The following is a 144,179-nucleotide window of genomic DNA, read 5'->3' on the forward strand; positions in this document are numbered from 1 at the left end:
AAGGTCCAGGCTAAAGGGAGAATGGGCCACAGTCGTTCAGCCCAGAGAAATTCGCTTAACCATTGCCATTGCCTCCAGAAATTTTTGCAATTTTTTCACCATTGTCATGCGAGTTCCTGCGTTCTTATGTAGTGGCGCGACTTCAAAGGGTTCTGGGCATTTTTCGTGCACTGCTTCGGCCAACTTCTGGAGTTGCTTCACGCGGAGATTGGTGCTGATTGTCTGATTACCGTTCAGCTGCTTCCAGAACATTTTCTGGATCGCAGAATGGGAAAAATCAAAAATGGGAAAAAAGCTCTGCAAATGCCGTTGATACAGTATGACTCTCGCGGTGTTTTTTTTCAACCTTCAAAAGTGCAAAATCCTGTAAAATTGCATCCAATAAAACCATATCCGGAATAACTGTCGTACTTTGGATGTCTAGTTGTTGCAGTTGACAGTAAATATTATAATAGCGATGTGAGAATCGTTCGTAACAAGAGTGCATAGGATGTTTGAATAGAAAAACTTGGCAACATTATTCCGTCAAACTGGCAGTCATTCATCCATTGTGTGCCTAATGTGAATCGTTCTCCATTTACGGGGGGATTCGACGACGACGACGAGCGAGGGGATGACGGACGGCGACGGACGGTTGCGGATAATTCCCGTTGCTGTGCGCGCAGCGTTAACGTTAGTGTAACGACGGACGAGTTCACTAGCAACACGGTTTTCGAGCAGAGAGGAGGCGGCGCTAAAAACTCACGGATTGTGACGAAACGAATTTATTACGATGAATATAAATTTTCCGAGAGAATACGGACGACGTGACGTGACGTGGCTGACGATTACGGTCGTCGGTACGGTTTTTGTTAGGATAGTAATAATTTTAGGCGGATTTATGTTCGTCGGCGTTTCTGTGGACAATTAAACGAACATAAAATACTTATATGCGGTGTTCTTGTTCAGTCACACAATAATAATAAACAAATAAAAAAGAATTATAATATATACAAATATAAATTATAAAAAATAGTTAATAATAAAGAAAATAAAAATTTCACAATAATAAAAAATAAAATAAAAATAAATAATAATAAAATAAAATAAATGAAATAAAAAATAAAGCGAACTATTTTGAAAAAAAGTCGCTCAAAAGGAAATTATAAGCGATAATTACGCGTTAAGTACAAAAATAGTGCGATTGTCCGTGACTTCGTCTTTCTAGTCTGGATTTATCCATCTTGACCTCTTTTTTCTTATTGTAAAAAAAATACTCGTTAGGACATCTCGAAGTATTTTAATTAGTTTTTACTTAGATACAATTACGATACTATTCGTGAACGCTATTCAATTTAGAACGCAGAGTTGCGTTGTTTTGAGGTTACGACGACGGAAGAAATTCTGTGAAAATATGAGGGAAATAGAAGATGTGGTGGAAAAAGCATGTGAAGATATGATTTTTAATTTGATTACTTATATGTAACCACTATAAAGTACAACTTTTATTATTTTCTTTTATTATTCATTATATTTATTAATAATATCGATTTATTCTTTTGTTATCTATTTTATAATTTTCTTCTAATTTCGTTCTAATGAACAACGAGAGAAATCGCGATTGATTCGGACTTTCTCGTAGTTCTCGCATTCGTGACGCCCCGTAGAGTCACAAGGAACTACAGTTAACTGAAAGGATAAGGAGTTCATCAATCCAACTGGGACCCGCTGTTCATTTCAATTTCAGAATCGTTTGTGGTTTGTGACTTGCGGGGCTAGTCGATTTATCAAGTCGGTGTTTTTATCCTCCCGGACAAGCCTGGTACCAATTTATCCTACTCGGCTAAATGAAAGGGCTTGGTTGACACTAGAACGATTTCGAACCAACGACCGTGCACTTACAGCGGAACCTCTTACCAACTGCGCCACACTGACCAGAGCTAATGTACTGTCATCCTTTAAAGTGGACTCATAAGTAGGTCTGTACTAGCCTGAAGGAAAGCAGAAAATGAACGTAACCCCATGGAAACACGGGGTGCTTAACCAATGCATCAGCTATTCAATGTTCTTGCGCTCTGAGCCTACCGTGGCGCTTGTGAGCCGAGAAGTTCGTTTATTTACTCGACTTTAAGATAAGATTTCTTCGGTTTAAATGTTTCGAAATCATTCATTCATTCATTCATTCATTCATTCATTCATCCATTCATTCATTCATTCATTCATGGATTGGGTAAAAAAATAAACCATGAGGTAGTTGACGTTAATACTAATGATCCAACACGTTCTGACTTCAAGTCAGAATCGTTTGAGTTTTACGAACGCTTATGTGAGATATAGATGACAAACTTGGTTGGCCTAGGAAGGTTTCGAACCTTCGACTATAAACACCTAGTGAAGGCCTCTTACCACTTCATCTACCTGCCACTGTTAAGAAAGTCCTCTAACGATAAACCATCTGATTAAAAATCAATAATAGTTTTAATCTATTTGCTACATCAATCCATGGAATTATCCGAAACGAGTTTGTTGTTGTGCTCTTTTGTTTGTCTATTCTTCACTTACTTTTCCGAATGCTACTTTTTCGAAATCGAAAGTTTTCACTGGAATTTTCTGGGGTGTTCTATAATTATTGGCGTTGTGCCAGTTCCAGATATCCCCTCCCGTAGTGGATCCAACTCTTACGGAACACTGATCGCGCGTGAATTTTGTTTACGATGATGTTGATAAGATGATAGCGCGCGATCCAAGGACATTCGTGTTCGCTCATCAGGATATCGGCAATATTCCAATGAATCTTTCTAAAATATTAAGCGAAAACACGTTCCTTAAAATAATGCATGAAAAAGTGCTGCAAAAAATACCAAATAAAAACTATGTTTCAGGAAATCTATATTCTTTATAATAAAAATTATAATTAAAATCAATCACAATTGCTATTTTCTTGATAACTATCTTCCTGATAGTCGGTTTTTATAGTTTTTTCTCACTCTTAGTTTCTTCGTTAGTTATCTCTTCAGCTTTTTCAAGGTAACTAATCTTGAGGGTTGTGGATTTGTTAATGAAATTTCTTTGGCGAAATTCCTTAATGGGCTTAGCCTGTAAAAACCCACTACTGTAGCAAAAAATAGAAGATAGTATCAAACTTGGAATAAATGGATTGAATTGTTGTTTTCGAAACAGTAGTCTATCAGCGAATTCGATGCGATCGCAATATTTTGCGAATGTCTTAAATAAGATTTACATACGAAGAACCTTATTCCGGACGATTTATATCGTCTTAGAAAATATTTCCCGTTAGTTAGTGCTTATTTTCTCGGTGATTCCCTATAAAGCAAATAAATAAATACATAATATCAATAATACTTATATCCTCTCTTCTTGAAATCTCACCATTGTAAAGTAGATTTATGTTTTCTTGTTGATTGATTTATGTTTTTGGCACAGCAAGAAAATACAAATAATAATAAATATAAATTAAATAATAATAATAATAGAAAAATGGTTGTAAAGTGCATTTTTCTAGTTTCGAAAGTTTAGTTCGGCTTGAAATCCTCGCTCCATTGGCGCCGATCTTCTTTTGGGCTCGTACGCTTGTCCACATAAAGTGGTATAACGATGTGGTCAGCGAAGTTGGTGCATTCGATTCAGGATCTCCGCTTGTTTCGTGGATTCTATTATTTTTATTTCTTCTTCACACAAGGTTCCCCTAACTCTTATAGAAAGGAATTTAAAAATACATAAACACTATAAAAGGCACAAAATTAAAATTTAAAAAAAGCTGAAGAGAAAGGGGATGAAAAGAAAGGAAAACTCGCAAAATTCTGCAGTTGTGATGTATAAAGTACAAAGATCAAAAGAATCAAATCAGCGCCAACAATGATTCGAACTAGGGGAAATACTTTTTAAATAAATAAATAAACAAACAAATAGGGATCGTTGAAGTTTGAGTTAGTAGACGAGAAAATTCAGAGATGAAAAAGTTTTGCCAGTCAAGAATCCGGACCGAGACTGAATTAGAGACGGGAAATTTTTTGAAAGGGAAGAAAAATACGGGATTCCGGAAATTTTGAATAGTCCGGTCACGGTAGAAAATGTGTACTTCTAAATCTAATAATCTGATAAATTATTTTATGTTATAACGCTTTGTAGTTTAAACCGTTCTGGTTCAAACGATATATTCCGACTGGAATCAAATAAATAATAATAATTAAGGGAAACGTCTAACTAAAAACTTCCTCCCTTTAATTTAGGATTTCCCTTAATTATTGGTATCAGAGAAGGTCCGCAACATTCTTTCCGACTGCCTATAAGTTCACCATCTCCGCTTTTGAATCATTTTAGTGTAAGGACAACGAAAAAGTGAAACTGGCACCTTGCAGGCGCGGCTGACGGACGACGACCCCTGCTGTGGTGGCGAGGACAACGTTGGGGACACTACAGTTCTCCGGTGTCCTCACCACAATACCACATATCCACTTCTATAATTCGCCTCTCATTCTTAGCAGGTTCTAAGTCGTGTACACAACGAAAAAAATTCAATATTTGAACGATCAAATGATCAATCGTTACGATTTTCTTCGATCCACCATATCCCCCATTACATAATCGTAATCGTAAAACGGTAGTGCATGATCGCGGCGCCATCGCCGAAGTCTGCGGTAGGAGATGGCGGCAGCGGCGGCGGCGGCGATGGTGGCGGTGGCGATCTGGTTTTCTCTTCTTCTTAAGGCGACGGTTTGATGCTCGAACACGAAACCGGCGTGGCCAAGTGTTATCGTTCATTTATGATGGCTTACTGCATCATATCTATGTCGGATATGGTGATTATATTTATGGATTCGTGTTCCTTCCTCCGTTTCTTTGCCTTTCTCGTTCTATTGGCTTTGCACTGAACCCTATTCGGGGTTCGTTCGTCAAATTTTTGTAATTTTTTTCTCTTGCTCAAAACAGCTCTGATTCTCGCTCATGTAATTGTGTTAATGGGGTCTACACTACGGTTAATGTATTGTGGGTCACCGTTAAACGTCCACCCCGTTCCCCCTTTATTGGTGAATGAGTCCTTGTATTTACTTTTCTTCTGTTCCGGGAAATAATTCCATGACAAGGAAATCCCTTCCTTTTGTGGATATAATCCTATTTCTTCTGTGTTCTCCGTGAACTGTTTCGGAATCCAACAATCTCCCATTCTGTTCCTATTTATCGGTATTTATTTATCTTCCAGCGGTCGTATGGGGGTTCCAGGATTAAGCCAAAAAAACACCACAAGAACAGCAATTGATCCATTCACTTAAGCTAAAATTGGAGAATAACTTATAAATTAAGAATTAATAAGTATATCTTGATAAAATATATCATAATATGTCACTTTGATATTGTTATTTGCTCTTTTAATATTCGTATTAATCACACAACCACAAATTTTCTACAAATTTTAAGAGATCCATCTCATTGTTTTGGAATCCGGCTTTTTCCCCCATAAAGATTTTCCACTCCCTACCATAGCGTTTGTTTTAACATTTACTTCCGTTTTCCACGTAGTCTACGTGTTTCTGCCCTTAAAATCCATATTTTCGTATAATTAGTTAATTTTTTGCAAGTTCAAGCGCCAGCACAGATAAATGAAACAAATTTCTTCAGCAATTTCATCACAATCATCTTGTGTTCTTCCAGTTATTATTTCATTTCATTATTTCATTATTTTTTTGTTTTATTATTTTATTTCTTAGCAAGGTTTTAACGCTTAAATCCGACTGTGTCTTTAACTGTGAATTCAGCCAATTTAGCTGAAACGACGAAATCCCTGATAGAACTCCTTAAATTTAAGTAATATGGTAATACTGATTTTTAAAAGACATTTACTTTAAAAAAAAAGAATCAGTGAATTTTATATTTATAGTACTTACTAATTAAGAATTATAATTATACGAATATTTACAAGGATGTGTTTGTTGTTGTTGTTGTTTGTGTTTTTGTTTTGTGTTTTGCCAAAGTTTGATTATTTATTGATAATTAGAGCGTAAAAGTGTGTATTAGGTATGAGTAGAGGAGTTTCTGTGTTTGATTAGTTATTTAAGCGCAATTTTTTCTAAAACATTCAAGCAGATTTTTAGTTATCTCTTACTGATCGAAAAGTGATAATATTCTTATAAAATAATTAGTAGAGATTTCAAATTGTACGACTTGTTGGCCAAATCGTTACCACATTATTTTCTCAAGCTCCTACTCCCTCTTTACTTTCGTTTCTTTCGACATTTCTAGCTTTTTGTGCAGTGCTTTACCACACTTCATTTCAATAAAGTAATAGGGTAATACTGATTTTTAGAAGACATTTACTTTAAAAAAAAGAAAGATTTCAATAAAAGGAGGAGTGGACGAGTTGTCTAAACCTGAAACCAGTCTTCTTGCAGAAAGTCCGAGTTTACAGACGGATTTCCGGTTCTGGATGATCACTAAGATATTAAAAAACCTACTTTTCATCTGTATGAGGACCTACAGATTAAAGCTGAGCACTTTTTGTTATGATTTACAATATATTACTGTTTCTCCAAGACCAATATTTTATTTATTAAATGAAAAATTAATGAGATTTCATTTTCAGTTTGGTTTTTAAAGATAGTGAAAAGATGGCGAGTTAGGATTAGCAGGGAGTGACACATCGTAGCAAATACGGAAGACGACTCGTGACTGAATGTGGTTTATTTATTTATTTATTTCTTTATTACGCTCAATGATGAGCAAAAAGGATGTGGCAGGGAAGAGTACAACCAAGTACAGAAAAAGGCGGATGTGGCGCAGTCGGTTAAAGATCAGCTGTTGCCAGACCGTCGATGGTTCGAAACCGCCCCAGTGCCAACCAAACGCTTCATCCCTCACTGGTCGATAATTTGGCGCCGGTGACTTTATCTCGTCATCCTTTTTAATACAGAAAATACAAAGTGAAAAAGCAGCAAAAGAATGGAATGAGCAAGGATTAGTCCCGTGTACGATTCCGGTAGAAGGATGATTTTGTGATCAAACGGATCCAAAACTCTGGAGGTCAAGCTGTAAATCAACAGATTTTTCACTGTAGTATCGAGTTTGCGAAACGTTAGCCAATAAATTTATTTAACAACCTCGTGTACAGCTTATCAAACTCGATACTACATTCAACTATGCCGAGGTTCATTGAAAGTCGAACTTTTCAACAGATTTTTCACTGTTTTATTTTTTTTATCACTACAAAGTCATTCCTAAGAATCCCTCGAGAAATTCCGGACAACAAGGATAAAGACGATGTTCGATGTTTATCGGCCCCTCCCCCATGAATGGCAAAGGCATGCGGTGATAGTGGTCGTAGTGGTGGGGTTTATCACTTCTCGTCGTATCTGTTAATCGAATGACAGATCGTTAACGACTTCTCTTCGCCTCATAAGTATGTATAATCACCTTTTATCCACAATCCATTCTGGGACACATCGTTGGCGGCATCCTACTATCAGCAATCAGTTGAGTTTGGGCAGTTGAACCCACTGAATCCTAACAATCATACAACTAATAGGAAAAAATTCTCGTGAAAATTAGGTCATTTACTAGTATCTGCTAGAAAATCTCTCTTGCATCTGCTGAACATGTCAACTTTTTTTTCCTAATTGAAAAATCCAACAACACATGTGTTGACACGAGTCCATCGTCGTTTTTCGAGGATCATGAAAGATTCCGAGATTACATTCCATTCAAGGTTATCTATTGATCGCCGCTATTATTATTAATAATATTATTATTTTATTACTATTATTGTTTTATTATTATTTTATTATTACTATTATTTTATTTTTATTATTACTATTATTACTATTATTACTATTATTACTATTATTATTATTATTATTATTATTTTTGCGGAACGAAGGATGGATATCAAAGAGCACGAAGAATAGGAAAAGGACTTTCTGCGTTAAATCCATAGTGTTATACCAGCATCCAAGCTATTTCGTACCCGTTTCTATCGGAATGGTCCCGGGAAGATAATATTTATTTAATCATTCATTTATTTATTATATTATTGTTATTATTATTATTCAAGCTGTAGATTTAATAGAGTGTAGTCGTGGTAGTGGAGGGCGATTTATGCTAAATTATACTTCTATGCGTATAGCGATACACTGGGATTTTTGCTTTGTTTTAAAAATTATTCTAAAAAAATAATAATTGATATGGCGACTTACATAACAATATGATAACAATTGATAATTTCAATAGCTACATGTTTTTCCACCTTGGAATACATTTTTCAAAAAAAAAAACAGTATTCAAAGTTGATTTCTTGTTCATTCAACATTATAGTCACTCTTTTTCCTACTTTTAAAAGAGATTAAAAGATCTTTTCTCTCATTGCACCAAATTCGGTAGCCTTATCCCATGTGATATGGAAAAAACTCGAACTTCCATGATTTTCTTGGACTTTTCGATTATTTTTGACGCTATATAACCTATTAATGTCATTTTTTTTTTCAAAGAAAAAATTCCTACTGGTCCTTTTTTCTTAAATACTTAAATAATCTAGTAATAAACTGCTATTAGTTTTTAAGGAGAATAAAGCTATCGAGTTGTTTATTACGGTTACCTATGCGTCTTCAAATATTTCATCTGAGAAGTATAAACTACATTTGACCATCAAATCAATCAAGCAAGTTTTCCAAAAAAAAAACCTAAACAGAAACGGAACCGAATAGTGATGTGATTTTTTTTGTAGCGTACATAGCTGCTGTAATTGCTATAGTGCTGCGGTAATTCCGTACCGATATGAAACTTGTGTGTAATAAATAGGGATGACTTGTTTGACTGCTTTCACCTCCGTTATCCGTACAGGTTTCTCGGGCAGCGCGATTCGAAATCCTAGACCTACTAGCATATTCCTCCTGTAACATTTCTTATGTCACTCTCAATCATCCAAACTACTCGTTTTCTTACGCTTCGGTGCAAGTTCTCGCTCGTCGCTAACCATTAATAAGCGATTTTATTCGCATTTAACCAGTGATTCATTGTATTTATGTTTTTTCTTCTTATAATCTCGGATCTATGGTTTTATTCTTGCGATATACGTACGTACGACCGTAATCTATCGGTCTCAGTCGCGTAATCATAGGCGGGAATTGTTTGGCGGTTGGCGCGAAATCCCATCATGTCGAACGACGAGTCGGTCGGTCTGTCGGTCCGTCGCTCGCTCGCTCAGCCCGTTGATCCGTCCGTCTTGATGTCTGTCTATCGGTGTATATGCGTATGTATGTATGTGTGTATATGTGTTGTACCTGATATGTCGGTCATTGCGGATGATTCCCCAAGCGGCAGCGAATGTTGATTGCACTGATAATCTGCGCGTTCTTGTTCTTCCTCTCCTTCTTCATACGTACGTACGTACGATTTATTCGCTGCGGACATATTGCGGTGACGGCGACCTTGTAGTCGCCGTCGACCACCACCACCACCATCACTGGAGCAAACCCCAGGCTCTCCTCCTGCTCTCCTCCCTTCTCCTTCATCCTGAACCCTCCTCCTCCCGCTGCTCCCCGCAACAATCGCTCATCAAAACTTCGACCGAGTTAGCAAAAGTTCATCTGTTGTCGCGCGGCCGGCGCAATACCCTCGCTCCGCTCCTCCTCCTCCTCCTCCCATCTGTCTTCTAGGTCTTCATCGTCATCGTCGAAACTGTAATTAGGTCATCATACACGTCCCATTTTCATTGTTTTCGTATTTTTCGTATTCGCCTTTACAGCTTTCCATTGTGAATTACAGCTCCTTATCTATACGTTAAGAGTTTCAAGTGTACTGTAATCTATTCTTTTTCGGAGAGCACCTGTTCTTCGGGAAGTTTCTTCCTTTCACAAGAACTCGTCCAGTCCTTAGCGGCAAGATTTTCCTCTAAGTAAATTAGTATTGTTATTTTGTTGTTGACTAATTGTCTAGCTGAGTCTTTTAGCCCGTAAACTTTGGTTTTACTCCATCAGCGAAAAAAAAAACTTCAATACCCTGCTTCTCGTAAGAAATTACCTTATTAGCCTAATTCTCGTTAGAAACTCAGTTAAATTGAGAAGTTACTGGAAAAAAGTTACTGTAAATATGGCTTTTCTGCTTGGATTTGAAAACCAGAGAAGTTGCTTGTTCGTTTCACTGCTTTTCAAATCGAAACAAAAACTATTTCCAGCAATTTCTCGAATTAACTTATTAATTTTAATTTCTTATGAGATTCAATAGGGTAATCGTTGATTATGGACTGCATGTTATAGATTTCATACTGGTATCAAAATAGGAGGTTCTGCTGATCTTCGAGCAAATTCTACTCTGTACTTATTGACAATACTGGATTTTTTCTAGAACACTCATTCGGGTTTCCCTTAAATGAGAGCTAATCAGATAAAATTCCCAAGTAAAAACGATATAGTTTCTTTAAAAATAGTGAGAAACTAATTCCAACCTCATTTTGCTGAAAAAAATTAATCTTCAGTTTATTTATGACAGTGCCCATATCTTAATTTAAAAATTAAAAAATTAAATCTTATTCAAATTGCTATAATAAAAACAATGACGTTTCTTCTTCTTCTGAAATTTCTTCTCTTCTAACTTGTTAAATTTTTATTTAATATCTATTTTTAAAAACGTAGAATGATCAATAGGATTTCCGCTAGCTGAGATTAACATATTTCAGACAATCCCCATTCCGCATTCTTGACCTCCTCATCCTTATATTTAAGGTGTTTAGAAACATCCCGCTAAGAATCGCAAAAGTTTCAGAACGAAAAAGCTTCAAGGTCAGCATCATCGGGACGAGTTTCAGTTGAGTGAATAGTTGTTTTTTTTTAATTTAGACCCATGATTTTATCCAACGCGCCTCTTCTCCTCATTCTGGACCTACTTTTTTATTTTAAATTTTAGAGACAACGCGGGTAAAGTAAAATCGTGGGTCTAAATCAAAAGCGATCATTCACTCCAACTGAAACTCGTCGTTGTGATGACCTTGAACTGTCAGTTGACTAACCTTTCCATGCTGAAACTTTTGGGATTCTTAGGAAAACGTCCCTAAACAGGTAAGATATAAATGTATCGGCGTTTCCTTATTGTCTGACACTCCATCAAAATGAAATAAAAAAATAAAATGAAGTAAAAATAGATAATAAATAAATAATAAATAGAATAATAATAAATAAAAATAGATAATAAATAGAAACAAATTTTGTTAACATAACAAAAAAAAACAAAATTTATTATAACAAAAAGTGTCAGTGTGATAACAAAAAAATTTTGCGCGGTAATTGTTCGAAGGGGCATTTCTCAAGCCAAGAACAAAGAAACTGCATTTTATCTGTATTTTCAATTTAGATAATTTAATTGAATTAATTTTTAACCATACTCTAACCCTAGCTACTAAAGAAGTGGCTTAAACATGAGATTCTTTCGAATGGACCGCAAAAAAAAGGGGTACTCGTTCAGGAATGATTTCAAACGAGAGAAATTTTTGAAGTTGTAAAGCACATGACTTACTTCGAGAAAAATTGAACTAATTTTTCCTTTGATTAAGTTCTAAAGCACTTAACTTACTTCATTCACTTTTACTTTAGAGTAGAAAACTTTGTTGTTATCAAAAAAAAAGAAATTCTTCGGCTTAACTGTGTTCTCAGTCCTGAGGAGTTCACTTCTCAGCTTTAGCACTCCTCTCCGCGTTAACTGTCCACAAAATCTAAGCTACGATCGTTCTTACTACGTTTTTAGCGCGCAAAATTTAGCATTCAAGGACATTTTCCTATCGGGACTAAGGAATCAGATGTGAAAGATGGGTGGGTACTCGAGTTGAACTCTCTGCTGAGCGACCTTGCTGGGGAGGATTTTCTAAGTGGGACCACATATTTCTACCTATATTTATATAAGTGCGCATCTTTTACTGGCCACTTTACGATACATTTTCGAGGAGAAAAAACGCTCATCTCGTTCCCTTCGCTTTATTTCGACGCTATTCATCCTTCGCCTAAATACGAAAGATCTTATCGTGACGAGACCCGTCCGTATGTGTGTGGTCTAACTATGCGGTCAGTCATTGCTTTCTTAGATTTTTTGTATCGATCAACTCCACAAACGACTGTATGTAGGATTTGAATGGATTTCATTCGTTCACTTCTTTTTTTTTCTTTTTTTTTTAGCTCCTCCACTTTTATTTTTAGCCCCATATAAGGAAAACAAAAGACTTGATAATTCTGGAAAACCACCCTACGATGATGTGAAAATATCAGGAACATGACAGAGAAAATTTTCAAATTCATTTTTGTCAGAATAAAATATCCTTTTGACAAAATTCAACAATCTTAAAACATTTTCTTGTACACAGCTGGGACGGCTAAAAATTTTCCAATAAAGGATCGTAATATATGTTTTGCCAGGATTTTCTCCAATAAACGTGTGCAGCGAGGAGTTTTTTTTCAGTAAAATTCTTATATACTTTAAAAATATCTATCCATACTATCTTATATACTTATACAAATGTACTTAATTCTGTTGTATTAAACAATTATTTTTTGTTGTTCATAATTCTTAAAAAAAAACAAGTAGTCGCTCTTTTCAAAAATCCTAAGATTCCTCAATTTTTACTCACAGATACATGATAATTTTCCCTCGAGTGGTCCTCAAACGATTATTTGTTGCTTTGGGCTTGGAGAAGACACAGAGAAATCTAAGAGAATTTGTATTTTTTGTTTTAATATTAAATATTTGAACAATTCAAATATTTTAAATAAATTGACTAATATTCATTCCTTGCCCCTTACTCTGGGCACGCCTTTGAGCGTAAAAAACAAATAAATAAATAATAATTAAACATCACAAATTCAACACACACACAGCGCTGAGGTTTCAAGAAGATAGGACCCAGTGATGTGAGGAAAATTTTCCAGCAGAATTCCAAGTTTTATTTTCCCGTCAGTCGGGATTTTTTTCACGTAAGAAATAGAACGAACTCCCGTAAATAGATCATTTCGTCGGGAACGGTAACTGCGTTGAACTGGTGAAACGCTATCAATCTCCGAGCCACTACGAAGGGAACAAATCAAAAGAACGAGCACTTCTTCTCACCATCGCTCGGCGCGTTACTGAGAAGTGTTAGTGTTGGAAAAACTTTTCAGAGGTGAGAACATAGTTCTGGGAAAAAAAATCTTTCAACAACAAAATTTGCAAACTACCGTCGTTTTGAAACAAAATGAAACTGGTTACGTGAACCAGTTTCATTTTGTTGCAAATGAAAAGGCATAGTTTTTTTTTGTTGTTGAAGAAAATTTTCTCCGAATTTTCCTTCGGAATTTTCTTCGCTACTCCTTAACACCCGAAAGACAATGAAATAATGACTTTGTGTCTGGATTCGACCTAATTACGCACATTCCCCTAATGGAATCGCTAAATACGCGAAGGTGATACGGTTTTCATTTGTGACACCTGACTGTCTTCTCCATCTTAAGGTGTTATTATTTTCATTCATTAATTTTTTCCCGGAATTTTTATAATTTGCTCTAATCTCCGTAAAATTAAATTAAATTCAGATAAAAAGTCACAGATTGATTGCTAGAAAACCTGAAAAATTCGAATTAACCGCGATACTGGGTGAAGTTTGGAGAAATTTTGCGAATTTTTGTCGCCGCCTTTTCCAAGATAATCTCAGTTCAAAAATCAGAGTTGAGCTGAAAGGTGTTAATCCCTAAACGTCAAGGACGTCTTTGTGCGAATTTTGCGGCTATGTGAATTCATGCGAAACGTACTCGTTTCGTGAAAAATACTGTACCCGTCGAAGACCTTCGCACAAGATTTCCTCTAATGCTATCGATTTCGCCGTCGAAAGTTCAAAAAGGGGTTTTTCGCGCTTACCTTTTTCTATTTTGTATGTGAACACTTTCAACACATCTTTTTCCTGTTTTCTTCGACAGCCTCTCGTGAAGTCTTGAGAATCATTCGAATTTGCTTCTCTCTCTGGATGAGGAGGGAGCTATTCTTCCTCATCGAGGGAGAGGAGATATTTTTTTTGGTTTTCTGCTAGTTAACAAAAAATTGCGCGGATTGTAGTGGTTACAACTACGCGGGAAAGTACGCGTTGACCTCACCGCGACGATAGGTTTCTAGGCGAGGACATTAGGTTGTTACGATTCTTGTAAAGCTGTAGGATTTTCACTATGTTTCAGATGAAGCGACTTGAACTAAGTTATGAATTTATTTATTCAAAAAGGGTATAAGATAAGCTTTCCAATAATTTATAACAATTCGTACAGAAGACTTACTTCATTGGTATAAAATAGTATCGAAGCTCATGGAAAAAAAACCAGCATTTTTTTTTTTGCATCAAGTTATTTTTGTCATGCACCTAAGTAAAAATCTAATCTTTTGATTAGTACTCACACTAAAGAGTTACGTTAATCGTAGAATTCAAAATTATCCTATTTTTTGTCCCATCGTTCTCTAACTTGTTGGTAAAATATTTACTTGTATGTGAGTGCCACTCGTTTTGGCAAATTCGTTTTTAATTCCATAAAACTGGGCAAATTTTTAGATTCTTCACTACTTTGAAAAAGATGTAGGAAAAAAGCACTGTTCTCCTTTGCCAATAGTAATTTTGGTATTTGAAAAAGAGGAAAGAGGAAAATCAGATCGAATAAGAGGCGTACATGGCGCGTCCATCTATGTAGGCATATACACATCTAGAGGTAACCTTAATGCAAAATTGCAAAATAATTTAATGTTGTTAATAAAAGAAAAAAAAACCGAATATTAAATGGTGACATTACGAGAGCAAGAAATTCTGGCAATATTCTGATTAGTGACAATAAATAAAACAAATAATAATAGCAAGTTGCAAAATAGACTAATGCAAAATTGCAAAATAATTTAATGTTATTAATAAAAGAAAAAAATACCGAATATTAAATGGTGACGTTACTAAGGAATAATGACATTTCTTTGAAGAAAATATTCAGAAAGTAAATATGATGATTTGAAAATTGAAATTAAATGCCATTCGAGCAGTATCCACAGTAATTCCTCTAATTATATAGCAGTGGAAAATTTCGGCATTGCTTGAATCATGGCATTGGGATTCTTTTTTGTTCGTTCCAGATGGAACGGAGATTGTTAAATTTATTTTGTTTTATTTATTCTTATTCTTTTTTATTTTCTTCGGATCTCCCTTTCCTTTCATATGCATTCCTGTTTCAAAAATCAAAAATGTTCCCTGGTTCAGTAAACTAAAAGTACCATGGATTATAGAGAAGAGTATCCAGTCCACCATATTTTTCCCCATCTCCAATGTGGGGAGTAGTTCTTTATACATAAACGGTTGGAGCAAAATGATCGTATGTTATGGATGAATAACTACAGACGACTAGTTCTGTCTGTAAATGCGGAAGATTTGTGCGATCCTATGAAAAGTTACTATATGGGACAATAGAAATATTCAGATGTTGAATTGAGTTGACTGCAAACTGGTAGATGATGTTGATATGAAGATTTATGTACATATGGTTACGGTATAACTCTTACTGTACTTTTGAATAGTAATAGAATCCGGCGGTTCTGGGGTGAAAAAAAACTACGAACACCATTTTTCTCCTTTAATCCCGCTTGGGACGTGGATCCAGCTCTGAAGTTCAACTTTGCACTGATTCTACCCGTCATCACGTAATAAAATACAATAAATATACAAATAGTAATAAATAATAATAAATATGCAATAAATAAAATACACTAAATAAATAATAAAAAAGTAATGTACGTAATAAAAATTTACCTCTTTATTTTAAAGTAGTCTATGATAAAGGTGGAGATTAGTTCGGTGATCAACATTTATTTATCTAGTATATTTATTTTTATATTTATTTATATATTAGTATGTTTCATTTTATATTTCATTTATATTTTATCTATATTTCATCATTTCATTTTATTAGTATATTATATTTTGGGGGGGGGGGGGTGGGGCCAAAGGGGGGAGGGTGGAACCCCCCCCCGGCCCCAAAAACCCTTTCCCCCCCCCGGGGCTAAAAAAATAAAAAAAAAGTTTGGGGGGAAAAAAAAAAAAAAAAATGGTTTTTTTGTTTTTTCCCCCAAAAAAAAAAAAAAAAAAAAAAACCCAAAAAACAAAAAAAAAAAAAATTCAAAAAAAAAGGCCCAAGTGGATTGATACGCCAGTGACTTTTACTTTACTTTATTTTAGTATGTTTATATTTATTTATGTATATATGTATTTATTTATTCAGTACATTTATACTTGGTGGGATAAATAGGATAAAAATACGGATAAACTATAAAGAATAAAATATTATATAAGAAATAAAATAAAACATAATATACCTAAAAACATAATATAAATGCAAATAATATGGAAAGAAAACCATCGTTACCTTCTTTTTCAAAAAGTTAAGGTCCCATAGAATTGATTTATTTATTGGCGCAAATTCATTGCAGCAGTAGATCAGTAGATGGTAGATGCGCACCTATCATATAAATTTTTTGGAATTTGTAAATTTATATATTACTTGTTAGAATATTTAGATGCATTTATAAATATTAATCAATTAACATTTAATTTGTCTGTTTTTATTTATATTTATTTGATATTATTTATATTTTTTAGCTTGATTTTTTGCAGCGGTAGATCATTATGCGCCTTTTTGATATATGTAGACATTTTTTAGGACGGAACAATTTTTTTTGAAACGGGTGGATATGTGAGTGCATTTCTGCGCACATTTATTCACAGAACATAAGTGAATGATATTGGATGCCGATTCAGTTGTAGAAGAATCATGGATTGTTGCGAATTATTTTATTTACGTTCTATCAGTACCTCTTTTTTGCAAACAATAACAATAAACATTCTTGGAATGGTTGTGAGTAGCAATACCAATACTCAGAAATGTTCTCATATGTCATTTCTTTAGTTCTTCCGAACTTTTTCGGGTTTTTTTCCTGGATAGGCTACTTGGGCAATATTTCTAACGCACTTAATGCTTAATCAGAATGCTCCTGATCCTTCGGCTCCTCTCATCTTTGTGAACGAGTGACATAACCTGATTTAGAGACTCAAAAAGAAAAAAATAAAGTTAGAATAAACTCTTAATGCATTTTTAACGCGCGCACACAGAACATCACTATCCTTCTGTACACATGGAAAAATCCAGGAAACTGTAGCGGTATCACTGAATCGTTCGAAACTCCTCGCAGACCGCATTAATCTTAGCGCTGCTGTTCCTCTCCGGAATGATCTTCGTCCTCATGCGATCATTGTCCGTGTTGTAATTATTCCCACCGCTTCGAGAGCTCTGGAGCCACCTATTACACCTATTATAATTGTTATGATTATTAATTTGATATTTTCTATGAATTAGTTACGAATAGACGGTTACTGTAGCTTTTTAATGTTTTCGAATTTCCGACTATTTGGTGTGGCGTATTTGCAAAAACATGTGCGTCAGCGAGACTTGAACCATATTCCTAATTCCTTGAAAATCAGGAAATCTCCACTGAACTATTCAAGAATCGCTTATGTGAAACGCTATAGCGTTTCTTTCAATTCAAAGGAATATTTAAAATTGGATTTTGGAGCCAAGTTACTAATTATTAAAATATAAAACAAAAATTAGTATGAATTGTGTTATAGCAAGAAACAATTCCTGAGTTTCAGAAGCTTTAAAAATTTCTCTCTCCTCCCAAAATGATTGCCCAAAAACCGTATCTTCCAGAAATCTCTGCAGTAACATCGGAAAAAAAACGATTTGGGACGGTTCTTCTGTCATCTCTTCGCATTTTTGACCGAAGAGAAGCGGAACGAATTTAAGTGTATCCACGAATTTATCGTTTCCCATTTAACTTGAGAATTTATCGTCTTCCTAAGTTGCGCAAAACTTAGGCCCACTTCGACAATAAAATCCTTGACCTATGTTATGTTTTGTTACATCTATCGTTCAGAGTTTTTCTCAATCCTCGTGTCAATCGGTGGTTACAGTAATAATTAGGGCACATTTTTCAGTTTTTTTCTAACTACTATGCCGCTTCCGCATAAAATGTTTAACTTCGTCCACTTAGCATCTACCATGTAGGATGTATTGATTTCTTCGACATTGTTGCACTCATACTCGCCAGGATCTTATCTGACTACAGATCTCACGCCTAAAAAAATTCTTGCTTTGTCGTACAAGACACCAAGCAGTATCAGACTCTTCAAGATCCACTTTATCCAAATGCATCAGTTTTGCTATACTTAAAATTGTTATACAAATGTCTACCTTTAAAAACAGTCAGCTGGTGGAGTTTGTTTATGTCTAGGGACCAGTTCTCGCTTCATTTTTTTCTTTAGAGAATTAAGAAAAATGGCTAGGTTGTACTTCAACTAATATTGATTTTGGAAAATATCAGAGAGTTCCACGTTACGTGCTACTGTAGCTACTCAGCACTCATTTTCTGCCGAGCAACCGCGACGCATCCGCCGTAATTTTTTCCTTGTGTCTTTCTATTTGTCTTAATGTCTGTCTTCTTACACAGTCATCACTGTAAACCTATTTCTACCCGTTCGTCTGTCTTTTTCTGTTCGTCTGTCCATCTGACACCTCCGCTATTTGGACATGAATAATGTCGTTGCTCGCGTCGCGGTCGTCCGGCGCAGCGCAGAGTGTCGACATGAGTAATGAAACATCAAAGTATAGAATTATAGTTAGTCCACTTATCGTAAATTTTTCTCCAATAACTACCTTTGACCAATAGGCCGATGTCTTCCTGATCCCCTGTAGCAAAAAAAAAAAACTAAATGAAAATTTGCGAACAGCTCGAAAGTTTTGATTTTTAGGCCTGCGGCTTTTCTCTCAAAAACTCACACACTGGTGCGCTCACCAATGCTTTAAATTAGTCATTTTCAAAAATTCGATAATTCGATAGAATTCGATGTCGGTCTAAACATTTACTCGCTCCATCGCTAACAAATAAATCTATTAATTCAGTAGTCAATTAAGTCGACCTGAATTCCGTCTCTAATGGAAACGTGGAAATTTTTCCTTAAAGACTGCATGGATGAAAATAGAAAAAGCTGATTCTCGTTTAGGAAATTTGAAACGAGAGCAACCTTAAGCAATCTTTGGAATCATTTCCACTTAGGAGATAAAAATGAGGTTTTATTCGCTAGTTACCAGTCCTTTTCCTCAATACGAAACTTACTGGAAGCAGAAAATTCGAGAAAAATATATAAGTTACGAAAAAATATTTTAAAAAAATACACGTGACTGTTTCCGTAAGAACCACGTTGTTCTTCATGGGCTTTTCATTCTCACTGAACGATTGAAAGTGATTGATTTCTCCTTATTTTCATCCCTAACCAACGTTTCGATCGTTGATGCTGTTTTTTTTTCTTCTGGATCACGCTGACCTCCGCATTGAACGTCGATCGCGAACGATGAGGCTTTTTGTTGTTCGTCTCTTTGGCCCGTTGCGCATGCGGAAAGCATCGTGGCGCGCAGAAAAACCGTCGCCGTCACGCGTCCCACGCGAATCAAAATACCAGCGATCGTTCAGGACGGTCGCCTTGTGTGCGGGATGCGGGAGACAACGACGACGATCCGAACAACCACAACATTCTGGCTTCTTGCCGTTCAACCCGCTATTATTATGGCTGACACTTGTTTAAGGTGAGTTCGTTTATTCTATTAATCTCTAAATATTTTTTAATAATTGCCCATTCTCGACTGTCTTTGAATCTCGGCATGTTGAATCGTAGTTTTAATTGATTTTAATTATTTTTTTAAAATAAAGTTTACGAAGTAGTAGTGCTAAGTCACACAGGAGTTTTTATCAATTGATCAACATCTGTACAAGGTGATCAAGGAAAATCCGGACGTTTTAAAAAAAAATTCTAATGATTTTTAAAAAGTAGAATGCAAAATCACAGAGGTTTTATCAGTTGATCAAAACCTGTACACGGTGATTAGAGAAAGCCTCGACGTTTTTTTTCGAAATAATTTTAATAAGTTCTAAAAATTAAAATCACAAAGAAATATAGTTGATCAAGACCTATATCATGTACATTTACGAAATCTGAACATTTTCCGCCGCACCTCTAGGAAAATCCATGTTTCCGATGCAGTACTCACACTGACAAGCCCTAATGACTTAATCTAATTAGCACGCGCATCGAATGACTGGCTTTGTACACCTGTTGTGGAAAATCTCCGGAAAATTCCATCACTATCTCACCTATTGATACAAGTTTTTGTATGGATTTAATCGGAAACGTCAAAGGAGATAACGAAAATTCAGAAAATGAAACGAATTAGAATTAGTGGCAAGGGTGAAAGTTGTGCAGCTAAGAAATGCCCACCTCTCTCCCCTAAGGCGTTAATCAATCCGCTTGGGACGCACCCCCACGTTCTTAAATTCAGAATCGTTTGAGGTTTACGAACGTGTAACTGACCTATAGAATGACCTGCGGGGGCTAGTCGACGTGTCAAGTCAGTGTTTTTATCCTCCCAGACAAGTCTGGTACCAATTTATCGACCCCGGGGGGATGAAAGGCTTGGTGAGCACTAGGGCGGGTTCGAACCACCGATCATGTAGGCAGCGGAGCCTCTAACCGACTGCGCTACACCAGGACCAATATGGGGTCAGCATAACTTAAACGGAGAATCTAGGGCAATTATTAAGCGGTTCGGCTACGACTATGCGGTCGACGGATCGAAACTGCACGAGAGCCAACTACTCTCATCCATCTGTGATCAAAAAATTGATCCCGAACTTGTCTGGAAGAATTAAAGCACAAACTCGACGCATCGATTCGCCTCTGTAAGGTATTGTAAGGCCGCACACGCGTTCATAGACCTCAAACGACTATGACTGAAGTCGTACGCGTAGGCGCGTCCCATAGGTATAAACATCTTCACCTCATACCTACTGTACTACGACTACTTACGTACGATTGCAGTCGGATATCCAAATTATGAGACTGTTAACCTATGTTCAGCCGAACAGTAGGAACGAGGAGAACACTCTCCTTAACTGTACGGTACTCCTATTTTCAAATCTACCCTTATATTTCTGATGCGGATTTTAAAATTCGTAAAAGGTCCTGAAGGCCGTGATTTTGATTTCATTCCTCAAAGACTTTGCTATATATAAATATATATGCTATATATAACTACATTTTTGTTTCAGACTCATATGAGCCAAATAAGGAGAGAGAAAAAGAGGGAAACTCGGTGAAATGTTTTGTTTTCGAATTTTTTGATCATAACAGGACAGTGACCTATAAAAAAGGCAAAAAGACCTGACTAAGACAGAGATTAAGAGGTGAGGGTTTATACTATAAGTAGATGACTCGATGAGTAGATCGTATTAGGATCCAATTGATGGCGATTGCATAGAAACCACAAATCGTTGTGTTTCAAATAGTGAGTGATATAACATAGTGACATCGATCGACATAGATTTATTTCATCGTTAAGATCAAATATTCCTGGTCTACCTTACCATTGTTTACTTATTTCGTAGTTTTAGTAGATCGTAGTTTCAGTTACAGCATGTATACTATACAATTTGAAGAACTTTTTGGAAAAATTACTTTTCGAGGAAAGTTTTCAAGGAAATTAGAACAAATTCAAAATGATTTACACGCATTTATTTCATGTCCTTGACAGCAATTGTTCAGACCTCCTTAGAGAGAATACACAGAAATTTGTTTGATATTTCAATGTGATGTCGTCGGGAACGGACCAGAGCATAGGAACTAACTATTTGAATTGTCTCCAATTTTTTTCTCGTTCTAAAACCTTCCAAATTTTCAAAATTATCTAAAAAAAAACGAGTGGAATCCTTGTGAGTTGTCCGTTGAGGATTCTAAACCGAGGCACCATCTTACATTGTAGTTTCGTGTTTATGGAACATGGGGGAAGATGCAGATCTGGCAGATTTTTCTTTTTTTTTTGCTCAATTTTTTCCTCACGAATAATTTTTCTATATTCAACACCACGTTACATATTCACGATCTTTTTTTTCAGTCAACCTCAACTAGTCGGCGTTGTATTCGGCTCTGTTGGTGCTACATTAGCCATATGTATAGGGATTGCAACCGTTTTCTGGATAGTTTTAAGGAGAAGCGGTAAGTTCACTTAAGAGGAGCACAGACGCAAAATTATTAACGAATTTTTTGCTTATTTTAAATTATTTTGCTTCGGTTAACGTGTCCGTATTGTCGATTCAGCTTTTTTTATATTTTCAATTTTTGTCTTTTTCTCCATTAAGGCTGAAAGAAGAGGAGAATAAAATCATTACTGTATTATTATTATAATTACTATTATTATTATTTTTATTTTTATTGTATTTTATAAGTATGTATGATCATTTGCAAATTTTGTTCTTCCCTTTATTAATACTGAAAGAAGAGAAAAGTAGTTATTAATGTATAATTATGTTATATAGTTATGTCAGGATTCAAGATCCAAAGCGAATTTTGCAATTTCTTAAGCGCTATGATCTGGAGAAGTGTCATTCCATTTAACTTCCCTTTAACTTACTGTAATGGTAAATTAAATGGAAAAAAGTCAGGAATGGTACTGTAAAATCCCTCAATCCCTTAAGTTCTACGACCATATGAGCTTTTTCTAAAGGTTTTTTTTTTAATTTTGAAAGTACAAAGCCTAGACGAGGTGCTTCAGGAATGCTTCAGGAATTTTTTCTTTAATTTTGAAAGTACAAAGCTTAGACGAGGTGCTTTTGTGCTTAAGGAGTTCAAGCACTCAGAAAGGAGCGCACTGTTGTTTTTTTCTGCGAAGCTCACTCTACCAAGAGATGCTTTAATAGAAACCCTGAATTACTTTTTCTCGTTTTTTCAGAATTCTTAAGGGAAAAATCCATGAATAGTAGTGGTTATTACACCATACATAAGATAGTTGAAAAAGGTCCAAATCTCAGTTTAAAAAAGTATTCTATCCAAATGTTTACCCATCAAAAATAGACAATTTGCGACAGAAAAAGCAATTTGTTATTTGTTTCTTCGAGGATTGACAAGTTGTGAAAGTGCGATCATATTATGTTATTTATCTCAGCAATTTTTCCAGAAAACTCTACAAAAACTGTCGAGACAGGTATGACAAATGGTTTGTGTGACATTGAAGGAAAAAATTGTGGAACTCAAGCGAAAGTTTCACAACGTGACCAGGTTTGTAATTCCTGGAACATTTTTTCCTTATTTTTCCTTTCTAGCATTTTCATGCTGTAACTACATCTTTTATTTAGGTGACAATGATCGATTCCTTTAAATTACCAAGGAAACTTCTCGACACCGGTACACAAAAATCATTTTCCGTTGAAAATGTGAACGAGGTGAGTTCTTGCGAAGCGTTTAGGACAGTTACTGTACAGGGTAACAAAACTGACTGTAGAGGATTTTATGTTGGTCTTTTTTTTGAAGAGGAGGATGCTGGTCGAAGAAAAGGGTGGCCCTAAAGCGTGTAAACGTGGCCTTCGAAGAATTGTTTGAAAAAATCGGGTGTTAGAAGAATTTTGCCCAAAAATGACGATTAAAACAGCAGATTATGATTTATTTAATTTTATTTATGATTTATTTACGAATTCTTCAAAAACCGTACAAAAATCATGAAAAAAATATTGGGCCAATCACGATCAACTCTCCACTCCCCCTCGCCCTTTTTAACCAATCAGACCAATTACAGGCTAGTGGAAAAGTGGGCGTGCAACTAAAAAGTGAGAACGCTGGAGGGTTTGGTATGACTATTCAAGGAAACATGAACGAAGGTATTTATGTAAAAGAAATTGCACCAATGGGTGCAGCTGACCAAACTGGAAATATCCTTCCTGGTAAGGAAAACCACACAACATCCATCGTCCTACAAGGATCAGTCCCAGAAATTTTCAGGAGATCGCATCAAAACGTTAACAATTTGTTTCGATAATATGGTATATGAGGATGCGTTGACGTTATTGAGCTATGCCTCACCGTATCGAGTTAAATTCGAACTTGAACGAAAAATTGAGACACCTCCACCAATGGATGGTGAAGCAAGTCAGTGTTATTATAACTTCGTTTATTTTACAAGTATAAAAACCTAAAACCTTTGGTTTATTCTATTTATTCTTTCATTTTATCGTTTTACTTTTAGCAAATGCTCGAATTCATCCATTGTTCAGAAGTAACACGCTCACTCATATACAGTTCAATCCTACAAGGTAAGCTATAGTCGATTTTTTGAGTGAATACAAGCTCTTACACTTATGTTGCACCGAGCGACCGCGACGCGTTCAAAGCAATTTCACTTGCGCGGCGAAAACTCCGCTTCGGGGCGCCAAAGTCTCGCATGCTGAACGATCGTCTGGAGCAATACAAGATCCGGCGCTTATATTCACAATTCAACTCCAGGTGGAATTTCCATCAATCAGATTGGGTGTTCCAGTCTAGGGACCAGTTTTCGCCGCCCGCTCCATTTGAATTCACTTGTTGAGCTCAATTTCTAAACTCACGGCTGATTGTTACTATCATTTAAAAATCGTGTGCTTCATCTTGCAGAATTCTTATATTGTGTTCAAAACTACAACTAAAAAAATTTATTTCGTACTGTTTATTTATTATTTGTTTTTTATTGGTTATGTTATTATGTATGTATTTATATTATTATGTTATATTGCGCTACAAATTTATGATTTCATTATGTAGGATTTTTATAGTAATCATCACTCCTTTTACAGCAGAGCCTCCTCCAGAGCCTCATCAGCTGAGACGACAGAAAAAATCGAAAAACCAAGTTCACCCGAGAGTGATGAGAAACTTACGAAAACGTCAGTTGAGAACTCTCGAAAAAGTGACGACATAGAGATGGTGGAACAGAAATCGGAACAAACGAACGTTATGAACACACCCTCACCTGAACCTTTGCTCACAAAAGTGATCAGTGAAGTGGCTGACAGTACTACCATAGGTAAGCGTACGGTACTCTCTTTGCAGAGAGCCTTCACCGCTTCCTGTATGAATCCTTTATTTTTGATTTTTTTTTATTTTCTCCAAATTTTCCCTTACTTTCGTAGATACGGATATGTCAAAAATGGAAAGCAGTGATTACGCATCGGATAACACATCTGAATATCGTGAAAGTGAATCTGATTACGGTAACGGTAGTCAACTGATGTTGTCACCGCAACATTCACAGCATACAATTAGTGATCGAATGGAGGTGAACCATTTCTACGGGAAAAAAGGAGAACATCAACATCAATTTCTTGGATTTTAGATCACTGACGTAATTGCGGACAAGCCAATGACATCTCCAACATCTCTTCCACCCAAAGTTGAATACTGTAAAGCTCTACCGCCAAAGTCAAAGCCGATCACTTCACGGGTAAGAGTTCGAAAAGAAAACTGTACAAGTAGCGCGCGTTGTTGAATCACTGCTCCATACCTTCGCTTTGTTTATAAATACTGCCAAAATCCATCAAGCGAGACCAGATAAGCCTATTTGTGTCTGGGGACCAGTCTTCGCTCCGCTCCTTTAGGTTGTTTTCGGGAGTTACTAGTGTAAATTTGAACGAACACAGACATAGAGAAGAATCACCGTCCAAAATGCTGCGAGAGTTCTTCCTCGTGATGCTCGGACGTCGATACTTATGTTGCACCCAAAGACCGCAACGCCCTGGCCACGATTCCATTCTCTTTGCTGCGTTTTGTCATTCTGACTCACAGTTACAGCGGCGTTGTTAAATTACTGTAAGAAAAGTTCGCCTCACTTATAATACCTACCGAATTTCCGCCAAAGCAGATCAACTAGGACTAGCCCTGTCCGGGGACCAGTTCTCGCCGCCATCGTTCTGTTTCTGCTTTATTGGACAGTTTCAACTGTGAGTTTAAATGAAGACAGAGACAGAACAGCACAGAAACAAATCGAAAGCGCTTTGAGAACATCAACTTGCGGTGTTCGATCGTCGATATCCATGTTGCACTCAGGGACCGCGATGCGTTGGCCGCAATTCCGTTTCCTTTGTTGCATTTTGTCGATTTGACTCACAGGCCTGTTCGAGGACAAAGCGTCTGAACCGGATGTCACGGTTTTCTGGTGTAACTCAGATATCTACCCCCTTTTTAGTTAAAGACAACTTTTATGCCTTAATGACTTCATTAGGCTTCCATAGCCTAGTCATAAATAAGTAAAAATGCCTGCAGGCTTTTTCGTGAAAAGTAGAATTTCATTTTCGACAATTTTTCAAAAAATGTTTTCCTTTCAGTCACCATCACCAAAGGTGAAACTCACGTCAAAATCTCCTTCTCCAGTGCCACCAATCAAGGAAGAAATCCATGAACAAAAAGAAACGATAACCTCACCGAAAAGAACGTCGCCAATCAGTAAAATTGTGAGTTTTTACCGATACCCGGCCAATATTCGCCCCCTGCCTGTCTTTTAACTCGGTGGTCGTTCCAGCCATCTGGACCTACGCAACGAATTGTGGCGGATTCTTCGCAAGGACCGCCTGAATTTATCGAAGCGAAGACATCGCGTATTCCAAAGCGAACAGATAGCGTGAAAACGCCTATCATCGAACGTAAACTACCACAACTTCCAAAATCTGTCACTCAGCGGAGTCACAGCACTGAGGACAAGGTATCTTCCTTTGTAATGGCTGCAGCATTTGTTCATAAAAATATTATTTTAATTTTCTGAGAATTATATGTTACTCAATTTTCTTTTTGAAAATTACAGGAACGTGGCGACGTTTGGAGTAGACTTTATATGGATAAGAAGGCGAATTTAAGAAAAACTCGTGAAATGAGTGTAGTAACCAGATCAGTAACTGGAGAACAGGAGATCACATCGACGATCACCTCACCGTTACAATCTCCGAAACCAAATCGAACCTCAGCAGCTGAGCTTAGGTGAGAAATTTCCGGCTATCATACTTGATTTCTTGAAAATTCACTTGAAAATCTCACTTTTTTAGCTTCTTTACCGACTAGATTGACAACGAAGTGCAGACTTGTCCAGAGCCTTTTGAAAATTTCATTTTTTTTTTTAATTGGATTGGATATTATTGAAGCCGAATATTGAATTTTACTGAATATTGATTTTTAATTTATTGTAAGCTCCGAAAATTTTTGCTCGTCAAGCGTGGCAGCGTGGGTACTTATGTTGCACCGGGAGACCGCGACGCGTTTACCGCAACTCTACCCATATTTGCCCATGACTCAAGCACTGCATCTAAGATTAACTTTTAAAAAATTCGTCCACAAATTTATGAAAGATTTTAAAATTAGAATTTTTAATTCAATTAAAAAAGAAATATCGGAAAGATCTGAATGAGGCTACAGTTTGTTATCAATCTTGTCAGTAGCTTTTATCAGAGCACGAAACACCAGACACCGTACCTCACGGTTTTTTAGTCACGATTTTTAAAAATCGAAAATGGTCCAAGGTATTTATTCAGGGTATTTATTGAAATGTTAATGTATTACGGTAACAACCTCGTTAGCGCAAGCAACGTAACGTTCCGTAAACATTGTCGAGATTTCCGCTGAAGGTTACCTTGAAGAGCTCTTCGAGATGAGGCTTAAACCACGTCCCATTTCAGATTTGGGACCCTTGATCGTGAGAAAAGGGAACGTCTAGCAGCAAATCAAGATGTGTTGGATCGACAAACAGAAGAATTACGAAAGTTAGGCATTTTGTAAAATGTTAAATTGAAGTGAAAAAAAACCCCATTGACCAAATCAATATCGATTTTCTTTTCTAACATGTCACTCGGAATACGGAGCCTTATTTATTGTGATATCTGATTTCTGACTTTTAATTTTTTTTTGATGTCGAGCTGCCTCGAATTCATTTTTTATACGATATCCATTCATCTGCCTGCATGTACGTACATATATGTAGAGAGGAAGGATTTTTTTCCTCTATATGTTTCATTCTCTTTCTCCTTTACATTCTCATGCACCTTTTTTTTCCTCGTTCTTGTCACCTTAATTTGATCCCGAATTTATTCGAATTTCTTTTTTTAGAATTCGTATTCACCTGTAATCCACTCACATTTATTGACGTATGTAGAGTGAATTGCCATCATTGCCAAACAAAAACTGCATTGCCTAAATATTTTTGTTTTTTTATATGTACTTAATGTCATTCGTTGTGAGAATATTAAATCATCTACAATGAATTTTTTTCAAAAACTCTGGAAATCACTAGTGACCAGCTCTAATTTTTCTTGAACTCCAAAAAAATGAAGTTGCGGCAGAGTCAAAGAAACATCTGTTTCCCCAAAAGTTTTGTTAAAAACAAAAGCACTTCGCATATGATTCAAATGTTTTTAAAATCAAAAACTAGGTTTCTTTTTATTACTTTCCACTGGTATATAGATTTTTCCCCCGATCCGAAACAATTTAATCCTGCATGAAGTCATCCTACCGAGAGATGTTCAAGAGGACATATTTTCAAGAGATTTTTTTTAAAATTTTATTCGATGATTCTTTGCCATCTTTTCCCATCCTTTTCCTTTTTGTCTTCTTCCTAATTAGCTAATGATGTTAAAAAAAAATAATATCCTTGAAAAGCAAAAAATATTTAGTGTAACCAAGTGTAGTTAAATATGAACAATGTAAAACATAATTGAAGTAAAATATAATTAAATATGACATAAATATAATAATGTAATTGAAATGTAATTTTCCAGTTAATTTTCCGGTACTTGAAGAGAAAGTGCTGTAACATGAATGCGACCAATGCTCGAAAAGGAGTTCACAAATCGCAAATGAAATGATTTCATGAAAAACGGTAGCTTACACCGTTTTTATTTTACCGTTCAACTGGTGCCTTTTTTTGTCTCATTCCATACTACACATGGATTTCCCAAGATGTTACGCATTTCTTGAAAGATTTCCAGAAAAAGAACACTGCGTAACATCTTGGAAACTGAAGCTCTTGGTTATAGCTATCGCAAGAACCACCATCACTATCATCAACCATCATAAGATTTTTTAAACGAACAAACAAACATTTCTCCTTCACGAAATTTTAATTACTTAATAATAGTCTAATCAATAATAATGATGACTATGCAGAAATATATAAAAGGATAAAGGATAAAGTTTCTGACGATAATCAACCCGCTAGGGATCCGCCCCCACGTTCACTTCAGTTCAGAATCGTTTGAGGTTCACGAACGCGTAGCTGGCCTATACAATGACTTGCGGGGGCTGGCCGATGTGTCAGGTCAGTGTTTTTATTCTTCCAGACAAGACGGGTACCATTTTCCCGGAGGGATGAAAGGTTTGGTGAGCACTAAAGAGGATTTGAACCTCTGACCAATAGCACAAGCGTAGCGGTAACTCTTACCGACTGCGCTACATCCGCCCTAAAATTAATAATAAGATTTGAAAAATAAAGCAAGGAAAAGAGGGTGAAACCCCATAAAAAGCACCTCATTAAACACTTGCACATCTAGACCGTGTAAATAAATAAACAAATAAATTAAGAAAGAAACAAATAAATAGGTACAAAGATCTATCAGAACTAAGCGTATGCATCCACGTACAATCAGCCATAATAGGATAAGCGTAATTGATTTCGAACAGGATTGGTTATCGACTATTCATGTAAGATTAGCAAAGCCCGAATAGGAAACTATGGAAGATTGTTAAGATTTGAGGCCTAGGATACCGGATTCAGCGCTTAACGAGTTGTGGCGTTTCTTAAGAGAACAGGCTCCATGAACGGATAGAATTATACGCGATGGCATCTATATCGCCGCTCTCCCCAAGAGACGAGTTAGCACGACGGCTACACATTTTAGGCAGAATAAATCACATAAATAAATAAAATATTATATTGGGCGGGTCGGACACGTTATGCGCTTCAACGACAACCATTGGACCAGACCTGTAAGCGACCGGGCACCACGCGACATGACACGCACCGCAGGAACCGCTGGTCAGACCTCTTTACAAAGTCCTTCGAAGAAAGATACGATGCTCTTCAAGTCCACTGCGACAAGAGAAGCCACTGGGGAACCTCTGATCGAGACAAACGGAAGTATTACTGGTCCCCGCTCGGGCAATCCACGAAAAACGATGAAAGCGCATATGTGGAAGAAAATGGCAGCAGAGTGGCACTGGTGCCGTCACGTCCCCTTTTCACCTCAAAACCGACTCGTACTTGGTTGTGTAAAGATAAAATCTTTAAAAAACCGAAAATTGACAAAAAAAACGCCACGGTTGCTGCTCTTCGAGACTATCACAGAGGTGGTAGGCGGGCGCTTAGAGAGGACGGAGGCGTGGTAGGCATCTTATGATTGGTTTATTCATGCTCCTCCTTCATAAAACCCACTTCGTTACTCTGAGTTTACGGGGGTTTCATCGAATGCACATAAACCACATCAGGAAACGACGCTGCGTGGAGATGAACAAATTTCGATCTATTATGTCTCATCTACTACGGGAGCCCAACCACCACGTATTGAAAGCAACGTATCCTGAAACTGATGACGTTAGGATCCGCAAGCGAATGGGTAGGGGTGGGGTTTAGCCCAATAACATGAGGGGATCATGTCGACCTAACCCGCGTAATCCAGAAAAAGGTGTGTGAAACAGCCCTGGTTGCATATGTTTCTCCAACGATGCAACTTATTACGGTTAGTGGAGAAATATACAACGTGTTTACAGATATGCTAGTAGAGGCACCTTCTCCTAACTTATTTATAGTTACATCGGTTAGATTGGGAACGTTGGATGACGACGGAGTTGCCCGTTCGCGTAATCAGTTCCGTTACGGGACACGAGTGTAACTGCAAGGTTTTTTTTCACGCCTTTTTTCTGGAATACTAGACGGAACTGAGCGCGAGTAAGTTCATAGTCATGAACTACTACACCCTCATCGTCATCGATTCGCAGAGCGATTCAAAACCGTCAATTTTGTGATACACGGTTTTATTAGCATCAAAAAAGTGTATAAGGAGGATTGGTATGATTCAAAATAAAAACTAAGCCTAAGGTCAACCTTAGACGAATCCTGGAACTACGTCCTTTCAATCTAGTACGGCCAAATTTATGGAAGGTCCGCAATTTCTATTCAAAAAAGTGCTGGGGACCTCAGCTTTACGGCGCTAAGGACGACCGGTATGATTCCATAGCTTATATTTATGCTATCAAAGCATAACAAGTTGTTTATGCTTTGATGGCTGCGAAAATAGGCTTTGTTTACCTAGTCTTACGCTATGAGGGAGGTTCATTTCTCTACTTTGGTACTTAAAACGTGGCAGTTCGACAAGTAACATACCGAATGCGAAAGTGAGTTTGTTTGGAACCTGAAGCTCGATTTTTTTTTTTTAATTTTAATTTCTCAAGTACAAGAAATATTACAGTATCAACATATGTAAAGAGCTAGGATGATCCAATGCAGTCAGATCAAAAGAACCTGAAGCTCGATTCGGAAAGCTGGCAGCTGTGATCGAGATGGGACCCGCGCTGGGACCGCTCGTCCCCGCAGTACGAGTCGCTCTTGATTGCCAACTCAACCGCGCCGCTTCCAGCGCAACTGCCTACGCATCAGCACCGAGCGTCAGGGCGTTTCAGCTGGACTACAACCGATATTCGTTGCAGCGCACCAAACGAAGCGCGTCTCCGTCGTCACACGAGAACTATCTAACTAACTTAAAGCCTTGAAAATGGCTTTAACACGGTCGTCAATGCTCTATCCCAGTCTTCCAAGTCCAGAAAAAGACGAGACTATGCAACGTCGCTGCGACAAACGACATAAGGCGATGACTGTCTGCTTTTGTTGCGTACAAGTTCACGCTGTCATTTTGCGACCGCGCTCCGAGAAGGAACTCTGGAAGTGGCTTCAGTCAGTGATACCGTTGCTTAAGGCTATCAAATGTTATCAATGTTACGATAGCGAATTTATTTCCGATGAGTGTAATTTGAGGATCGGGGAACTGTAGCCTCGGAGATACCCAAACTTCGTAGCTGGTCAAGCGCAGGTGAATGAAGGAGCTGAAGATGAACCAAGCTAGTTGTTCAGCAATTTCTGGGCTAAGGAACCCCGCGATGAAAAATTTCACGTACAACCGGCAGTACACGCCGCAGCGGCAGATGATGCATGGAAGACGACGCGCTGACTGTCGTCTACAGTAGGTTAGAGGCATAACTCCACGCGTCTGAGGTGGTATGGATTTCAGGTGGAGTATTCGTATACGGGATCGTAGATTATGGGGAGAAGGGTGATTTCGTCCATTTCTTCCTAATTGCCGTAAAAAACGGCCCGGAAGATGAGGCGCGTGCACAAGGCTGGCGCGCTCCAATCGAACGCGTTGTAGAAAATGGCCCGAAGACGTATCTTCCGGGCCGTTTTTCACGGTAAATAGGAAGGAATTGACGGAATTATTCTTCTTTACATAATCTACGACTCCGTATAGGCATAACCCACCTGGAACCCCCACCACCTCCGATTCGTGGGGCGATGCTTTTAAGTGCAGATAACGAGAGCTAGTGGACGATACGTCTTTGGGCGATCCGGCGCGCTATTTTCTACAACGAGTTCGTAGGAAATTCTCGAGCATAACCTGATCACCTTTCGCATAGGTGACTTGTGCAACCGATCTTGAGCAGAGCCGCCGAGGGTCCTAGACGACCTTTCTCCTTGGGGAACTGACCGGTTCAGTGGTAATGGCCATAAAAAATACAGTGGAGATTGCTGGTAATGATTGAGCTGTAGATTTATAAGTACTTGTTGCAACTTTTAAAAGGATAGGGACTATTGCACACTTCCTCGTCGTTTTGACATCCATACTAGGTTTTAGGGCGTTTAAGGTCAATGAACGTCACGCAGTGGAAGCAGCTCTCGAATCACAAACTGGAGAAACCTTACCTCTAGTCTAGTTGTCATTCCCATCCTCGCAAGGCTCGGACTTGTCGTCGTTGTCCCTGGTATAGGCGGTGTTGTCCTATGCCTCTTTGCTCAGGCGTTGTCGGGTGGAAAGGGTGCTCGTGGGCTCCTATGAGTCCACACGCATGGTCGTTCCTCCTCCACCGTCACCGAAGGTCGGCTCCTGAAAGGAACGGTTACGGTATCGATGGACCTAGGTGCAAAGCCCTTCACTTACAGCTCTCTTCGAATTTAGTATACCAAGATGAAATCGGCGTGCACAACGCAGTCAACCGCAAACCCCTCCCATCAAAGAAAGTGGTGTCGATCGATAATTACTAGATGGGACCTGTCGTATTTCGAGATTTTACAATTCGCAGACTTCTACCAAACAGAAGCTCGATTTGTTATTTTTTTCAGTCATGGACCCTACTCGGTTGATCATTAACCTTCTCAGTGTTGGCCTACCCGATAAAGGACTCACAAAAACAGTATCCGAAAAGGATATAATGGAAATTTTGGGTGATTATCCTGCAAATTATCGAATACTTCTACGATGAATGTATCGATTAAATTATCTCTACTAGTATTTTAGTCAAAGCACGTGAATTACTTCTCTCTCAACCACCTATGGTAGAAATTGACTCACCTGTTAAAATATGCGGAGATACTCACGGACAATATCCGGATCTTTTACGATTATTCAATAGGGTAAGAAAATATCGAGTTGCAAAAGATATTCGTGCACATTTTGATAGATTATGATGGTGTTCAACATATAGGGTGGTTTTCCTCCTTTATCCAACTATTTGTTCTTGGGAGACTATGTGGACAGAGGAAAACAAAATCTTGAAGTTATTCTTTTAGTTCTTGGATATAAGGTTGGTTTTACCGTTTTTCTCATATTTTTAAACACAGGCGACGGCTGTGGTAAAAAGTTCACCAATGTCTGGTTACTCTCGAGTTAAAAAGTGTTTAACCTGACATTTTGAAACAGTTAAAAAAGAGAAAGAGTCCTTTTAAGTTTTAAAATCCAAAATTGTAAACTTTCAAAAGCTTGGGTGATGGTAAGGATAAACATGAAAAACTGGAGAAGTTAGGCTGAGACAGAGTGCCCCATCCCCCTATTCTTCCGACCTTGCTCCCTCAGACTACCACTTATTACGGCCCCTCAAGGCTTCCCTAGCTAAGAAAATTTTTACCAAGTTTGGAAAAGTCGAACGGTCAGCGACTTCTTCGACTCCCAGTCTCCACAGCTCTGAGAGAAGGGGATTGAACTGCCCATTAGGTGGGGCACTGTTGTAACTAATAATGGTGATTGTATTATTGATTAATTTCTATTGTAAGCTGAGTAGAAAAAAAATAAAGCAGGAAAAATGACAAATGGTGACAAGACTTTCTGTCCACGCTAATATAATGTATGTATCGAGCTGGCGCTTCGACTCTCTTCTTTTAGACGGTTGGCAGAGCGACACCATCACTTTTGGGAGAGTGGCAAAGGGATCCTCTCCATTTGAGCTGCACCCATGAGCTAGACCGCCTTCACTTGAGGAGGGTCCCACGTATGCTCCTCCCTATTCCACGTATGTTTAGCCAGAGTCGATCTGGCTCTTAATCGGTGAACTTCCCTGTGAGAAGAGTCCGTAAACGACCACAAAATTGCAGAGGAAACAAAAAGGAAAGGAGAAAACAAAGGCATGTGTAGCACAGTCAGCAAGAGCTTCAATTGTGAATCCACTGTCGATGGTAATCCACTATCGATGGTCCGCACTAGTGCCCCAACCAAGCTTTTTATCAATCCAGGAACCAGAATTGTCTCGAACGATACAAATAAAGTAGAACGATTCTAAATTGAAGCCGAACGCGTAGGTGCATCCTCATAGGGGTTGATCAACGTGGTGCATTTTATCTTTACTGTAAAAAAAACAGGTTAATCCAGATTATCGAGTAAGAAGGATGGGAAATGGTAGAGGAATGCCTCTGAAGAAAAAAAAACAAACAACAAATTAGATTGATGGGTTTGATGTTGTCGTCTGTATTTACTTCCAGAATTTTTGTCCATGGATAATAAAGGATGAAGGATAAAATAACTGATGTATCAATCCACTTGGGATGCGACAATGCGTTCACCGCAATTCGTAATCGTTAAGGTTTTGGAGAGCTTATTAGCCTATACAATGACTTGCGAGGGCCAGCCGATGATCAACTCAGTGGTTTTATCCTCCCACACAGGTCTGGTAGCAACTTGTCAACCCCGTAGGTACGCTTGGTTTGCATTTGGGCGATTTCGAACCATCAGCCATGTGGATACAACGGACCTCTAAGCGATTGCTCTACACCCGCCCCATCCATGGATAATTATTGTGTAAAATAATATAGAAGGATTAATTATGGGAACACATTGAAGAGAATATCCTCTAAAAAGTAGCAGTAAGATCCTTAACTGAGACCAGATTTGACAATCGTTTGAATGGAAAAATGTGATGTAAAACAAATCAAAAGTACAGAAAAGTAGGTAAAATTGAGTAGCAAAAGTAATCCGCTAGCTATTTCAGTTGAGATACCCCAAGAACTTTTTTATATTACGAGGAAATCACGAATGTGCTAATGTAAATCGTACGTATGGCTTTTACGATGAATGTATGCGAAGATATCAAAGTCAACGAATGTGGCAATCATTCCAGGTAGGCGAATTCCCAGTGGAAATCGGCACTTTTGCATTTCGGTTGTAGTCGGGGCCAAAACGAGGTGAAATTCGATGTATCTGCGTCTCGAAGCAATGCGGTTAGCCTAGAGGTTGCCAACGACTCGGACTGCAAAAATGAAAGACGCTCGAAAAGGTCCCACCTCGATCACAACCGCTAGCTTCACAGCGCTGCTTCAGGCACCGAGCTTTCGGTCGTTTTGATCCGACTACACTCTCAGTTTTTCCATTTAGGACACATTCTGCGTATTACCACTAACAGCATTGGTTGGAAGGAAAATTCTATGTATGCATGGTGGACTATCACCTCTTCTTGAATCACTTAATCAGCTTAGAAATATAAATAGGTATGATACTGTAGCGATCACTACCACTATCTAATTATATAAAAGAGAAAGCAGAGGTGGCCCTACGAATACTGTGGAAGACAGGCTGCAGAGTCGTTTTCTTGGAGCCATCTTTTGTCGCATCATCTAGAACCACTTCTGCATACATTTTCTTTTCAATTTCACATAGAACACCGCTGTTTAAGAGTTCAAGCAACCGCCTTGCTAGATTCTTCACCTTCGAGCAGTGCTTTTTCATTAGAAAAGCGCAATGGCTGCTTGGATCCATGACTTCTCCCATGACTTGACATTGTCATCGCAGGAGCGCAGCGAACACGGAGACCAGATAGATTTACGACGACAGTTGACCACAAACAATTTTTTGAGGAATAAACTGTTGAAGTGGACCTAGCGGAACTTTCCTCTTCTATGACCTTCCACCGTTATTCTCACTATGTAACTCACGTAGCAAAACTCTTCAACGAGTTCAATCGGTTGTCGAATGGAGACGTAGTTCTCTGAAGCACACTTTACGCAATACTTACTTTACCATGCAAAAAAAGGAAAAAAAATTACCATGTTTGACTGTCTTTGAATCTTGGCAACACGTAGCTTTTAATTGATTTGCTTGAGCTGTGGCCAAGATTGGCATCGACATTTATTAACGTTTTGGCGTTTTCACCTTCGTCAGAGCCTGGAAAAATCAAAGCCATTGGTGATTTATCCTCTCAGCGCCTTATCACTCTACAGAAAGCATCCAAACGGTAGGTAAACTCAAACAGCAACACATTGGCTAATGCTCACCTCATTCGCTGGACTTGATTTCTCCAGGCTCTGACGAAGGCGAAAACGCCAAAGCGTCAGCCTGCCCCCGCGGCTGTGAACTCTGCGGGCAGGCTTAGCTGTTAATTAAAGGCAGCATGCCACGAATCTGGGGTGGTACGGATTTCAGGTGGAGTACTCGTATACGGGATCGTAGATTAAGGAGAGGGGTGATTCCGTCCATTTCTTCCTAATTACCGTAAGAAACGGCCCGGAAGATACGGTTTCGAGCGTCCCGGCGCGCTATTCTCTACAATGAGTTCGATTGGAGCGCGCCAGCCGTGTGGACACGCCGCATCTTCCGGGCTGCTTTTTACGCCAATTAGTAAGAAATGGACGGAACCACCCTATTTCCATAATCTACGATCCCGTGTACAAATACCCCACCTGAAATCCGTACCACCTCAGATTCGTGCGGTGATGACTTTAATATCAATACCAATCTTGGCCACAGCTCAAGCAAATCGATAAAAAGTAAATTACGTCTGGCGCGAGATTGCAAAAGTAGACACTTGTAATAATATGGGATTTGCGGTATCAGTAGTTAGAAGCAGATCAGTCCACTTAGGGATTTCTGCGCCACTGTAACCTGAGAGCAACTTTTCTTCATAAATAATAATAAACGTAAAGAGTAACGAGGAATGCATAGTCACGTTGATCATGTTAATGATGGAGTATATTTTAGGCCAACGGATGCAACAGGACAAACGCTAGAAATGGATCTTCTCTGGGCTGATCCTGTCATCGGACTTAATGGCTTTCAAGTATGAGTTCCGAACGAAAAAAAAAATTATAGTCGGCATTTTTGCAGACAATTTTGCACGTGCACAAAGTGATGCCTATAACTCACCACAATTTGTGGTGAATTAGAGTCCTTATCAGGTCCACAGTCCTGCGCGTCACTTCATTAATTAATAGACGCGGTCGCGTTAATCGATACCCATATCCTTGACTAGGACCAGGAGACATTTAGCATTTAAAGGCAGCTTGCTTTGAATCTGACCTGGTATGGATGTCTCATGGAAAGCTTATATACAGGGTTGTAGATTACGGAAAATTACGTGATACCTCTCATCTTTCCTTAATCGTCGTAAAAAAAGGCATGGGAATCGCTTTAGTCCCTACGAGGTGCGCTAGAACGCGCCTTTATGTGCACGTTCCGCTCCTTCAGCAGTTTATTCTTTAGTTCAACTTGAGTAGGCTGGTGAGGTGACCTTATTGATCCTCGAAGGCTCGCTCATTGATGCGATGCGTGCACAAGGGTGGCGCGTTGCAAAGCACGCCGTCGTAACGTAACATAACGTAACGGCGGCTTCCGGGGCGCCTTTTACAGCGACCACGGAGCGATGAACGGAACCACCTGGTTTTCCACAATCTACTACCATGTATAGAAGCCTTCCACTAGAAATCCATGCCAAAACAGATTCGTGGCATGGTGCCTTTAAAAGAGGAGCGCGGTCAGTGGAATGAATAGAAACACGGCAGTTTTTACTAAGTCCTTCAAGAGAATGATCACACTATAATGCGAAGCGTTAAAACAGCTTTGTAGCTACCGTAGGGTCAAAACGACTCAAAGCACGATGCAGTTTGCATAAGCGGCTACGCTCGAAGGGACGCGCTGGGGCATAGCGGTTACGATCGAGGAGGACCTTCGCTAGGATTACTCAACGCTGCAGTTAGAGATGATTCACATCTTGATTCCAAGCTCTAGCTCCGTTGCGCCGTCTCGAGCACAGCCGTTGACGCAATTGCATCGAATGCCAGGTCATTTTGACCCGGCTGTCTTGCGGATCTTGTGCTGGCTGTGGTGGATTGCATCCCAGCAAAATCTGGTTTACCAACTGTTTCATTTGAAGACGAAACACTTAATAATATTAGTGATAATAATAATAATAATAATAATAATAATAATAATAATAATAATAATAATAATAATAATAATAATAATAATAACTTACTTTATCGGGTGAGGACGGGCTAAAGAGACCGTATGCCAGAGAAATTCCGCGGTCAAAAACCGCAACGCGTCTGTTGCGCGCTGCGGCAGACGCGTCGCAATCACACGATTGTAGAATTTTGCCGCCAACTGATACCCAAAGAGAGGTTGAGGGCAACCATATTTGCACTAAAATAACAACACTTTAGGCAAACATGCGAGGAGCTTCATATGGCTTTGGACCAGATGTACTGGCAAAATATTGTGTTACGTTAAATATTGATCTGGTAATTGTTAGAATTATTTCCGAGAACGGGCGGGAAATTTCTCGGGTCAACGATTTTTGCAAGTTTACCAAACCGTTTCTAGGTGGCTCGTGCACATCAAGTAGTTCAAGATGGTTATGAATTTTTTGGAGGGAGAAAACTTGTGGTAAGTGTGAATTCCCCGGATTATTTTCGTTCGATTTCAGACGCTCTGCTTCTTTTACGAAAGAAAAATTTATCAGTAATATATTTTAGACAATTTTCTCAGCACCACACTATTGTGGACAGTTCGATAATGCTGCTGCTATGATGATTGTTGATGAAAATTTGCAAGTTTGTTGTTTGTTCGAGCGGGTTCATCATAACATCCGTCAAAATGTATTTTCAAAAATTTTTTTTTCCATTCAGTGCTCATTCGAAATTCTCCGTCCGTCAATCAATAAACCACAACCGAAAATCGTCCCAACAGCTATGGGATCTCCAGGAGCGCAACCTTGCGCATAAAACTCGTCAATTTAATAAATCTTCTCTCGGAAATTAGATCCAAATGGATAATTTTTGCATTTATTAAAGAATTCCTTGAAAATACCACAAATTCTCTTACTTTTAAACATACCGGTGGGGATTTCCTGCTGGATGATTTTTGCTTACTCAAAAATACAAGAATTTTACACTTTGTTACAAACTCAACACAGCAGAGTCAGGACAACTTGGAGCTCGACGCACCTACAGATGGCTTCGACGTGACGCGGTGGAGCCAGCGGTTGCGGTCGTGGTGGGATCCTCATTTGCTTCAATGGGCTGCGGAGACGAGTAAGGACCCATACCGATCACAGCCGATAGCTCTAGGGCACTCACTTACGCAACTGCATCAACGTTCAGATACTTTTGATCCGAGTCTTAATACAAATAACACTTACAATTTCATGGAAAATCTTCGAATATTCGACTATTCAAATAGTCAATTAATTGAACTTTTCATTGGTACTTCTAGTGCTATTTCAATCATCGGAACAAGAATCATGAATCCGTCTAAAAATGTTACAGTAATGTTTCAGAAAGCACCAGTACAATGAAGCGAGCAGTTTTGCAGACGACGTTGTGGAGTCCAGGGTTCTTCCAGGAAACTATGGCCACCATACTAAACTATAGCTACTCGTATAGAGAAAACAAGGAAACAAAAGCGGTCGTGCTGTTGAAAACTGAAGTCGAAGTGATAGTTCGAAATTTTAATCTCGAAGAGGACTTCCTTGTGCTGTGATGTGAAATATTATCCTTTAAAAATGTGGTTCCTGTCGCAAAAGGATTGCATAATTGAGCGATAGATCAAAAGAGTTCAAAAGAGGTCAAAAGAGACAACCTTAAGACTTCTGGAATTGTGTGAACAGCTACACCCAAAACAGCGTGATGAGCGAGCGGTTCGGATGAAATTGGGATCCTCTCCAACTGTATTCGGACTGCAGGGATGAGTGGAAGCGGCGAGGGTCCCACCTTGATTCGAATCGCTACCTACGCAGAGCCGCTTTGAGTGCGGCCGCTTACGCAACCCTTGCGCTGAGCTTCAAGTGGTTCTGACCCGACTACGCTTTTGGTTACTAGCTAAATTGTAGAGTAGTACTAATCAATAGTCATACACTTAAAGGATCAGTACTTTAAGGATTGACGGATCAGCCATCAGGATCAGCACAAATAGCATTTGCAAATCTTCTCGGATCTTCTAGGCTTTTACCCAGCATAGCTTAATCATGGGAAATTTATTCACTTGCTCGGACTCCCGTATCAGTGACCGAATGAACAACGATCAAGGAGTAATTAAATAATTGATCAATAACCAATGGAACAATTATGGCTAGTAATTAATCAGTAATAACTGATAAGAACAATTAAACAGCAATTATCAACTACTCATATGAACAATTACAAAAGCGCATGTAAAGGTATTTGTACCTTTCTTAGAGAGTGAAAGGAAAAAAGGAAAGAAGTTGGTTCAAAAACGAAAAATTTGGTTACCTCTGTGTAATCCAATGGGTTTGCGGCAACTGCTATCGATTACGTGATCTCCAGTGAAGAAGATATGTTTGATCTACTTTCAATTACTACTCTTAATCAACAAAAGTGAGCTGCACATCTTCCACAAATATTAAACCGTAGTCATATAGAAAAGAAAATGAGAAATTTGAAAATTTACATGTAAATTATGTGAAAAATAAAATAATGAACTATAAATGAATGAAAGAAATGTAAATAATAATAGTAACTAATAAAATATGTAATTTATGCATAGACTAACGATAGAACTTGTAGATTCTATTTATTTTGACGTCAAGGAATCAAGGATCGCAACAAAACAAGATCCTATTACAGCCGCTCCGAGTATTTCATTATAACACGATGGTGATCGTGTTATCAAAAAATTATTCCAGGTAGGAATGAATATTCGGAAGATGGGGAGCCAGAAAAAAATTTTCCCTGGCTTTGCTTACAACACAGCTACTAACTTGTGCCTCAAAATCCGTTTTCGGCGAATTATTCCGTTGGAAACCTTTTCACACCTTGGGCTTGGACACCCAATTAATAGAAGGATAAAGTTTCTGGCGTTAATCAATCCGCTTGGGATGCGCCCTATGTTTACTTCAATTCAGAATCGTTTGAAGTTTACGAACCTGCAACTGCCATACAATGACTTGCGGTGGCCAGCCGAGAATCAAGTCAGTGTTTTTACCCTCCCAGACAAGTCTGGTACCAATTTATCGACCCCGGAGGGATAAAAGGCTTGCTTTGCATCAGGGCGGTTTGGAACCCTCGACCGTATGGCTACAGCAAACCTCTAACCGAGTGCGCCACACCCACCATAACTACATTTTGAAAATACTTATCAAACATTCCTATCATAGCTATCTTTATCCGTTCTATTTTTTAGAAGCTTTTTTTAGTCGCTTGGACTCTGCAAATCGAATCAAATCATTTGTATCAAACTTAAATCGCTTGTATTCTTCTAATAATGCTCATTTCTGTATGGTATCTCCTTTAAATTTGTAAAATGTTCCTTTACGAACATCAAAGATCAGTATCAACAAAGTTCCCGATGCTGAGACCAGCAAGTACATTCGTACGTAACTTTGCTACTCGAATATTTCCGTTCACGCTCAGCTGCTATTCACAATTCTGTCAAAAATCATCGATCATTACGTCCTCGCATCTCCGTCGTCAGATCAGATAAACAGCTAGCGACTATATGAGTGTTGGGACTTTTCCAGAAAAAAGTCGGCTTGGAATGCAATGGAAAAAATGCGAAAAATGCAGAAACAGCATTGATAGATTTCGCAGTTCACCAAGTGAAAAATTTTGGTGTGTTATAAACTTTTTTTTCGGGTAGGGTTTAATTTTCTTGATGTATTTCTATTTTTGCTGTTCGCATTTTCCTTCTCTAATTTGCCAAGCATGAATTCCACTCATTGCTTGTGATCTGCAACGGTTTGCTGGTCCCAATTTTTTTGTACCCGGTTATCGATAATATGGTTAATAATATTATTATTATTTCTAAATGATAAATAAATAAATAAATGAAAACATTATAATATCTAATAATGTTGGATCTGTGTCAGTGTTTTCTGATCTCTATAGAAGAATTCGGATTTATATATTCGCCAAAAATAGTTTTTATTTGCTTTCTCACTTTTTTACTGTCTTTTTTCTCTGTAGAGTATAGAATATGATGAAAGAAGATGTAGAAAATAGATGAGAACGCAAGGAATGAGTCTCGTGTCGCCAAATAATCTCTTCTTATCTGATTTAACAAAAACCACCGCTTTTCCTGCGCGACTTCGACTGACGTGGTGAACGAAGGCGAAAAATTGGTGATTGTGGTGCTTCAGTGGCAGAAAAAGAACATATGTCCTATAGTTTATTTAAAAAAAAAAACGATTTTTCCAGTTTTTTTTGTTCTGTGTTCACTCAGAAAAAGTAAATAAAAAGTAGAGTAAAGCAAGTGAAAGTAAAGTAAAAAGACAAAATAAATAAATGAATAAATATAAAAGAGACGCTGATCACAAAGATATAGAAAGTTTACATGGGAATTTTCCTCCTCTATCGAACAAAAGTTATCTCCTAAGAACTCCAGTCTTTATTATCCTCGATTTTTTTGCCGTTATCACTTTATATTTTATTATTTTGTAATTATTATTTATATTGTATTCAAATACAGTAATCTATTTCATGATCATGCATTCAGTGATTTTTATTTGTGCTTCATTTCTATTTCTTTTTTTCATTGTACCTGCTTGGTAGATAGATTTTATTTTTGATTTCATCTCGTTATTTTTCGTGTTTTCGAATCCATATTATTTTTATATTACTACCACTATTTTCACAGTCTTTTTTGTGCTTCGTCGGTGAATTTTTGAACACTTTTTTCTATGAAGTTCTCAATTTTACTGATTGGTGTTGTTCCGAATTAGACTACTCTCAAATCCATTAATAGAGCCGAGAAATTTTTGCAATATGTTTTGAGAAAGTACAATCGACGAAAGGAATTTTTTAAAAGGATTTTATTATTCCCTCTGTAATCTTCTCCTATTAAAATATATTTCCATTACCTCATCCATTGACAAAATAGCGTTCATTGACGAGTCATTCATTATCATTTATTTATTTATTTATTTATTCATATATACACCAATGGTGCATCAAAGAAAAGAAAAAGAGAAGAAAACATATCTGATTGGGTTGGAATGTTTTGTAAAGAAACAGGAAATAACTCATTGTAGTGAAACGTTGCGCTGTCCTTTTTTTTGTGGCTAAAAAAAAAACAACTCAGACAAGTCGTTCTCCCACTCCAGAAAGATCCTCCTGTGTTTGATGGGGGATCATAAGCAAGAGCGGCATCATTGACGCATTAGTAAACGTTTAAAGGCAGCATACCACGAATCAGGGATTTCAGGTGGAGAGTTCTTATACGGGATCGTAGATTATGGAGAGGTGGGTGATTCCGTCCATTTCTTGCCAATTGAAAAAAAAATTGAAAAAAAAGAAAAAGAAAAAATTTAAAATTGCTAATAAAAAACGGCTCGTAAGATGCGGCGCGCGCACACGGCTGGCACGCTCCAATTGGAATTGTTGTAGAAAATAGCGCCCCAGAACGCTCGAAGCCGTATCTTCCGGGCCGTTTTTTGCGGCAATTAGGAAAAAATGGACGGAATCACCCCCTCTCTTCAATCTACGATCCCGTATGCGAATTCTCCACCTGAAATCCGTACCACCTCAGATTCGTGGAGTGATGCCTTTAATTGATTTTTTCTCAAGGAATTACGTAAGTCCACATGGAAACTGCAGTTGTTGGCTGTATCATATATCTGTTGCTGTTTGATCCGGTCATTGTTTCAGTTTAATGAGCGGAGATGTTTTTAAAATGAAGAACGCCTAACGAAGACGAATGTCGAGGCGCGAATGAGTCGAAAATAATTAAGAACAAGATGCTTGTTAGCTGTTCTACTGTTAAAGATAGGGTAACATGACGCTGGCGATGTTTGAATCACTGCATGAATCGATGGATAAAGAGGAAGCAATCCACGAGCATGAGTGTGATCACGTTAAATTCCGCATAGAAATTCAGAAAAAAAAACGTGAAAAGCTGTCTTGGTTGCACCTGTGTCCATTACGATGCAACTTATTACGCGGTAAAACACGCGGGCAATTACATTGCTTGAAGTCGCTGTAATCTAACTCAGGTAATCACCATCTGCCTAGTCATAGAGACGTTTTTCTTGTTTTCTTACCCGTAATAAGTTGTATCGTAGGAAGCACTGGTGCAATCAAGACTGTTCCACTGTTTTTGCTTTTTCTGGATTCTTAGCAGAAAATCTCTGTGATCCCTTCCATACACGTGAACTACACCCCTTCGCCTAGCTATTCGGCTAGAGATCCACACACATCGTCAGATTCGTGACATCCTACCCTCCTGCAGTTAGAATACGATTTGCGGTTAGTGATTTTATAGAAGGAACAATTTCGAGCCTATGTACCTCTACTCCCCGGCTATTCATTCTCTCCAGGTGTTTTTTTTTCGACGATTTTACAATCTACCGGTAAACAACTGGACTGGAGCGTTCATAAGTCAGGCGGTGACGGCTGTTGCTATTCGTCTATGAACGACATTTCTTGACTTATGCGCTGCTCGGACATTTAGCATAGCATTTTTCTCCTGGATCAGAAAATGACTAGATATGAGAAGAGCGAAAATCTGATATGCTCACATTCACACAAATCCAGAAATTTATTTCTGCCCCTCTTTTTCCTGGGGATGCAAACCAAGAAAAAAAAATCAAGGATAGAAGGCTATAGCTGTCAGAAAGTGGTGAAGTTCTGTCAACATCTTTGTTTGTTGTCCGCGATTGCAAAGGTATCCACAAACACTTAGAACTATCGTGTTACCACATTTACAGTCCGGATTCCGCAGGGCTCTAAACGGAAGGTGCCAACTATGAACGTTAATGAGTTAGATGACCGGCAATTAGCGCTAATGACAGCATAGAGCTGCAGCAAAATGAGCTGGACCATCTCATCGATGACGAGTTCCACTCTCATCTTTTTTTTACTATTTTTACATAATATCATTATTTATTTGTACTTTTACTATTTTGTATCACTTTCTGTGATTGGAACTCGAACTTCCTTGATTTTCAGGTTTCAGCTACAGAGTTCTGCTTCAGGTTCGTGATATTTCCTGATAAATTTCATCCACCAGATCAAAATCCTAGAAAATTGAATGTAATACTTTATACATTATATTATTTTATTTTTATTTCTGGGTCATGGTACTTCCATTGAACGATTTTTTTTTCGTAATGAGCAGGAAACCAGTATAAGAGTAAATATTAACCGATCAGGGTAAATATTACAATTCTTGGAAATGTGGAAAAGAAATCCAGATACTGTGCTCTCGACAATAATAAAATCTTTCACTGAATATATGATTATTGTTTAAAATGGATTTATTTGTTTACCTCTTCCTTCTTATTTATTTCGATTATTAATTATTTATTATTGTTTTTTTCAAATTTTTCTCTCCTAATTATTTATCCCTTACTTGTTTATCTCTTCTTAAGAGAGTCTCATTTTTGTTTAAAAAGGCAGTAACCCAATAAATAAGCGGACAAATAAATAATTTTATACACTTGCTTTATCTAAGCGACCTAGAAAGTGTTAAAAAAGGAGTAAGGGAAAGTAAAGATCCTATGGATCCCTGGATTGGAATAAATGTGGTTTTAAGTGTTTGTATATGTTTGTATTTATATTATATTTTTGTGATTTTTATGTTCAAGAGATCTATCGATCCAGCGGATCGATTTTAATCGCTACAGCAGCGTCCTTACACTTGTTTTTCGAGCATGAACACTTGTGTCGAACTATTATGAATGGATCGATGGTGATGGATTCTGGAAAGGGTCCAGATCGCCATCCAACTTATTTGGTCTATTGGGCCTAGGCAAAATTATCTTGAGGCTCAAAATAACTTCATTTGAAAAAGAATAATCCAAGTTTGTGGTGGTGGCGGTGGCGGCGGCAGTGGTTTGTGAGGGTACGGAGCGGGCGTGGGTTGCACATGCCTCCCAGCGGCCAACGCGTCAGCAACAGCTGACCCAGCCCGCTCTATTCTTGCTCCATACGATGCCGGAGTCAGGTATGTGCCATGTTACATGTATTTTTACCTTAATATATAAATAATTACTTTATATAGCTTATTTAGATGTATATTATAGCTCTTACTCATTATTTATTTAGCATTATTTATATATTCCTTATTTATTTCTTTCTTATTTCTTCTTGGTATTATTTTTCTGGATACCCTCTCCAAATTGAACGGTTTTCTTCATGAAAAGAAACAAATCCCCAATGTGTCTCCATAGATCTTTTCTAGACCTAAATTCTAACAACATCTAATGGTTTTAACTGCAATGAGGACTGGTTCCAGAAATCCTTAAAATAATTAAATGTTAACCGTTTTCTGGGGGAAAATGTACTGAACAAACGAAGTTTCTGATTCTAGCTTTTTAATTCTGGACAAAGATTATTTTTTTTGAAAAAAGGACAATTTTCCGGCATGTTCTTATTATTCTCGGGTTTTTTATTTGAAATATTACCATGTTTTGCAGTACTTCTACAATTTGATTCAATCCATTTTGTTTTATTTTTAAAAAATTTTTGAGTTTAAATATTTCGATTTAATCAAACAATTTTAGATTTAAATTTAATTTTGTTTCAATTTTATTTGATTTTCAATGATTTTTCCAGAAGGGAGGCTTAAGCCCGAATTTTGTTTTTGATAATTCCGTGCCGTCAACGAGAGTTTCATTGAGGTCTCTTATCGGGACTATCGCACATCCTCATCCTAGAATAACAATAAATTTTTAATGAGGAGTTTTTACAAAAAAAAAGATCCAATTATTATGACGAGGGAATTGCATTAAAAAAAAATGTACTAAGGATCTATCGCCGTAGGGATCTTCCCATATATTTGCTGTAATGTTACCACAACTTCACCCGCTCCAGCTAATACAGCGAGAATTTCTCAAGGTATTTTAAACGCGAAAAATCTGGATCTGATATTATTACACTTGCACTCTGTGCTACCAATTCCCTCACATTCATTTCTGGCCTTCGGCAATTCTAACTGACACAATGATCAGCTGTTCATCATTAGTTCCCTCTAATTTATGTCAGTTACATTACTCAATCACTGTGTTCGAGAATTCAAGGATAGATTATCCAGGGATATCCTCCTCATCCCTCCGTTCCAACTATTTCTCTCAGCTTTTCTGAGATCTTTGGCTTCGTTATTATTATTTTTTTACTTATTTTCAGATATTCCTCCCCATTAGTTTTATGGTTCCCCAAGTCCTTTTTTTTGGCATCCTCTGCCTAGCGATAAGTTCTAGATTTATCAATTATTCTATGGTAGATTCATCCGATCTCTTTCTATTTTCTTCGTGGAGGAACTCGTCATTAAAAAGCTAAGAAAACATAGGTATCGATTATAAGAAGAATTGTATCCTTTTTTCCTACGTTTACATTACATATATTTTACACAAGTGGTTCCACTCAAACAAAGTAAAGAGGAGAGAAGAAGAAGAGGAAGAAGAATAGCAGTATCAATCAAAGAATCGTCACGAAGAATTCTATAGCACTTCAGAGTTTTTCTAAATCCTGCACTTTTCTTTTACCCTCTTATCCGCCTCGGATTCTTAACAAAACATCTGTGCTACATGTGTGTTTACTAAGCGCTAGAAACATTTGTACTAGGTTATTTTCAAATATTTGATCAATGAGGGAAATTCTGAGAAATTTTACTTTTTTTCTCCTAGGAAATTCTAGGGAATTCTTTTTTCATCAGATCACAAATGTTTCTGGTACGATATTAAAACAAAGCGACTCATAACGAAAACATTAGAAGGTAGAACGTCAAACGTGCTCCTCTGCCAGTTGAGTGCTCCAAGCTAATTGGCGCTAATTTTGAACAGACAAAATGTGTAACAAGGCGAACAAAGCTCATCGATGATGAAAAGTTTCACGTAGCAGTTGTTGATCGGCTATTTGAAGAGGGATGAACTACGCTTCTATTGCTATTTATATACAATAAATAATATTTTTTTTTGCTTCCTGATGCACTTGCATTATGTGCTAACATATACGAATGTTTAGCATAGATATTGATTGGCTCCAATTTTTCTGGCTTCCCAAAATAATGAGTGAAAATCGTGGAATTTGCCCTGCAGCTGTACTGTGGCAATCATTTAGCGAAGAAAGAACGAATGGTAGTTGCCTCTAAATTGCCCGAGTTCCGATTACGATCGAATTTTACCGTAGCCATCACGTTATTGATTGCTAGATAATCAAACCTCTTGAGTTTAAAATTATATGGTACGTCAAAATCGATCGATACACTTTGTTAAGACCAAAAAAAAAGAAAGTATAATTCTAAATAAGCAACCAGCTTTAGCAGTAGTTTAGAAAACAGACCCGCATAGTGCTCAGGCTTTTTAAAACATCCTTTTTTTCGCCCATTGCGAGAGTGAATGGGCTCTTACTTCATTCCGCTGGCGAGAACTGGTCCTTGGAAAAGCTACGCTTATTTAGAAAAAAGTCTTTTCGTCAGACCTTTAGTCAAGCTAATCCTTAGTTTCAAACATTTACCATTTCCTGTTTTTACATCCACACGACATTGTAGAATCCACATAACATTGTGAAATTTATTTCTATTGAAGGACTTTTTTCTGAGTGGAGTTTAATCATTACTCACCAATTTGTTCGCATTTCTAGCGAGCGTCGCAATGAGACGGCAGCAAAAAAAGACACATGAGTGTAAACCGTCGTGTGAGATGTGCAATCTCGCCCCCGCTTGGTGGTGTTGGTTTTAAATCGGATCTGTTTACGTTTGTCGCAATCGCTTCTTTTGCATGAGCGATAAAATCTAGAAGGGATTTTGTGATCAGCAGCAGCGGAATTTCGTATTCCCTCAAAGAATTAGGGAATTTCCTGAGCTCTAAAAAAAACTGGCAGTGGGCATAAATTTTTCTTTTCGGGAAAGTGTCGCTGAAGGTTTTTTTTTGACGATTTTCTTCAATTTTGCCTAATCTATTATTTGACACAAGTTGCTGAAAACTGCCATGACGTCTCCTTGGATCTTTTTTTTCGATCGCAAAAATTATATTTGGAGAAACAAGTACCTCTATTTTTACAAATTTGCAGAAATAGGTCCTTGTTTTCCTTTTTTTCACCCTTAACTGCCTTAAAATATATGTGTACAGTATAAAACATATAGGGGCGGGTGTGGAGCAGTCGGTTAGAGGTCCGTTGTAGCCACACGGTCGATGGTTTGAAACCACCCCAGTGCAAACCAAGTCTTTCATCCCTCCGGGGTCGATAAATTGGTATCAGACTTGTCTGGGAGGATAAGAACACTGACTTGACCCATCGGCTAGCCACCGCAAGTCATTGTACAGGCCAGTTACACATTCCTGAACCTCAAACGATTCTGAATTGAAGTGAACGTGGTGGCGCATCCCAAGCGGAATGATTAACGCCAGTGACTTTATCATTTTTATCCTTTTATAAAATATATAACCTGAAACACATAGAAGTAAACAATATAAAGCTAATAGACAATCATAGGATATAAAGATGTTTGAGGAAAATGTCTCTTAAATAAAACTAGAAAGCTTTGTGATGCAATTTTAAAAAAAAATCGATCCTCTTCAATAAAATATACTCTATGTGATTGTGTGCGTGTTTTTCTTTTTCTACCGCAAAAGAGACTGGAAAATTATAAACCGAACCGAAATTTTAGACCAATTTTAAATATAAACATTTTTTCATGTAGTGCAGTAAAATTAATCTGTCTACAGTAAATATAATATCAATATTAATATTTCCGCTAGTGCCACTTTGATTTTGTTGAATAGACCCACATAGTGTTTATGTGGCGGGATTTCCTGGTTTTTTCGGAATATCTAAACGGGTCCTAAAATAAAACCCAAAACCACCAGGTGTGTTGTTGGTTTTCCTCATATCCTCTGTGTGCAGCTCATTCTCTTTTGCATGTGGTAGTCGATTACGATCGTTATGCCGAAAACCACCGCCGATAACGACGGAAGAAAATCCGTATAATCATCAGGATTTATATTTATTCAAGCAACACGTCACTCGTCACACGCAATTCCACAGGAAGATTCGAGAAAAAAAATACTCGATGTATTCTGGGTATAGTTCATTCCGACTACAGGATGGATATAAACATTAAAGTCCTTACAGCGACGTCGATATCTGGGATCTACAGTATACCCGAAATTTTAAAATCAGAAAAAATTGTGCTAATGTAATCATAGCGCTGCGGATTTACACATAGTCCAATTTTTTTCTATTCCTACTGTCTAGGAATGGCTGGAAAATGTTTTCGAAAAAGTCTGCTACTTTAACTCTCGAGCTAAAGCGACAAAAGATAGATAAAAAATGAAAGACCATTTTCTTTTTTTAACATATTTCTAGCGATGATATAATGCACAAAATGTTTCTATTCACATTTAGTCTTGTTTTAAAAAAACGCTAACTCTCATCATAATTCTAAATCATAATTCTTTCATTTTCATAAACCAACTAAGTAGGAATTTTTTTCTAGCAATATGCTAGAAAAAACATAATTTTTGAATGAAAGGATATACGACCACTTGAGCAGCCTTAGAAATTATAGATCGAGAGAATCACAGCGACACATATGAAATTGTAAATGTGAAATGAAAAAATAGAAATAAACGTAAATGTTCTTTGTAATAATAAGTAATCAGTTGTACACGGTACGCTACGATTTTAGCTAAAAGGCATTCAAATCGCTTAGAGCAAAAATGTAACAATTTTGAGAAACCAACGATGTAACAATATTTGTCAGTCCTATTGTAAACCAGAAACAACATAAGACTTCGAAAATACCTCCGCTGGCATCGAAGCACGATCTATATGCATATACACATATATACATATATATATATATATATTTATATTTATATTTATAATTATACTTATATTTATATTTACACATTAGTTCTACCGGAAAGTTCTGTCTGTTTTTGAAATGAAACAAAATACAAATCTTTCCCACTGTCAATAAACCTTATTGAATAATATAATTAACATTACTATTAATGACCTGTTGCCAGCGTGAGGGCAATTTGTATATCCCTTTTTTAAAACTGTTTCATTGATGCGAAAAATTTAACTAGTGCTTGTTTGACATCTTCTTCATTTTTTAAAAATTCTTTGCCACTTAGAAAAAATTTCGTAGAGACAAAAAAGTGATAGTCGGAGGGTGCTAAGTCTGGGTAACAAGATTTCCAAGCCTAGTTCTGCAATTCTTTCACGAGTCCACAAAGCAGCATGTGGCCTGGCATTATCATCGTGCAGTATGATGTCATTTCTATCGAACATCACGGCCACTTTTCTTGTACTGCTATCTTTAAATTTAAATTTTTCTTTAAATTATCAAGTTGGTGACGATACATCTCCGAGTTGAGCTTTTCGTTCGGTCTCAGAACCTCATAATGTATTGGTCCTTGAATGTCCCACTATATACAAACATTCTCTTACTCAGAGTCAAATTTAGTTTAGAGGTGGAAGGGATATCAGAAAGCTATCCTATCAGAAACTTTATCGTCACCAAACACTTTCAATAAATTTCTACATGTTTCCGTAGCATTTCTTCCTTGTTGAAATTTGTGTAGAATACACACAGTGGCGTAAAAGAACTTTATCAGCACCCATGTGTACACCATCGCTTCACACTTAAGGCTAATGTGACTCAAATGTGTTTTATTTAAAGGCATCACCCCACGAATCTGGGGTGGTGCGGATTTCAGGTGGAGAATTCCTCTATGTAATCGTCGACTATGGAGAGGAAGGCGATTTCGTCCATTTCTTCCTAATTGCCGTAGAAAAAATGGCCCGGAAGATGCGACGCGTGCGCAAGGCTGGCGCGCTCCAGTCGAACTCCTTGTAGAATACAGGGCGCCGGAACGCTCCGAGTCGTATCCCCCGGGGCCGTTTTTTTTTGCGGCAATTAGGAAGAAATGGATGGAAACTCCCTTCTCTCCATAATCTACGACTCCGTATAGGCGTACGACCAAGAGGTCAAATTGTCTGTGCATATGATTCCGCTATAATTATGGCGCACCATGTAATATAGCTTCAATTCAGATATATTTCCCTCTTGAATTCCTCAACCAGATGATAACAACGCGTCTGCTGCAACTCATGTGCTTTCTCTACTTGAAACGCACTCCTTTTCCTATCTCCTCTGTCTCAATCGTAGCATCGTAGTGTTAGAGGAAAAAATCCCGGCAACAACTGTAAACACCTTTCCAACGTACAATTCTTTTAAAGTTCTTTTAAAACTCATTTTTCATTTTTTTTCCTCCCTTTCTTCTCATTTTAGAGCTGCTACATCTTTTGAGAGTTCTAAAGTGTAACAGCTGCTATCTGCTGCTCCCTTACATTTACGAGTTCAAGCTCTTCGAATGTGTAAAACCGAAAAATGTTTTAAGAAAACACTTTAAAGTGTAGTTGCTAATGTGAGCTAGTGCTGTGATACACTTTTAGCCAATGGTTTTCTTAGAAAAATGGAAAAACAGTCCAATTTCCGACTCAGTTCGCTTTCTGTTTTTACCGTCGTCTGTTTTTCTTTTTTCTGAGATGTATTCTAATTCATTCTCTAAGATGCTTCTTTATCTTCAACGTTTTAACCACCTTCATCCCCCCCCCGAATTTTACAAAATTAAATCTGTGGGATGTGTTTCAGTTAAGAAGTTTGCAAATTCTGATTAGTTGTGCAATATCGCGTAAACGGCTGCATGAAAATTGTTCTCAGCTTCAGTTGCTTGTAAGAAAAAGTGCAAAAATACACATTTCTGACTATGATACAGACTAATAAACGTATCGTTTAGTTTTGAGAAGTCAATGCGGATCCTTTGAGACCCATGAACACCTTTTCCTACGATGGAGATATAACCGCTAGATATGGCAGTGACAGGATAGGTGTGTGTGAAAGTAATTAACGAAGGTTGGGGAATCTTTGCCTGTTTTCAGGCCACACATTCGTCAAAACTAAATTCTTGAAGTATATTTGAAATCAGCAGCTCATTTGCCTTCGAATGGTATTTTTCAAATTTACCTTTGGTCACTCGCAAAGATAACCGACGGTTTGGCACGGATTTTAGCACGAAAATTAGTGGCGTTGGTCCGTTGTAAGGAGTAGTTTCGAACCTGAAGGTTGAAATGAAGATTCTGGCGTACAAACGTTATATCCGCTTCATTAAATGCACTTTAGAACACATATCGAGAGTTTATGATTAAATTGAAGTGATGCGACGAGTCATCGAGAAAAGATTCTTCATCTAAATGAAATAGAAATGATCAGTCATAGCGCAGTCGGTAAGAGGTCCGACTATAATTGCACGATCGATAGTTGAAAATCACAGCAATACCAATCAAGCCCTTCCTTCAAGGGTCAATAAATTGGTACCGGACTTTCCTGGGAGGATAAAAACACTGACTTGATACACTCGCCCTCGTGTATTGTATATGCTAGATACTGTGTTCGTGATCTTTGAGCTCCATCTCCTTTTTTTTTCCTTTTTTTTTTGCTTCTCTTCAAATCCTTGAATTGAACTAAAAACATAAAAGTAAGGATAGAGGTTAATAATAAAAAAGAGATCGATAAATAATTTGAAAAGATATGTAGTTCGTTTCGCCTCTTCCAGAACGATCAATTTCTACAGAAATCCTCGTGCTGGTGGGTTCCAAAGCGATTGAACAAAAAGAAACTGAATGGAACTGTATGGTCGTTTTGGAGAGGGGGATTTAGAAATTTCTTGCGGCTAACGCAGTTGCATGACTCAGTGTGCGGCTATTCAAGGAAGAAAAAAGATTGACAAAGACTGTACTCACTGTAATAGCCCAAATCTTACTTGATAGTAGACAGCCTTGATCTCTGGAAAGTCCAGCTTTTGAAGCAATTCGTCAAAATTTACGTCATGTTTGAGTAAGACTTCCTCAAAGCAAATTCTTTAAAGGAGACGATTAATTTAGTTGTAACAAAGTTGTTCAAATCTTATAAAATAATAGTAGTATAATATAATTAGTTAGGAGTCAATAATAATTATAATTACATGCAAGTCGAAATCGTTTTTCTGTTACTTTGGAACTCTATTGCCCTCGGGGGGAAATGTGATGTGATCACGAACGGGCTGCATCCATGTGCCAGCTGCCACCAAAATTAATTCATATGTCGATGACAAATTATTAGAATTTGAGGAAATGTTCGTAGTGAAAGAAATTTGCGCCCAAGACTCGTTGTTAAAGTTATTTGACGAGCATTTGTTACTAGTATCAATTAGTACTATATGGTACCACTGACACTCACCAATCCCACTTTGAATCGAATTGATTCTGCGCCTCATCGGACGGACCTGCTAAAATTTTCGGAAAGATTCTTGATTCCTAGCAGCAATCAGATTTCCACTTCTTTTATTTTACCACATATTTGTTCTGTAGCTGCTGTGAAGAATCCTAAGTATCTACCTCTACCTTCCTGGAAGCCAGTGTAAGAAACTAATCGAGAATTATCCGCGAGCGGTTTTTTGATCGCTTAGTGTAGACGTTTATTTTTAGTGCTAGTCAACCGGAGTGATATTATCGGGATTTTTTAAATGTTTCTTTTTTCCAGGCATCCTGTTGCAAATCTGTTTTGTAACTAAATCTTAGGTATATGGAAACTCACCCACAGCTCTATACTTCCCAAATTTTGTTTTTATACCATATTTGGTCGGGTGTGCCGTAGGCGGTGAGAGGTTCCGCTTTGACTGTACGATCGATTGATGGTTCGCAACCGTCCCAGTTCTAACTACACGTTTCATTACACCGAGGCCGATAACTTGGTACTAGACCGGTGTCGAGGATAAAACACTGACTTGATACATCGGGTAGCAGCTATAAGTCACTGTAGAGGCTAGACACGTGCTTGCGAACTTCAAACGATTCTGAAGGGAGCGCGTTGGTGCACCCAAAGCCACCAAGGACTGATTAACCCTGATACTTTGTCCTCCGTACAAGAGTCGTTCTGCTTCAGATGAAATTTCCTCGACACACTACTGTTTCGCTTCTCTTAGGAGTACGCATTGAGTAAAACATGGCTTGTGCAGATCATTCAAACACTGCTGGTCGATAGCTCGAGTATTCGGAAAAACATGGAAAGAGCGAGCAAGATGCTATGTGCTGTGTAACAATTTCGTTCCACAATACGTCAACGCGTCTGGATAGCGTATCCGGACGACGAAATTTGCAAGACGACTTGACTCAATTCTCGCCAGCGTTACTCTGCAGCCAACATGCGTGATGGATGCACGTGTTGGTGTCTTTTTCAACTCTACGTCCCTCTTCTTCACAGCTATCGGTAACCGCGGTGTATGTCAGTTGCTGCTGCACTACACTAATATACTAGTAGCCGTACGTACCACTTCTTCGCACACAGCCGATATCATCGATTCTGGACACTTCTGCCATTCGATCCAAACATTTTGCTAGATGTTAATGTCCTGCTGGGGATTACGATCCAAGAAATGGAATAAGAAGAAGAAGAAGGAGAAGGAAAAGGAAAAGAAGAGGAAGAAACAGGAGGAAAAGGAGCAACAGCTGCCACAACAAGAAATGTCTCCCTCTGCTGGTGCAAATGGTCTGTTTAGTTACTTGTATGCTCCTGCATTTTTATCTACTAGATACTGTAAATTATTCGTGGTAGATTTATAATACTTCACCTATAAGAAGATTCGCATGGTCGTTTCAAGTCTTTGGATGTTCTAGAATGATCCGACGCTATCTATTTATGTTTATGTTAATTTATATTCGTTAGAAATTTCTAGTTCTGTTCACATAGAAACTGTAGATTCCTGCATTAATCGCAAATGCTTCTAGAATCGAATTTTCCTTTAAGCAGGAGGGAAAAAACCTATCTTCTACACATTGAATTTTTTCAAAATTTAGTTTCTAATGCATTAACTTCACCTTCTTTCAACTCATTAATTCAAATGCAAAACTTTATTGATAAAGGCTAGTTAACTTAATTAGTTTGCATTAGATTTGAATTTGTTGTGCCTTGGGTCCGCTACAAGGAAGAGCAACAGGCATCGGTGGGCAGGACCCAAAGCCAATCCCACGAATCTGGAGGTGGTGGCCTCAAAAGGCGCCTTCTCCCCCCAAACCTTGCGGGCTCGCGCTCAAAGTCCAGTACCACCGTTTCGATTCACCACCAGGGCCTTCAGGTGTTATTCAAATACTGAAATAATACAATTTATATATTATTTATTATTTACTATTATAATTTTATCCTTATAATACCAATACATGGCAACAGCATGTACACGATAGCAAATGGATGACGGTATTGATCGAGACCTGTCAAGATGATTGTGCAGTAAGTGGTTTTCGGCCTCAAAATGGACAGTGGCATGCGATGCGGACCTCGTCGCATCCAGCCGTGATATGCGATTTGGACCCAATTGCCGAAAATCTACAAAACGGACCCAAAAGGGAAGAAAAAATAACCGGAGGCTTCGGCATAGCGTACCGGAGCGGGGGTTTTCGAAGTTTTTGCACCAAGAAAGGGGTGCTATTTTCTGGGAAAGAAACACAAATTATTAAAGCATTTAATTTTCACGATCTCGATTGGAGCGCGCCAGCCTTGTGCGGCGCCGCATCTTCCGGGCCGTTTTTTACGGCAATTAGGAAGAAATGGACGTAATCATCCTCCTCTCCATAATCTACGATCCCGTATAGGAACTCTCCACCTGAAATCCGCACCACCCCAAATTCGTGAGGTGATGCCTTTAAATATGACCAGCAAGTATCACGCAAAGAAGACCATAAACCATCGAAGCAACGTTAGCCACTCATATTACTGTTTACAACAACCTTCTTTTATTGATTTTTGTTCACCACAACTTTTTTTTCAGTTTCTTTGAACAATCACCGAAATCTACTTTTCTCTATTCGAAGTAGTTTCATTTTCTGTTTACATTACTTTCAAATTCAAAGATAATTTATCTACATTACACATTTTTATCCATTCTTCACCTACTGTTTTTATATCGTTTCGCTCGAGCAGAAAGTTTCTCATTTTACAGCTGCGACAAAACTTTTTTTTAGTACTTTGGATATGCAACTGGACACGGTAAGAGTTGTGAGAGATGATTGGGACACGCATTTTAAGAAAGTTTTAGTAAACACATTAAATGAAAGTATAAAGTATCAAGGTATTTCAAGTAAATTAATTAAAAATATATCTTCATCTATCATCTTCATCTTAAATATATGTTTATACACATATGGATCAACATACACTCTCAACTCACTTTGATTCTTTCGAGTTCAACGTCGGTCAATCAATAAGTAGAGATACTTATATCAAGGGAAAAGGGATCAAAATTGATGGGAGGATTCAACGTCGAAGCCGTCTGAACACACGAACATTTTCTGTTGGGAATTATCCTACAGAACTAAGATAACTAATCCATCACTTTAACCACCCATGGCTGATTTTCGTTATGCCCAGTATTTTTCGGGTTCTTTTCGACATTTAAAGGAGTAATGTCGAGATTTAAAGTGTCCATCGATAAACCAATGATTTCCTATAGTGATCTCCATTGTGGATCGATCGGCAGATCCGCAGTGGACTACTTGATGCTGTTCGAATTCATGTTTCTTTTTCCTTTCATTCTTCGACTTATTACTTATTATTCTATTTATTTTCACTATTCACGACTTATTCATTACTCGCCACGAATTTGTTCATAATCATAAGTTCATCCCGAAATCATAAGAATTCTCGATACCTTCCAAATTTTTCGAATAATTCAGCGCATTCGAACTTTCATTCGTTCAAGCGATTGAATTCATAGATTCCTTCAGTATTGTTTTGTTTATACTTTAATTTACAAGTTTACTGATAACTTTTCAGGATAATAGTTCATCTCTGGTTGAGATGTCTAACTACTTCTTTTAATCCTCACTTGTTCGATCTTTTCCCTTGGTCTAGCAGCTTTTTTACCCAAGAAATCGAAATCTGCTTAGTCAAACCACAAAAAACTAAAAAAACTAAAAAAAAAACTGGTTTAAAAAAAACTATCTAACTCATTTATTGAAATTTCATCCCATTCTGCTTATAGAAGAACGACAATGTTGAAAAATATAAACTATGTATGCATAGATACAGTATTTGTCGTTCTGCTGTTTAAAAAAAATTGGCAACTAATAATAAAAACTATTTATTCATTCACTTATTTATTTTCTTCATACCCATGACATGCAATTAAAGATTTTGCTGAGGCATTTATTCTATTATTTTGTTCTTATAGATAGTGGGGAGTTTATTTTCTGCCGTAAGAGGGTAGTACCATGAATATCACCACTACTGGATATTTTTCCCAAAACAAAGTTTTTTTTTATAAGTAGAGGATTTTGAACTCAGCAATGACTTGTGGATGAAAAAAAACTGGGATTTTCACCAATTATATAATTTGATTTTGAAAGGGAGCATACTACGAATCTGATGTGGTGAGGGAATACGCGAAAAAGCTAGAGATGAGGTTGTAGATAGCGGAATAAAGATTGGTTCCGCTCACCTCTCCCTAATCGTCCTAAAAAAAACGGCGTGGGCACCGCTTTAATTCCTACGAGCAACGTTAGAACGCTCCTCTATGAACACGTTTAGGTGCCCTATTTCTATTTGTTGGCTTCAATTATATAGGCTGGTGAGAAGACGTCAGCACTGTTCTCCGACCACTCGCACTTGCATGCGGAGCGTGCGCATGGATGGCGCATTGCAGCTGAAGCCGTCGTAAAAGACGGCGTATAAAACGAAGTTTTTTTTTACGGCGATTAGGAAGAGTTGCGCGGAACTACGCTGGGTTCCACAACTTTCCGCAATCTCTCACTTCTCCAGCGGATTCCTTCACTACGTCAGATGCGTGGCATGTTGCCTTTGAAGTTTCACGGCGGGTTCCTGTCACAGCTTCTCTTCGCCACCTATTCAAGTGAAACCAACGATCAGGCTGCTAAGGAGACCGAAGCGTGTATCTTAGATTAGCGTTCTAACGTACGTCGTAGGGAATAAAGCCGTTCCCACGTCGTTTTTTCATGATGATTAGGGTGATATCACCGAAACCACTCTGGATCCCGTAATCCACAACCCCATCTCTAGCTTTTCCCTCGAATTCCCTACTACATCAGATTCGTGGTATGGTGCCTCTACATCAGTTATATTTAACCCTTTCATAAGTTTGTGTATTTATTTTATTTTTTACATTTATTTTCTGTATTTCTTTGTACTCCTCAAAATTTGTTCGTTTAACTTTAAAGTCTTTCTTCCAGTTTTTCTAAAGCTTTTTTTTTATTTGCTGAAGTATTCTTTTTCAGTTTTTGACAAGTACAATGGAAGCTCATCCGAAGAAGAAGAGGAGTCAGACGAGGAAGTGGTGTGTTCTGCTTTCTCCTTCATTTTCCTTACAGTTTAATAAAATAGCCTTGTTCCGACTGAAATAGAATTAATTCGTTTAGGTGGTGGCTCCACGTCGTACAAATCAGTTCCGTGTAGCCACCAATCCATCGCCGGCAGAGGCGATGCCTGCCGTTTTGACCGACATCCGCAAAATCGCCGAAAGCCAACAAGGTGAGTGCTAAGAAAAAAGAAAGCAAAATGAAGAGTAAGAAGAAACCTGATCCGTTTTTTTTTAGTTACTAAAAAGTGAAAAAAAACGCCGAACTAGAAATACAATCCAAGAAATCGTAAAGTTGCGGAAATTTCAGCTGCATTAGTTTCCCATTCGTCAAATTACCAAGGATTTAACGAGAAAAGGGGAATTATGGAATTTTGCAAGGATTCTTTTTGTTCAATTTACCTACTAGGTGGTTTTTCTGAATTTTTTCATTGAAAATTTGAGCAAGAACACTGTTTTGCTGGGTGAGAAGAAGAAATTTAATTGAATTTTTAAATGAATTCAGTAGAAGGGGAAAGAATTTGACGCATTAAGAAAATGAAAAACTTGACATGAATTTGATAAATTTTGCGTGCACAAATCTAAAATTTAGTTATTCGTTGGAATCAGTAATTTCTGTATTGGTTTTGGTGCCTCTAACAAAAAGAGGGGGTTTAAAAATTAACGTTAAGCCTTAGGAAGAACTTAAAGGATATAGAAGAAGGATTAATTAGGATTAAGGATCTTAAAGAAGTAGAATTTCTGAGTTGTTAGAAACTCTTCCATCGTCTACTCGTAGTTCCTGATGCACCCAAGATATTCCCAAAAAAATTTGCTGGAAGTCGCGCGAGATTCCTTTTTTTGTTTTTTTTTTCTTGTTAAATTTTGTTTTCTATAGTTTTATCAGATTTTCTGGTGCAGAATTCGGAGAAAATTCTCCATGAATTTTAAAAAATTCTAAATAATTTTGTAGAGCGTCAGAAAGTCCATGTTACTAGCCGCCTAAGGCCCTTGGAAGGATCTTATCTTGGAAGACTCAGCACCCCATTGAATATGCATATATCTTCTATTCAAAAGAGTTTTTTGTTTCATCGCGTAATGTATCCGCAAAAAAATATTCTACATTCATTGGGCAGCCAAGTGTGGAATAATTCCATTGCTTACAGCTAATGAGACTATTGTCACCGAGGTTGTACGTCCTCAAAAAACCGACGAAGAGAAGCGAGCGCTTGAAGAACGTGAGAAGATGTTGGAAGCTCAAAAACTGGCAAGAGTGAGTGATTTTGCTGGATTTTCCTTATCCTGAGCTATTCGTGACATATTTTTCTACGTTTTATTTTTCATCTGGGCTCAACCTCATCGTTTCAGGATCAGCAAGCGGCCGCTATTCAAGCAGCCGCTGCAAAAGCAGCTCAGGCGCCGGCGTCTCCACCAGCAGCGCAGGCGCCTCCTCCGGCCCAAGCGCCGCCACAGGCACCCCAGCAGGATCAAAACGATGCGCAGGTAAAGTTCAGCTCATGAAATTGGGGAAAAGTTACGAAAATTTCCTTCAAGATCCTAGATTTGTATCTAAAATACCCAGATGTCTTCAATTTTAATTTAGTAATTCATTAATTTATTTTTATTTTATTGTCTCATCTTTTTTAAATTTTTTATTAACTTCAATTTAGCATTTTTATAATTTCTATTCTTTCAAAAACTTTTAAAATTAGCGAACTCCGTAATTTCTTCACGGTTTTCCGTTTCTTTTCAAATAAAACAATCGGTAACCAAATTCGAAAAATTTCAAAATTCTGCAAAATATTTGAAAAAAAGCTGTGACGAAACACCTGCCTAGTTTCCGTTTCCAGAACGAGAACCTTACAGGGAATGTTGAATTAAGTTTGAATTTAAGTTAAAGTCTCTTTAATACTTCGTCAATAAGTGGAGATAATCCTTCTGTTAAAAAAAAAGAAAACAAATTAAAGGGGCACACCAAAATTTTTGAATTGTGCTGTTTGTCTTCGATGTGTTATAGAAGAAAAAAATAAATGTGTAAAATTTCAATTAATCAATAGATATTTGAACTATGTAGATGTTTAACACATCAAAGTACACATGCAATACATAATTTTGGATGCTCCAACCAATTTTTATTCTTTGATGCGTTCTCTGCTTGACACGATGATCAACACTAAATCAACTGGAGAGAAGCGGTTGCTTTTCCAATCATATGACTTTTCGAGAGAAAAAAAGCCAGCAAAACTTTTCGAAACGGAGTTTAGCTAATGAACTCCGAAACCTACTGGTTTATAGGAAATGTAGAGGAAAAAGTTGATCAAAGAATCTTGAATCATCTTGAACTGATTAGCCACCCATCTCATCTAATGTTAAGTTTTATTTTTTTTCGGGTTTTATTTTTAAATTATTATTATTTACTTACTTGGTTGCCAGAAACCTTTCGCAAGAGAAAAGTCGCATATTTTAATGCATTGATTGATGTGTGTACAGTTGGTCTCAAAATTTTTGTTCTCTCACAACGTGCGGATCGGGAACACGAGGCAGGGGGTGGAGCCAAATATTGGTCAAACCGTGCTGCAGCGTCGCGCCGCTGTACGAGTGTCCCGGTTGCGAGGGACGTTGGTTAAAGGCTATTTGTTTTTCTTACAACTTTTAAAAGTCAAAATTACTTTTAATGCTATTTTTTCCTATTCTATTTATTTATTTCATTGATTTTCTGAGCCACAAATGCAAGACATTCGAAGCGATCCATAACAGTATTGATTGATTTAGTACTTAAGAGGTTCGGGAGCTCTCCCAAAATATCATTCCATGTACGATAATAATTCTCGAATATAGCATATTTCTGAAGTGTAAATTGTTGAGTAAACGTTAATCTGCATTTTTCAATAACTATTCGGCATATTTTTTTCTAGGCAGAAGAATTTGCGAAGCATATGGAAGAGGAAATGCGGAAGAAGGCTGAAGCGGTAGGTTCTTTTTCCCGAGCCTGTTATTTCTTAGCAAACAACTACAAAAAAACTTTAGGATTTCTTTAAGAAGTTCTATTTTCTGCATAGAATGATCTATTTGGTTTTTTTTTTCAAGTAAAATTACTGGACATTTTTTTTGGTGATTTTATTTGGCAACTTTAGAGCTTCAGAAAAACGTCAACCGGATAATGTCTATTTGAACAGATCTTTTCTTCGCCTCACAAAATTTCTAATTCTTCATCCAGAGTTGAGGTTGAGAAAGTTTCATGCGAATGAGAATAATTAATACTTTAGTGTTAAAGGCATCACCCCATGAATCTGAGGTGGTGCAGATTTCAGGTGGAGTATTCGTATACGGGATGGGAGATTATGGAGAGGGAGGAAGATGCGGCGCCGCACAAGGCTGGCGCGCTCCAGTAGAACTCTTTGTAGAAAATAGTGCGTCAGAACGCTTGAAGCCGTATCTTCCGGGCCGTTTTTTACGGCAATTGGGAAGAAATGGACGGAATCACCTCCCTCTCCATATTCTCCCATCCCGTATACGAATACTCCACCTGAAATCCGTACCACCTCGTGGAGTGATGCCTTTAAAACAATTCAATATGTTATTGATTAAAAGGATAAAGAATAAAGTGTCTGGCGTTAATCAATCCGCTTGGGATACGCCCCCACGTTCACCTCAGTTCAGAATCGTTTGAGGTTTTGAGGTTCACGAACGGGTAATTGGCCTATACAATGAATTCCAGGGGCTAGCCGATGTGTCAAGTCAATGTTTTTATTCTTCCAGACAAGTCTAGTGCCTATTCATTAACATTTCATTCCATTCATTGACAATTCATTAGGAAGCAAAGCCTGGTGAGCATTAGAGCGGATTTGAACCTCCGATCGATCGTGCAGGCCGTGGAACCTCTTACCGACTGCGCTACGCCTGTCCCTATATAATAATTATTAATTATTACGCATATTATTCATATAGTTATACTATTTTAGTACTTTAATGTAATCACACTTCTGTTCATTGACTCGAATTGAATCTTCGACATGATTGATTCTGTCGGTTTAAATAGTTAGCTTAGTTTAAATAATAAGCCATACATGTCGAATTCATCAAAGAGTGTAATGTTAAAAAATATATAAGAAAAATAAATTATTAACCAAGTAATATTCTAATGTGAATAGGTTGAAGCCTCTGAGGTTGAAACATATTCGGAAAACATCCGAGAGCTACTTTTTTCTACTCATTTTCTTTTGTTAAAGCTCTACACTTAAAATTTTCGCTCAGGAGGCTCACTTGAAAGAATGTTAAAAGCGCTAAATTGAGTGCATTAGCGAGTTCCTCTAAATGAACAGATAAACCTATCTCTTAAATATTATTTTTTTGTATGTGCGGGTGTGGCGCAGTGGGTTGTAGCCACACGGTCGAGGGTTCGAAACCGCTCTAGTGCAAACCAAGCCTTTCATCCCTCCGGGAGTCGATAAATTGGTACCAAACTTGTCTGGGAGGATAGAAACACTGACTTAATCATCGGCTGGCCCCGCAAGTCATTGTATGGGCCAATACGTCTTCCGAAACCTCAACGATTACGAATTGCAGTAAAACGCGTAGTCGCATCCCAAGTGGATTGATACGCCAGTGACTTTATCATTTATTCTTATTTATTTAATTTTATTTATTATGTGGTTGTGATTCAAAATATACACTTTGTGCAACTAATCCAGCAAACTTGTGAATTGAGTGCACTCAGTAACCCACCACCATCATGTTTTATGAACGAAACCAATTGTTCAGCTGAGTCATATGGTTCGCGGAGTTTTTGCAAAAATCTAAGCCTTACTTCAAATTTATTTCCAGGCTCGAAAAGCAGCAGAAGAACAACTTGCACAAGCAAAGGCGGCACAAGAAGCGGCGATAAAGAGAGCACAGGAGCAAGCGAAGAAAGCACAAGAGGAAGCGCTGCAGAAGGCTCGCGAGGCTGCCGCTCAAGCGCAGGCGGAAGCCAAAGCGAGAGCGGACGGTGACGCTAAAGCCGCACAGGAAAGGCAACAAGCTGAAGCGAAAGCTAAGCAGGAGGCGGAAGCTCGTGCTAAGGCTCAGGCTGAGGCTCAGGCTAAGGCTGCAGCGGCAGCAAAGGCGCAGGCTGAGGCACAAGCGAAAGCGAAGGCGGAAGCCGAAGCAAAAGCTAAGAAAGCGCAACAAGAAGCGCTGGAAAAGGCTAAAAAAGCCGAAGCCGAGGCGAGAGCCAAAGCTCAACAACAACAACAACAACAACAACAACAAAAGCCGCAACAACAACAACCACAAAAGCCACAACAACAACAGCCACAGCAGCAACAAAAAGCGCCACCAACACCCGCGAAACCGATGGGTAAACAGCCTGCGCCAGCTCCGGCAGTTCCACCAAAAACCACGGCGCCGCCGCCGGCAGGCAGACAGCCGGCACCGCAGCCAGCAGGCCGACAACCGGCGCCACAGGCGTCAGGAAAGGCAGCGCCGCCGCAACCGCCAGCTAAGCCGGCTCCTCTGCAGCCACCATCTCGAATTAAGACAAAGGGCGATCCAGTGCCTTTGCAAGAGATCGACAATCGTAAGTTCAAAAATCACTTTTTCTGTCAAGGTTCTGAACATACACTGAATTTTTGCATAATTTAGAGCCGGTGAGATTGCCGCAACGTACTCCTGGAAAAGTCCATAACCCTATGCCTGAACCAAAAGAATGGGAAACCAGGCAGCAGGAACCATTGTCGAAGAGCACAACACTCAGGCAGACAGCCAAGGTATGAGGAAAATCAGAATTCATTTCAAAAACGCATAGGGAACTCTATTCTGATGAGAAGAAACATTCTTTCTAAGCAATCAAGAAGCGAAAACTGGTCTTTCGTCACCTAATTATGATTCTGAATTGTCAAAACTATTTGTTTTGGTCTTCTGGGTAGTTGCTGCCGGTAGCAAAACGTGCTACCCATCCGCATCAGTGTTAAGTATACTTGGGACCAGTTCTCGCTTGTAGAATTTTAACGAGCCATGAACCGCCGTTTTATCTTACGTTTTATCGTGTTTAAGTACAATGTCCTACAAGCTGTTGTCGTTATGCCCAGTTCTTTAGCCTCTACTTTTTTTCTCTGGAAAAATCCCTATCTATCGGTGGTCTTTTTGCCTGTGGGCTAAGATTCTGCTCTTATTCGTGGAATGATACTATGATTAGTGTTGGCTTTTCGCCGGTTTTAAGGGGGCGAGAACTGGTCCCCACAAAATGAAGTGGGAGATAAGCGGTGTGAACGTTAACAGTCTCTGTATCGCTGTTAAAAACTTCTATTTTACCTTCTTTTCCTTAAATCTTTGTCTTAAATAAGGCAAAACCCAACTCTTCGTCCACTGTTCATCAGCGAAAGATCTGCCTGTACCGTCGACGATGCGGTTCCAGAACTAGAAAAGATGTTTGTTGGAGGTGTTAGAGAATATTTGGAATTTTTTAAAAGATAGTAACCTCAAATAAATAAACAATATTTAATTTTAGAAGCGAACAACATCAGTCAAACATTATTCGGAGTACATAGAATAGAAGTGGTTTAATTGTGTACATATGGGACCTTTTTAGATGCAAGAAGAAGCGCTTGCACACGAACAAACGCGGCTCATCGACAGGGTACACGCACAAAAGCCGGGCATTCGACAGGAGAACGTGCGAGAGAGATTTATCGAAAAAGAACAACCTCCTCCTGAATTACAGGTAAGGTCCCGAGAGTTCTTTTACTAATTCTCAAAATATATAATTGAATGTTTAGATCTTGTGAATGTGTACAGTAATAATCTCTCCATTATCACTAAGAAGACTAAGAAAATTAATTGAAATTAAATTAAATTAATAATTAAATCTAAAAAAGGAAATTAGACCAAGAAAATCCACAAAAAGTGCCGAGGTGATAGATGTATATATCAGACTACAACCCCCTATATCTGACTCAATAATTTTTGACAATTTTTTTTTAAATAAAATAAAATTATAATTATTATAAATTAAATTATTTATTATTTATTATTTATTAATTATTAATTATTAAATTATAATAAAATTTTTTTAAAACTAAACATGCGACGTAGTTGTAGTGATCTACAATAAAACAAATTTTTTTCACTTTTTTACTGTACCACTTTTTTTAAGGAGAAAATTGGCAAAAGAGAGTGAAGCTCTTTAGTGGTTAAATCCTGTATTCGTTGATTTTTGTGGCAAAATTCTCGCTTAGTGAGAAATGTTGCGTATAATTTCTCTGAAAATTGTTTTGCACTGGAATTAAAATCTTATATTTTTGTATCAAACCTATTCGGTAATACATAGTGGACGCATTAAATTTTCTGCGAAAAGTAGCAATATTGCAGAATTGTTGCGATTTTTAAGACATATTTCAATAGATTAAAAACAAATAAATATTATCAAAGAATAGAAAGTGTCGATAGCACGTCCTTTAATGGTACATAGAAAATAAATACAAAAAAAGTATGTCATCCACGTTCTCCACTATATTCTCCATAGAAGTTTCCTGAAAAATCCTCCCATTACTCTTCGTTTCACTATTGATCTCTTCATAGAATTCTAAATTGCGTTCAGGAAAATTACATCATATAACCTTTCACTTAGGGCGAGTGTGGCGCAGCTGGTTAGATATCCGGCTTGGATTGCTCGATTAATGGTTCGAAACCGCCTTGGAGCCACCCAAGCTAGCCACGCATTCTTTAGGCTAAAACCGAAATCTGAGTTGAAGTCAAACGCGTGCGCGTATCCTGACCAGATTAATTAATGCCGTACACTCATAACCTCTAGTTTCCTCTTCGAAATATTCTCTAACCGCATAAGTGTCGTCTTCATTGGATATTGAATTTCAGGAACTTTAAAACATGAGAAGAAAAAAATCCTGCAGCTAACATATGCTGTGTAATTTAAATCTAGCCTGGAGAAATACCTGCTTGGCTGTTTTCGTGCAAATTTTATCACTGGAGGAGTGCTAATGTTCCTCACACTTTACCAATCCCTATGTGCTTTTTCCCCCTCCTCATCTCGATCTCAAGTGGAAAAATGAACGAGGCGCTGTTACCTGCCCACGGACACACCTTGATCAAGCTTCTTTTCGGCAACAGATTGATGGATTTCTCACTTCCTAGAGCAACAGTTGTGTTTATAAGAGCAGAGAGGTTCGATTCGAAGAGTTCAGTCAGTTGAGGTAAAAAAATCCAGCATTTGGTATCGTTTAAGCGCCTCCTTCATTCCTTTGAGTTTACACACACAAATCGTTTGTTTTGATAGAGAAAGTGATAAAAAGCCGAGCATCGATTGAGTAAACGTTATCCTCTCGGGCTCATTTATTTTCACTCAAGCTCAGATCCAATGGATGTGGTGGTGGTGGCTATGGCTATGTCATCTGAGAATCTCCTCCTTAACTAGGTGATTCTCCTCTATGTTCCATTTTTTTCGCCTATCCTTTCCCATTTAAGCGTATTTCTGGAATTCAACCAAAAAACACAAAATTATTGGGATTCCAAAAGAAATACCCAAGTTCATCCTCTATGATTCCATTTAACGCTTAGGACTTAGCAAACTCTCAATATTTGAGGATCGGGAGCAGAGTCTGACCTAGTTTTGTGGATTAAGGTACTCAGAAATTAGCGCAAAAATCCCAATTTTCAATAATTTAATTTTATTTATTTGATTCTTTTCTAGTTTTCGAGATTCTGAACAATTTTCTAAACCGAGCACTAGAATTTTAATAATAAAGTGCCCATTTGAGCTGTCCTGTATCATATAATTATCATGTTCTTTTAATTTTACCAAATCAATAATTTTCAGCAAGCGATAAACAAGGTAAATAAGGTTTTTCTAAAAATAAAGAAAATAATTCCGCTCTCAACTCTTCATGTGACTCTCCTTTTTATTTCTTCATTTTAATTTCTATTTCTTTTTTACCAGCTAGCCGTTGCTCATAAAACTCGTAATGATCCATTAATATTCATGAATTTTGACCATCATCATTACGCAAATGATATCCTTCATCTCTTCAATTTAACATTTTCCAAAAAAATCCCCACACCACAAAAATCCTGCACTCTATTGGCTCCGCCTTATTGGCGGATACTAGAATTTATCGGCAGTTTTTTTTTCTTTTTCCATTTCTTACTCTACTTTCTTACAAATTAATTTCAGCACAATCATTCAAAGCAGGATGGAGCAGCTAAGAAATTCTGTACATCTGAGCACCTTTGAAGAAAATTTGAGGAGTTCAGACAAAATTTCAAGTTTACCGCACTTTGTGTTCGAGCGTGTAGTGGCCATGGAGCGCGTTTCGCGTCAGGGCAATTTACACGCATGCTATGGCAGTAGTGAGGAAATTTCCTTACAATAGAGCTGATCAAAAGTACTAAGCTCAGTAGATCGGTTAATACTACATCAGAAAACATGGCTCCTGAACAGAACTACGAGAATATTCCCCGAGAAGAGACAAGATTTTTCTGCGCAAGACCACTCAATGGCATCGATGCCTTTTTCTGTTTTTAAAAATATTAACGTGATTTCTGTTTGTACAGTTCTTTTTTCACATTGTTGATGCAAAGTGTACTCAAACATCTTCAACATATTATTTTGGCCGTCATGGCGTAATAGTCAAACACGCAACACGATCAATCAAGCAACTATTTCAAGAAATAAATCAAATAATCGAACACATTCTTCGGCTTCGACTAAATCCCTTGATCCTTGCAATAATTTTCGACAAATTTTGGCATCAATCAAACTACCGTATCCGGACGCTTGATGTGTTTGTTTTTCGCAGAGTGTGCGTCGTGGCGGCGTGTTAGCGGGGGCGTCACGTTGGGAGGAGGAGTCGGCAGCACGAGAGAACGCAAACGCGATGGGCATCGACGGACCTGCACCGACGGGCGTACGGCTACAGGTAGGCGAACTGTATTTGATTATGCGGCGCTACTAGCGCACGCCTCACGCACTGTTTTCGAGGCGTGTACTACGAAATATTGATTAATGTGATCTACTATGGAAAGGAAAAATTCACACCTCCAATAATGTTTCTAAATAACGTAGCAGTCCCAAAGAAATTTAGGTGTTAAATATTTTTTCTGCAAGTTTTTTTAAGCACATGGTTATGTAGAGAACAAATATTCTGCTGTTTCTTTTTTTTTGTGGATCTCTCAGGAGAACTTGAACAAGAAATGTGGAAAAAAATATTGTTTACCCTGAAATCATCCTAAGATCATAAAATTTCCCAATGATCCTGAAATGTAGTGAGGTTCTAAACAACATTCATGTCCAATCTTAGAACTACCTCATGCAACCCACGCTAATTCCGCCTTCTTTTAAATCAACCTCTTTCGCATTTAACAATTACTATTATTTATTAATATTGTTTTATTATTTTAAAAATTAATTGTTCTACCTCTATAATAGTTGTACTATCCATATGTTGATAGAGAGCAGTCCTTTTTCGCGATACGCGAATATAAGAGCGAGGCGGCCGCGACCCGTGCTACAGTTCTCATCCATCCATAAATACTGGAATTTTCTTCTGCCCTCTAAAGTATCAGTGGATTTTTTTCTGACTGAGGCAGAAAATTCCTCCATTTCCTGGACTATGTGCAGGAAATTAAGGATTTTTTTCGTTCCAAGTGCACCTTTTTTTTGTCTTTTCACGTTGGTATTCACTGGAATGTCCTAAGCAGAATTGATTTAAACTAACTAAGAATTTAACTTTCGGAAACCGTCTCTTTGTAGCAGGTGAGCCTTTGATCTATGGATCAATTAGCATTGATTAACCAAGGGGATTTAATCTGACCTCACGCCAAAAAATATGTAGCGAGGGTGTGCTCCGACATTTCTTTGCCGAATTTTACCAGATTTTCTTTTTTTCAATTTTTGAAAACACTTAAATTTTAAACTTATAATTCTAAAATTATCAAGGGATTTTTGTGGTGGGGAAAAAAGAGAGCGTGTATGAAATGAGATTTTTCTTGTGCAAGAAAAAACGAGTTACGTTTCAGGTAGCTAGAGGCTGGATAACCACGAGCTCTCCATGCCGTATAGCAAAAAAAAATTAACAAAAAGCAAAAAAAAATCGCTTACATCAAAATTCTTCCACAACCAACACAACATATATTATATGTTCTATTTAATATTTATGTATTACATATTATATTATTATTTGCTATAATACGAACAATAAAATAATTTGATCTACGACATTGAGAGTTACTTTTGGGAATTTGGAACAGATTAAATGTCTGGTTGGATGAAATTTCTATTTCTTTCTGATAGGTTATCCATGAATCGCTAGGATTCCTACACATTTTGATAGATCTTTTTTCATATTCTACAGATTTTTTACTTCTTCCAGAAATCTTTGTCAATATCTCATTTAAAAAAATTTCCTATTTTTTTCCTATTAAAAGACTCGAACACTTGTAGCACTACCATAGGATGTTTGAACGAGTTTTCTTTTTTTGAAGTTGTGGTTTTGCTGAGAAATTTTCATCCATTTCTTAATGAATATCCCTAAATTAGTGAATTTTTACATAAGCGTGGCTAGGATAATAGAGTAGACTCCAACAGTATAGTCGTATCCAGAGAATCTTCCGAGACTCGATAACAAGTGGATGTTGTCACACAAAGGGAGTCGACTGTTTTTGCTGGCTTGTTGTTGTTCGAGCCGTTATATTCGAGCTCAGCTGTTTTCTCACCTCTACGCGAAAGTACCGAAGTCTGGATTCTCGCCAGGCCAACTACCCGGCGGAAGTTTCATCTTCTCAGATGATTTCAGTTGGGAAATTCACGCATTAGACGTTATTTTGCAAAAAAAATCCTCCAAAATTCGTGCGATCTGAAAGAAGGTGAACTACTCGCTGGTTTTTGAACTCGTCAATTTACTTTCTAGTAAATTCGAAGTGTTTTATGATCCTGAAAATCGTTCATACAAAGTATGAAACTAAGAATGTAGGAGTTATGTTTAGTATACTACTAGTAATTGCAAAAGATAACAAATCCGGTTACTCATCATGCCCCTCGAGAAAAATTTACAGTATTGATTTGCACTTAAAGGCAGCATACCATGAATCTGACGTGGATAAGGAATCCACAGCTAGAGCTTAGGTTAAGGTTGTAGATTCTGGTTGGGATCCAGGCTGGTTTTGTTTCAGTCCATTTTCTTTTTTCCTTCTCATCCGCGTAGGAGACGCTATTTCTTGCGACGATTTCAATTGCGACGCGCCACCCTTGCGCACGCGCCGCATCAATGTGAGGGCGTTCGAAGATGATAATTAATATAAATATAATAAAAATAACAAAATAAATAGTATTAAATAATATAATATAATATAATAATAAATAAATAAATGAATAAATAATGGGTTCTGATCTCTTCAAGTAAAGCCCATGAATAGGTTGCTGAGGGGACCGGAGCGTTCACATAGAGGAGCGTTTTAACGCATTTCGTAGGAACTAAAGCAGTTCCCACGCCGTTTATTACGACGATCAGGGAGAGATGAGCGAAACCACCCCGGATAGCGAAATCTACAGCCATAACTCTAGCTTTACTCGTGGATTTTCTCACCAGGTCAGATTCCTGGTATGCTTTGACCTTTGACCTGCCTACCGAAATAAGAATCCTCAACGAAGGACAGCAAATAATGATCACGAAGTATTAGTTTTTACTTACTTGGACTACTTGTTACTTTTATAAGTTTTTTTTAAAATCAAATCTCGCATTAACTTCTCCATTTCCTTGCACACCTTTAGGTCCTAGGTCTTTAGGCTGGTCAAAAATTAATATGTTTAGCTTCGTCGGTTAAACTTGGCAAGCTATCAACTGGTAATTTTTGCTTGACCCTTAAATGAACAGTCTCGAGTAAATTTTGCCAGCAGAAAGGAATTAAACAAATTTCCTAACGTAAATACTAGTATCAATAAGAGTTGGGACACATCAAAACTAAAATATGACTTCAAGTCTTCACTAACAATGATACAAATGAGTGTATTAACTCCTGGAATGGATACTTCAAGGTGACGACTGTATTTCCGAGCTCCGATTCTTCTGTTGTCTTAATTAATGAGAAATTTAATGGTTTCAGAGAAAAATCACTTTTTCTCTTTCTTTTTCGACAATTTTGGATAGACATAGTGGTCCCTCTGAATCACGTCTTTTTAGCTAAATTTTATTATTGTCAAGACAAAGTTTCTGCGAAATGTGAATAACAAATCGGTTTCAATAGAGAAAAACGTCAAAACTACTTTTTTCAAATTATTCTAATAACTATTTCAAGTGTTATTCAGTAGAAAATTAATTCAGAAAATATTTAGAATGATGTTTAAAAAAACCAATTCAAAACGTACAACATCGCCACTGACTTCTGCCCCAGAGTTCGTCTGAGACGGATTCGAATCCGTGAAAAACCGTTAGAATCCCTGAAAGCGGAAAAATTAAACTTTGAAAATAACATTCAAAAGTGAATATGCCGAGAATCTCTTTCATACTCTTTCATACTTTTAAAATTTTAAAATTTAGCTTTGACAAGTATGTGACCCGAAAAAAAGCAAAATTTCTCCAACCATTGTTAAATAATAAGACAAGGAAAATATTTTCGAATCCACATATGATGTGCGGTGTCAAAATGTTGTGAATAACCACCTGATTACGAATATAATGAGAATTTCGTCCAATTTTGAGAAATTAGCGCGAATCCTATGAACATCTCCTCCTTCCTGGGAGATGTATCCGCAGGATATGCCAATGGCAAGATTACGATGGTGTGAAAATAATTAAAGGCTGTATACCACGAATCTACCGTGATGAGGGAATCCGCGAGGAAAGCTAGAGATGAGGTTGGGGTTGGCAGTTCCCAGCCCGTTTTTTACAACGATTAGGGGAGAGATGAACGGAACCACCCCTGATCCCGCAGTCCACAACCACATCTCTAGCTTGTCCAGCGGTTTTCCTCACTACGTCAGATTCGTGGTACGCTGCCTCCAGCGAAGGTTGGGGGGAACTTTTTTGTTTTCACTGTTTTCAAGCTATATATTTGTCATAATTAAAGGCATCACCCCACGAATCTGAGGTGGCGCAGATTTCAGGTGTTCAACAAGAAGTATTCGTATAGTGGATGGGAGACTATGGAGGAGGGGTGATTCCGTCCATTTCTTCCTAATTGCCGTAAGAAACGGCCCGGAAGATGCGGCGCCGCACAAGGCTGGCGCGCTCCAGTCGAACTCCTTGTAGAAAATAGAGCGCCAAAACGCCTGAAGCCGTATCTTCCGGGCCGTTTTTTACGGCAATTGGGAAGAAATGGACGGAATCACCCCTCTCCATAGTCTCCCATCCCGTATACGAATACTCCACCTGAAATCCTTACCACCTCAGATTCGTGGGGTGATGCCTTTAAACAGCAAAACCATAATTGCAGTGGCTCATTTACTTTCGAATGTTATTTTCAAAGTTTAATTTAGCCTTTTCCCAAGGATTCGAGTGGTTTCCAGGGAATTAATATGTCGGCAACGGTCGTAGGAACAGAAGTTAGTTGTAATGTTGTAGTTAATGGATATGCTTATTATAAAAGATAACCGCTCATCGTTTACTAGCAACGAATAAGGAAAAACATCTTCTATCAGAACGTTTTTCGTCTATCTTTTCTAATTCCGTTATTTTTCATTTGAAAAAAAAAATTGAAGAAATTTGCTACACCTAGAAATTCCCAGGGAAAAATAAATAAAAGTAGGGATATATTTCGTCCAAAACTTTTCTCTTAATAAAGCTTTTTAATGCCTTTTTATTCTTTAAAATATAATAAATAGGTTTATTCACTTCATTCCCTTTCACTACCTATGTACTTCTAATACGTCAGTTATCGGTTGTACCGCAGGTTAAACTTCCTTTATTTCGAGTAATCACTCATGCTTCTCCCGTCACATGTACCACAATCTTTATTTTTTATTTATCTAAGATCTAATTGTCTTCGTTCCTCAGCAAAAATCAATCCGATGAAAATCGCACAGCTGCCACTGAGCTCGGTAAACATAACAGAATTATGTGAGCACAGATGTTTTTCTCATTATAAAATAATCATTCCCAGGCAGAATTGCTGGATTTCATCGCAACATGCATCATCGAGGGGTTAGCTGCTAATTCTAACGCTAATCCGTGAAAAATAACAAATTTTCCTCGAGAGAAAGTGATCGGAATAATCGCTGTACGCCTGTGCCGGGCTCAGCTTTTCTTTGCGATCCGTCGATCAGGTTGAAGTGATACGTGTGATCCAATTAATGACTGCCTTTCAGCACACAAACGCGCCGTGTGTAACATTTTGACGAGCGATTCCAGGCTATCCGCGGCCAAAGAATCATCACATGAAATCCGTGAAATCGTTTCATTGACTAAGGACACGGATCATCAGCCTTTTTTCTTCTTGGATAATTTTTTCAAAGGGTTTTTTTTCATCTCCAAGCCAAATTCCTAATAATTCCATACTGTAAAGAAGACGGAAACAGTTTTCGCATGTACAGTGATAAAAGATTCCCAATTACCGACATGATCAATGTTTCGAAACTCAAAACTGCATACGGTATTAGGATTAGTTCAATGGGGTCCTATCGAGAAATTATACGGATGTCGACGAATGTAAATGTATTTTTAAGTTCTTGTTCAGAGGAAAAAACACTGGTAGCTATGGATATATTATTATTATTATTATTATTATTTTTACTACTATTATTATTACTATTATTATTATTATTATTATTATTATTATTATTATTATTATTATTATTATTATTATTATTATTATTATTATTATTATTATTATTATTATTATTATTATTATTATTATTATTATTATTATTATTATTATTATTATTATTATTATTATTATTATTATTATTATTATTATTATTATTATTATTATTATATGGATTTATTAGCCGCTGTGAACGTTCTCTGAACGATTTATTTGTTTACTCAGCTATATTTTTCTATAGTGGTTGGATTCATGAAAAACCAGAAATCAAAATCAGAAGTCAGAAAAAAATCAGAAAGCATCCACCATCTTGCTAAGTGGACGAGTTTTCGGCGTAAAAAAAATTAATTTTTCATAAAACAAGCGGAAACGTTGGCGGCTCTTTTGTCATGAGAGCGGTATGGTTCTCTTGTACCCGACCATATGACCGTGGGAAGGGACCACATCTTTTCTCGTTGATGCCCTTCAATAAGTTCACCAACAGAGTTTTAGCTCCAATGATAGTAATATTTCTATAAATTTATTGAATAATGCGAGGATTCTCACAATCCTCTCCTGAAATTGGAATCACCACCGCCTAACCCTTTCGATAGCAAGTTTAGTTCCGCAGAGACTTTAAAAAATTGCTCGGAGATGAGAAAAAAGCAGACACACACAAAGGTTCTTAAAAAATTTCTATTGAACCCGATGTTACTGGATCAAACAAATCTATTGAATTTCTTTGTACATTATTTCTAATTTCCAATTTTTCAGGATGACGCTTGTTGGCAAACACAACATCGTATCCCAGCCGAGGTTCAACCGCCGCAAATCGGGAAAATCTCCATTCCAGAGTTTGCGGATGTGCACGAAGTTCATGTCAGCGAAGTTTTTTTTCGGTGATCTACCTGTTTACAATGATCCCATTTGCACTGGTCTTATTTTTTTTAGCGTACCGTAATCGTAAACAAACCTCAATCCTATCAGAAGGTGAAATGGAACGAATTCCCCGAGGAGGTGACGCCGGAAATTGGTGCCGCTCCAAAAGTTGCCACACAGGAGTGGGTACCTGTGAATCAGGTATGTAATAAATTGTTCCGCCAAATTCCAGATAATTCATTTAAATAAATAAATTTAACTTTAAAATCTGAATAATTCATCTAGTAGACTAAAAATTCCAAGTGATTTTAAAGAAAAAATTTATTTTTTAAGGACAATATCGAGCTTCAACGTAGTCTATATCGTCCAGGAAAAATTGCAGCTGTATGGCCACCTCCACAAGAAGAGATTGTCAAGGAAGCGTGGGTTCACCGAACAAAAACATACTTTTTTGTCTACTTCTCATTTCAATCCAAACATTTTTTTTTACTTTCTATTTTCCCTCTTGAAAGAAAAAAAAAGCTTTCCAGTCAGCCAGTTCGCGCTGTCAAGGCTGGTGACGATCAAGGATGGATCCAACAGGTGAAGCTATTAAGTAGCTACTTTCCCAGAAAAACGCATCCTTACGCTTTAGAACCCAATTTCTTTTTCTAAAAATTAATGAAGTCCTCTATCGATCACTGATAAGAAAAAATGATCAATCATCTTATGGAAAATGTTCCTTTTAGGGTCACTCCTTTACTATCCTTCAAATTCGCGAAAATATCTACTGTCTAGCTATTTTTGTTGATTTTCCTTCTCTGAAACATAAAATTTGGATTAGAAATGCCTTTTTTTTTGTTATTCATTTCATTTTCTTGTCAGAAAACATCCGAAAAAGTAGACATTCGGGCAGTTTTAATGTATTAATCAACGTCCATCGTCAATGCCTCATGAAATAATCCACTCAACACCTGGATTTGATAATAGGCGCAATTTTTCAATTCATCTGAGCAGTCAAAGAAGGTTGAGATGGATCCTCGAGATAATTCTGTATAAAATGAAAATTCCTCACATCTTTTGTAAATTCTATAACTTTTCCTTCCATGTTGATTGGCACAGTGACAGAAAACCGACGTAATCAATAATTTTGTCCTTTTACATCTATTTCAAACGGTTAGTTGAAAAGGCAGCATGCCGCCCAATCAATAGTCTCCCTACGTTGTCTCTTTCGCTCCCTACCAGACGTGGCACGTATGCCTGCGCCCGCGTACGCAGCATGTTGCCAGGTGCTTCGTAGGACAATTTGATCGACAGGCCGATTTCTCAGTGCGGTTAGGTGGAATTGATCGCGATCCTTCTACAGCCCTAATCCCACCGTTTCGTGGAGAAATGTCGTGGTATGCAACCTGTAGGTGAACTACTGTTACGTGCGCAACAATTGCTGATCCTGCAAGAGTCCTGGGCAATATACGTCTAATGAAGGAATCGTTATTTGTAAATTTCTCAGGATATCCCCAAATCTTACACTAAGCCACTCTCTTATCATAAAAATTTGTTGACAGAAATGTCTTTTTGCGGTAACTACCGAAATTCCATAGTACTGCAAATAAAGTGGACATTATATTACGAATCAGAAAAAAAAAATCCAACGTATTTCTGAGTCTTCTAAATCGTTCTAGGACCCGAACGATGTGATACGATCCGCGGCATGGCAACGAAATGCTAAAATCGATCGAGTATGGCCACCACCAGAGGGTGAACACGCACTTTCTGGCTATCAAGGTAATTGAAATCCAGGAGAGCTCTTGAAATTTTCGAAAGTTATCCGAAACTAACAAAAAAATATTCAGGACCTAAGCAAATGCCGGTCGTACAATGGCCACCAGTCGAAAGCGAACAACACGAACGTGAACAGGTTGAAGTGCTACAAAAGCATATCCCAGCGAAGAAGATGGAATATCAATGGCCACCACCACCTCCAGTTTATCAAGGTGTGTCTTATAGCCAGAATAGGGGCCAGGTATGTTCGTCCGGGTGACCGCGGCGCGCCTTTGATTGCTGCACGACACAAAGGGAACGGGTCTGTGTATGACGAAGATCATCTGGGACAAACTCGTTGCACTCGGTCGATTGAATGCGCTCGAGGCCAACAAAAGCGATCGTTGAAACAAAATGGATTTAATTTAATTGATTTTTTGTGGATTTTATCCATAGCGTTGAAACGATCTTAGAGCCTTTGCTTTTTTAAACCTTCTACCGAATCTAGAGGGGAACTACTATTTTGGGAGCAATAATTTTCGGTGACTTGTTATATCATATTTTTAGATAAGTATTCTGGACCTAATTCTCCCCAAATAAACCTAATTGTCCTCAAATAATATCTAAAATATCCGTAAATTATTGACTTATACCATAAATAACGTTGTCTTTTTATTTTTTAAGTTTTTTTTTTTTTGTACGTAAGAAAAACCTAAGAGGAAGTGACGGTGAAAACTATCTGCATTACCGAAGAGATTACCGAAGAGGCTTTGTAGGCAAATAGGAGAGGGCCATCGAACATGGACGTCTTCTCAAACTTTCGCAGAAAATTCCTTTTACTTGTAACTTTTGAAGTAAAGGAATGTGTTTATATGAAATAAATTGCGCACGTTAAAGGTAGTTTCAATTCTCCCTCAATTCATTTATCCAGAAATATGCTGACTGATCGTCACTTTTTCAACGGGTTCCATTTAGGTGCGTGTAAGATCTAATCTTCGCCAAGGAATCTAGTGCATCTAGGCAAATCTTTGGGGTCTTGGTTTGTGCTTGAACCAACTGGAGCCACTTGACGCTGTTGAAATCTGCTTGAAATCGGTTTTTTAATTGCGGACACAGCAAAACGCACCACTTAAAGGAAGCAAGAAAAGCTCCAAGAAAAGCTAGAGGTGTAGATCACAAAACATGAGCGCTATCACGTTCAATCCCCCTTAATTAATCTGAAAAACAGCGTGGGAAGCGAACCTAGCGATCGAATTTTCTTACGAGGCACCTGAGAACGTGTCACGTGCGCAGGCATGGGTATACGCACGGTTTTTTAGGGTGAGATCCGAACATAGTCACTTTCACGATATGCTCCGTTTATGCTCAGCGTACCAGCAGCGCAGACATAGTGCTGCAATTTTTCGTTTCTGCTCATCTTACTGCTCTGGGTACATGAACACAAAACGGAAGAGTATTGAACTCAAAAAAAAATTCCATTTCCTCTGCTAATTTTTCCCTACATTATACAGTTAATTTCCCAAAAAATATGTCTACTTGTTTGAAAATTACGCGTATACGAAATGTATGTAGGACTTTTTTTAGGAATATTATGTTTAAGGTCGCAAATACTACTGTACATCTTAATTTTTTCTTGGGTAAAAGGAAAACTACTGTATTTTTTTGTGATGCCTCTATAAGTAGCAGTTTCCTCATCGTTATCCTAGACTTACATGTTCAAAAAACCATAAAAATGCTAAAAATTACATTCAGATCTTTCTTTTTTCTTTGTAGTTGTTGAAAACGGTGATCCAGCAGTAGCAGGTGGTCCACCACCACAATCCACCACCACCACCACCACTACCACCGTTACAAAAACAAAATCGATGCCACAGCCGGTGAGTAGCATGGAGATCGGGAATCTGATCGTAGCGTAGTATTCTGTGTTTATACTTCAGCTCGCTATGCATGTACATTTAGTATTAATCATTTCTCTTAATTTTTGTTCTTTTTCTAAAACCATTTTGAGTGTTATTCTTGCTGTATAAATTTATTTTTCCGTGTTTTTTTTTCTGCTTTTTCCTTCATCCTCATTTTTTTCTGGATTTTATTTTCATTCGACCCCACTAATCGCTAGCCATACTCGCCTGATGTTCTACATAGACTATTTACTAGTTTATGTATGTAGCTATGGGTATTGCGGTGTGCGCCCTTCCAGGGCACCACCGAAAATCCATCAAATCCATTCAGGTTCAACGTCAACAGCAACAGACAACAATGCGTACAGTGAGGGCTTGAGGTAAGGCAATCCATCCACTCTGGACCCACCCCGGCTCTCGGATCGATAACGAATTGAACCCTGTGTTAAATTGTATTAAACTTCTTCTTCTTCTTCTTTTTCTTTTTCTTCGCTAACGTCAGTATTCTATTCGTCTTATGTATTTTTTAAAATTTCATTTCATGGCTATATTAGTGTCCTTCGTAATCAACTTGCCTGAATAAATATTACTCTGGCAACTTTCCTCATTATTTGTTCACATTTACAATTTTTTTTTATCGCGTATTTATAGTTTTTAATAAAAGTAAACATACAGTTTATGGATTTATGGACAACCATTTGCCAGCAAATATATCAATCGTTCGTTTTTCAGGGGAGATCTTCAGGACGCGCAAAAATATGGAGGCTAAGTAAAAATTACATTATAATTCTATTACAAATTTTACACAGGACGACAGGAATAAAATCTAAGATCACTTATCAAACCGCGATTTTTATACGCAGTAAAATATCCGGTAGTCGTGCAAGCGGTCGAGACAGCATGGTGACAACAACGCATCTCTGATCCATTTATCTGGCGCAGAAATTGTCATAAAAAATATTTTCCGTTTCTTTGTGGTGAAAGATGCCATAGATTCACAATCTTTTCCCGATTTCAGCTTACCACAACCAAAAAAAAAGGAGATTTGGATGCTAGGGATATCAAACCTCGCGGTTGCTTTCATCTATTTTTGTGATTCCGAAGAAAAGAATAAAAAGCAGTTTTTGTGTGAAAAGAAGCTGGTCTATTATTATTTTCATTCTTCTTTATATTATTATTCTATTATTCTTCTAGCTACCAATCGCAATTTTAGAAGCTACAGAAGCTTTACCGTGACCTTATAACTGCTGCCGTTGGCCTTCTGTGGACCGATACAGATTCCCAGAAAAGTTCAAAATATGTAGGTGTATGTACAAAAAGAAGTAGCCGTATAGGTTCGATTATATTTACGAAATGAAAAAAATCAATAGCTTTATTAAGTCACATATAACAATATAGGAATAACTTTTAAATACAAGAAAAATAAGAAAATATAAAATATATGAATCAAATTAAATAGGAGATGTAAAATACATAGATTTATGTAGTATAAGAAAAAAATAAGTGCTACAAATTACAGATAGCTTCATTAGAATGTTTACAAAATAATAAAACAATATAGGGTAGGTAATATAAATAATAAATAATATGACAGAACATAAAAATTGAATTAACAATTATAACATAAGAATTACAATAAACAGCAGAAAAAAAACAATATAATTCTCACGAATTTTTTGTCAACATGTACATTTTGCAGCATCTAACCCTTGCATTTCTGGATATTGATCCTTTTTCCATCATTAGTGATAATTTCAAATTGAATGCCAGCTCAAATTATCCACATACATATCTATGTACAGCAAGAGAAACAATAGAAAGATTTATTCCAAAATAATTTGGTGTTATTTGTACAGCAAGTGATACTGGAATTTAATATTTTCCATTGGCCAGCTGATTCATTTGGAAATCATTGTGAGAATTTCCGACGCATCGTTTCGCATTCGAGAAGTTCAGTAAAAAAAAATCTCTTGGATTTGGGTCTCTTTTTCTGAATTAGAGATTGAGGTTTTCTCTCAATAAAAATCTAATCAAAGCTTTTGATCTTACAGTACCCAGTCTTCCAATATCAGTTACTCCTTTTGAATCCCTTCTGGTTGGATCTCAAGCGAAATTTCTGATACACTTATGAAGAAGGTGATTTGTGGTTGAATAGTACAGTATGCAGCTTCTGCGGCGCTCGAACATACTTTCCTTTAAAAAAAAGCGGTGATCCGAAGCTCACAGCTACAGCCAATAGCAACATATTAGGACCAACTCAATAGCTTAGGCTAAGATTTGGACTTTTTTTGAAAAATAATTTCAAAAAATTGTGTTTTGCAACTCGAAGGGGAACTTTACTGCTCCAACTTCTTTGTGACACTGGGCAGATTTAAGTAAGTTCGTAGAGCTACTTGATGAACCTTCTTAATATAAATTTGTAATATGAATTGAAATATAATATTGAAATATATTAGTATAATTTGCAGTGGAATCAAATTACTTCGCAAATTACAGATCAGGAAGTCCACTCATAGGTTCGTTAAAAAATCGTTCTCATGAAAAATTCATGAGAGAAATGATTTGCTTTCTCAGCTTCTATCTTTCCGTACGAATCTCGCAATTATGGATTGGATAAACTCTGGAGGTTCTGTGAATAATGCTTGGAACTCTGTGAAAAAAAAAATTTGAAGAAAAGGCAATGCAATGAAATACTCGGATCTTCTCATTGCAAAGGCATTAGTGAAGTTGGATCGACGGATGAGATTCATCGCCTGCTCATTTATAGCAGTGAAGTTCTTCCGTGTGGTGCTTTGCTAATCTCCACTATTTACTACTGAAGTAATTATTGACAGTTGCTGATTATCCACAACACCGCTACTAACTTCTGTCCCATGCCCTTTTCCCTTTTGGATTAAAGGCATCATTCCACGAATTTGAGGTGGTGCGGATTTCAGGTGCACGGAGTCATAGATTATGGAGAGATGGGTGATTCCATCCATTTCTTCCTAATTGCGGTGAAAAATGGCATTGAAGATACGACTTCGAGCGTTCCGGTGCGCTATTTTCTACAACGAGTTCGACTGGAGCACGCCAGCCTTGTGCGCGCGCCGCATTTTCCGGAACGTTTTTTTACGGCAATTAGGAAGAAATGGACGGAATCACCCTCTTCTCCATAATCTACCACCCCGTATAGGAACTCTCCACCTAAAATCCGCACCACCTGAGATTGGTGGGGTGATGCCTTTAAAAACTTGGCTACAACACCGCTACTACCGTCCCAAAATAATCCATTGAAAAACGTCAAAATCCTGGAGAGTGAGCAAAATTGAACTTTGAAAGCAGCATTCGAAAGCAAATGAGCCGCTATTTCAAGCATACTTCTAGAATTTAGTTTTAACAAATGTATGGCCTGAAGACAGGCAATTTCCCTGACCATACTTAATTACTTTCACACTTCCGCAATCCTGTCATTGGCTTATCCCGCCAAGATATCTCTCAGGAAGGAGGAGATGCTCATAGGAATCGTGTTAACTTCTCAAAAATGGACAAAATATTAAATGTGATCGTAATCAGGAGATTATTCGGAACATTTTGGTGCTCCATATCATGTTTAGCTTGCTTTGTTTGTTTTGCTTTTGTTTTGCTTTCGAATAATATTTTCAAAGTTTAATTTTGCTCACTCTCCACGATTTTGACGGTTTTCGATTGATTATTTTGGGACGGAAGTTAGTGGCCAAGTTTTTAAATGTGCTGTCTTGGTAACTGGTGTTGAAACGATATAGTCAGGAAGATTGATTGCTGGACTGGATACTCTGACCGACCTTGACTTTCCACGTTCAGAAGAGGGCGATGACGTCGAAACGTTGACCGTAATAAACTGTGAACGATTCCCATTTTGTCTTTTTTATGCTAACTATTACCACATTAAGGTTCATAGGATAAAATAGAGAATGAAAAAGCAAATCAATCGATTTGATCTTCGACAAATATCAATTCGAGTCGATGGAAACATAGAACATCAATATTTTGTGCAATACAATATATACAGAAAAAAATATACACATAGAAAAAGAACATGCAATACCAGAAATACATAATAATACACAGAAGGAATAGAAAATGTACAGATACATATATCAATTCTGGAATCTATCCTAGACAATTTCTAGAATTCTCACTTTGATTTCACTCTACCTAGACCATTTAAGAAATCTTAAGTGCTGTACTACTAGTACTGTGGTACTTAAATTAAATAAACTATGAACTAAAAATTCAAACTTAACTAAAAACTGTAAACTTAACTGTTGTAAAAACGGTGGATTACAGTGCTTACCGTATGTAGTTAAACTTATTAACCTTAAAAGAATTATGTACACAATTTCGATCATTTATTTAAAGTGGTTCACTCACCATATTTACTAAAGGATAAAGGATAAAGTTTCTGGCGTTAATGAATCCGCTTGGGATGCGCCTCCTCGTTCACTTCAATTCAGAATCGTTCGGGGTTCACGAACGTATATCTGGCGTATACAATGACTTGCAAAGGCTAGCCGATGTGTCAAGTCAGTGCTTTTATCCTCCCAGACAAGTCTGGTACCAATTTATCGACCCCGGAGGGATGAAGGGCTTGGTAAGCACTAGGGCGGATTCGAACCTCCGATCGATCGTGCAGGAAGCGGAACCTCTAATAGCTACACTACACCCGCCCCACCATATTTAATACTGCTTTGTATTCTCAATTATATTTCAGGGAATATTGGACGTCCTTGGATTCTGTCACTGTCTCGGACATTGTTCACCTCAACAAAAAAAGGCCCCAGCGATTCCGAAGAAACCAATCATTTTCTAGAGAACAAAACTGTTTCATCCTCAACGAGATTTCTAAGGCAAGGTCAAATGTCAGGAATTTTGTGAAAAAAAAAACTCAGTATAATGAATAATGGGAATAAAAACAAGTCAGAAAAGTAGAAGAGAAGCGATTGACTCTTCCTGATGATATATAGGTGACACTCCAAGCAGGTTGGCGGCAATATTGGCGACTTTTTGTTTGGTTAAAAGTTCAACAGTTACTGAGAAAGGAGGAGTGATGAAGTAGAATTTCCACAAAACCAAGATTCTGATTCGAACTATTCGAAAAAAAGAACAATTCGATGATTGATGAATAATTCCCATACATCAATTCAATCCGATAACCACAGATAAACTGGTTTCAAATTTGAAAATTTCACATGAATTTCACATTATAACCGTTGGTGAATTTTCACAAGTAAAAACTCTCATCAGATCGGATTTCAATTCAATTGGTCATGAACATATCGATTGGAAACGGCAATCATTCGTATTTTTTATACAATACTGTGGATAAAGATTGAAAAATCGACGGTAAAGGACTGTGCGGGACCGTCGACCACCGTCGATTCCCCTTATGTAGTCATAAAATAGAAATTCAAGAACAATTTATATATTAATACATTCTCCTCATTGAGATCTATACAAAAACTGTCATATCGTTGAAAGCGTAGCAAAAATGACGCCAAATATGTGCTAATCTTACCGAATTGGAACCGAAAATAGCCTGAGGTTATACTTGAAAAAGTGTTCAGAGACTCAAACATTTTGACAACGTTTACATTTGGTCAGAACAGCAAGAAATCGTTAAAGGCAAACACATGAAATTGCTGATTTTTAATTTTTTTAAAACTCATCAGTGCGATTTTGAATATTGTGTAAAATTGCCTTTCGTCCTTACTTTGAGCCTTTGTTGAAAGGAAAGACGTTACAAAAGCACCCAATAAATACGCAAATAAGTATAAGTTGTTGCTGGGTTTCGTGAAATCCACATTGCACGTGAACAAGTGAACTTCGTTCGTACATTGGAGCCGTGCAAAGTTTGAAAATCCCACTTTTCATCCTTTTCCTTTCATTTTTTTTCGCTATTTTGCAACTTTATGTATTAATTTCCAGAACGGAGTACAAATTGAAAGGACCTAAGCAGAACTCTTAAAACAAATAATGTACTTCAGTTCATAAACCTGATTTTTCTCTGGATGGATTTTCTCGCTTTCATAAGAAATGCAGTCATGATTCTTCCTTTCAGTTATGATTCCTTAAAATGATAAGTTATGAAAAGCACCTTCTTTTAATAACTTTTCATTTTAAGGAACAACGTTATAATTTCGGATAGATTTTATGCAACGCTATCCACACCAAGCTCATTAAGTTACAAAAAAAAATTGAGTTCGCCACAGCACTTCGACATGAATGATATCGTTTTCAAAACTATTCCAGATTCCTTATTTTCTATCAGACTCCGCGGGGCACGGCTATCTTCACTCCTTCGGCTCGTACTTCTGGTTTCAACTGAGTGATTCCAGGGATTCCACCTCTATCGTAAGAAAATTATTGTTCATTCTTCTGAAACGTTAAAAGAAACTAAGACTATAATTCCGAATTCATGTTATTCCATCGATATCTGACGAAGAATCGTTCCTTGTCGCTCTGGTGGTACTCGCATAATTGTTTTCCAGAACGGCAAACGGAAGAGAAAGTAGTCATTGATAAGATAAATATTTTATATGGTCTTTAATAGCTTGATATTCCGTATAATAAAGTTTCAAATAAAAGCTATAATAGCAAAAGATTCACAGAAATGATACAAACATACAGGGCTTATTCACAAACTCTAGACATGAAAAATGTTTGCTTTGCGTATCCAAGCACACTATATGGTAGGTACAGGAGCCGTGAAACCATAACCATAAAAATCCAAGCCAAGCGATTAGAAAGAATGATAATCGACTAAAACTGGCCGTAAAAATTATTTCGATGAGAAAAGTTTCCAATAAAAATTAGAAGATCTTAGAGGGTAAGCGGATGCTCTCAATCTACGCTTCAAAAAATGTTCAATTACTATTCAGTATCACACGTACATACTACAAGTAAATAACGTCTATCGTCGATCAACACATGGGATCAGATCAAGACGTGCTGCCAGTCATAAAACCATACATATACACGTAGAGAGACGGACGGACTCTTTGAGAGTATCCTGCTTTTAACATAAATATTAACTAGAAAAAAGAATCAAGCGGATTCGAAATCCGACGAGTTCCCGTTGTATAAAACTCCACACAGGCTATTCGGCTAGATGTTAAAACGGTCAATTAATGACATAAAAGATTTTTTGTTGCTGGCGTTGACGTTGGCGTCATATCCGGCAGGGAATTTTCGCTGTTGAATGAATCGCTACGACTTCGTGACGATGAACCGCGACTAAGAGATGCGTAGCTGCCACACGGTGCTATACCGGAATCATCTCCAGCCTGAAAAAAAACAGTAAAATATGTTATCCGGAAATTCGGTGTTCATATTGACACTTCTCAGGGCTCATAGTTCAAGAACACTGTGGCAAAGGAGCAGTTCGAGCAGTATCGGGGGAGTCCGTGACTGGACCACTCAGTTCGGATACGAATAACTAAACTATGGTCAAAATTGATGGATCACCTCACGGAATCACAGCGGAAAATCCTCTAACGCCAATTATAGCAGCTCTGAATCCGTATACTATGCAACAGATAAGGATTAGGACCCACTGAGAGAGTGGCCATCGGGAGATCAAAGCGGCAGATCAACTTCATTCCTTTTGGATTAGCCTCCTTTCCCTACTAGGGAGCTTCAAGGAAGGATAATTTAAAGTGGATCATCTAGGTAGAGGCGAAACGACCCACTCTTTCGATTTTCGTCCCTATCCTTTTTATTATTGACATTTTAGCGTCAATATTCGCAACTATGGAACTCTGCAGGGCTGTTAAGTTATTTCTTAAGAAATGCGGCGTCGTTCATACTTCGTCGCAAAGTCGTCGCACCCTGTCTCACATGTTTCACCCTCGTAATGTTAACTGATTCTAGATGCTATCACGAAAATACGAAGATCGCCTAAGAATAACTTTCGGCTATTAATCAGTGCATCAGCGACGCATCACAAAACACAAAGGTTCCGTTTTCACAAAACATCGCTTCACATCATGCACTATGCTGCCAAGCGATGTCTTGTGACGGTTTGCTGCTTGCGGCACGATCAGTTCGTCGCGATTAATTGCTAAATTAACAGCTGTTTTGTTCCGATAAAAGTTGCCCACTGACACCACAAAATGCATAACAATATCTTAATTAAAATAACTTTTTCAGTAAACTAATTCTTTCCATTTCATAATTACATTTGGGACGATTGAACCACCGATTTAACTCACAAAAAAGTGTTAACTAAATTCTTCGGAAATTTCAGTTGCAATATCGCAAAAAAAACAAAGGAATTTCACTATCTGAGACCTCGTAAGGATTTCATTTTTCTCTTCTTAAGCATAATACATGAACCCATAACAAGTATGCCGCATTCCCGGAGTGGGCGGAGCAAGTTGCAATTCTGTGCACATCTATTTTTTCTGGCCTTATTTCCAAATTTTGAGTTTCGTCTTCGCTAACAAGAATGTGCAACGTTTGCTTATAGCTTTTCGCAATTATTTCGGTTGAAGTTCAGATAACGATAAGATCAGAGCGAATGCGTACTGGCCATATGTTCACTAAACCAAAGATCATTAGACCATAGCGCGCGCGGTGACCTGGACCGCATTCCTACACATACGCACATGACCAAATCGTGATGTTGTCAAGGAAAACTCGTGTGCCGTCACGTGGATATCATCCGCTAACACTCCGGCACCTATCCGCAGCGTTGCACCCGTCCGTAGTGTAATCGGAAATTTTTTGCACTACAATTTCTACGTAAGATCAAAACATCTTCAGAAATCTTACCTCAAGCATTTTCAATTTCAGCGCGAGTTTTTCGCCAAATCGCACACGATATCCGGGCGATATCGTGTCCATAAGCGAGAAAAGCGAATCGTAGTATTTGGTGAACAACTCGAGTCGTGTGAAATCCCCAACCATACAGTCTAGACGTAGTGAGGTGATACGCCAGCCTTTGTGGGTTAATTCCAAGCAGTATGGTTGGTCTGAAGAAAAAAAAACACTATTATTATTTTCATTCGGCTGACATATTGATCTCCGCTTGATCTGTCTTGTACATACCTTCTATCGTCGTCAAATTGACGAAAATAAGATCCGGCGTACGTGGAAGCATTTCAGACACGCTGATTGATTGGACTGCGAACGAAAGTTCATGTACAGCCGCTGAAAAGAAAATATTTTAATCTTTAATCAGATTTGGACCTTGTACTCTGGACTTTTCAGTGAAAGCGAAAAACCGCAGCCAATATTTTCTCAGTCCATCAAACGATTAAAAAAAAACCTATTAGGACCCTTACCTATTGCTTCCAATTCCAATGACGAATCTCCGCGACTTCCTGGATTGGTGCCAGCGAACGAACGATTGATAGAAGAGACTTTGCGTAGCGAGAGCGGGAAAGAACTGAAAAATGACCGCTCATTTGGAATCATCTATGAATAGAACAAGTTGGGAAAATATTTAGTTTTGCAAAAATCTTAATTAAAATCTTTTGAATTTTTGCGGGCGTATATAACAGTATTGTGCTTCAATGCTTTCTTGGCCAAAATTTCAAACCATATACATTTCAATCCACCCTCAAATACTTTAGCACTATTAAAATAATAAGGAACAAAAGATCTACATATTCTGTATAAAGAATCAAAAATTTTAATTTCCTGAACACAGCTTCCTAATGAGCCTGAATCAGGCATAAAATCAGAAGGCTTAAAAGGAAATCGCTAAAAAGCCATAACTAACCTATATAAATAAATGAGAAAACATTTCTCTCACAGTCGAAATCACCTAGAAAAATCCAAAAATACGCAACATTTTTCAGATGTTTCACAATTGCAACATGATCAATTGGCAAGGCTGACCACGCTTCAAGGATTTCATTTCTTTCTCTTTATTCAACTGCTATCGCCTTCTCTCTTCCTCTTATTTTCTTCCTCTTGCGAAATATTAGTTTTTATCAGTGTGCAATGTTATCAAAGTAAAACTTGTGAAGGAAATTTTGATGTTCTTGTTTGTTATAATTTATTTTTGCTGTTTTCTTCTCAAACAAAAAACAACTTTTGAAAAAGTATAGCAAAATATCAATATTTGATGACACAACACTGAAATTAAAAATTAAAACATATTCCCTATTCTTTCCAAAGTTTTCTCATTTCTCATTTCTCTTTTTTGCGCCTTTTCTTATCCAAAAATTGACTATTTCATAATTTGTGCTCTATTATTTGTCAACGAAATCAGTTGACTACAAAATTACGTCTCAAATAACCGAAAACCACCAAAAAAGCAATGCATGATGACAAGAAAAAAAATGACTGTAGATATCTCACCCAATTGGCGGTGATCCAATATTTCCGCAACGAAGACAGGGAATCGGTTCAGTTTTGATCATTCGTGAATTATCTATGAACAATGATGCGCTACGTACACGTGACTTCATGACGATAGTGTGGAAATATTTCGTGCGATCAACAGAATCGACAAACGACGTTGAGCGCTACTCGTTAGACGGCAGCGCTCGCTCGATTATATAGTGGAAACAGTACCGAGGGGGCGGCGCATCGTTGAAACAACGATAAATCATAGCATCAAAAATAGAAACACCAAACATAGGATATCACACATCGCAACGGAAAGGATAGCAAGAGACTTCGACGAGAGATAAGAATAGGAGAGAGACTATGAAGAATAGGGAGAGCGAAAAGATGCAGAATTTCTCGTAGAAAGTTCAAGAATTCAGTCAAATATGAGATTGTACAGTTGTCGGGAAGCTTAAAGAGCGTAGTACGCGGATTGTGCGATTAGCGATAGCAAATAATCGGCTAAGAAGATTTTTAATACTCTTCACATCCCCTTACTATGAGTGAATTAGTCATAAGAAGCTAAGACATTATAAGACGGGATTTTCTGGATAACTGTGGATCGTAAACTCTGATGGAGACCATTCGATTAAATTAAAAATGGGTGCTTATCTCGCCACATCAAACAAATTGAGTTCTGTAGAGTTTTTTTTTCCCCAATGACAACATAATCCAGAAATTCGAAACAAGCTAATAATGAGAGGGAGTATGGAATGTACATGTGTTGCAGCTACACCGCCCTCTACAAAGGGCACATTTCCGTGCAGGAACACAGTACACTTTTCCAATACATCTGTCCGTTACTCCCCCGTCAAGGAAAATGACACGACAGCATCGCCAAACTTGACGCTTTTAATATTTCAAGACCCATGATTGTTTCGGTGACCTTTGAAGATTTAAAAATTTCACGAGATGCTTGGAAAAAGCCTGTGTAACCATTGAATCGATGAGAACTCTCGAGGCCAACGAGAACTCGCTGGCGCCATGTGATGACTTGCGTCATGCATCTGCCTTCCTTCCGAAATATTCTTCATGTGGGACCTTTTTGTCAGTATTGCCTTCAAGATGATACAACTAAACGCGCTGCTTTAGAAATGGTTAAAAAGCCTTGAAATTGGAAGAATTCTTGCATTTTGAAAAAAAAGTCTCCTTAAAAGGTGTGTACATATCCTATATTCGTCGACATATAAGGTACAACTCTTCTTGTGGGCGCTGATGAAATTTTCTGATTAAAGGCATCATCTCCATAGTTTGTCAACGTTCGAGACCGTTCTAGTGCCAACCAAGCCTTCATCTCACCAAGGTCGATAAATTGGTCAGAACAGACTTGTTTGGAGGTGGGAGGAAAGAAAACACTGACTTGATACATCGCCTCACCCCCACAAATAATTGTAGGATTGCACACGCGTTCATTAACCTCAAACCAGAGTCTGATTTGAAGTCGAACGCGTGGGCGCGTTCCCATACGGGTATTTTGTGTCTTATTGCTATTCTGCCGCAATTATTGAATTTTTTTATTGCTATTTTGCCGCATTTCTGATATTCAGATATTATATTCATTTGACTCACAAATGCTTAATGGATTCTGTTCCAATTTCTTCAAATTTATTCTTAAGGGCTATTTTTAAATACACAGCTGGTGTTTTGTCTGTCATTCGACAACGGAACGCCGCTCGGACGTGTTTTTAATCCCACTGTACAAATAAGAACAATTAACGTCATTGGCTCTTAGGTCAACAAAAGAGTTCACATAAAGTTCAAGTTGTGGGAAAATAACCTAAAAATCAACAAAATAAAGCACATGAAGAGCAGGTTTTAGTTACGATATTAGTCTATTATAGATCATGTGATCATCCATCCAGAAAACAAAAAGTTCTGATCATAATTGTTTGGTCTTTTCAGTGCATTCGTTCTTCTATTAGTGAATGTGTGATGGATTTGTGTAAGTCAGATGCTAAAAATAGAAAACATGAATTGCATGTGACAATACAAACTGTATTTGGTATTATTTATACAATTTCAATAAAATATTCATGGCTCACGTGAATACGACTAGTTTCTAAGCAAATGGATTGGCTATTTTCACGTGCACCATCTACATATGTCGGTATCGCGGTGTTCATGTAAGCGTTTTTCGGCAGCGTCTCTTATCGAAATAAGATTTATCAGCGTTGAACCATTATTCAGTAGCGATTCATTTCTCAAAATTCTAACAAACAACGAAATGCTTTTAATATTCTCTACTTTTTGCGTTAATAAATTTTAGTTGAGAGCATGTGTCTTATTTATTTTTATTTATTCCACAATTTAAGATATTATTATTATTATAGTATTGTTGTTCTGAACAACAACAACTCCGAGAATCCTAGAAAGAAGTTGGTGGTAAGACCAAGAATAAAGCAAAACTTATTTCTAAGCAGTACCGTTACTGATAGAGGAAAGAAAAACATACAAAGGAAAAAGAAAAAAATGAAAAGATGCAGAAATTGGTTCAGTCTATGTATGATTACGAAGACTTCTACGATTTTGGATGACTGGGCAAGAAATCCGAAAAATTGTGGATTTTATGCAGAACAAAAAAGAGCTTCTATGATCCTTAGAAATTGTATAAAAAATATTTTTTAATTCGTACGCATTAAGGATATATTTAAGGAAGTTGTAGAGGTTTTAACAACCCTTACCTGAGGGTCTTCAGATCAGAAAATCTCTTCTACTTAGAGCCCACAGTAATTTTGTGTGATTATCGCACATGATCCCACCGAACACTGTATTTTCTCGCCCACATATTAAATAAACCCAGACAAATCCCTATAAATGACTATCTATGAGCTACCGTATGACAGTTTTTAAGCAAATTCACTCAATTACGTAGCTGTAGATAAGAACTGTGAGATGCGATTATCCAGATGAGCAAATAGGTTCTAATCGTTCAATGCACCCGGAAGGCTAATCTAATCGAATCAAAAACTTCTCTGTCACTAATTCCTGTCGCGAAAACAACCGTGATCAGACGTGGGCGAATACGAGAAAAGGGAGAGGAGCGGCATGAATTCGCATAAAGAGACGAGAATAGCAATGATGTCATCATCGATAGAATGACATGACAGGTTTTAACGTCATACATCATTAATCATTTACAGTCATTAATTATAGTTTAAGGTTGTTATTTACTTACACAAACCAAAATAAGCTCAGGACGACTGCTTACAGTAACCAAATTAGGTTCAATCTTTTCCTTCTTCCTCAAATCGAAGTGTTTTTCACATTTCCACCAACGTAAGAGATTTGAGTACACGTGTATCTGTCACGACTGTCTCGCAAATATTATGACACAGCAGTGGCATGGATCAATTTGTTGTCTGGAACTCACACAATAGTACACATTCCGCACACATTTCCAGTAATCGAAAATCAAAAATCAACGTACTCTTCATTCTCTGGGTTCAAAACATCCATTATGTTCTCCAAGAAAACATCTTGGGGCTGTAAATCTAAGAACTTGGTCGAATTATCCGAAGAATTCGAGTTTCACCTACTTTTTTCACATTTCAATGCGACGAAAATTGCGCTTAGTTCTTCTACTCGTACACATTTATGTGCTACATGGACAAAAACGTTCATGAACGGCAATGTTCACTGCTGCCGCTGCTTCTGCTCTCAAACTTGCTGGACAAGTTTCTGCAAACTTCACAAATTTTCGAATACGTGAAGCATGCAAGAACGGGAACGGCGCCGGTGAGGACAATGTCAACATTTTTGCTTCTGTTACTCGTCTTTATTGAGACACAAGTCGATGTAAGTCCACTGCGATCACCGGCGACAAATTTCTCCGCTACTTAATGGATACGGCAACTGTAGCCACAACCAAATTACGTACTAATGAATTTTAGAGTCTGTTTTCACATAATGCACTGAAAATAGAATCTAAAACCCATTAGTGAGTCACGAGTACACGAGTTTTTGTATAGTTGACCGAGAAATACAATGCATTTCATATGCAATGTATACGATGCATCTATGCAAGGATTAAATTAAAAAGAAAACGAAAACATTGAACGAGGAAAACTCTTCATTAAACTTTTCCTTCTACAAACTCAGCTTCGAAAGCGAAGAGGAAAAGGACGGATTTCCAGGAAATAATGTGCTCTTAAGAGTAATAATTGCTTCAGAAAACGATGACGATGGTGTAAATTCAAAGTGCATAGGAGGTGAAAAAAAAATTTCCCCAGAATTTTCCGCTCCAAGTAAAGTACCTCATTAAATTTCTGCATGCTATTTGGTTTTTATATCACAATACTCAGTATATGGGCAACAAATTGCTTTCAGAGAAGGATCTAGGTATTGAATAACGCATTTGATGGGTACTGAGGAATGGTTATTGGGAGCAACAGCACCCTTACCATAACCATATGCGGTTATTAGCCACCTGAATACGGTAGGTCTCCAGGATTTGACTTACAGATTAAGACGTAAGACCTATCGAGTTGTTGAATAAGAGCTTGTCTGCAGCTGGCGTTCTATGTTCTGACGGTATTACCGTATCTAACGGTGAGTTTGCCGACGAAACCGAGTTATCATTGGGATGGATTTTTTTTGCCACTGCTGACGAAAGAATGGCAAACTATGGACTTTCACCTGTGCAAACATTAAAATAGCAAGTAATAGCGATAACGTTACATCACATTGCTTACAACGCCAAAGATCCGTGACATTTGTTTTGTTCACAAAGAGGACAATCGAAGATTGAATACACAGGACACCTTCAAAAATCAAGGGCTAGTAAATAAACACACGTCAGTAGACCACCGAACGTGATCTGAACTGTACAGAAAGGCGCCGGCGGCGGTCGAAAACATGTACGGACGACCGGGAGAACTCGTAAAGGTACGACTAGCAGGGGAGAGAACCTAAGCGAAAGTGGTGAGTTCCACGACCGGTACGACATGAATGCGCTGCCACTCCGAATACTGTTCCTTTAATAGGAACCAACTATGACAAGAACCGGAAGAGTGATTCAGAGGGCAATTCACTACAGTAACTTTTTTCCAACGCTGAAAACCAAAGCGTAGAAAACCGTACGTGGGCAAATACTGACGGAAAGGTTTTCCCGAGAAGTCATTGAAAATGACACATCGACGAAGTGCTTTTGTGAGTCAAGGAGATTGGCCAAAAATAGCAAGTTCATCACAAAAAAAAAGACGTCGACGTTCCGACAACAAGAAGAAAAAAGATAGGATGCGAGGAGTGATTTCTGCTGAAAGACGAATGTTATCGTTCTACATACCGTACACCGTTTACAACCACGAGAAAAACAAATCTATGCAGAAATTGTCCTTATCTGCTGGAAGGCACGTATTCCATGCATATTTATTCTCAGAGTGTAGAGATTACCACCCACAAGGAAATCATGTGAATGTCTGACAACAGACGGGTTCTCGGAAGAAACTAGTTGATCAAGAAAGAACTCTGGGCTAAAGTCCCAAGATTGGAAACTTAAAGGCATCACCCCCACGAATCTGGGGTGGTATGGGTTCCAGGTGGAGAGTTCCTATACGGGGTCTTAGATAATGGAGAGGAGGGAGATTCCGTCCATTTCTTCCTAATAGCCGTAAGAAACGGCCCGGAAGGTGCGTGCACAAGGCTGGCGAGTTCCAATCGAACTCGTTGTCGAAAATAGCGCGCAGGAGCTCGAAGCCGTATCTTCCGGGCCGTTTTTTACGGCAAGAGAGAAATAGGCGGAACCACCCTCCTCTCCATAATCTACGACCTCGTATAGGCATTACCCACCTGAAGCCCCCACCACCTCAGATTTGTGAGGTGACCCCCTTAAAGGCATCACCCCACGAATCTGAGGTGTTGCAGATTTCAGGTGGAGTATTCGTATACGGGATGGGAGACTACGGAGAGGGAGGTGATTCCGTCCATTTCTTGCTAATTGCCTTAAAAAAACGGCCCGGAAGGTGCAGCGCCGCACAAGACTGGCACGCTCCAATCGAACCTCTTGTACAAAATGGTGTGCCAAAACGAATGAAGCCGTATCTTCCGGGCCGTTTTTTACGGCAATTAGGAAGAAATAGACAGAATCACCCCCCTCTCCGTAGTCTCCCATCCTGTATACGAATACTCCACCTGAAATCTGCACCACCTCAGATTCGTGGGCTGATGCCTTTAATTTTGAGTGAACTCGAGAGAAATAGAAGGCTAATTTTGATTATGTGATATTTTGTTTCGAGACAAAAATTTGTTCCGAATTTTCTTAATATATATCTTTCTGGAAACTTGGAAAAGTTTTCTATATCGTGTGACATGGATATCAATCTACTCGAATTAACGAGATCTACATATCTATCTGAGGTTATTTGGAACTCTGAAAATCTTTTACAAAGCGACTTATTTTCTAAATTATCAGCTAATATTTCCACCATTGCTATTTTTTCCTACTCAACCACATGCTCCTCTACGTACGGATTAGCATATAATAGCAAAGAAACCCATCCGAAGAGAATTTCAAAGCTGCGCGGTTCGAAGGAACTTTCGAAGAAATCGAAAAAAAAGCCAAGAACAAGATTTTCTTATCTATCATTATTTTACCCATTTATTTACTTATTTATTTATTTATATTTATCATTTACCCACCTCTCAAAAGTGAATAATCGTCCTGGACGCGTTGAAAACTTAGATGGCATTTATCAGAGGATCAGCGGAATATGTGTTAACCAGGAGAAGATAAGCACGTCAGATATTCAGAGTAGACTGAATGCCCCAGGCACACGGTCACGGACACGTCACGGTTGGCAAGGCCCAAGGCAGCATAGAAGATTAGCAAAAAAAAAAACAGAAACACGCAACTAGAACGTCAATGAACGACCATCAGTCAAAATCTTGGGCGTTAGTTTAATTTCTTGCATTTTTCACTACACGCGACTGGAAATTAATGCATCTCTCAATAAACAAAGGCGTCAGGGAGAAACGCTATGTTTCTTCTATTCCAATATGCTTGTGCTCTTATCGTTCATTAGCCAGAATTGTAAGTAAAAGTGTAGTTTTCTTTTCATTTCTTGAAAAAAAAATTGAGGCAGATGCTAATTCTAGACCGATGCAAGGACATCAACTTGCAATTCGCCAAATCGCAGCTGATTTGTTCACTGATAAAATGCAATAAACTCTTAACAATAACCAGATTTCGAATGTTTTATACGGCAGGTGTCTTTATGCATTTACGTACATCTGTTTTCAATTATACGGCTATCACAGGACTGTTTCAGGAAATGTGTAATACAAAAAAAAATGTAATAAGAAACTGAAACAGTTGAGATTTCGATTCAGTTCCTTGAAAATTCTTTCAAGCATGTGCTCTTTAATGAAATTTCAAAGTATAAGGGCTTTCATCGAAAATTTACTTGTTCGAATTCTTCTTTTTCACTTTCAGCACTTGCGTGCATTCACTTCCTGTTTCGTCCGTGAATTCACAATGTTTTCTTCAGAAACAAATTGTGATTCTGCTATATGTACTTTACAGGAACTCTTCCCATTTCTTCCCCGATTCTGACATTTGTATCAATGACATAATTGAAATAGAGCAGAGCTAAAAAAAAATTCAAATATCTTAAAACTTGTTAAAATATAAAATTTAGGGGCGAGAATATTGTGCTTTCGCCCGAGTGTACTGTACTTCTGGGACAGGACAAGGAAAAGTTAGTGAAAGGTAAAGTGAAGCAAAGTATGGTAAAAGCTATTGTGAATGAAGCTTGGTCGAGGGATTTTTAAAGGATTGCACAATATCTCTGTGTCTGCGTTGTGGATGATGACATCATCCGAAAACAGCACCAGCTTGATTGAACTATTAAATCTGATTGACAAATATCCAGCAATTTATAAACGATTCGAGAGCCGTTTCAGAAAAACCTGCATGGCAACCGTTTTCTGCAGCGCAACGAAATATGCAATTTCAGAGAGATTCACCAGCGCTGTTCGACCACTTTTTTTTCTTTAGATTTCATTTGTCAAATTATTGAAATTTTGAAGAAAATTCCAAAGAGAACGTTTTAATCTAATTTTTCAAATTAAGATGCTCAGAAAAGACCACAATTTGGTGGAAAAAAAAGAAGATGCAGGTCTGAAACAATGATTTTTTTCGAATTTTCTTTTAGCGTCGATCCCTTTGTGATTTATCAACAGCAACTAATATAAAAACCACATATGTGAAAAAACGTAGCGAATTCCTGTGATTTTTTTCTTCGTAGTTAGTTCTAAGAGAAAAAAAGAACAACTCCTTTCAGTTGAACAGGTACTCATTCACTATATACCGTCCCTACTATAGCATGCGATACAGAAATACTCGAAAAAAAATTGCTTTTTTCATTGTTCACTGTCATTTTTTAATGTACTTAGAGCGTATTAAGCGAAAATAAGCAAATATGAAGGTGAGCGTGACGTATATCACTGTATTCGCCATATTTTGGCTCTGGATTAAAGGCACCACCCCATGAATCTGGAGTTGATACGGATTTCTGGTGGAGTATTCGTATACGCGATCGTAGATTATTGAGAGAAGGGTGATTCCGTCTCATTTCTTCCTAATTGCCGTAGAAAACGGCCAGGAAGATACGGCTTCGAGCGTTCCGGCGCACTATTTTCCAAAAGGAGTTCGATTGGAGCGCGCCAGCCTTGTGCACGCGTGCATTTTCCGGGCCGTTTTTTACGACAATTAGGAAGAAATGGACGGAATCACAAACCTCTCCATAATCCACTATTCCGTATACGAATACTCCACCTGAAATCCGCAACACCTCAGATTCGTGATATGCTGCCTTTAAATAGCAGTGCTAGGAAGATATGTTAAAATTGCACCAGCGTCACGAATACAGCAAACGAAAATACGTCTGGCGCCATTAACACGCGATCCGTGCGCAACCTCAAACTGAAATGTGCACTTTGGAATTTTCGTCATCACGGAGACGTCTGAAATCACAAACCACAAATCAGTTCGACCTCGCCGTTTTTCATCGTCCAGATTTAATCTTATCATTGAATGAATGACATTGTAATGCGTCCACTGATTACTGATAGCGCCATCTGATCGCAATCTGACCAACTGCGTAAATCATACATTAAAACGGAAGCGCTTCATTCAGAAATACCACACCAAAGTACAATTTTGCAAAAGAATGTCGAGTTTTTTTCTCCTTTTTCTCGTCTTAAACTATGAACGAATGAGACAAGCGAAGAAACGTTCCACCACAGTTTAACGAAGACATTCTGAGGTTGCTCGGCACGTAGACGTAAAGAAAAAAAAACGTTGCCGCTCTCTGGTCGCTTGAAGAGTTTGTTTGGATTTCTATCAGGCATCCTGATTGTTTTCGACGCCACATTCACAAGCACACAGGAAATCAGGTGCGACACAATCGGTGGATGGGAAAACTACAAGGTTTCCGAAAAACATGTTGATTTTTCATTTATTTCAGAGCTGTTTTTGCAAAAGAAATCAAAGAAAATTATGGTATTACTCTATTTAAAGCTGAAGAGTAGCCGGTCTTGATCTCTTTTTTTTCGTCACGCTGAGAGTGTTCCGAGAGGGGGAGGGAATAGAGGGAAGGGAGATTGCGGCCCACAAAGAAGTGGAAAAAGTGTCATATTTTGAAAAAGTTTTTTTCGTACGCATATAATCAAATAATTGGAAACAGCTCATAGAAGCAAAAAAGGACAAAAAAAGATCAGATTCCTTTCTTCCTTCTCCTCTTCCTCTCTTTTACACTGTTATATGAAGTAACAACAGAGAATTTTACAGTGACCACTTAATCGAACATTTTTGATCCTCCAAACTCACACTTGAGCACCTACGTTGCTGAACAAAATATGAACTATACTAACCTTGAAATTGAACTTTTTAATCTACAGTGATATAGTTTAAAGCGGTCGAATGTTATTTGATACGACGATGCTCCAAAAAACGGTCGGCTGTCTAGACTACACGATGTCGCAGAAAAAATGGCTTCTGCTGTGCTCTAGGTTCACATTTCTACGGCATCCCGTATTTTTCTCAAATTTTACACCGGTACAAGTGGCGCTTTTTTTCACGGGAAGACATATGGTGCACGAACTGTGGGTGTTCTTCTAGTCGAACTCATAAATCACGTACATCCCAGGAAAAAAAAAACTATTCACTCAGCCATAATAAAGGTAGTGGCCTCAAATACGATTATTCCATTCCCTTGAACCTGTTCTATTTCTGGTGAATTCAATCCACATTACGGCTAATTCTATTCGACAGCATTTCTTTAAACTAAATTCGAAAAACACCCTCAAACTAACAACCCAAAATAAATGTTTCCAAATAAACAAGGAAAGGGAAAGATGTGAGGATGAAAAATTGCTCTTGAAATATCCAAAAAAAATAACTATCCCTTAGATTGAAGAAATATATTCGGAATTTCATCCTCGACATTCGAATGTTGACAAAGAAACCAAGTTCAAAGAAATAGGAATCCAAAATAACCAGATTTCCGAAGGAAACATTTGAAAACAAAACGATTTCGGGAGTGGGGGAGGGAGAAAGCGAAGGAGGGAGGATGATGCTCATAAATATATTTCGAAGCAGAAACCTTTGCATTTTTGATGAAAGAAGACCGAACAAATCTTCCGAGTTAATCACATTCCCATCATTCATCATACTGAAAGAAATGCGATGTCCCATTTCTTTCATGGATGAAGAATCCTTTGAATATCTTTAGAATCTTCACTGACAATGAGTTGAGTGCCAATTTTTTGGAAAAAAAAATATTCTAATTCAGACAGGTGTGTTTTCTTTTTTTATGCGCTATTCGTTTATGTGAATAAGTAAATACAGGGTGGTCCATGTGAAATGTGATGGGATATGGAAAATCTAGGTATGCGGTTCTTCCTTGAGCCAAAGTAACCGGTAAGGGCACTGAAAGGACCGTCCTGCAAATTTGGGCCCCAACCCACGGCGCGAAGAAGACACTGGAGTGGAAGTGAGACCAATCTTCAGGATTTCTGGACGAATATGTTTAGCCGTCAAACTCGCGTGATCTGAATTTTTTGGATTCTGTGGTATGGTCAGCTCTAGAGCAAAAAGACAACTCTTTTAAGAACAGTCACTGGATTCACTGATAAGAGTCCTAGAGAAGATATGGCGCATGGGAAATGGTCGCGCGCGCATCCTCAAAAATTTCCCGAAGAGATTAGATTGAGTAAATAAAAATGCAGGTCTCAAGTTCGAACCAAATTTCAAAGCCGTATCAATCCATATCGCATCTCTGTGGAATCATTGCAACGATGTACTTTTTTATTACATTTCCATTGTACTTTTCCCACGAATCATAAACTAAATATCTATCATTCACACAGAAAAGTACATACATGTGATGCGCCCACATTCCTCGGACCGCTCTTTGTAGTGGTTGCTTATACAGCTGTAACAGTAACCAGTATAAGAACATCTAGTTATAGTCCAGGTTTAAAAGGAAAATTGTAAACTGTTGACGAAAAGTGCACATCAAATTAATCTTCGGGTGACTCCTGCTCTTATGAACGTTCAGTGGAAGTTGGGTGGATATTCGTTCCCAGATTATCGTATTTTAACTTACAATGAATCAGCGAAGTGAACAGTCATGACTTTCTCACTGTATCATCAATGACTGGCATAGCGTCCTACGAAAATCACGGTGTTGGGACCTCTTCACGAATACATAGGGGTAGTGATGTAATTCAGGAGTATGGGCGTGATCACGCTCAATTTCCCCCTAGTAGTTCAAAAGAAGGCGAGACGTGAAGCAGCCTTGTGTAATCCCTTTTCCTAACGATGCTACTTATTACGCGACAGAATGCGCGCAATATTACGTCATCGTGCAGCGTCCGCAATTCATTTAGACCTGAGCTTCTTACTGCGACAGAATCACATAAAGTTATTACACGCGCCTTTCTCTGAATTACTAGGTGGGAATAAAGCATAACAATGGGCACACTCATAAATTAGAACCTTACTCCTCTCCACATTTAGGTAGAGGCAATGGTGTAATTCATGAGCAGAATCATGATCACACTCAATTCCTTTCTAGCAATCCAAAACGAGTGCGTGAAACTGCCTTCCGTGATCTTTTCTCCCAACGATGCTACATATTACGCGATAGAGGGATGAAGAGATCACAATGTCGTCCACTTTCAGGGTGATGCGCTGCTTTAGGTGAACATCGCGGACTTCAGGAAACATATTGGACGTTTTCACGGACTCAAACTGCCTTCCACAAATGCATAGTAATGTGTTTTCGAAAGTGAATCAGAAACTAGGATTCGTTGCGTTTTTCCATGAGTTGAGGATGTGCAACATGCGTTTCGAACCTGTCGAAAAAAAAGTGACCAGAATCGCAACAGTTTTCACTTATAAAACTGTGAACAAAAAGAACAAATAACAACAAAGAAGCGAGAAAACCGCTGTTGTAGTTTACACAGTGGAAAAAGAATTTCATAGCGTTACAAATAAATCTTCTACAGTTTCACTCTTCCGTGTTTACATCTTTACCGCGGCAAAGTAACTCCCAGAAATAACAAACGGCGTAACTACCTCATTCATCATCAATCGCAATGACTTAACGACGGACTGTTTTCAGGTTGCTTAAATAAATGAGCGCACTGAGAGAAGAAGATCCAGAGAACAGCACCGAATTTCCGCAATTCGCAAGTAAGCTCATATAAACAATAAAACTAGCAGATCAAATGAAGGGTGTTCGACTTAGGAAGAGCCTAGCACTTGCAAGATGAATGGGATAGAGGATGAATAAGCTCTGATACGTTCCATTTTGCAGATATATGAGCAGTACGGTCGTAATATTGAAAAACTGTACAATAACGTTACAATAACAATGCGTTGAAAACATGCTGATCAGCGTTGATTTCCTCTCGCATGTTCGATGCACTTTTCACGTGAATAAAGGGAATCATGCTCTTGTCATATCGTCAGTAACATGCCCGAAATTTCCAGCTATTTTACCATCCAGAGTATCATGAGCTACGCTTTTTTACAGTCTGGTACACAAAAAACCACAGCCGATACATTGTGTTCCACACGTATAGGAAATCGTATGAAACACGATACGACAATTGTTCTGGATGAATCATCTTCTGTTTTTCCGGCCAATGGGAAGAAGTGCAGGTGACTGCTTTCGTTCTAAGAACTATTCCAATACGATAATCAATTGTTATGAGAAAAGAGGAAGAACATTCGTGGGATCCAGACCCAAGAAGCAAGAAACAGTGGAATTCAAAAATTACCGTCAAAAGTAGTGTTAGAGGAATGTTTTCCTATGGATTAACGATCAACTTTAAGTGCACAAAGTCCCGGAACGTCATATATTCCGAGGCCAATAACGAACAACTGCGAGCGGAGCCCATAAAATTGCGAAAGAGACGATTCGCAGAAAACGTTATAAAAACTGAGGACACGTTATCCTCAAGAGTGCGTGCTTGCAGCGTTTTGCAATATTTGTACTATGGTGTCTAGAAGAGAAAAAAAAAACGAAGAAGAAAAAAGAGCAGAGAAGAAAAGAAGGGAAAGAAAAGTGATGTCATACATTAGCACCACACCACTACACATTTAACATAATGTTACCTCTCCTGAATTACCGATGATTCAGATGAATTATTGTTTTTTTTCCTTCACATAGTCGTTATTTAAAATGATTTAGCTAATTTAATTCATCACAAACTCGCTCCAATTAATTTAAGAGCAGAACACTGATGTGTGTTCTATTACAATGAGTCTTGAGCTGTATAAAAAGAACAAGGATTTCCAAGATACTTCAATGAGAAATTTAGTTTTCCATACACAATCGATTTCACGGAGACTAAAATGACGTAGGTGGAAAGGGAAACGAAACGGGGAACATGAAGCGCACATGAATGCAACATAGGTGCCTTTATATGAGAATATGAAACGTCTTCGGAATAACACACGTCATCAACCAACAAATGCATCGTTCTATTCGTATAATAAAAAAAGACCGTATCCCTTCAATGGCTCCGTTATATGACTTTATGGTCGTTAGAATTTCGAAAGCCAAAAAATTTCACAACATCCATTGAGTCACCAGATGATGAGGCAACTTTCGTAAAAGTATTCTTAAAGGAATAAAAAATCCTTAGAATCTTCTTATAAAAAAACCCTAAGAAGACGGTAAACTTTTTTTTACATTCATATTCCGTAAATACTATTTTTTTGCTTTCAAAACTCAAAAAATAGTGTTTTTACTCTGTTCCTTTATTTTCCTGGAAAATCGGAAACACCACCAGCAGAGCATGCATTTCATTTTCTTTGTTGCATTTGCTACCACTCTCAAAGGATGCAGGGCCAAATGTCCTAACAAAACACAGCTGCTGAACTCAGAATCGATTCCAAGCTGTAAACGAGATGATTCAGCACGGAAATATTCCACGGAATAGAAAAAAATCAGCAGATCTTAGCTGAGAAGTGTATTTCTTGGAAATCTCCTGCACTTTACAGCCTGATTTTTTTTTCTGTCCGCTGTCCTTTCTATTTTTTTTAACATTCCAGTGCTACGTGTTCAAGTCTCGTGGCTCTTGACAGGTAGATTCTTCGATCAATCGTTGTGTTAAGATTTGTAGAAAAAATTTTTGGGCTGCTACCTCAAAAGAACCAACCAGTTGTTTCTGGAACTTTTCACTTGTCACGGATCGGAACTGATGAAAAAGAAGACAAGTATGTCTGACGAGAATGACCGTACCGTAATCTACGTCCGAATATTTCTGAGTTTTAGCACGTGCAATTACTCTAAAGTATGTGCAGTTGCTAAACGCACACATTTTAGTACCGACCAAGTCATTTCCTGCTGTAAATGCTCCGCAGAAGGGCATGGTGACCGATTTCCATAAAGTCCAGAAGCTTGAAGTATGTACCGTAGTTCATGTACAGATAGTTGATACCTGAGGTTGCTGCAAGAGCAGAACTCGACACAGGTTTTTGAAGAACAAAAAAAAAACACGCAGGATTATCAGCTAATCTCAGCTCGTACAATTTCAGCAGAAAGAACAGATAACACATCGATTAATGTTCTGTTGAACAGAAGCTGAGAAGTGTGACGGCTGAACGTCACCGATGTAGCTATAAATATCGCGAGCGTCCGAACGAATCAGTGCAAACGACAATCCGATGCTGCAGACTACAACATTCCAACGCTGAGAAACTGCCCGGAAAAAAACGCCCCGAACCAGTTCTTGGTCGTAAGATGAACGCGTGTACGACAGCGAACCGTGAAAAAAATCCAATATGGGAACGGCTGCAAGATCCCGACATCACCGCGATCAATGTATCCGCCATTATTGCACTTCGGCGTAGCGCAAAGAAATAAAAACGTTCCCTGCAAGTTCTATTGCCCAAATCAATAGAAAATATACGAATTTGATTCAATGTTCCTTCAAAACTTGGGTTTCATGTATTTTCACTCTAATAAGAACATGTTTGATCCTCAAAATGAGGGTCATCGTTCTCGATATACAGTAAGTCTCGCAAAAATTATGTTAAAATTACCGTAATCAAGACACGTTCTACGTTTGCCGTCGAGCTAGATGTCAGTTCCTCTTCCAAATTCGAATTCGAATTCTTCATCAAAGAAGTAATTCGATCAAGTCAATTAACTCAAAAAGTAAGACGCAAACTGCAGCTGAGCAATGATGAAAGACGTATTCACACACCGAAAAACAACTGGGAGGAAATGAAACACAATTCAATTTCATGGACAGAACGACGGTGATATACTACAGATGGAACACGATAGCTACATCGTCCTTCATTCGAACTTTGCCGTCTACCGCTGAATAACCGGATGACGTCAGGACACAAAAAAAAAGATCGAGAATGGCAGCTAAAATCATTCTATTTTTCATCTCACAGCAAGCACAAACTAATTCAAAGGCAGCAAGTATAACCCGAAATTGACGATTAAGGGATCTCTATGTCCAAATGTAGAGTTTGAGATGTAGATTACAGTACCAATGTGACAACGCTTAATTTCCCCTAACCGCTTTGAAAAACGGTGTGGGACCCGCTGCCTCAGTAAAAGCACATTAGAAGGCGCCGCATCCGACAAGATCCTTCAAAATCACTGAGGTCTCCTCAGCAGCCCAACAGATGCGAAACCAATGAAAAAGCTACCAGAGAATGCGGAGCATGCAGAAGAGTGGCGCGTTCTAACGTATGTCGTAGAAACTAAGGCGGTTCCTATGCCGTTTTTCAGGGCGAACAGTGGTGGGGGGAATGATCGTGGTCAAGCTCATACTCGTAATCAAGAACTCTCCACTACTCCATAGAGACCACGTCATAGTCAAATTCGAGATGTGCTGTTTTCAAGTCCACGGGAACGGAAATGAACGGCACAGCCAAGTGTTTTTCTTTCTTTGCGCCAGTTATTGATCTGCGAAATTGTGTCGATGACACGTGTAGTGCACTTGTGCTCCAATATCAGCAGTTTACATAATCGCAAACGACTGGCAGTTTTAGTTCAAAAGGGTAACTGCGGGGGCGAGAATACCGCTGCGCAAATAGATGGTTTTTAACGTCATTATGTTCTTCTCAAAAGCACTTCGTAGGGGACCCATGAATCACAAGACTGCAGTTTCGTCAGAATTCATGTACAAATAAATAGCATTATCTTTCAACAAAAAAAATGTTTACGGTTCCATGAGTGTACCAATATTCAGTTAAAAATTGTAACATTATATATGGTAACAAAAAAAGCAATAAAAACTGAATTCAAAATCTGTCCCTATTTTTTCGATAAATTCACCTGTTTATGCCTAGTTATGTGTCTAACAAATATAAACAAATCGTTGCGTAAAGAAGCTTAGCAGCAGAGATATACGTAGACGTCAATAGATTATTATCCTTAGCTATAGTCGGGCCAAAACGACATGAAGCACGGACATTTGCGTAAGCGACTGCGCTCGAAGCGGTGCGATGAAGACAGTGGTTGGAACCGAGGTGGGACCATGAAAAACTGCAGAGATGGGTGGCGGTAGCGAGGATCCTTACACAATCCTAACCGCTACGCTCCGCTCCGCTTCGAGAGCAGCCGCTTACGCAACTGTCTGCGCTTCATGGCGTTTTGACCCAACTTTACGCATTATAAACTTACAAAATAAAGGTACACTTCGTAGGAGCTGTAAAGGAGTTGTGCGCCTTCTTAATGCAGGCAACATTTCTTGCGTACTGTACTAGAGATCAGTTATCCAGGAAATTTTTGTGGTCAGGAATTGTGGATTTATTACTGAACGAACACCAACAAATTAAAATAGACTATAACACTTGACGATTAGTGAACAGGAGAAAAAAGATCCAAAAATTAGACAGAATTGTCTAAAAGTCGTTATATTATCGTTACAGTCTTTTCTGGTCGTTTACCACTAGAATTTTTCTCTAACTGTTTTTCATTACGTCTTTCTTAGAAATGCAACCAGCTACGTAACACTGCGCAGCAATCACTTCCCGCAATCCATTTTTCGCTGCAAAAAGTTCACAAGGGCTTAGAATTTTGAAATTTGCATAGTGTGCATCCCCGCTCTACTAAAACATCCTACTGCAGTTTGTCTGGTTCGTGAAAGATTATAGCGCTCCAAAAAGTACGCGATCGAATGCTTTATTTGTAGCGTGAGTGAATGGAGATGAATGTAAAATCCTCTAAGATATCGGCAATAAAAAGAAAAACGCAAAAACCAAAACGATAGCCTTAAGAGTCGGGAATATTTATGTAGCACATCACGTGAAACACACACGGATAGAAATCGATAACGCTTCTAATAAGACATAATTTTCTTTTGCAGAATCATGCAGAACGCAAAGATTCAGCTGATCGACGTAAACGAAATATGAGGAAAATATTCAAAAAAGGAATCCACGTACATCTGAGGTTAATAATTATTGAAAGAACCCTCTGAAACGTTGTCAAAAAAAAAATGTTTTGTAGCGGCTTGGTACATTTGAGCTGAAATTATATCGAAGGTGTAAATAGCACCAGGAAAAATTGCGTGGGTCCCCAACCAACTGCTTAAACAAGGTGGGAGTAATTGAACTTCACTCCTTGAAAACTCATTCACACTTCTCAAATATCACTAATGTTCAGTGGGATCAGCATTAATTCTTAATCCACACATTCCGGACGATTCCCTACTATAATATGCGAAATAAGGATCACGTAGTGAGAAAGAGCTGGGAAGCTGGCTTCAAATAACGAAGTCCAGAGGTTAAGACACTATGCGACATGTTCAGGGTGAGAATTCATCAGCATATTCAACTCAGGGATGCCTGGAACTTTCCTGGAGCCTGGAGCACAGATGCGATAGCAGCAGCCAGTGCTCAGACCCCCTTCACTTTTGAACGTTTGAGGAAGGGACCTCCTTTACTTTTAAACGGTTGGCAAAATTATACCCTTTACTTTTAGACGGTTGGCCCGCTTCATTTGAGCTGCATTCCATGAGCTAAACCCCCTTCATCTGAGGAGGGTCCGGCTTCTCTTTACCGCACCTATGCCTCGGAGTAATGCAAATCCGAGAAAGATATAACTTTAGAAGATTGAAAAGTTCAAAATAGGCCCAAGCGAATAAGCATGCAAAATTATATAAATTAATGAGGTATTGAGGAATGATTAGCACGAGGTTGACATTTGCTTTGAGTTGGATGTTGATATGGATGAACTTCGCGTGCACCAAGCGCTCGCATATTACTGTGAGTTCGTCTCGTTGATCCTTGACGCTGCATTTCTTATCGTTTTACAATGTTAATACAATGATCTCGGCGATCTTAACTGTCTCATAGTTTATTTGCTAATATTGTGATGTGTCTTCATATATCATGTGAACGTGCAGACATACACATGATATCTTTCAGACGTATCGGATGCATTTATTTCCGCGCAAATGGCACATTTTATGCATGGCGCTGTCAGTAAATGAAACAGAAATCAATTCATTCAACAAAGCATGTACGTGGAATATGAATGTATTCCACCATGCATCACTATTCATACCAGATTCATTTTTGTGCCATTTTGTACAAGAATTAGGCTATCATTAAATCATTCAAATTGAAGAATGGTGAGTACAGGATGAAAAGAATGGTCAAACGGTGGGAAACTTTTAACTTACTGCAGACGTAACACTCCTCCCTCAACCACGTGGTCATTCTGAGATTCGAAGGACGTCAAAAAGTAGCAAATGAGTAGTTAGCACGAGTAGCACACAAATAGAATCAAAAATTGGTTTGCTGCAGAGAGTCTTCTTTTTTTCAATTCTATTATTTCTCATATTCCCTGAGAATAAGTTATTCTTCAGAATTCTTACTACAGTTAGTCGTTTTCTAATCATGACAATGTACCGTAGACCATGTTTGAACACGTGTAGGTGTCAATTTGCATGGTGATCTAGTTTCTTAGTGATCAAGCGTAAAGTCATAGTACTTAACAACTAACCAGTTCTGACGACTCGACTATCCATAAGCTGTTAATGAAGTAAAAAGTGAAGTAGCCATAAACACATAGCACAAAAACGCAATAGACATGCCCCACCTGATGTTGTGCATACTGCCGCTGGTTCCAGTATTCATCTTGAGAGCTGAGTGAGTGTTGCTATGCATACGTTCAGGAGAATGTAGAGCTACAAATTTTGATTTGAACCACAATTGTATGACAGAAATCACAAAAAAAAAAACATTTAAAAACAAGAAGCCAGCTATGCTCTCTTCTGATTCGTAATCATCACGGCTTCATAAGAAGCCAATATTAGCCTAGCCTTGAGACACTGTGAGGAAAAACGGTAAAGAACGTTTGCAAATAGATCGTCATTATGAACGATAACGTGCAACGAACGTTAGGATTAGATGCAACCAGCATTCTCTGCAAAAATGACCACGCCCACGTGCGAATGTGCCGCAGACATTGCTGTGAAACCATTCGTTGTGCAAGTGACCGGGGGTCAGACTAAAGCGTCGCGTATTTCTCAAAGCTCCTTGATTACATTTCGGCCACATAATCTAGATGGGACCATCAATAAATTTCACTTCCACAAATAAGCCTGTAATTATCAGTATGTGGCAATCATCTTTGAGGTTATGCGCACACACGTTGAACACAGTTTTGCAACATTTAGGAATAATTATTGAAATCAGAAATTATTTGAAATAATTACCCTTCCCGATATGATACCAAGGCTTTCAGCTAAGGATAAACGAAGATGTTTTTTCTCCTACCGGAAATTTGAAAGGTCTTCGTTTGCAGCTTCAAGGTTGCAAAATATCAAAAGCGCGAACAGCGAAATGTTTATTTCACATTTGCTAGTCAGTGCGACGCGAGAAAGCTGTTATGTGAACTTCGAAAAGAAAAAGTATGAAGGCAGAGTATAAATGCTATAGACCACTGAAAATACTGAAAACATATTGAAAAAATGCGTTGCTAAGTGACTCGTAATCTCAGCTACCATAAAGATTCAGCACATGGGCTCAAAAGCTGCGAAACGCTCGCTGCAAACAATTCTCATGAGTGGACGGCAACCAGGAACGAAACATAGCAACATTGATGAAAACATTGAATTGTCATGCCACATTCGCTTGGAGCGAGCTAAACGAACAAAATTCACAATTTGGGCACTGCTTTAAAAGTGCACTTTTTCTCATTTGAAGCAATTATTCGCCCTCCACTTTTCGAAAGTCCCTCTGTGAAGCAAATTATCCAAAAGAATCTTAATATTCAGACCATTAACCATCTGTTTTTCCTCGACTTGATATCCATCTTATACCTTAGTACTAAAGACGCTAATCACGAACAAAACTGTCCCACATTTCTAAATTTAATGTAAATGATTGTAATTTAACTGTATGCAAATGTAACTGAATCTTAATAGAATAAACAGAAGATAGTTGTAAATGTCTTCCTATTTGAACACTACCCCTGAAAAGTAAAAAAAAAATCATTCATTCTAAGCCAAATTAGCTGAGCAGCATACTCCTATTTAAAAAAAAATGCAAAAAATTATGGTGTTTGAATGTCATCGTGAGCGATTACAGCACTTTAGCATATTTTTGATGGTTATCGCCCGATTATGAGGAAGTTCCTACGCCCCCTCCTGAAATAGCAGACGATTTACTTCGAGTGTAAACTCAAGAAGGTTTAAGAAAATGATGTTTTCTGGGCGCTTTCTTAACTCCCAACGCTTAGGAAGAACAAAAAAGAGCCCAATAATCATATTCTGAATGCTCTAGAACTTGCTAGTCGTTGACCTCTTGGTTTTTCAAATCAATGTATAACAAGAAGATTCGATGACACAAAGAGTGATACAAAAACAGTAGTACCGTCATGGTACCGTTTGTTAGACTTCACTCATATGTGATGTATTTCGCTAAAGAGTGACACATTTGACCAGATGTCATCTAGATAAGTGATCACATGAAAATCACACTAGATATGTGATCAAATCAAAAAGAGTCTTGTTAATTCCATGTACTAACTCAAAGACTTCCTGATTATTCGTTGTATGCCACTCACCGCTTCTGCTTTTACGATGTCCGTGCTTAACGGGACGTGACGGAGGTACAGTATCAGTCATTGCTTGATAAATAGTTGCAGCTGATTTCCAACGAGCAGAGCTGCAAAAATGGATGTGTTAGAATCTAAAAACGATCAGTAAATCCAACACAGGAATTCGAATTTTCAGTTTTCAAGTTTGCACACATTTACACACAAATAGTGTCCATTCGTAGGGATGAATGGGAAGATGCATGACTAAACAGTGAGATGTCAGAAAACTTGAGAAACCTTTAATAAATTGGCGAGTTTTGAGCAGTCAATTTTTCAAATTTCAAATGTCCGTTTGTGTTCAGGGCAAGAAGATTACAAATGAGTAGAACTGTGGTATAGTGGTGAAATATTGGTGAAAGCAGGCTGTATCAGGCTTTGTTGCTCAAAAGTAGGTTTTATGATGATTTTTTAACGAATACTTTTTAGTTCTCTGTAAGAACTTTCTCGGCATCAACCACTACTTCGTAAATGTTCATCAAACTCCCGTTATGATAAAGTCTGGTCAAAACCATAAAAAGCACGGTGGAGCTGCGTAAGCGGCTGCGCTCGAAGCGGTGCGATGGCGCGTAACGATTACGATTGAGGTGGGACCCTCACTAGGATCACTTATGATTGCAGTTCCCGATGATCTCGCACTGCTTCGAACGCAGACGCTTACACAAATACGAGTTTCACGTTGTTTCGACCTGACTACAATCCATCATGAAACAGCTCCGTTATTGCGCAATATCGTTTCTATTGAAAATGCCGACAAAGAGCTTTGTAAAGAACTTAGCATAATGAGTAATGCAAATTAAAACAAGTCAGAAAAGTAGAAGACAAATGACTGACTCTTTCTGATGATATAGAGGTGACACTCCAAGCAGGTCGGCGACGATATTGGCGCGACTGCACGAACACGGTAAAGGGCAAACGCACGATGACATACTTCTGAAATGGAAGAAAAAAAAACACTTTTCAATACTAGCGACCGAAAAGTACGCACGCAAAACATACGAAAACATGGAACACGAATTCCCATTTATCAATTCTTTAAAGTAGCCGTCTACGAACTTTTTTCGGTACAGGGATCACATTATTTTAGGAGAGGACATCCACTGTTTTGCTCTGATTGGAGAGTATTTGTTCCCGGGAACTCTTATTTCGCAACCGACAACAACCTCACTTCATTTAAAATTTGAAATGAAACGATAGATTTCCATGAAACGATGATGATGAAACGATCCGAGTTCTTAGGAAGTTTGAGTAATGAATAGAAAGCGGAATGTATCGTGAACTTTGCAGACTCTTCAACGGTACATTTTAGAACGATGAACTTATGTCCTTATATGAACATGTGAAAAAAGTAACCATCGACGAACAAATGCACAAGAAAATAGAACTATGTGGAAAACTGGAGCACCTCAGAAAAGGCAATGACTATGTGACTACGACGTCAAGAACAAAAATAAATTCCCATAAGAAACGTCAATATGCGGAATGCCTTTCTACACGTAGAGATAAAGAGCTATTAGTGCCACCTATCTCTATGATAGAATCTAATCTCTACACAAACTGGCACGAAATAGAAGTGGAATGACTGGAACATTGCGGCAGCGATGTTGCTTTCACATCCAAAGAAAAAACAGAACTGAAACATAAGTGCAATGCTAAAAAAATAGTAGACAAAGCATATTACAAGCCTGCACATTATTTTTTGTTCGATCCGTTCAAAATTGCTAATAAGAAAAGCCAATAACAAAACGCCTCCTAGAAAAAAAAAGTAAGAGGAAAAATAGTGTACCAACGTGACTGAGCTCCAGTTTCATTATACATATATTATACAGATGACAGTAGAGATCATTACAGTACGAAAACATACGAAGTTTTTTGACAATGGCAGACAAATAGATATAACGAAAAGAAAACTATTTTGATTAGATTAAAGAAAAAAGAATTAAATTGCAGTGTTATATCCTCTGAACGACCAAACCACAACGAGAATGAGTGTTTGAATACGTTAACGAGAATTTGTGCACATATTAGTATGCATATGTTTAGTATAGTAATGTAGTGTATTACTATACTACATTACTACATTTTAAACATGATATTTACACACATACATTCTGAATATGCAATAATACAATACTATAGTGTCTCAAGCAGCTATAGTCGCGTCAAAACGAAGCATGAAGCTCGATGCAGTTGCATAGGCGGATGCGCTTTTAATTATGCCGAATACATAATACACACGAAAAATACATAATAAAAAAACCGTTATCTCTATACCGTGGCGATTGGTATCAAACGGGACCTTTGCTAGCACCACTCACCGATGCAGTTTACAATTATCCCACTTCAATACCCGATAGCCGCTAGCTCCACCGCACCGCTTCGAGCGCAGCTGCTTACGCAATTGCACCGAGTTTCCTGTGGTTTCGATCCTACTATAAATAGCTTGGTGCTCGAAAGGAGGGCTAGTCAGGTGTTTCGCATACAGAACACAACTACGATAGATCCGACTAACACGAACCTCCGATAAAGGAACGTTGGACATATATTACGGATTCCTTAACCTGACTATAACTGCAAAGTTTGTGCAATGACACAACTTTGGCTCAGATATGCGGTATTCCAATGGGTGGAGGAAATTACAGCATCGCGCACAAAAACCAGTAGAATTCCAAACACGAAACACACTCTGATAACAAGGACACATTTTAGACGTATGAAATGTCAATGACATGAAATTAGAGTCACATGTGACGGTGTGACGCATTCGGTTCTCGATAGATGCGGGTACTGGGCCAGCCCTTACGGATGGGACCGCTATGCACAGAATCGAAACGATCGGTAGTCTGATCATCAGCACCGACATTCAATGAGTACGTAACGCGTCACACCAGCAAAAAACATTTAAAGCCGAATGTACGGTAGATCTCGGCCAATATGCTGTGAATAGGGGTCTGAAGGGCCGTCCTCAAGAGGTTGCGCGGCGCATTGGCGAAGAAGTAGGTCTGCTCTTGATCTACGATGGTACTCAATATGGAACCAATCGGTCGTTTCACTCTTTCACAAACATGGATGTCGATGTCGTGGATTTGACGAGCCTTCGTCCGCTTTTTTGGTTCAACAACATCAATTTGTCTATTTACTACCTCAATACGGACCGGTACCTTTTTTAAAGATCCTGCGGAACGTTTAAAGTGAAGCGGACTTGAGTTGCTTATACGGTCTTCCTGTAATTAGTAACAATATAAGCGGGGTAAAATGTAGTTGGGAGGTCACTTAATTGCACCCTTATTTCTCGAAGTAAATATTTGAAACAATCGGGGCTCTAACGCCTAAGCATAAGTCTTATATGATCTATGATGTAAGCTAAAGTTATTAAGAGAAAAAAAGTAAGTTAGAGCGTCGGGGAATAACGGGGCCAGTGAGTGACTCTCCCCCACCCCTATATTTCATTTTTCCCATGTAAGCGTTATTTAAAAGCAGTGGTTTATGAAGCAGAGTCATACGCAAAACGCCGCTTCTAGAACGTCATTAATCAATCAACTATTTTCCAGAATTTTCCCCCATAATGCTCAAAACGAGAATTTTTTTGTGATTGAAACCAGTGTTTTCTCTGGTAATGTGTTTGGTCTTCCCCGTAAATAACAGTTTCTCATTAGTTTTCATAAAATGAGACAGAGCAGAGACAAATAATCTGTCCAATCTTTCTATCAGCACGTATATTAGATTCGATTCGTCGGTGTATTTAGTGAAAATTGAGAAGTGCAGTGTTTGGTTCTTAAAGTCTTTTTTAGAGCTAGGATGAAAGTAGCATTGGTGCATGTTCGTCATAATTCTCCTAACGACCTCAATATAGGCAGCAGAGTAGCGGAAAATAAGAGGAATATACAAAGGAATAGTGTATATATTCTTGTGGAAAGAACAAAAATAATGAGCCAGTGCTAAAAATGATTGCAAATTCTCAAGTAAAGAGTAATACCAACAAAATAAAATTGTTTCATCTTTAGAATGTCCACAGAATTTGTCAATTAATCTGGAGAACATTCACTATCTATAGGCAAACCTTGGAACTTCACTGTCTTATGGCTCTTGCGCTATTTGCTCAGCAATTCTCCTCGATTTAACAGAAAGTAATCACGGAGCCAAAGATGCGACAACAAGATTTCCTCCAAAATTTCGTCCAAGCTTGCATTGATGACGAAATTTCCATTGAACAAAACACTTCACGAAGGCTAACAGGAAAACAAAACAAAAGACACGAATTTTTTGGGATTTCCCGAAAATCTATTTTGTAGGTGGCTCTAAGATCGAATTGATGAAGTTCTCGAATAAATATAGCTGCCCTCTTTACGATGTCAATAAAACTGTTCAGATAATTAATACTGCCAGATGTCACGAAAATTGAATTTTAGGAAAATCTATAATTTGCACATGATTCTGTCGTGAAAATGATTTTGTTTGTGAATGAAGAAAATTTGCTTACGTTTAAGGATTATTTTCAGTCTAACACCGACTCACCGAATAATCCTTCCACATAGTCCAGATGAATGATTGAAATTGGAAAAGAAGCAGTTGTCATCTCTAGTGATGCAGAAATAATGTGTATTTTTGTTTTAGGCGGAATTTTTGTAAGTTTGGGTAGAACAAAGTAAACTAAAACTTAAAGAACTTAAACAGTAACATGTGTACCTCTCCTTTACGTCGAATCCACGAAAACTGGATTGAGCCTCCAGCAAAAAAAAGGTGCATCACTCTTCCATTCAAGATAATGGACTTGACGGTGGCTTTAGTATACTTTCGCAGAGATTTATCGCTCAAGAGATTCTTCTAGGATGGTTTAGTTTATAAAAAAAAAACACATCCTAAGGAACAAATGAGCAGTTGCAGCCTAAAACGAAAGGGAAACTCTGAAAGCAGAAGTCCCAAGTTGTTTGGGCAAGAAAAACAAACACTCGATGCAAATCCACGAAGGGAAACGGCTAGCAATCATTGACTGCTGCGGTAACAGTCACAAAAAAAAACTCTGCACTCACAACAACAAACGAACGTCTGTAATTATTCTTCCGAAAAATTGTGCTTTTTCTTTGGAGACAACTGTTTTATGCAATGTGTTACGGATAAAAAACAGGACGGGGGCGAGTTATGAAGAAGAAACGGTAACCGGGAGTTTGACTGCTCTTCTTGCTCGTCACATTGTTTGAATGAAATCAGAGCACTCTTAGCTCCAAAAAAAATCAGAAGAAAAACGTGACCAGAAAGGAAAAAGCGAGGAAACAGAACTACAAAATGCGGAATACGGAAAAAAGTGAAAAAGAGCGAAAATGCACTGGATTCGAAGTTCCGAAGTTAAGTGCAAACTGTTTCAAGGAAATGGAGAGTAACCCTAAAGATAAAGAGTTCCCGAACTTCATACGCAGTTTCTCTAAGTCTTTTTGTTTTTTGTCGAAAAGGCTAATGGGCAGCACTGCTCCTCACTGCTATGCTCCCTGCTGCTCTTCAACTAAAACTGAATACATAACAGGATTTCTATCGGAACTAATGAAAAGCATCGCATCACCTAAAAAATGAAAATCTAAAATGGCAAAGGAATATATCGCAAGCTATCTAGGATGTCAAAAAACTGAAGTTTCAAGATTTTTCTTCATCTAATGCGGCTGCCTTCATCGCTGTTGCCATCCATGGAGGCTAGGTTAGAAATTACTCGAGCCTACTTGGATACCTTTGGAAACGTAGGCATATAGGCTACAAAACACACAATTCAAACAAATGTAATGACGGTTTTTGCTTCTGAAATGTAATTATCACTCATTCATAGAAGTCATACAATGAAGGCTGATTAAAAACGAACAACACGATTTTCTTCGACGTAAAGGAAGTAGAGTGTTCTGGAAGTAAAGGAAGAGAGACCGACAGATACGAGAGTAGTATTTCGAATTAGATAGACGCTTATTAGGGTCATTGCACTCTTTAGAAAGAAAAAATACGAAAACTCGAGCAGTTTGCGTGTTGCAAATTTTTTTGAAATAATATCGGGAACAAATCTCTTGCGCTCATCTACAGCGGCTGACATTTCAGCGTTTTTGGATTCGCTTTTCCTAGGACTTTGGAAAGGCAACGCCCAACATTAATCAATCCGAACCACATGTTTTTCACCTTCAAAGGGAGTTTGCTTTAAATTCTGAGCGGGAAGAAAAAAATGAAGGTAGCTAGGTCCAAATTAGATCATCCGCGAATATCACAAGGAAGCCTAGCCTCGGGCACTTCACGTTGATTTGTTGATCTCATTAGGCAAAGAAGCCGATTCTACGCTACAACTTTCGCTAAATGATTCGCAGCTGTCATTAACATCTTTACTTTGTGGATACTTCACGGGATACGGTATCTCATTAGCACCGCGTTCACTCCAAAAAAATCTTGATCAGGATCCAAGCAGGAAGAGAACACCAGTAGCGTGTATAAAACCACACAGAAGCCACCAGAAAACATACCAAAATCTTTCCCATTTATTACGAGAAGATACGCCCGACTACATGCCACCACGGAGCCATGCTATTAAACATGCAGTAGAAAAAAGAATAAATACACAAACAAATGACAACAGAAATCGTATATGTCGCTGGTTTTGCTGGAACATTCCAGAAAAATACTTAAATGACATCATGCATCAATGGTTGTGGATTCTCCTTCCATCGTCAAGAAAAATTAGAGCATGAAATTCTTCGTGAAAGATTTACGAGGAAAAGGAATCAATAGTGCAAATCGTCTCTGTAGCTTGCTTTTTCAAGCGACATCCTAGTTTTCGGAATAATATTTACAGACGCGCTCGCCGCGATTCCGAACTATGGAATGGATAAAAATGGAGGGACGAAATTGCGAAAAAGAGGTCCTACAAAGCGCCTGCGATCGAATCCCGTGAGAGAGATGCATAATTCCTTAAGTGTTCACCTAACAAACAGAACATGGCAACATTGGAAAATGTTTTGAAAAAGTAGGCAGAGTTCTCTAATGCGGTGAAGTTCGAAAAACAAGCATTTATGCATGGTTGCGCCCCATTGTTACGTGACACATTAACGAATAACAGCCATTTTTGTTCACGTTCTCCAACCTGCCTTGGAAGTCATTTCGTAAATACTTCTTCAAAAAAGAGATTGTGCAGAAATTATATAGTACACTATTTATAAAATTTTAAGTCAATTCATATGTGTCTCTGAATTTCACGAACAGTTTCTAAATCCGGGTCCACTGTGAAACAAGTACGAAGCAAAAATCTCAAAGAAACGGCATTTACAGAGCAAAAAAAAAGCGACTAAAATTACAAATTTAGAAGAAAGAACCGAAGAAAGAAGTGGAATTGTGCCGGAGAAAAATCGGAACTACTTTACAACTCACTGACCTAAGAATTGACCGCTCTCTTATATCCTCATGATGTAGAGGATAAGATCCAGCTAAGAGCCTTATTTATACGACAGCACTTTTTTAGCGCACAGATGGAAAACAGATACTCAGTGGGAGTGGCGTCAAAAATCAAATTACTCAGTTTTCCCGCTGTCCAATAGCAAACATGTTAGGTGATTGGTTTAACACCAAATGAGGAACATGAGTAAACTGTTTTTCAATGTCTCTAAATTCCTAACGGGGAAAAAATTTTAAAAAAACAATCCAATTTCTGCGAAATATCAAACAGATATGTGATGTCACTAAGCAGAACCCATAAGTGCAGCATGCCCAATTTCCCCACACATTTCGTGATTAACTTTTCTTTTGCACCATAGCAGCAGTTTGCAAATGACACACATTTCAACATCGTTACATCTGTGCATGAGAAAATGCATGAGAAAATTGCTGTCATGTATCGAAGGACATCCCATGTAGCCATATTCTCACCATCATAGCACTCAGCACCGTAAACACAAGTTGGGCATGAAATCAGTGGAAATCACATAATCGCACACGAGCAGGCGATTTCGCGTTGTGACCCATCTGCGCCTTCGAGTCACATTTCGTTTGAACTCGTCCAATCTCTCATTTAAGCGCTGCGTCGACTTTGGAGCCTGTAAAAAATTTTAAAGGCATCACCCCATGAATCTGGGGTGGTACTGGTTTCAAGTGGGTTATGCCTATACGGGATTGCAGATTGTGGGGAAGAGGGTGATTCCGTTCATCTCTTCCTAATCGCCGTAAAAAAGGCCCGGATGATGCGGTGCGTGAATAAGGCTGGCGCGCTCCAATGCATCTCTTCGTAGACAACAGCGCCCCGGAACGCTAAAAGCCTCATCTTCCGGGCCGTTTTTTACGGCAATTAGGAAGAAATGAACGGAATCACCTTACTCTCTATAATCTACGATCCCGTATACGAATACTCCACCGGAAATCCGTACCACTCCAGATTCGTGTGGTGATGAATTTAAGTATGTTAAATTCAGGCGCAATTAGGTCTGCTGCACTTAAAGGCAGCACAACGAAATTCAGGAATGAAAGAGGGAACTATGGAGAGGGATCCGTCCATTTTGCAATTGCAAAAAACCGAAAGCCACAAACTTCGCGCCCAATCGAACATCTTGTACAAAATGGTGCCCAAAACATGACCGTCTTCCGGGCCGTTTTACAATTAGGAAGAAATGGACGGAATCACCCCCCTCTCCGTAGTCTCCCAACATGTATACGAATACTCCACCTGAAATCTGCACCACCTCAGATTCGTGGGGTGATGCCTTTAAATGCAGCGTGTCATGAATGTTGGGGTACCTGTGGGGAAATATAGAGTTCAAGATGAAGGTTACTATTATAAGCGTAGCCCACTCAATTTCCCCAATTCATCCTGACAAGAAGTGGTGTTGCTTCCTTTGAAGTGCGTGAGAGCGCGCTCCACCATTGTGCACGCGCTGGATCTACGAGCGAGCGGTCGGAGATCGATGAGGTCTCCTCATCGGTCTAATCAAGTAAAAACAATGAATAGGCTGCTGAAGGAACCGGAGCATGGAAAAGGAGCGCGTTCTGCGTTCCAATCTATTTTTCAGGACGACTAGGGGGAATGGAGTGGAGCTACGCTCATTCTCATAATCTATACCCTCAAAACTCCATATTTTCCCACAGGTTTCACAATAAAGTCAGTCCCATGCTTTAAGTTCAGGTGGTTTTGACCTTTCGATGTCGCGCGGAACTGAATGACCGAGAACTTTGCGGGTGGAAAAAAGTGTGCAGGTGGCCGCTTTGCGTCATCTGTCGTTTCACCATTCTTCGACATATGATGTGGCGTGGACAAAGGCGTCAGAACTATGAAAACCTCTGATAATACAATTGTAGACTGCCAGATTGCTTCCTTTCATGGGAAACTTATTCATGCAGCGTTTTTCAGAGTTCCTCATTTTCTGAAGAGAACGGTTAACAAACACTTTCATGTGGTTAGGGTTCAGGTAGACAAAAGACGATAAATTTTCATTTTCAAAAATCTTGGTTCGCCAAGTTAAAAAAGTCAATCTTAATAAACTACAGGTAAACTAGAACGGATTTCTCCTTCACCGCATGGTTAACAAATGCAATGAACGTTCTGTAGCTGTTCATAGAATAGCCCTTTTACTTTTTGACCATGAGAGAAATGCTTTAGCAGTGAACAAATTTCATTTTAGAAGAATTAGAGTGTGCACTTTGCAGAAGATGATTGCGTTTTTTCGCATGCGAAAGAAAAAAAAAGACTTCTACTGCTAATAACGAAATGGCGAACAAGATGAAATAGCAACGGGGCGTCATCGATTGCCATTACTCTCCGTCATAGCCTCAATCTGGCCCATGTAAGTCCGAAGATTTTAGCTTCACAGAACATTCGAGGGCAGCGTTCAGCGAGAAAATTTTCGATGTTGGCTTTCTTCCGCTAGCGATATTTAGAGTTTGGAACGGAATTTCCAAGTACTGCAGCGAAAAGAAAAAACAAAGTACCTCTTTAAATTGAAAAGTTAGATTCGTCAGCAGGATAGCCCATAACAGTTTATTTAACGAAGCAACTTTGTATGCCTATATGACTAATAAAATGAAATTGCATAAAGTGAATTAATGCTAAAATTACCCAACAAATCAATGCTTAACACCAGCGCGAGTAATGAAATCCATTACACGTATTATTTCGCCAATCCTAAAGATGTAAACAGCTGTGTCGTATGACGAATTGATGCCATTGGCGATACGAAGCCTTCTGATTTCTGTATTCGCAAGCAGTGTTTTGCGTTTTATTTGTGATACTAACTAACTGCCTCCAGAATGACTCCTCTACTCGAGACCAACGTCAACATAAAGCTCTTCTGAACGCTCCCTTTAATGAGAAAATTCGAAGAAATCTTCTAAGTTCTTCTGTTCTATCGAGAGAGTTTTCATTATATGATTGTCCAAAAGAAATAATTCTCAAATAAGGGGAACGAAGTTGTAAATTATGCGCCTATCATGTGTTTTTTCTCATTTTTTAAGCATCCAACGAATCAATCAATTAATATCTTGCACATGGTACAGTCCCGAGTGCTAAGGTAGTCCGGTGGGCCCACTCTGCCACACTAGGACCGACCTGTCTTCGCATAAACACAGTGTACTTCTACGATTCACAAAATTATCATACAGTAAAAAAAAATTCTTAAGTGACAAATGAAAAAAAGAAACTTTGAAAAGAATTTGAGAAGGAAAGCGATAGTCCATGGATCAACAGAACATTACTGGAAATGAATACCTCAGTCAGTCGGGGCCCTGATTATTCTTTTGATCATAATCGCCACCGCTATCAAAATCATCTCGTCGTTACCTTTTTTATTTTCTCCCGGAACACATGTTTAGGTCTTATTTTTCTCGCTTTCTTTCTGTTATAGATGCTACGCCGATTTTTTTTTCCTTGATATGACTAGAATGGAGCGAATGTAGCGCAGTCGATGAGAGTTTCCGTTGTCTGTACGATCGATCGGAGATTTGAGTCCGCCCTAGTGCTAACCAAGCCTTTGATCCCTCCGAGATCGATAAATTGGTGCTAGACTTGTCTGAGAGGATAAAAACACTGACTTGACACTTCGGCTAACCTCTGCAATTCATTGTATATGCCAATTACACGTTCGTAAACCTCAAACGATTCTGAATTGAAGTGAATGTGGGGGCGCATCCCAAGCAGATTGATTAATGCCAGACACTCTATCCTTTATCCTTTATGTCTTTACGGACCAAGGGACGGTCCACTACAAGACAAGCGTTGATGCGCTCTAATTTCTGCACACTTTGCTACGCGCGAACATGAATCTTTCAAAACACCGAGTCATTTTCAAGTTTTTCTTCCTCCTTTTTTTCTGTGAGGCTACTGCTACTAGACAAACAATATTATCTATGGTAAATCGATAGGATCTTTATCTAACAATCTCTGCATGGTTCTTGTCATTTTGCTGGGAACTCGTGGTTGTTTGTATCCGCTTTGCATATATTGCTCGAATTGTTTTTTCCTCTTCTTTCACGTGATTCTTTTCGATTGTTGTCATAATATAATCACTTCCTTCAACTAATAGCACAAATAATAACTAAAATTTTAACTAATTTTCTTCTTCGTTTCCTTGAATGTTGTGTCCAAGGGGATGTTTTCGTCTTCGTCATGTCCGTGCAGAAAGCTCTTCATGCACACGAACTCCTCTTTCCGGTCGAATTTTTCCCCATAATGATCGAGAAAGAATCCTCAATATGTCGTCCATGATAAAATAACTCGCTTCTCGAGCGCTTCACATTGAATATCAAAAATCACGTCGTGTAGTGAAATATGGACCATCTGAAAGATTCCGCTATTGCACTGGCTTATTCGAGGATTTTGATCTTTAGATTTCGGTTGTTATTTCTCTGCATTAGTGCATAGTTTTTAAACATACTATCTTTTTGGTTGCTCCTTGTTTAAATTTCCTATTTCGTCTTGAAAAAAAGGACTAAGCATCATTCATCGCACATTCGTAATCGTCCAGTTATATCTAAAATTTCTTCACTTCTTAATTTATATACCTCTTCTTTTGTTTACTGTTAGAGAATTTTCTTGCTCATAAGCAATGACGTACTTGGGGATTTATACTAATCTCTTGTAATGCGAGAAAGCCTCTGATGAAGACATACTACAGCGCTTTTACACAAGTCGCCTTTCTAGTAATTCGGGCAAAGATCTCATCGAAAGCGGTTTCAAGATGTTCCATTCGTTTGAGGGCACTTTCTAGGAATTATCCGATCTGTTTTATTTTGGGTCATCATCTGGAGCAAATAATTACCAGCAGAAGATGTGGAACGATTAACAACTAGAAAAAGAACTGTAATGAAAATACAGAACAGCATGTGCTAATGCAGCGCTGCATTTGTTGCAGAATATGCATCAACAGGTTAATCACCACCACTCGAGAGATGATATGAGACTGAATTTTATTCTCAGTTCGGCACAAGATTGAAAGCGCTCTTCTCAGGCACTTTGAGGGATTGTGCCGTCAAGCATTAGAAATAGCTTAATCTGTTTGTGAGCATAATCTTATGGGAAATTAGATCACGAAAGTATGATCGTAGATGCGATAGTCAGAGCAGGTGCCCGACCCCCTTCACTTGATTTTTACCCCATGAGCTAGACCCCTTCACACCTATACCTTTAGTCAATGAACTTGAAGTCCTAAGCTATAGATTTCCATGGCGCATTACTAATTATTCAATTATTCATTTAAAGTTACGAATTCAGTAGACGAAGTCGTGAATCTCGTTGAAACAGTGACGAAAATCGTGAATAGCAGATAAAACCCTAACAAACAGGAACCTTCGTCTCTTTAGAAGTAATGAAGGCTCAGGTGACAAATGAAGAAAAAGGTACGGAAATATTCGTTTCACCAACTATGTACTTATTTTATTCCTTTTTTTGTAGAAGAACAAGCTCGCCTCTGCGAGGAGATCGAAAAGCTCTATAATGAGGCAGATGAGATTCTCGGTGAAGTTCGTTTTTTTTTTCTTTTTACCAGTACTCCTATAATACTTCTTACTCTACTGCTTATTTTAAAGGCATCACCCCATGAGTGTGGGGTGGTACTGGTTTGGGGTGGTTTAAGCCTATACGGGGTCGCAGATTGTGGGGAAGAAGGTGATTTCGTTCATCTCTCTCTAGTAGCCATAGAAAACGGCCCGGATGATGCGGTGCGTGAATAAGGCTGGCGTGCTCCAATACAACTCTTCGTAGACAACGGCGCCCCGGAACGCTCGAAGCCTCATATTCGGGGCCGTTTTTTACGGCGATTAGGAAAAGGTGAACGGAATCACCCTCTTTCCCACAATCGGCGACCCCGTATAAGCATAACCCACCTGAAACCTGGACCACCCCAGATTCGTGGGGTAATGCCTTTATCAAGGTTTCATACAGTCGTTTACCTTCCTTTAAAACTAAGATTGGTCCACATCCTAATTTTGAGCCTAATGAAAACTTTGTAATACAGTACTAAACGTTTTTCTAGGTCGTAAGAATGCGCAAAAATTACCCGAAAATAATTGCAGAGCTTAGGAATCTTGAAAACCGTGAGAGGTTCGCACGTTGGGTAAGTTGGCTAAGTTCTAGTTTGGTATTCGGTTCAATATTTTTGCCCTCTGTCTTTAGGCGCAGGCACCCTTGCTATCTGTTTCTTCTGATCCAATTGATGTTGAGAAATTGAAGAAAGAGATAACATTGAAGGTGGACAAAACAAAAACGGTTTCAGAGGAGAGGAAGGAGCTAGAGAAGGAGATTGAAGAGGTGAGAATCTGCTTTCGTTCGACTGGCGTTCACAGAATAGAGGCCCCTTTCGTATCCTTCCGTTATTCCACGGTCTAGGTAGTTTTGATACATAACATAGCGGCAAACTATGCAAAGTTGTCTCTTCAACTTTCAAAATTTCTGAACAACCCTAGCTACTCAAACTCCCCCAATTCATACAGAAAGCAGCGTGGCAAATGTGGAATCCGGTGGGAATCAGATACCACATCTGCTACTTCATCCTATTCTCTGTTTTCGAATGGTTTTCGTTCGTTTTCGATACTTGCTGTTATATTTGGTCCAAATTCTTGAAATTGGAGCGCAATAGACTAAAATAGATTGGATTAGACCAGAATAGACTAGCTGCAAACATAACCTGTAGGGTGTGGAGCTGACCTTGTTTGAAAACTGATACAAGGAATAACTTATCAGGGATTGTGAAGGAAATGGAAACTAACTAAGGTGTCTTTTCTTCCCTCTAGCGAAATTAGAACTCCACTCGAAATGATGATATTCACTTTTATATCGACTGGTTTCCACGATCCTTTCTGTAATTAAGAAATCGGGAGTTCTCAAGGTTTTCTTTTCGAAAATTAGCAACTATGAGAATATTTTTAAAGAAGAAGAAAGACATTGGGAGATTTTATAAGCTTTCTAAACATGTTACGGAATTAAAGTTATTCTCTCAAAGGCAACATATCACAAAGCTGACGTGGTGAGGGAATCCGCGAGAAGAACTAGAGATGTGGTTGTAGTTTGCGGGATCCGGGTGGTTCCGCCCATCTCTCCCCAATCGTAAAGGACGTCGTTGAGCCGCTTTAACGTTAGAACGCTCATCTATGCACTCGTTCCCATCTTCTCAGCAGCCTATCCATTGGTATCACTTAATTAGGCTGGTTAGAAGACATTATTGATCCTCGACCGCTCGCACATGGATGCGGCGCGTGCACAAGGGTGGCGCGTTGCAGTTGAGATAAAAAAAAGAAAGTCGTTTTTTTGCGACAATTGGAGAGAGTGAGCGCAACCAATTCGTAATCCCGCAATCTACAACTCCATCTCTACCTTTTCCCTTGGATTCTCTCACCACGTCAGATCCTTGGTATGCTCCCTTTAAATGAGTCATCCACGTTGATTACCACTTCTTTTGTATTATTACACATATTCGCACCACAATCTATCTGTGATTCAGAAAATCTGACACTGTTAACGTGTGAGAATGAATAGTAGAATTAAGGCGATCTGACAGTTAAAGGTCCTTTGAAATAAGAGAATTACTTGGCGTCCGCCCCATCAATTTGTTGCAACGAACGAAACGCAAAACGTAGTTTCATTTCTTTTGGAACGTTCAGGGTGACAATATGTCGGCGAGAAGATCTTTTTTTGCCATAAAATTTCGCAATATCCCACGCGTCATAGAATTAGACGCTATGTAGCGATAATTCAAAGATTTTGTGGGATTTCTTAACAAGTTAGTGACCTTCGATCAAACTTCTTTGGGAGTCATTTTCACATCTTCCACTTGAGGATTTCAGCAATTTTTAGTGGATTTACACATTATTTTTCGCCGTATGGATGAGAAATCCGTTTCTATCATGACTTCATGGTATTCCCGTTCGTCTACACCCTATCAAGAGTTATACGAAAAATAGTTTAGCTGGAAGCTGAACTCGAAAAATGGGACCGGTACAATAACTCGCTTCTCGATATGCTCACAAGTGAAAAATACGCTCCAATCGATGCGCTACCGCCAGACTTCAAGTTGTCGTAAACGTTTTGTTGTGTATGATTTCACCTCATATCCAATTGGATCTTCTGTGTCGCATGTATTCTTTTCTTTTATCTCTCTATTTTGTATTTCCTGTAGAATCGAGGTTCATAATTGTCAATATAACTTGTAAATATAATGTTTTCAAATTCCCTTTTCCAGTATTCATATCGTCATGTCGTTCGCATTATCTATTCGACGTTTATTACTATATTAATTGCGTTCTGTTTTCTTTATTAGTCACAACAATCAATATAGGTGGCATGCCAAGGCTCGGCGTGGATCCCGAGTACCGGTTAGGCGAAGAGTTAAACCTACCTAGTGGTTTGCGCTCTCGTTCCAGATCGCCACACTCATACGTCGGGTACGTTGTTTTGATGTCATCATTATTTTCTTTCTCAAAAGATTACTTTTACAAGATATAATGCCTTTATGCTTTAATTTTTCTAAATACTGAGAATCTCGAATTGCTTGGTCATCTATCTTTTTTGTCCACGTTGAAAAGTTTTCCATACCAATCATTGGAAAGCACCTCTCATTCGTTTTGTTTTTCTTGTTGAAAGATGGTATATAGGATAGCTAATTTTGAGTGATATAAAGTTTTCGGGGATCTTAATGAAAAAAGTTAAAACGGTAGTATGAAGTATTTTGTCCTTCTCTGCAAAAAAAGAGATAACAAAAGTCTCAGAGCGTATTGTGGAAAAGTTATTAGATTTATGCTGAAGGACCTATGAAGACTGCATTCTGATTTGTGGCGATTAAAGGTAGCGTATCACGAAATTGACGTAGTGTGGAAACCTGGTGGAAAACATAGTTTGGGAGGTAGATTACGAATTTTATCGTGGCACCGCTCAATTAGCCCTAATCTCCCTGAAAAATGGCGTGGACAACGGCGTTTGTTCCTGCGAAGTAGGTGACAACACGCCGCGGGATGTCGAAAATCAATGGCTTTTCCTCAAGACCCTATCCACGTAAAACTAATGAATATGCTGCTGAGAAAACCGTAGCGTCTGGAAGAGTGGCTCAATCTATACAAACCACCTGACTTACTGAAGACGATTAGGGGGACTTGAACTGCCACGCTTCAATTCGTAATCTTCATCCTGAATTCTATGTTTTCCATACTTTGTCAATTTTCTGATACCCTCCCTCTATACCTTTCAGCAGCAAACCCAACGAAAATGCTATTATGACTCTACCCACGAAAGCTTGCACAAGTTACTATAATTACCTTGTTGATTTACGTTGATAGGTCCCCTAAACTACCTAATCGCAGAGTGAGAAGAGAGTAAACGAAATATATTATATAGAATGCTAGTAGCAAGTAAGTGGAAAGTTGAAAAAGAATTTACAGTGCCGTCTTTTACAGCGCAATGCGGTGTAGTTTCAACAATAACTGCAATGCTGCTGCAGCGGACAACTGATCTTAACTTTTGATAATAATGGCGTGTTCAAAGATATTCATTAAGCAGTGGAGATATTGCGCACAACACTTTTGGAAACTTTGACTTTATCTAAATTCACTAAGTGATTAGCGGTGGAGCAGTGCCAAAAGAATCGTGTTTGAACCCAACAGTAGATCAACAGACTTTACACAGCAGTGCGGGGCTCAACCGCTGCCGTGTCGCGTATGCCGATGCGTCTATATGTGCATATGTCTGATAACCAGTCGTTCTGATCGAAAGCATCATTCTTTCTTCTCGTGCCATCAGAGTCTTACTTCGTAACGATTACAGTGAGCAGCATCTTATTTATAGAGGCAGCTGTTTCAGGTGGGGATTCTGCTATACTTCTTTCCTACTTGGCTATGATGCTTCCCCTATATTTGAGAGTTTTTAGAATATCGCATGGTTTATAGTTGTGTCAAAACAACCTGAAACCTGGTGCAATTGAGTTGGCGGTAGCACTCGAAGTGGCGTGGTGGAGGTTTGGTGCTTGCGATCGAGGCAGAGATCGAGCGGCTGCGTTCGACACTCCACGTCCTCACTTCGAGCATGTCCGCTTACCCAACTGCACCAGGGTTGAGATAGTTTTCACTTTAGTATCTCAATCTCAATATTCTGTAGCTAGTACTCAGAAGTTCAAAATCTTTCATTAGTCTACGAAAATTATGACCATAAATGTTTCACGCGGAGAATTTTCGTCGTAAGGCGCCTCAAAACTAGTTTCTAATAATGTTCTACTGAGAATTAGTTGCACAGTCAATTGAGGAAATTCTCTTTTTTCAAAGAAACAATAATGTTTTTTTGTTGTGAGTTTGCTCATGGATGCAATTAAGATCATTGCGGGACTATGCCTACACACTTAAGTGACTAAAACTTATCACTTGAAAAGGAAGGTAAATCCAACTTCAGCAACAAGACAAAATATTCCCGAATTCTTGACGTAAAAATCTATCTGTATAGTTCATAGGGATCACGACAGAGATAGCAGTTATCCTTTATTTTGCAAGCTGCAAAATTTTATTAGCAAGAGTAACCATAAAAGCACAATTCACTCACACGACTTCGCCTCAGCTGGTTCTTTGTGGAAGCCGTGTACGGGACAGGACGAATCATTTTGTGTACTACCAGCTCACACCACTTTCTTCAGTACGTCGCCGTCAATTTATAAAAAGAAAACTAGAACTTGAGCTCCTGCTCAGCTTTACGGAATTCTAGTATACTTCGAAAGTTTAAGATGCATGTGGTGTTGCTCATCGTTCATCACCAATAGTAATTGACCAACCAGTCATTCAGGTACATATCGAAGGAAGAGCAAGAATGGCAAGATCATCAGTTGGCTATGCGTCTTCAAGAGGAGGCTGATCGGGAGAATCTCGCTCTTGCTGAGGACACGCTAGCTCCGGATCAAATAGGTGCGGTATGTTAATGTTTTCATGTGAAGATTGGGTGGGTTTTATACTCAGCAGATCTAGGTCTGCTTATATGAAACGCTGTAGGACTTATAGATCAGGGCGCCCCTTCTTGTTAGCATGTCTTAGTCGTTTTAAATTATATGGTCGCGAAAAGCCAGAACTATTGCGTTGGTCATTTGCAAAACGCAATTAGGGACAGTTGTGAACAAAAACGTAATTTCTTTCTTGTGAGCATTGATGTTCTTGCACTCACGTGGAGTTTTTGGTTTAGAGAAAGTGTATTATGGAATTGTCTTTGAAATCCCACTACGAATAAATAGGGTGTAAATGTAGTTCAGGAGTATCACCGTGGTCACGCTCAATTCCGCCTAATAATCTAGAAAAAGGCGTGTGAAGCAGCCCTATGTGACTCCCTCTCCCCAACAACACAACCTACCTCGGGTAGAAGAACGAGGGCAACTCGCTTATGATCGTCCAAAAGAGTAGCTTTTTCTGCCTATTTGATTTGGGCAAAAGATGAATCAGGAAGGGCGAGTCAACATTGCTCCAATGGAACCGCACATTAGATTGTAAAATCCCTCGTAAAGCACAAAAACCATCCTTAACTCTCAAATGACGTTCCCTTTTTCTCCCTTTTGAGAATTCGTTAGTTCAACCACCGACAGTTTATTACTGGGAGCGAATAGTTGAGTCAGTTGGGGCCCTAAAACCTAAAGCATTGCTCTCGCAGGATCCATGACATGTACGCTAAAGCTTATAAGAAAAAAAGGAAGATAGAGCTGGAACTGCTAATGGTTAAGTTTCCCTAACCTCTCCGAACAGGCCTACTGGAAGTGAATAACTAAGTCTTATCATGTAGTACTTTTATACATGCGATAGTAGGATCCACTGCTCCGATCCCCTTCACTTTTCGACGATTGGCGAAGGGGTTCTCATCGAGCTAGACCCCTTCATCTGACGAGGATCCGACTCCTCCCTATCGCACCTATGAGTACTTTCAAGGAAACCGAAAACCGCCTGAAAGATGGTTTTTCGGCAATCTGCATCTGGCTGTTAAGAGAAGTCTCTTCCCCCCTTTCTCTCTTTCCAACACTACCGTTTACCCGTTGTTGGAGAGAGGACATCACACAGATCTGTTATCTGTTAGACAGTCGTTTTTCTGGATTTGTGTGGGAGGGGAAATTGAACGTGATTCCTTTCATGCTTGTGAACTTCACCTCTACAATTTTCTTCTCGTGGAGAGATACTAAATAGGCAATTCCACGATGTGCTGCCTTTAAACTTGAGCGTGAAGTTTGACATCATGCTCTCAGAAATGGAAGGCATCTCTAAACTCACCTGACTCACCGTTGCGTTTCTCAATGCTAATTTGTAGAGTGACCTTTGATATTGCAAGAAACATCGTTTCCCCTAGCTAAAATCTCCCCTAAAATGTTGTCTCACTTTCATTGTTTCTCAGTCTTCAAGTAAGAACAATTCATTGTTGTAAATGACTTACAATATTGCATTATTTGACTAATGATAATTATTTGCGTAATCCTGGTTGTAATATTCCTTTATCAATTTCGTTCGCTAACTTAGTAACGGTCGAAGGCTTTTCACGTAAAAAACTTTGTATATTATTCTTTTTTCAACAATTCTTTATTAAAAAGTGGGACGCCGTTATTTGCATACTCTCCTAGTAACCCGATTCAAAGTCATTCTTATTTTATCTCTTTCAGCTGCAATCCTAGGGACATCTTTCGATATTCCGTCGAGAAGACATGAACAAGGTGCGTTATTTCAAGCCGACTTCTGAAAAATATTCGATACTCTTCAAAAAAAAACTCATACTGGTAATTAGTGGAATCATTCCGGCAATTTGCGGAAGGATGATATTTTCCGTTTAGAAAGAGTTTTACTTACTCATTTGTGTCTGTCTTACCATCCAATGATTGGTTGAGGAAATTGGGTTGCAGAAATTTTTTTACGCTCAAACCGACTATTTTGCGTTCATCATTGTTTGAGCTGATGATATAGGGCCGCTAGAGATCTGTTATGCTCAAAAAGCAAAGATTAGTGCCACTAACATTTGAAACTTGTGTTTTAAAACAGATTTTTTGGAAACCTATGATTTTCTTGTGGTTTTGAATTAGTATGTGGTCCGTATCTGACGACTACATTTACAGATTGAAATCATAGTAAAACCATGTCTAGTGTAAGGCATTTTTTAGTCCTGTAAATGCAACTTGTGCTGCTGTCGTGGTACTCATTGATTAATGAAGGGTTCCACTGTTTTGAATTGTCGGCGAGCGGCCGGAATCACCGGGCAGACCGCATTTCCGATCTCTTGCAGAGACATCGGCGTTCGGAAGGCTTGTTCTCTAAGTTGTCCTTTGGAGGAATGTCCTGTCTAGGTGTCATATATGTATAAGTTCCTCGTTGTCTTTTTTTTTGTAGGCGAGGAAGTGCTTTCCAATAACTTCTAACTTTTTCAAGAAGTTTTTACACATATCTTTTCTGTCACCCTTGAAGAGTAGCCAAAAGAGGACTTATATGCGATAATTGTAGAACAGAACGACGACAATGATATCACGATCCTTAGCGCAGGAAGTTCTCCCAGTTCAGTGACATCTTCAAATTCTCCTCCACCTACATTGTCAAGATCTGAAGAAGTTCGTAAACAAGAACGTTAACACGACACACTTTCAAATTTTAACTTTTCTCAGTTTTCTCTCTCGTAATTTTTTTTTCTAGGAAATGTATGACGGGGAACTGACCCTTGTAACAGAACACAATGAAGAAGATGATATTGATGGTTCTGATGGATCCGGTGACGTTAGCAACTCTGAAGAAGACGACGAGGAAAGCGACGATAATCTCGTAGAAGAGCAATCTGACGACGATAGTGGTGAAGAGGAAATGCATGGTTCTGAGGTTCTCCTTGCTTCTCCTAAACATCCATATTACTGCTTGTAATGGTTACTGTCACTCTTTGCAATCAAAATGTTTGAATGAAAAATCATTTACACTTGAAACTTTTCCATTAACCCCCTCTCCTCTCCCCCAACTATGTGAAGCAAATCCTGAAGGGGAACAGAAAAGGAAGCGATTCTAATAATCCAGCGATCTTGAAAGGAAATGCTTTTTAGACAAAAACTATGGATTATGCTGAGATTACCAGCTATGCGCGGAACGTAGTTGCGATGCGTGTAATAGTAGTGATACGTGTCGTCGTATGAAAGTTAGTCAAGATTCCTACTCCACGGGAAATTGTGCTCCTCTCTGCGTCCCCTCATTTCTAGAGATTCAATTTGTTACTTTTGAAACTATTCATCACAAGAATCGGAATTTATTGGCAAATGCGTTTGTCTAGAAATACAGTTTAATAGTTCTAATTTACATTCGTACATTTAAAAAAATCTATCGTTTTTAATTTCGGCATCTAACTGATTCAACTGTATACTCTGTGAATTCCGATTAGGTAATGAGAAATCGGCACTTCTGTTCACTATAGTTTAGTCGTAAACTCCTCTTCTACTTAATTTCCTATTTTTGTCGTCCCCCTATAGCATTCTAGTAACCTCAGTTGTGCTTCCGCCTCCCAACTCTGACAATAGTGACATTTGTACTCTAAGAGGACGATATTAGTCTTTTTATGGTTCAGTTTTAATCAAAGTGGCATTGCTTTTTATCCAATATTGCTTAGTTTTTATGCGATTACTGTTTTAGGATGATGCAATATCGGAGTCAGACGATAGTGATGGCAGTGAACAGTCGGAAAGCTCTGATTCGGAGTCATCCGATAGCAGTGACGACGAAGATCCGTTGGGTCCGTTAGGAGCATTCAACAACATTTTAGGCGCAAGTAATCATTTTTCGAATCGGAGGCTGATGCCTAATACTTGTGTTTAATGGATATTATGACTTCTGCATAAGATTTGCTACCATAACACGGACATAACACATCAATCCTGAATCACACGTTATTCTAACCTTCATATAGTCCTAACTGTGTTTGTCCCGACATCTGCCTCGAAGAGCCAGCCTACTCTCATCAAACTGACTATGGAGGACTTTCGTAAAGCATGAATTGGAAAGCGGGTTCGGTGAGGGCCGTGTGTAGGATATTTAGCTTAGCGATCATTGTTTGGTTAGGCGGTGTAGGTTAAAAGCCTCCTATGCTTAGCTTTGGAAGCTTACCATGTTAAGGCACTGAGTATCACTCATTTCTAATAGGTTTGGGAATCATCGGAATTGATTTATCTCTATCGGACTTGGAACAAGTGTTTGAAAGTCATCAGCGTGAAGCTCCTAGAGGTAACTAGCACTTTTACATTAAACTAAACTGGATTCCATTCTAATTACCCCACTTTCAGAATCACACCAGGATTCTGATGAGGACGATGAGCCAGATGACACTGTAATAAGGTGTGTTATTATGAGGATGTATTTCTGTCATCCCTCGTCTTAATTTTCTTCCTTTTATATTTTCTGGTCGTAATTCTAACGATTCCAGGAGTGGTGACTATGGAAGATGTACAATTTGTTTCGAAGAGGTGCCGTATGATCCAGTGGGATGCCTATATTGTCAACAATTAATAGGATGTCGAAGGTATGAGTTTTCCAGTCCCCGCTGATGTGCTTGCTTGTTTAGATCTGTTTGAAAGGTCATTTGATTTTGTACTAATTTAAAACTTTTCATTTTAAAATTGAAGATGTGTGAATCGTTGGTACAAGGCTGCTCGTCGTGCTGATGACGTACAAGTTGACTTTTTGGGAGGGCATCCTCCATCGAATCACAAACAATGTCCATTATGTAGACACGAATGGCCTGAGCAAGTGGAAGCCACTAGTATTTTTCTTCTCAAAGATGATTAACTTTTGGAAGGGCAACATCATGATTATGACTTATGTCCTCTAGACTTTTTCAAATTGTCATTTTTTTCTCAGAAATTATAATTTTATGGATTACGGCGGTTTAGTCTCACTAGGTGCATCGTCAGTTATTTTGCTGCTATATATGGGTCACCAAAGTTTCTCCTCTAGTTGTTGCGCGCAAGATTATGACCGCTTATAGGGAGCATTTTGGGGGTTATTTCTTCAATTGCGGTTGTTTGTTTATCAAGCTCACATGTCTTGACGTACCTTTCTTTTTTTTTCGCTCAATGTTTCACTAGTATTATCTTGCTAACTGGTGGTCCAATTTTCGGGTAGTCTGGCCAAATGTAATTTCTGTAGTTCGCCAGCTATTTTCCTTCGTACTTCGAAGAGTAAATACTGCATAACTTTTGTTCTTCTGAGGAGGTCATGCTCCATCACATAAGAGTAGTCGATTTGTAATTAGTATTATTGCAGATGTAATATTTTAATCTCAGTAGGGGTATGCTGATTCTATGAATGCAATGCACTGAATTGTGACGAAGGTGCAATCTGTGCTTGGTAGACTGTTTATGATTTTTGTAATTGCTTGTGCTTATCATTTTTCCATGAAATTTTACTCTCGATACGTTTTAGTTCGTGAATGTCTTTCCTTGCTCTTGTGCATGCTTGAATCTGTACTAAAGTGAAGTTTACAGTTGAGACTTGTCGGTATGAATAAGTGGAGGACAATATATGAAGTCTTGAATTATGAATAAGAAGTGAAATAAAAATAAACAAACAAACGAAATTCTTTTAGAGGTGACGATAATTTTTATGCGTTCTGGGGTCCTCTTTTATTGGAATCACACCGTTTATTTTATTCGAAAAGATTGCGGCACATCTGTTCCATGCTCTTTCCCAGTATATTCACACTCTTACTCGAAAACGAAAGTGCTGGAGATCATACGGACTGCTTGCTGATTTAGTCCATTTGTTTGGGTCCCATCAAGGAGGGAATTGTTTGTTGTGCAGAATGTCTACACAACCACTTCATTAATTAAAACAATTTGATTCTAGTGACTGTAATAAGCGCTGGGATTTTTTTACGATTTATGTATAACACACATTCCACTGTCGATTTCTAACATCCTGACAATGAAAGTGAATATTCTGGAAGAAACGTGATCCACACCCTTTACAACCTTGGTTTATTTCGCGTTGTCCCGACATTGACTATCTTCGTGAGAATCGGCCGTTTAGCTACTGAATCCTTCTCTGATTCCAGTAACAAACCGCAACGCGAAATTTTCTGGGCTGGTCAGGTTTTAATGGTTCTCCACAAACCTCTTCCTAAGGCAATAAAGAAAGAAACAAAGAAATGTCACGTTATTTGTTAGGAACTCATTTTTTACTTTGTGTTGTAACTCATTTCGGGTACGGTAATATCATATCGAGATTTGGAGTTTCTTAACCGTGATGTAACTACATATAGCCACCATTGTTTGCATAGATATTTGCAGAGAAGGATCTAATCACGTTCAGATGTGAAACGGGTTCTACCGTTTGCGCGGAAACGCGCTTACAGTCTGATCAAGCTTTGAATTAGAAGGAATGACCGGATAAGATTGCACGGTCCGATAAACACAACATACATGCATAGATACACATGTGTATACTTAACCAATATCAAGTAAATGAACAATTAAGTGTTTTATTAGCAAACATAGTTACGTCTCAGAAATTTAAAACATGATTAAACTGCTAAATATACAATACGCTTGTAACATTAGATAATACCACGTTTCCTCTGTTCGTCCACCGAATAGCAGTAAAGTTCACATTCCTGAACGGAAAAAAAATCAATATAGAAAGAACAACAAGAAAACGAAGGGAAGTGTTGTCTAGAACTTTGATTATTGTTTCCCAGACGACAGAATCCTGGATAAATTAGGCGAGATTAAATGAATATGAGGGAAGCTACTCTCGGATGGCAACGTTCAAATATCAGTAGTCCATCCGATGATAAAGTAGGCTCGAAACGACATGAACGGCACGGTGCATTTGCGTACACGCTCGAAACGGCGCGGTGGAGACCGAAGTTGAAGCTGAGGTGGGATCATCGCAAACTGCAGCGATGGGTGGCGCCAGCAGGGGTTCCAGTACGCTCCTAACCACTACGCTCCACCGAAGCGCCTCGAGAGGACCAGGGTACGCAATTGCACCGCGTTTCACGCCGTTTTGACCCCACTATATAGTTGCATCAAAGTTCGGTGTAGTTGCGTAAGCTGATATCCCGAAACGGCGCACTGGAGCTAGAGGTTGTGGTTGAGGTGGGATCGTCGTCGGGTTCATTCGAGCTGCAGCGATAAGTGATATTGGCGAGGGTCCCAACTCGATGGGAACCGACGCTACATACGTAGTTGCACCGAGGTTCAGGTTGTTTCTACTTAACTATACTTGGAGCTTGCCCACGACTTCAAGCTATTGGACGACGACCATTAGAGTGAACCTCGAGTTAATATTCGAGATTTTTTTTCAAAGAGGGGATGTAGCAATGTTGCTTGGAAATTACTTCCTTCATTATCCTTTTTATATCGAAGGCTTTTGAAGGGTGCGAATAGTGGAGCTCTCACCAGAATTTTCTTTTCCTCAATTCAAGCAGTGGGTTACAATTCTACTGATGAATCTTAGTGTTTAAATAAGAAATCTATTGCCACTTCGATTGTCTCAGTGATTCTTGGACGATTACCGCTAAAAATTGTCTGATGATTCGCAGAGATGGAGGCGAAACGGAGACCCATTAAATCCCTACTCCCATACTCTTACAATTCTATTCTATAACAAAACTTTCATTGAAATATTTTGACGGTTTAAAGAAAAAGGAACGTACACCTCACTTCACCCTCTTACACTAAACATTTGGTTCCCTTCTCATACGACACTTTCACCTTTCAGTACCAAATAGAAAAAAAAACTCAAGAAGTACTTATCTTTGAGAAAAAAGGGGGAAGTAAAAACTGAATGAATCATATTTTTCCCCATTACAGTTTTCAATTTTGCAGCAGAATCTGTACGTGTAAGAAAAGTTGCAAAACAAACAAAAGAAGGATTCCCTCAACCAATAAACGAATTGTGACGATGTTATGCAACTTTTCGCTTCGGTGACAATCTTATTGCTGTAACATCGCTATGAGTGTTTCGGCCTTGAAACATTGCAGTTGCAGAAATCGATGCTTTATTGCAGATAGATAGAAGTAAATAGTAGATAAGGTACAGAATGGAAATCTAAAAATGCCTGACAGAATGGTTTCCGGGTGCACCTCTGAGTTAATCCACCTCCGATGATTGAAGCTACTTCTCTTGTGATAATTGGTGCATCTTTTCTAATCACGTTTGGACACAGTTTTACATTTCCAAGAAATCACACTCCCACGTTCCTATACGATACGTTCTACCAAAAAAAGATCGGATTCAGATTTGTTAAAAAAAAAATCCCTAGCTAGAAATTGGAATCAATTCTACAGTGGGGATGAGGGGGGAGGGGGAGAAATTAGTTAGGATAACAAGGATAGATCCGATCCCAAAAAATGATGCTGTTTATGCTATCGAACATGGATAAAAATTCTCAAGAAAAAATTTGATCATGAAGAGAATTGTGGATGCAACTACAGCAAGGTTTTAAAAAGTCTGTACGAATTGAGCGCGAAAGGAAACAAATCTGCTCTTAAAATAACTGGAAGACAAAGTAGCAAAACCATTGAGAGTGAAAATTACCATGATTAACGAGTTAAGAGGTTTCTATAGTTTCACCAAGCCGAACTCAAATGAAGAAGGGCAGCGAAGCGAAAACAATCCGGGAAGAATTCCCCATACACCACGTCAAAAGCAGCGTTTCACGTAATTGACATTGTTGGTGTCTCTTTGAGCAATTATAGAGTTCGATATGCATGTGTAGATTACGTATGATATGTATGATTACGAGTGTGGGCATGGCTCTGTTCAATTTCCTTTAATCGTCCTGAAGAACGGCGTGAGAAATGGCGTTTCTTCTCACGAGATACGTCAGAACGCGCCTCTTGTACTGTTCACTCAGCAGCCTATTCATGGTTTTTACTTGAGTAAGCCGATAAGTAGACCCCATCGATTTTTGATTGTTCTCTCTTGGATACGGTGCGTGCAGAAGGGCGGTGCGTTCTCACGTACTTTGTAGGAACAAATGCAATTCTCACGCCATTTCTCAGGATGACTAGGATGGATTCAGCGTAAACACGCCCACACTCGTAATCTACATCTCAAGCTATATTTGCTCACAGAGACCCAACACCGTCAGTTACGTAGCACGCTACCTTTAGACAGCGTATAGAACGTCGAAAGTACGAAACGCTCTAATGTCTACCCAAATTTCCATCACATGGTCGACTACTTCTCTACGTTCGTCCGTCCCGTGCGCGTCGCCAACATTGTCCACGCGGAGTTTTTCCGACGACCATCTGATGGAAACAGCAACAAACAACAACGAATGAGCCGTAGGGATTGAGGTGGGGTCATCGCTAGCTCTGTTAGCAGCGGTTAATGATGGCACCGAGGGTCCCGACTCGACCCAACCGCTGCGACCCACCGCGTCGCTTCAAACGCGGTTACTTATGCAGCTGAACCAAGGTTTATGCCGTTTTGACCCGACTATGGATCACACAGTCAAGCTAGAACTTCTAATGTCTGGTAGAGGGATTCATGGCAAAGCTGTGTTTGAGGTACAGTCCTTTTCGATCAATATCAAGACATCCCAACCTTTCAACGCAAACATCCTACGTTTTAGACTCGACTGTACTCAACGTAGCTTACATATTACCACAGAGCCAAGGTACACTATTCTGGAGTAGGTGTGTGTGTGTGAAGGCCCCCAGCGCCTCTTTACCGCTCCCTCAGACTAGGTAGTAATTGATCGATACGAATCGACGACGCAATCATCACGGCTCTTTTTGTTTTGTTGGTTTGCAAAAGTGGAATGTCGAAAGTGCAAAAATCCCGGTGTCATTGCAATCGAAGAAGTGAAACTTTCAGTTTTTTACGTTATTCTTTATTGAAATCATATTATGATCAGCATTATCCTTACCTCACCTCCGTGATTTACAAAATAACTACGAGTTTGAAATTGAAATATAATCCAATAACAAGAATAGAGTCATTTACCTGTTTAGTTCTAGGAGATCTCCAGAGATTGAAGTCCAGTTCAGGGCAATAGGGGAAGATGTATGGTTCACATTGGTCAGTGTTAGTGAAGCGGTTCACCTATAAGTGTAACCTCAGTGAAAAGCTGAATTGACTTGACTTTCAAGGGCAGCATACCACGAATCTGACATGGTGAGGGAATTCGCAGAAAAGTTATAGGTGGGGTTGTAGGTAGCGAGATCCGGCGTGGTGGCGTCTCTCCCTGATCGTGAAAAACCGCGTGGGAACCGCTTTAATTCCTACTTCCTAGAGGTAGGTTAGAATGTGCCACCCTGTACACGTTCCAGTTCCCTCAGCTGGCTGTTCAATTGTTTTACTTGAATAGGCTGTCGAGACCTCATTGATTTTCGACTGCTCGCACGTGGACGCGGCGCGTGCACAAAGGTGGCGCATTGTAACCGAAATCGTCATTTAAAAAACCGCGTCTTCCACAACGTTTTTTTTTACAACGATTAGGAAGATATGACCGGAACCACCACGGGTCCCGCAATCCCCAACCGCATCTCTAGCTTTTTCCTCACCACTTCAGATGTATGGTATGCCGTCTTTAAGTCATCCAAAAACTCACCCTCCTAAACCAACGGTGCACCTTTTGAGCTGGATCACGGCTATTAAGCGTTACATTCGGGCATCCATTGACAATCAGGTCATGCCAGAGTATGAACGGCATCGGATCACAACCGCGTGCTGGAGAGCCGATCGGACAAGCGCATAACTAAATAGGAACCTTTTCTAATGAGTGCCTTCAATAACATTGCGGACGTTTCACAAATAATCTTTTCTTTCTTTCTTGGGAATATATGTTTCACGAGGATTTTTGGTATAGTCAGGTCAAAATGACATGAAGCACCTACGTAAGCGGCTGCGTTCGAAGCGGTACGATGGGACGTAGCGGTTAGGTTGATGACTAACCATTGCTACCAGCACTCATTGCTGCAGTTTGGGATGGTCCCACCTTGATCCCGGCAGCTAGCTTCACCGTACCGCTGCGAGAGCAGCCGCTTACGCAACTGCACCGAGCCTCATGGTGGTTTTGACCCGATTATAGCAGGTTATTTATAATTATTCGATTTGGGCACTTAAATTTCTAGCATGTGAATCTTTTTCTTGTTTCGAATATGTCTCATGTCTCTGTGCAATATTCGTTATTACACGTATTATTTGCAGTTTTTGTCCCTTATTTGCTATTTGTTCAGCAACTGACTTCTTCAGAAGAAGAATGACAGTTCCTTGAGATTCCAATGTTCCTGAAACCGTCGATTACAAGAACATAGACATGCTCTTGGTCAGTAGAAGGAAAAGGTGAGCTTTGTTGGTTGCTGTTCTCTCATGAACGTTAGAATTTACTGTGTTCTGAGCAAAGATGTTTATTGTTTATCAGTTATCGGTTAATTATCAGTTAACCAACTTTTGTTCTTTTTTTCAAAATTGTCTAATTATGGAAGCGGAGAAACAAGTTCTGAAGGCTGCATTTTCTTTGAAGAAATGCTAGGGAATAAAAATATGAGGCAAAATAGATTGTTCCTTTGGTACGCAAGTTTTTCGATAAACAACATAGTTAGCAAAAGTGGCTTCTTTGAAAACTTTCAATGGCTAATATGGGACATTTTTGAGGCTTTCATCTTCCTCAATTTGCGATTATCTCTCGCATTGTTGAAGAGCGAAGACGGGTAAAGGAAGCAAAAATGTAGAAGAGTATTTCATTCGTTAATTTTTTTATTTTGGTTTGTAGCGTCTATTGTAAAACGTGAGTTGGGTCAGTCATATGCATATTTCTGCCACTGATTCAATACGGAGTATGTATGCTTTCAAATAAGCAGTAAGTACTCGGTTCAAAGAAATGCCATCTAGGTTCACTCATCGTAACCGCACTTTTGATTGCCTCGAATATACAGTAACTATTAGAAAAAGTACTAGTTTGTAATTGGTGATTGGTTATAGTAGTGGTTCACACCTTTTATGACTCCCCCCAACGATTGCACCTTGATCCTGCAATCATGATCATAATCCAGCCAGTTCTCCACAGCAACAACAACACGAACTACCAAAAACGAGAATCTCAAAGCCCAGTGTTTATCCTTCCGCTTTAAGGATGATTATGGATATGAAGTGGTTTTAAGTAGTGTTTGCGTTGAACCACTTCATAGTTGTGGCTTTTTTTGTAATCATACACGAATATAACCGGTTATTTTTGTTTAATGTTGTTTACAAGCACCACTTTGGACATTTATAATTAGTAGGAAAAAAATCGCGTAATTGATGCCCTATACTCGGTATTTTTTTACTGATGTCCGCGTATTTTAAAATGAAGACCCGCACAGCTCTTGTTGTGGAAATGCTGCCTACCTTGTAAATTTTTGGAGGGGAAGCATGTTCACAAATATTTCACATATTGATGAATTTTGGAAAAAACCGTAATTGTAAGTCTTTTCAACACTACCATGGAGAGATTTTTTTAAGCTGAGTGACTTATCTGGACTCTACTTGAGTCATTTTAATGTTTAGTTTGTTTTGAAGTGGGAATGCTACATTTTTCTTTCTTATTGTTTTATATTTCTTTTTCTTTTGAATCAAAGAGCAGGTTCTGTCATCTCGGACCACTTGTTCCTTCTTCGATTTCATAATACGGTTAGTTAAATTTTAGATATGATTAAAAGAACGTTATTATTTTCTATCACAACCCACGATATTATCCTTTAAGAGGTATAACGTAGAAATTTCGCTGCACGGTTCTTTCTCCTTGGCTGATTGTACAACTACAACCGTTCATTGCATCTGCGTGCAGACGAAGCTGCGCTGCAGTCGATCAGTGTAATATAAGTACCGAATATACATACGTAAGAGAAGTGTTGCAAAATTTATTACTGATCTTATTACTGGTGCCAATTTCCCACCCAACCATATCACTGCACACTTTTTTTGAAGATCATTTCGGAGGTAAACACGTACTTTTCCAACAAGTTTGGATTCTTAAGTATTTCACTGAAGGAGAACCTGATATTCTGTTCCTGTGATTGACACGGTTTGCGGTCAATACAATATTTCGTTGTTTTATCCGTTCGCTTTGCGAATACAACGCACAGCACACTTCAGTTATAATTTCAGTAAATCACTAGCATTTTAATAATCAAATAATGCGCTTCTACTGGGCTGCAACCAATCCGCGCCGCTCTTCTTCGGTTCAAAATGCTGTCACCTCTCAAAGTTCCCAGTTCTTAATATGACAAATTCCTGGAAACAGGCCTATTAAAGGTACCTACATGATTACTTTGCATTGAAACATTTGTCCCGTTCTTGGTAGGGCATCTGTGTTCTCCCATCCCCTACCTACAGTATATTTGCATCCCACGGGGAGTCGATCACTATAGCGAAGAATGAAGGAAGGCAAGGTAGTGTGGAGGAGTGTTAAGCTTTGTGTCCTTCTCACAGCACTGCTGGGATGAGAACCCCATATGTTTTCCGTAATTGATGTCGCTGGTGCTGTTTCTGTAGTGATTTATTTATATGCATTGTTTTTCGAAAACCTCCAGTAAATCTTTTTATTCCCGAGATACTAGAGAATTGTGTATTTTTTCTGGT

At 38.5% G+C, this 144,179-nt stretch overlaps 8 protein-coding genes across 14 annotated transcripts in view; 5 read left to right on the plus strand and 3 right to left on the minus strand.

Annotated features, from left to right (window-relative positions):
* Positions 1 to 9,278: 9,278 nt before the first annotated feature.
* RB195_013296 (uncharacterized protein) lies at positions 9,279 to 9,497 on the minus strand (the record flags this gene model as incomplete). The annotated part of the gene is made up of 1 exon (XM_064203047.1): positions 9,279 to 9,497. One exon carries the CDS (start codon positions 9,495 to 9,497, stop codon positions 9,279 to 9,281), a length of 219 nt encoding a protein of 72 aa, XP_064058928.1.
* Positions 9,498 to 19,557: 10,060 nt separating this feature from the next.
* Positions 19,558 to 27,679, plus strand: RB195_013297 (uncharacterized protein; the record flags this gene model as incomplete). Its single annotated transcript, XM_064203048.1, has 14 exons — positions 19,558 to 19,649; positions 22,011 to 22,111; positions 23,070 to 23,170; positions 23,248 to 23,334; positions 23,685 to 23,829; positions 23,888 to 24,034; positions 24,132 to 24,198; positions 24,715 to 24,944; positions 25,051 to 25,196; positions 25,254 to 25,361; positions 26,242 to 26,367; positions 26,436 to 26,615; positions 26,715 to 26,887; positions 27,580 to 27,679. 14 exons carry the CDS (start codon positions 19,558 to 19,560, stop codon positions 27,677 to 27,679), a joined length of 1,803 nt encoding a protein of 600 aa, XP_064058929.1.
* Positions 27,680 to 33,283: 5,604 nt separating this feature from the next.
* Positions 33,284 to 39,419, plus strand: RB195_013298 (uncharacterized protein; the record flags this gene model as incomplete). 3 transcript variants are annotated; one of them, XM_013444914.2, is made up of 10 exons in its annotated part: positions 33,371 to 33,383; positions 33,457 to 33,572; positions 33,644 to 33,742; positions 35,417 to 35,545; positions 35,800 to 35,912; positions 37,399 to 37,477; positions 38,859 to 38,936; positions 39,019 to 39,081; positions 39,171 to 39,248; positions 39,324 to 39,419. In XM_013444914.2, 10 exons carry the CDS (start codon positions 33,371 to 33,373, stop codon positions 39,417 to 39,419), a joined length of 864 nt encoding a protein of 287 aa, XP_013300368.2. The 3 variants fall into 3 exon arrangements, with proteins under 3 accessions (XP_064058930.1, XP_013300368.2, XP_064058931.1); XM_064203050.1 differs by lacking the exons at positions 33,371 to 33,383; positions 33,457 to 33,572; positions 33,644 to 33,742 and having other exon boundaries at positions 35,504 to 35,545; XM_064203049.1 differs by lacking the exons at positions 35,800 to 35,912; positions 37,399 to 37,477; positions 38,859 to 38,936; ... (1 more) ...; positions 39,171 to 39,248; positions 39,324 to 39,419 and adding an exon at positions 35,012 to 35,121 and having other exon boundaries at positions 33,284 to 33,383; positions 35,417 to 35,420.
* A 7,161-nt stretch (positions 39,420 to 46,580) lies between these two features.
* Positions 46,581 to 80,599, plus strand: RB195_013299 (uncharacterized protein; the record flags this gene model as incomplete). 2 transcript variants are annotated; one of them, XM_064203052.1, is made up of 18 exons in its annotated part: positions 46,581 to 46,593; positions 59,922 to 59,980; positions 60,063 to 60,174; positions 61,147 to 61,253; positions 61,349 to 61,483; positions 62,896 to 62,949; positions 64,805 to 65,537; positions 65,603 to 65,727; positions 66,549 to 66,680; positions 69,769 to 69,888; positions 76,478 to 76,582; positions 76,655 to 76,783; positions 76,916 to 77,004; positions 77,113 to 77,164; positions 78,244 to 78,346; positions 78,415 to 78,555; positions 80,096 to 80,199; positions 80,552 to 80,599. In XM_064203052.1, the coding sequence occupies 18 exons, from the start codon at positions 46,581 to 46,583 to the stop codon at positions 80,597 to 80,599; spliced, it is 2,361 nt and encodes a 786-aa protein (XP_064058932.1). The 2 variants fall into 2 exon arrangements, with proteins under 2 accessions (XP_064058932.1, XP_064058933.1); XM_064203051.1 differs by lacking the exon at positions 46,581 to 46,593 and adding an exon at positions 56,037 to 56,184.
* Positions 80,600 to 87,365: 6,766 nt separating this feature from the next.
* On the minus strand, positions 87,366 to 113,095 carry RB195_013300 (uncharacterized protein; the record flags this gene model as incomplete). Of its 3 annotated transcripts, XM_064203054.1 has the most annotated exons (7): positions 87,366 to 87,524; positions 89,014 to 89,213; positions 89,290 to 89,391; positions 89,526 to 89,629; positions 110,166 to 110,253; positions 112,137 to 112,237; positions 113,001 to 113,095. In XM_064203054.1, the coding sequence occupies 7 exons, from the start codon at positions 113,093 to 113,095 to the stop codon at positions 87,366 to 87,368; spliced, it is 849 nt and encodes a 282-aa protein (XP_064058934.1). The 3 variants fall into 3 exon arrangements, with proteins under 3 accessions (XP_064058934.1, XP_013301067.2, XP_064058935.1); XM_013445613.2 differs by lacking the exons at positions 110,166 to 110,253; positions 112,137 to 112,237; positions 113,001 to 113,095 and adding an exon at positions 90,550 to 90,659; XM_064203053.1 differs by lacking the exons at positions 87,366 to 87,524; positions 89,014 to 89,213; positions 89,290 to 89,391; positions 89,526 to 89,629 and adding an exon at positions 92,527 to 92,533.
* An 11,871-nt stretch (positions 113,096 to 124,966) lies between these two features.
* RB195_013301 (uncharacterized protein) lies at positions 124,967 to 127,675 on the plus strand (the record flags this gene model as incomplete). The annotated part of the gene is made up of 5 exons (XM_064203055.1): positions 124,967 to 124,997; positions 125,053 to 125,120; positions 125,633 to 125,713; positions 125,773 to 125,907; positions 127,562 to 127,675. 5 exons carry the CDS (start codon positions 124,967 to 124,969, stop codon positions 127,673 to 127,675), a joined length of 429 nt encoding a protein of 142 aa, XP_064058936.1.
* Positions 127,676 to 127,935: 260 nt separating this feature from the next.
* RB195_013302 (uncharacterized protein) lies at positions 127,936 to 135,389 on the plus strand (the record flags this gene model as incomplete). Of its 2 annotated transcripts, none has more annotated exons than XM_064203057.1 (10): positions 127,936 to 128,036; positions 130,411 to 130,529; positions 132,251 to 132,301; positions 133,080 to 133,183; positions 133,266 to 133,445; positions 134,241 to 134,376; positions 134,748 to 134,828; positions 134,888 to 134,939; positions 135,028 to 135,123; positions 135,227 to 135,389. In XM_064203057.1, 10 exons carry the CDS (start codon positions 127,936 to 127,938, stop codon positions 135,387 to 135,389), a joined length of 1,083 nt encoding a protein of 360 aa, XP_064058937.1. The 2 variants fall into 2 exon arrangements, with proteins under 2 accessions (XP_064058937.1, XP_064058938.1); XM_064203056.1 differs by having other exon boundaries at positions 134,241 to 134,340.
* Positions 135,390 to 137,157: 1,768 nt separating this feature from the next.
* Positions 137,158 to 144,179, minus strand: part of RB195_013303 (uncharacterized protein) — a gene marked incomplete at both ends in the record, with an annotated part of 9,541 nt that continues 2,519 nt past the window's right edge. Inside the window, 3 exons of the mRNA XM_013445609.2 lie at positions 137,158 to 137,214; positions 140,562 to 140,660; positions 141,169 to 141,315. Coding sequence (XP_013301063.2) covers positions 137,158 to 137,214; positions 140,562 to 140,660; positions 141,169 to 141,315 — 303 coding nt within the window. The remainder of the gene's footprint in view (positions 137,215 to 140,561; positions 140,661 to 141,168; positions 141,316 to 144,179) is intronic.

This window comes from Necator americanus, chromosome V, assembly GCF_031761385.1.
Source record: "Necator americanus strain Aroian chromosome V, whole genome shotgun sequence".
Lineage (NCBI taxonomy): Eukaryota > Metazoa > Nematoda > Chromadorea > Rhabditida > Ancylostomatidae > Necator > Necator americanus.